This window comes from Mus caroli, unplaced genomic scaffold, assembly GCF_978045245.1.
Source record: "Mus caroli unplaced genomic scaffold, Mus_caroli_1 scaffold_11, whole genome shotgun sequence".
Classification (NCBI taxonomy): Eukaryota; Metazoa; Chordata; class Mammalia; order Rodentia; family Muridae; genus Mus; species Mus caroli.
This window is the reverse complement of record NW_028227266.1, coordinates 88,010,337-88,154,515: the sequence shown is the minus strand read 5'-3', so window position 1 is coordinate 88,154,515 and position 144,179 is coordinate 88,010,337. Positions and strand designations below refer to the sequence as shown.

At 41.4% G+C, this 144,179-nt stretch overlaps 3 protein-coding genes, 1 long non-coding RNA gene, 2 other non-coding genes and 2 pseudogenes across 13 annotated transcripts; 4 read left to right on the top strand and 4 right to left on the bottom strand.

Moving 5' to 3' along the window:
- Positions 1-29,067: 29,067 nt before the first annotated feature.
- On the bottom strand, positions 29,068-67,250 carry LOC110301624 (5-formyltetrahydrofolate cyclo-ligase). 6 transcript variants are annotated; one of them, XM_085827877.1, is made up of 5 exons: positions 66,925-67,012; positions 64,319-64,374; positions 64,015-64,085; positions 63,023-63,284; positions 29,068-31,457 (listed from the first exon to the last, which is right to left on the bottom strand). In XM_085827877.1, exons 4-5 carry the CDS (start codon positions 63,228-63,230, stop codon positions 31,225-31,227), a joined length of 441 nt encoding a protein of 146 aa, XP_085684003.1. In that variant the 5' UTR covers positions 63,231-63,284; positions 64,015-64,085; positions 64,319-64,374; positions 66,925-67,012; the 3' UTR covers positions 29,068-31,224. The 6 variants fall into 6 exon arrangements, with proteins under 6 accessions (XP_085684003.1, XP_085684002.1, XP_085684004.1 ...); XM_085827876.1 differs by lacking the exons at positions 64,015-64,085; positions 64,319-64,374; positions 66,925-67,012 and adding exons at positions 65,712-65,881; positions 67,094-67,230; XM_085827878.1 differs by lacking the exon at positions 64,319-64,374.
- Positions 67,251-93,147: 25,897 nt separating this feature from the next.
- LOC147002109 (uncharacterized) lies at positions 93,148-115,986 on the top strand. Of its 2 annotated transcripts, XM_085827864.1 has the most exons (8): positions 93,148-93,720; positions 96,147-96,217; positions 97,056-97,080; positions 99,696-99,809; positions 103,084-103,148; positions 110,777-110,903; positions 111,127-111,219; positions 113,565-115,986. In XM_085827864.1, exons 1-8 carry the CDS (start codon positions 93,696-93,698, stop codon positions 115,139-115,141), a joined length of 2,097 nt encoding a protein of 698 aa, XP_085683990.1. In that variant the 5' UTR covers positions 93,148-93,695; the 3' UTR covers positions 115,142-115,986. The 2 variants fall into 2 exon arrangements, with proteins under 2 accessions (XP_085683990.1, XP_085683991.1); XM_085827865.1 differs by lacking the exons at positions 93,148-93,720; positions 97,056-97,080 and adding an exon at positions 95,106-95,347.
- LOC147002111 (elongin-C pseudogene) lies at positions 103,527-103,859 on the top strand (annotated as a pseudogene).
- LOC147002110 (small nucleolar RNA SNORD50) lies at positions 104,611-104,682 on the bottom strand. The gene has a single exon (XR_015044582.1). It is a non-coding gene; the product is annotated as a small nucleolar RNA SNORD50 (small nucleolar RNA).
- Positions 115,987-126,736: 10,750 nt separating the features above from the next.
- LOC110288818 (tripartite motif-containing protein 43B-like) lies at positions 126,737-133,004 on the top strand. Of its 2 annotated transcripts, none has more exons than XM_085827868.1 (6): positions 126,737-127,147; positions 127,717-127,812; positions 128,449-128,679; positions 129,698-129,720; positions 130,558-130,658; positions 132,541-133,004. In XM_085827868.1, the coding sequence occupies exons 1-6, from the start codon at positions 126,737-126,739 to the stop codon at positions 133,002-133,004; spliced, it is 1,326 nt and encodes a 441-aa protein (XP_085683994.1). The 2 variants fall into 2 exon arrangements, with proteins under 2 accessions (XP_085683994.1, XP_085683993.1); XM_085827867.1 differs by having other exon boundaries at positions 128,446-128,679.
- A 7,752-nt stretch (positions 133,005-140,756) lies between these two features.
- On the top strand, positions 140,757-141,104 carry LOC110288819 (elongin-C pseudogene; annotated as a pseudogene).
- Positions 141,105-141,335: 231 nt separating this feature from the next.
- Positions 141,336-142,944, bottom strand: LOC147002107 (uncharacterized). Its single transcript, XR_015044460.1, has 4 exons — positions 142,553-142,944; positions 142,389-142,463; positions 141,979-142,036; positions 141,336-141,774 (listed from the first exon to the last, which is right to left on the bottom strand). It is a non-coding gene; the product is annotated as an uncharacterized LOC147002107 (long non-coding RNA).
- LOC147002108 (small nucleolar RNA SNORD50) lies at positions 141,858-141,929 on the bottom strand. Its single transcript, XR_015044580.1, has one exon. It is a non-coding gene; the product is annotated as a small nucleolar RNA SNORD50 (small nucleolar RNA).
- Positions 142,945-144,179: the final 1,235 nt, after the last annotated feature.

Here is a 144,179-nt window from a genome sequence, read left to right as displayed (position 1 = left end):
AGATCCAGTGCAAACCCAAACTCACTCAAACTGGCTTTCTGTTAGGGAATCTCAGCCTCTCCTACTCCCCTCCTGCTCCTTCTTTAAAAAAAAAAAACATATATATTCATATATATGTATATATGGATATATATATAATATATATATATATGAATGAGTCAATGTGACTGTACACCTGGAGAGACTATGAGTTCATCCCCACATATAAATGACACCGGGCCTCATGCACCAGGGTGCTTGCATTGTGCTCTGTGTCATCTGAGACCCTGCAGCATCCCTGAGAATGGTGTCATCTCCTCTCCCAGACACAGGACTCATACATATCCTTGGTGGACTGTGGACTAGCTGCCTGCATGGGTACACAGTGCCCATTGTTTCTAGAATTCAAAATCACTTGTCAACTCCTGAAGGACGGGGATCTTCCCCTTCCCTTGAGGTTATGCAGAAGAGAGAGAGCCTATTTATGTCCTGGAAAGGTCTTCCAAATTTTTCAATGAAAACTGACTCTAAAATAAAATCACCATTCTTCTGCTGTCTGTCTGCCCCAGCATGAAGAAAATGCACAGTCCACACTGGAAAAGGAGAAGACCCTGCACAGCCCACAGGGTGTGAAGTGACTTGTTTCCTAGTTTCTCTGCTCTCTAATAAAGCAAGCAGTGAATCTGGTCTCTGGGGATGCCTGTTCTAAACCCATTGTCTGCTGTGATGGCACTAAAGACCAAACATGGATGATTTAATTTCCTCAAATTGTTTGGGGATTCCAGCATATCATAAAATGTATATAAGAAGAATTATTCTACTCACCTTGGCCTTTTTATTTTCTTAAATTATTTCAGCTTTTTTGTCCACCATTTGATGGCGAGAATGTATCTGTGACAGGCTTGTATGTGCGTGCACTCCTCTTCCAGTGCCTTCTTTCTTGTGCTGTTATGATATGCTGTATTCTAAGTACTCAGATCCAAGGAGTGAGTGTGTGTTTAGTGTGTGTGTGTGTGTGTGTGTGTGTGTGTGTGTGTGTGTGTGTGTGTGTGAGTGCACATATGTGTGAAGCTGCTGGCATTTCTTTTGTGTACACCCCAAGATATGTTCTTAATTTTTATTAATCATTTTATTCATTTACATTCAAATGATATCCCCCTTCCCGGTTACCCCTCCACAAACCCCTCATCCCACCTCCCCTTTCCTCCTCCCCTTTGCCTCTATGAGGGTGCTCCTCCACCCACTCACCCACTCCTGCTTCACCTCTCTAGAATTCCCCTATGCTGGGACATCAAGCCCAAGCCTTACCTCCCATTGATGTCAGATAATGCCATCCTCTGCTACATATGTATCTGGAGCCATGGATTCCTCTTTAGAGGGATCTTTATGTATCTTTGGAGCCATGGTTTAGTCAATGGGAGTTCTGGGTGATCCAGTTAGTTGATATTATTCTTCCTATGGTTTTATAGTCCCCTTCAGCTCCTTCAGTCCTTCCCCTAGCTCTTTCAATGGGGTCCCTGGACTCAGTCTAATGGTTAAGTGTGAGTATTTACATCTGTATTGGTCAGGGTCTGCTTAGAACCTCTCAAGAAAGAGCCATACCAGACTCTTGCCAGCAAGCATTTACACATTTACTCAGCTATTAAAAACAATGACCCCAAATATTAAACACTGAAGTTCATCCTGCCCTTTGCTCTTCTTTCCTAAGAAGGCTTCTTGGGTCCCTCTGAACATAGTCTGGGACCTACTGAATACTAACATATGTGTCAGTGACAAATGATGACACCATTCATTCTTCTCTCCCATTTATGTCTAAAATGAGTATCCTCTCAGCCCAGACCAGGAGACACCTCCCCACCCCCATCCTATATTTCACATTGGAGGTCTCCTCTGTGGAGTCTCCTCTCTCACAATATCCCCTGGGTCTCTCACACTCTTGTCTGCTGGCCTTCTAGATACTGCTGCACAGTGGGACTTCTTCATTCTCAAACTGGACACTCTTATCCTCCTCTTCTCCTAGTTATCCCATGTTTTTCTCCAGGATGCTGTGCCCCATCAACACCACATCAGGAAATGGGAAGCTGGAACTGGAGGTGTCTTTACTAATAGCTAAGTGGGACAGGCCCTTTAGAGACAAAATCCTTTGTCCTTCTTTGGTTTTAGTCTGCTTACAGCTTCTGACTGCTCCAAGCTTTTTGAGACCTACATGACACTGAGTCCTTAAGTTTACACCAGCCAAATGAATAGCTTGTCTCCTCTCTAGCAAATTTCCTATTAAATGGAAAGTCCAGCAAGGCAGAAACCCAAGCCCCAGAGCTGAGCTCCTGAAATAGAACATAGCTTAACAGTTCAGAAAGTAAGACAGTAGAAGAATAATAGCAAAGGAAGAGAGAGCATGGCTGGATGCTCGTGTTGACTCTCCTTCCTCCTCCAATTTATCCCCAGTCAGGAAACATAAATCCACCCCAGGAGTTCCAGGTCCCATCTGGCTGGCCTGCAGTCACTCTGCTGGAACTCTAAGAGTACACCTGCTGTGTCTGAAGTAATAGACCATGTGTCCAACCCTCCTGTCTCTTCTCTCTGCCCTGTAGACTGCCTCACCACATTCCAAGCCCGTCTGCTTGTACACAGCATGCTGGTCTCCTCTGCCTAGAGGGTTCCTGGTGACAGCCAGAGTCCCACCTCTGTTTGGGCAGATCCAGGAAATGTACTGGGACAGGAACACTGTCCCAAAGGCTGGATCCTATTAAAGACTTCAAGAAGGGGAGGAGAAGAGGAGATCTCCGTGGCAAACACAAGGGTTGTAAAGGTAACCTTGGGTAAATATGCCCTGAACTATTTTCCCAGAGCAGAGGAATAGTGTTCTATTGACACATCAATAATAGAACGGAAGCAACAAGAAGCCACAGCACAGCATCACTCTCTCTATGGAGTCCAAACAAAAGGAGCTCAGCTACTCAATATAAGACAGACCAATACATGCATGTCATCAGAGAAGAATCCTTTACCATATGTCCTTTCCTGTTCTTGCTTTAACAGAACATCCTTTCATCTATATCTGATTCAGTGAAACATTTCTTTATGAGTCTGCCTTAGCAAAATGTCCTTTCACCTGTGTCCACTTCAATGAAATGTTCCTTCTCATGTTTATCCCAACAAAACACTATCTGGCACAACAAAGAATCCAGAAGTTTCCACTTGAGCTGAGCATGCCCATAAGTGTTCCTGTCTGTTCTCCCAAGCTTGAGCTAAGCATGTCAGGGAATGTATCTGCTATTTTCCCCTCTTGAAATCTACAAATTGAGCATTCTGAATAGCATACATTTTATACTGGCATGCTTAGGAATGATCCCAAGCCAAAACTACTTTCCAATAAAACTGTACAGGTTCCCTGAAGAAGACCCCCATTCTTCCTTTACTCATGGAAAACATCTCCTTTCCTGTTGCAGGGTGTCTTAGGGTTTTAATGCTGTGAACAGACACCATGAACCAAGGCAAGTCTTATAAATGACAGCATTTAATTAAGGCTGGCTTACAGGTTCAGAGGTTCAGTCCAATTATCATCAAGGCTGGAGCATAGCAGCATCCAGGCAGGCAAGGTGCAGGAGGAGCTGAGAGTTCTACATCTTCATCTGAAGGCTGCTAGTAGAATCCTAACTTCCAGGTAGCCCATGCCCACAGTGACACACCTACTCCAACCAGGTCGCACCAACTCCAACAAGGCCACACCTCCAAATAGTGCCACTCCCTGAGCCAAGCATATATAAACCATCACACAGGGCATAAACCTTCTCCATTCTTTTATTGTACTTATGACTTTGCTGTCACCAAGAGATGAAAACAGTGTCAGGTTATATCTAGAAACCAGAAAAGTGTAGCAAAGGCAAGGTAAGGTGTCTGATTCAGTATCCAGCCCAGCCTGGCTACAGAAAAGCACCCTGTTGTATGTCCTCAAATATTTACCAGGGTAAGAACCATCGATCTAAGTTAGCACAAGAAGATATAGAGAACATCACCCATTAATGGGAACTATTGTCTCCAAGTTAAAAAAAAAATACTGTGGAGGGAAGGGGCACTTATCAGACTCAGGCAGCTCACAAAACATACAAGAGTTAGAAAGCACATGGAAATTATGAATCACAAGGCCCTTGTAGGAAGAAACACTTCCTCAAAGAGAAGAGACTTCTGTCTAGGGGACTCCATGGATAGAGCTTTCATGTGCCCACACCCTGGGGTGGGCTTCCAATGGGACACTCCCTTTGAAACATTATGCTCTTATAAGTAACCCCAATAACTTCAAGAGTTTACCAAACTAAAATAGGGTAAAATCATTTTCTGGTGTGTTGTCAGTTACCCTACCAAAGTACATAGATGTTTGCTCACTTCTCCCTAGGAAAGTAACATAACACCCACATAAGGAGCAAAGGGTGTGTGTGGGAACCCACTGGGCTGATCCACTGTGACAAAGCCCTCAGTCCTGAGACCCATCTGGAAAAAGCAAGATCTATTTGGGAAATGTGAGTGTGGACTGCAGCTCAAGCCTCTGCCATCCGTGTGTTCTCTGGTAACTTGAGTTAATTCTCTGAGCTTTACATGGACAACATGGAAATTGGAAATCCTGCCTTAGAGGGTGGAAGGAAAGGTTTATTTGAAGAGTCTATGTGTGCCACGCAATAGGCAATACTCTGGGGATATAATACCAAGAAAAGCCAAGCATAGTTCCTGACTACCTGGGGTTTGTAACCTAATCGGAGAGTGACATTCAGCAACTCATTTTTATCACAATGAAAATTTCACTAGGAATGGAAAGCACTGAAACAACATGGAGAGTACTGAGGAGACTTTAGGTAGTGCAGGGAAGGAAGGTAGCTGGGGTTTGCTGGAAAAAAGAACCACGGGCAGTTCTGATGACTCAGGAGAGCATCCACCAGGAGGGAGGCATAAGGAATGGAGAAAGGGGTGTATGCTACAGTGCAGGTGGAGGGGCAGAGTGCAGAAGACAGGTGTGGGCCACAGGATGCTGCTGGACAGATAGGATGCTGTGAAGAGAATCTGAGGGCTACTATAACCATAGAGAAGGCCCGGCATCACAGGCAAATGAGCAGCAAGAAGGCCATCATCAGCATCACAGGCAAATTCCAAGAGGCCCTTGTTTCCCACTGGGAAGCCAAGGTCCTCAGACCTGCATTAAGATCACATTAAGCATTCGCAGAAGGAGGGGGCAGCCAGGGAGAGACATCCTTTACCTAGCTCCTGCCCTGCCTATTCAGCCAGGATGGGGTATTATATTCAGACCTATAAATCTCCCAGCTAGAAGAGCAGCAGAGGTGCCAAGTATCCACCCTGTGAGTTCCTTCTCTAAGCTCCCACTTCGGGAGAAACCACTGTCTAGCCTGCCCTTCTGCAGCTGCGTGGAACAGGAAGTAAAACTCAGTAGTCCTGGGGCCTTCCAGCTCTTTTAGATCCCTACATCTCCTGATTCTCCTTTATCTCTTTTAGTGTATGTAATTAAGAAGGGAGGAGACCCTGGAAACTCCTTGTCTGATCAATAATTCAACACGCTGGTCTCCTGTGACATTTTTGCCATTATTATTCTTAGGTCTAGCTTTCATGAATTCTCCAGGAAAAGTTCCCTGCTGGGACACCAAGGGAGAATGAATGTAATCTTTGAATAATTTTGTATTTTGTTTTAATTATCCTTCCTTTTCTTCTTAAAGCACTGTGTATAAATAAAGGTGACTGCACTGGTCTCATGAGCTAGAGATTTGTAAAGCTGGCTCTTCAGTTCAAGTACAAATTAGAGAAGCAAGAAACTTTGCGGGTTATTTGTTGAGCCAAAAAACACTCATTCAGCTTGATGTGGTCACGTAGTCCTATTTAGAAAGAGGTGAAAATAATTCACGTGACATTTAGAAACTCCTGACATTTCAGTTTTATAATGAGCACCACTGGGGTAACCATGGCCTTGAGAACTGCTCCCTTCTGCCTTCCCTAGTTCTCTCTCTCCCTTCCTCCTGTGTACTCTCTCCTTTCTGCCTCCTATGCATGAGTCTGCTTGATTCATGCTCTTCCCCCTCCTCACTTAACTTGTCCTATAGAAGGCACTCTAGTAGCTTAGCTAATACCAGCATCTTCTTATCTCAATAGTCTATAGTGACTATAGAATCCTGAATTCACCAAACATATCACTATGCTCTATTAGAAATGCCTCCCTGACTCTGTTCTAACTAGAGATGCACAGGTGAACCATCTGGCCAGTGAGATGTGAGCACAGACTAGATCTGCCCTGAATTATTCAGTGATGTATGGAATAAGTAGCCCAGAACAACTTGACTTTAGACAACAGCAACCTTGATCTTAGTTACTCCATCTTGAGTATAAATGCCAAGAAAAAATGACTCTATGTGTCTTGTTTATAACCATACAATGGTGGCCAACAACTGTACCTGCCAGCACACCTGGAGGTACAAATTGATAAAATGCAATTCCCTCAACTGGGCTATAAAAGGAGAGCCCCAAGACAGATATGTATCAGGCACACTGTCAATAATGGGCTGCTGCCTCTGTCTCCAGGCTCCATCTCAAGTCTTTTCCTGCCCATGACCTTTAGACTACTTTCAATGGCACCACCAATTTCTGTAAGTTCTCTGACCTCTACAGATGCAGCCTGGAATGTATATACAAAAAGAGAAAAATAAAATTAAATTAAAAAAAATAATCTGTGTTTGCCAATGGCCAGCTATCAAGAGAAATCAGATTACTTGGCAAATTGCAGCCAGCAGAACTGACACAGTTTGAAAATTTATTGGTCATTCAATAAATTCTGACATAGTACACTAACACAAATATGGCCATTTGTATTTCTGTCATTGCCCACTCATGACAGATGTCAACAGAAAACGATGGAAAACAGAACTGACTTCATTGGTCTGAGTTTGTACCTTCTACCTTATTCCTGCCTGGAAAGTTGACTCTAGAGGGACCAGAGGGCAGGCAGAAGTCTTATAGCCATGCAGATAAATCCCACATGAATAGAAGGGACAAGCAGAGAGTCAAAGGAAACCTGGAACCTAGATCCTCCCTTAGCACCTACACCAACCTAAAACAGGCTGTGATGGACCCATGTTACCTGTAACAGAACTACATTCATGAAGATACTCAGAGAGTCAAATGTGTTACTCCAATCTGCACGAGCTCCCCTGTTTCGGATTCAGAGATTTTTCTGACTCTCTTTCCTGGAAGATTGAGATGGAGCATCATAACAAGACAGTTCTCCACTGTCTGACAATAATTTAAGACAATAGGTACTTCTATAGGCTCTACCCACCTACATGCTAGAAATAAGAAACTGGGCACAATATCTAGAAGCCACAGTCCAGTTTCCAGGAGCACAGTGAAAACTTTCTGCTACTGGAAAAGCCTCATAACATACTTGTTGGACTTCAGATGCTCAAACCTCTTCATCCCCATACAATATCAGTACAGTACAGCTACCTGCACTCACATGACCTCAGATCTCTTCTGATACAAGAGGCCATGCACCCTCCTCAGCAGAGCCTCCTGCCCTACCCAGGCGTCAGCACTGTCACTCTTCCACTGGCTCTTTCACTGCAAGTGCTTGCTATATCTCCTCCTGTCCTATCTCTATTTGGTCAACTTCCACAGGTACTTCTGTACCCTCCCCTGTCCCAGTTCTCAACAACCTTCTTTCTGCACAGACCGATGACACACCATCTATGTGTTGGTGAATTAATGAACTTCCCTTCTTTCTTTCAGACTCGAGCCTCTGGTACCCAACTGTCAGGTCAGCCTGACATCCCACTTGGATGATTCCCGAAGAGTCTTCAGCTGAACATGCTGAAACTTCAATTTTTATTTTATTAAAACCAAAAAGCAGATACCATTAAAAATGGCTATTATCAGAAAACAAAAATAACAAATGTCAGCCAAACTGTAAAAGCAAAGTTAAAACATTGGTACATGCCTATTCTTGGTGGAAACTCAAAACGTTGTGGTCTCTGAGTGAAATAAAAATACAGTCGTAGCCGGGCGGTGGTGGTGCACGCCTTTTATCCCAGCACTTGGGAGGCAGAGGTAGGTGGATTTCTGAGTTCAAGGCCAACCTGGTCTACAGAGTGAGTTCCAGGACAGCCAGGGCTACACAGAGAATCCCTGTTTTGAAAAACCAAAACCAAAACAAAAAAACAAAACAAACAAACAACAACAACAGCAAATAAAACAAAAAACCAGTAGTTTCTACAGTAAAACTAAACAGAATCCTCATTGATTTGGAAATTCTTCTGTGAATATAAATTCCAAAAAGTAACACAGGTCTACTAACACAGGTCTCTGCAGCTTTGCTCTGAACAGCACTGCTCACAACAGTCTCATAATCAACAGGTGGAAACAGCAATGGCACAGCACCAGATGACTGCAAAAGCAAACTGTGCCATAGACACACACGCAATATTATTCAGCCTAGCAGTGGAAGGAGACCATCTGTAGTGATGAGGCATGGAAACCAGGGCCAACAATGAGCACACGAGGCAAGAACTTCACCCAGTATGCTATAGCCCCAAAAGAAAGGGAACTCAAACTTATGTTACAACATGGAATAAACTTGAAGCTATTGTGCTAAGTAAAATAAAGCAATCATCAAAGGACAGAAACTAGAAGATTCCATGGTATACAAAGTACCTAGAGTAGTCAAACCCATGGAGTTAGAAAGTGAAATGGTATTTGGAAAATTATGGGAAGTGGAGCAAATAGAGAGCGGTTGTTAGCCACTGGGAAAAATGCTTCTCTCTCCAGTCACTCTAGACTGTGTGCTCTGAAGCTGTTAGTTCCTAAGTGGAGAATGAGGCTTCCTATTCTCCTATGGACAAGTACAACTTGCTGTGTTGCCTAGACTATGACGAATCCTGGTTAATCAGAGGGAAAAGGATTGGCACTGCATAGCAGGCTGAAGAGGGGTATCCCTGGAATGCAAGAGATCTAATAGGGTGTATGGCTCACATCCAGTGATTGAAAATGATAAGAGCTAACTAGATGGTTCAATGGGCAAAGGTATTTGCAGCCAAACCTGAAGATGATGCAAGTTTGATCTCTAGAACTCACATGGTAGGAGGGAAAAACTCATTCCTGGAAGCTCTATTCTGACCTCTATACAGGAGCCATGGTAAGCATGTTCAGGCCCCCATATACACATAACAAGTGCATGGGATAATAAAAATGCACAAAATTAATGGATACTTACATTCAATTTTTACATGACTATGAATAGTCTAGGATCAGCAAACTCCACCCTACAGCATTTTATTGTGACATTGCAACGTCCAATTGAGTAGTTGAAACATAATCACTAAGTCTTTTAATATTTGCTTAACTTCCTAGACCCTTTACTGAGGAAGGTTTGATGACCCATGGTCTAGAGCTACCTACTACTGGGCACTTGCAGAAAGCAAAGGTGATATCAAATAATGGATTGTAACTAGCTATGATTATATGACTAGTTACATAAAGGAGAGCCATAATATTTATTTTACTTTTATATAAATATTTATATATTGGGAATGTTTATATAATAGGAATGTAGCTCAGTTGGTAGAATGTTTGCCTAAAAGGCACAAAGCCTTGGATTCAGTCCCCAGCGAAGCATAATCTGGCATTGTAGTGCATACTTGTAATTACAGCACTAATCACATGGTAATCACAGTTAATCATGTTTATGTGTATCCTAAATAATGGATGGATGGGTAGATAGATAGATAGATAGATAGATAGATAGATAATACAAATAGCCAAAAAAGAAGTGTAATCATTACTTCAAGACCCAAAGGAATCTTCTGGGGAAAAGATTTGTGTCTGGTTGTATACAGTCCATAAGACAGAGATGTGGCTTTTCATAGCTTTTATGTGTATATGGCTTAAGATAACACAAGTAGGTGCTGGCTTGACAGAAACTATCCACAGCAATTTTCTGATGTGGTTGAGCTGAGCTACATTCCCCAGAATTCCATGTTCTGTAGGTTTCTGCTCAGCTCTGGGATCTTCATGGCAGATCTGAAAAAGCAGGGTACAAGCATTGGTTGTTTTCTACTGTACTTTGTCACTGATTTGATGCATAGCCAAGCCTGAAGTGTTCCCTCTTCCCTGAGTCCTGATTCAGCTTCTCTCACTCCTAGGCTGAGTATGGACAAACAACTCCAGGATGAAAGTCCCTGGCTCCTACATAACACCTGCATAAACTGCCAGGATCTCAAGTCTAAGCTATCCTCTGCTCTCCAGCTCAATCTGCACTCCTGTCTCACATCCATCTTCCAGCCATAAGCACCTCTAGCATCCAGGAATCTAACATTTGTCAAAAAGGACCAGCTATAGATCAGTGGGATCCCTCTGTGGTTTTGCTTCTCTCTGTGAACTCTGACAATGGATATACAGAGTCTCTGAGGGTCTCATACTACAGTGGAAGGAAAGGAGACCCAAACTATTGAAATAGATGGGAAACAGTATGGTAAGAAGAAAATAAACGGTATGCTTGGGGAGTAGGTAGGAGTCACAAAGGTGTTATGGACAGCCAATATAATCTTGGCTCTACCAGGTGACCTTGGCTAGGTCACCAGTGGCACCTTACTTTCTTTCACGTGGCCCACAAGGTAAGTAAACACATGACAAAAACATGACATCTTTTCCCTTTGTTTCTTGTTTGTCTTTTTTACTTTGGCTGAAAGGACAAAGATGCCACTGCCCTTAACCTTTCCTCTCGAGTCATCTTAGTTTGCTGGCATAAATCTCACAGGACAGCTCCTTGCCCAGATGAGGACAATTATCCATGATGGTGAAGCCATACCTTGTAATTATCTAAGAACCAAGTGATACCCCCAAGTGATGACAATGCTGAGATCTTTGGATCATCTTACAGAACCAGCACAATGAGAAGGATAACCAGACCACTATTCCACCAAGGCTGCATCCTCATGCATTCTTCTGTGTCCACTGCCCTAGTTCTTCCTTTCCTAAATCTAAGCTGATGTCAGCATCCCAAACTTGATTTGTGATTACTTCAGCCCTTTATCTGTTCCTGTTCCCAGTGCAGTCACAACAAAAAAGTCTTTATGTCCCTATTATTTGACCCTTATTTGACAGATAGCTGGACCTAGCCTGTTGGGGCTGCTAGGAATGAGAGGTGTTGCCCTAAAGGCTCTGGTAACAATACTGAAGGATGTGATGTTTCTATTGGAACTTGCAGGAACACAGATAAGTGTAGCAGTTTCTCATCTCACCTGGAAGGTGTTCGGGTGCACTGGTAGGACAGGGTTAGAAAAGGTGATTCTGTCAGCTACTCAGCAAAGCAGCATCTTCAGGGGGAAATGCCTGTGATAATGTACATTCAAAGTATCCTTTCTTTCCTTCCTGCTGGAAACTTATGCTACTAGGTAAGCATGCCCAGGGGCACTTCTGTCCATCACTCTAATCTTTTACGTATGTGTTCTATGGCTTTGGATACTGTTTACATTGAAAATTATGAGTTTAAACTGAGCATGCTCAGGGATTGACTACAACACTGAGCAAGCTCAAGAATCAGCCAACCCCTATCTGAGTATTATATCCATGCTCAAAATCCTCATGCTTCACTTGTTCTAGTAGGACATAGCTCGAGAAATGTCGATTGTGCTCTTTGCTTGCTGGGGTAGCAAATCTTCTTACACCTTTTTTATGTCTTGGCAGTCTTTATTTCAGATCAGCACTCAAGACCTGAAGCCACTGCACTGGGTTACAATCCTGCAAATACTCGAAAGTAATTTCATGAAACTGTAGGCTCTTAGCCATTCACTGTAACAAACCAGCCTGGTGCTCTGCAGCCTTCATCACTATAAAGCCAGTGAAATTATGACCCCCACTTGGAATGTATCCTGTTACTTGTTCAAGACTAAAATGTAAGCACATACCATACATTATATCTATAGACCAATTGTGCTGGGGTTCCAGGGCCATTGTTACTGTTTGTGAATGATCAACTACACTTTGTAATCTCCCACTGGCTATTTCCATTGTTCTTTAATGCCCCACTGATCTTTTGGAAATGAAGGAATTTCACATAAAATGCATAGCTTGATGAACTTTAATCTTACTCATAATTAGATAATAAAATTAGTTACATGCAGTAATTAAAAGGATTGTGATAAGAGACAATCTGTCACTCATTTTGATCCTCTTCCGCAACAGAAATTCAGCTTGGAGGAGACTAGAAATCAAATAATGACCCTTTAGGACAGAACTGGCTCAATGGGCAAAGTATCTCACTTAAACCCCTGAGAACCTGAGTTCAGTCGCTGGAACCCATATGGTGGAAGAATATCAACGTGTGTGAAATGTCCCCTGATATGCATCATGGGTTCTATTACACACACATAAACACTAGGAGAAGGTTGTGGTGGTAATAATATGAATGATTAATTACTTTAAAAAAAAAGAAGATGAAGAAGAAAGCAATGACCCTCCTTTGGACAGGAAGGCTCTGTTACCTGTTATAGGGAAAAGTGCTCCCAGATATTTCCCACATCAGTCAGGACTGATACCATTTGAGAAGCTTTGACATAAGGCCTTCAGTTTTAAAGCTTAGGCTTTGAGTTTTAAGTGAACAGGGCGTAAACTGCTTGATTTTAATCCAGTGAGTTTGATTTTACAGATTGCCTCCAGCTGGTTTATCTAGCACACATTAGCCATTGCTGACTCTTTTGCATAATGTAGAACTTGCAGGGGTTTTTTTCCCCCCTGGAAATTCAGATGTGGTATGTCTAGGATAAGACAAGGAAACCCACATTTGTAAACAAGAGATGTGGGTAGTTTTGTGATGTGGCAAGGAATTGATTTTGTTCAGTCTCACTTTAGAAGAACCTGACAAGATTTAAAAATGAGGATGGAGACAGTGATAAGGCATCCAGAGCAGCTCTTTCTAGGAAGAAAAAAATGGAAGAAAATAATATTATAGAAGAACTAACTCATTATACACAGAAGTATCAGAGAACTCTCAAATGCACTGAACTCATCGGACACCGGGAGCTCTATGAGGAAAAATGCACAGAAGCGACTTTAGTGTTGACATAGCATTTATCTCAAAGTATTTGCTGAGCCTGAAGCTAAACCTACAAGCTGAGGAGCTGCACTTGTTATCATAGAGAAGCTAAAAGGAGACATGAAGTAGGGACTGGAAGCCTCTGAGGCTAGGGTGTAGGCAGAGGTGTAGATATCGCTCTGCCTGTGAGGTACCATTCATGGTTCCCCCAAAAGGAGGGGCCCTGGGATACACATAGATTTCTAGAAGAATCTCCTGAATCCTAGCAATGTTACCAATCACAAATATGGTAATTTCAACTGGCTATATATTCCCATCTTCCCATACTCTGATTTCCAAAGGCACAAGGAGATCTCAAGGGGAGAGATGGTACCACCTAGACCCTCATATTATCTTCAAAATTGCTCACACAGTATCTGCTCAGAAATAAAGTTACAAAAACCAATGAAACAAATTAAAGATAGAAAACTCTAGAATTCGAGAAGATAAACAGAGAGAGAAATCCAAAGAGGTCCTGATACTGGCCTTATAACATAAGACAACCCAAAATACATGTATTTAATATGTCCACACAAATAAATTTTAGAAAAGAAGTAAATCCAAATGAAAAATCTCAATGTGAAAATATAATAAAGCAAATAACTCATTAAACTTAATGGTAAAGTAGACACAGTTGGAGAAAGAATTAGTGAATTCAAAGAGAAGTATCATAAGATTTGTACTGAATGAATGGAAAGAAGATCATGCACAGGAAGAACTGGCATGGGCCAAGGCAATATATGAGACCCCATGTGCTGGATGAAGGCCAACACACATGTGATTGGACTTCTGCAAGAAAAGGGCACTGGAGAGGTAGTTATTTTTATGGGATGATAGAATTTCCCGAAAGTGACAAAATAGGTCACCACAGTTTCCAGAAGTGTTATAAACTGTAAACAATAAATACAAAAAAAAAATCATTTTTAACCACAGTAGTAAAGCTACTTTTAACTGTAAAAGCACTTGAGAATTTTTGCTTCTTTTTAGTTTTTAAAATTTAAAAACCAAAGCTGAAGACACACTCAAATTTTCACTCATCAACTTCTCTCCATGTCTGATTCGCTGCATGAGAATCTCCAGGAGCTGAGCTGTATAGTGAGGGCGGCTGGGATGTGCTTTCTACCAATACATTCTGGGCCACTGTGCTACTCTGCTTTCTCTTCCTAACAACACAATACCTCAATCTGAGAAAATTATAAGGAAGAGAGGTTCATTTTGACCACAGCTCTAATTCAGTATCAAGGGCTATCTCTATCTAGCCTTGTTGGCTGGTAGAGTCCCAGGTTGGCTCAGAGTATCACATAGAAAGAGACAAAGGACTCAAGTGTATGTGGGAAGAGCATATGTATGTGCTTTCTAGTCTTTCTCCCTCTTCTTATAAAGTTACCAATAGTTCTTAATCATAGATGCTCTATGGCAGGAAGCCCACAACTGAGAAGAACCAGGCAGAGAATACGTTGCCAATGCAAAGTGTCTCCCGAACAGAAAATGAGTGACCCCAAGCCCTTTGCCCCAGTTTACTATATGAGGCCTACAAGGTATTCAGCAAACTGGAAGAAACCTCAAAGACTGAGAAGAAGATAAAAGAATAGGAACATGATAAACAACAGGTCCACTGCACAAGAGCTGCCACAGGTAGTTTAGCACCTTTGTGTTGGGGAGAAGGGCTGAAGTTTAATCACATCCTCTTCTAGTTCTTTGGGGACCCTCATAGAGCAGCTACAACTATAGCCGGGAAGGATGCTTTAGTCCAGCCAGCACCCATGTAATAAACAAAAAAGATGACGGAATATGACTAGTCTACTTTGTTTCCAAAAGGAAGAAGCATCCTTTTGACAAAAGTCTGAGGACGACTGTCAAAGAGGATCAACAGTTACCTTCGACTCTGTTTCTAGAATTAGAGGAGCCCACGCATGAGGGGGACCTTCCCCAACTAGATTTATGGGGGCCTACAGGCTGTTTAGACTCTTAGATTTTCTGGCTCTGCATAACAGCAGCTAGAAAGTTTAGTCCATATCAGTCACTTATTTTGCTTGTATTTCCTCAAACCCACCTGCAGTCCACAATCCTCACTGGAATTGATAGGCAAATAGAGCAGGACCATTTCACACTTCCTCTAGCATGGGCATTAGAACGGTCCACCACTCGTAGTATTATCTGGTGTTCACATCCAACTGCTAGGAAGAGATAGCTTTTCAAAAGTCAACTCTAACACTGTTGTCCAGGCACCCATGTCAGCACTCCTTAACTTCCAAACACAAGTTCCCACACTGCCTGATCCATTCCAGTTGGCATCTGGGACAGCTCACTCACTAAACCATCACTACCTACAAGCCTCATAATTTTTTTAAATCAAAAACTCCCAATTCAAACAAAACACCCATGGAAGGAGTTACAGAGACAAAGTTTGGAGCTGAGACGAAAGGATGGATCATCTAGAGACTGCCATACCCAGAGATCCATCCCATAATCAGCCTCCAAATGCTGACAACATTGCATACACTAGCAAGATTTTGCTGAAAGGACCCTGATATAGCTGTCTCTTCTGAGACTATGCTGGGGCCTAGCAAACACAGAAGTGAATGCTCACAGTCAGCTATTGGATGGATCACAGGGCCCCCAATGGAGGAGCTAGAAAAAGTACCCAAGGAGCTGGGGGAATCGGCAACCCTATAGGTGGAACAACAATATGAACTAACCAGTTACCCCCGGAGCTTGTGTCTCTAGCTGCATATGTATCAGAAGATAGCCTAGTCGGCCATCAGTGGAAAGAGAGGCCCATTGGTTGTGCAAACTTTATATGCCTCAGTACAGGGTAACGCCAGGGCCAAGAAGTGGGAGTGGGTGGGTGGAGGAGTGGGTGGGGGAGGGTGTGGGGGACTTTTGGGATAGCATTGGAAATGTAAATGAAATAAATACCTAATAAAAAAAAAAACCTCCCAATTCTCTCCCAGGTACTCTCAATATGCCCTCAATCCTGAAGCCAAGAGGGGAAGATCCTCTCATGCATATGTTTTTGGTCACCATCTGACTCTGTCCTTAATACTCCACTGGCAATAGGCCAATAATGGCAATCAAAAGTTTTGATGGTACCTTTGTATTCTACAAAGACATAAAATTCTCATGCTTTCTAGTTCACACCCTAGACCTAAATGATGCCTTCCACTATTCCCCAGTATGTCTGATTTTCAGTTCCTATTTGTCTTTGGGTGATGAATTCCTTGAACTCAGACTGACCCATTCTAGGGTTTCCAAGATAGCTACTCATAGCTTAGCTAAGATTCTTTCTCCATTAGACAGCCTTCCCAATAACCATATGGAGACTGCTTGCTCATCTTCATCCCAGAGGAAGAAAATCTGTCATCTCAAATATGACAGATGTTGCAAAGATGACTTCCTGTGGTAACAAAGTCTCCCCTATTCATGGCACAAGTATATCCCCAAAAGGTACAATTCTAAGGCTAAGGTAGTGTAGTTCTAGGATATCAGTCTTGTTCATCCATCTCAAGAATTAGTCTTAGACATGGACACCCCTACTAACAAACAACAATTTCACTCTTTTCTAGGAATGGCAGGATACTGTCATTTCTGGATCCCCGTAGTTTGGACTCAGAGCTAAACCACTTATGGGGTTATGGATTCTTATGGAGTCCAGAAGTTGGACTTTTGATATGTAAAAAGACACAACTATTGCCCCTAACTTGATGTTATTGCACCTAAGAAAAACCTATCTATATGCTCATGAGAGAAGGGGGAATTGCTTTGGGGTTCTTGCACAAATATTGACATGGCTCATGCATCTAGGAGCTTACCTGTCAAAAACCTCTGTCTGACTCAATGTGGCTCAATTTGGTGCCAATGTATTGGAACTTGGGCTTCAGTCACTTGCTTAAGTAAGAACCTAAGCTAACCCTCACTGTATTTCCAGGTAAATTTTCCCCTTATGCCAAATGCAAGGGACTTAGATACTTATCTATCTGACTCCTTTCCTACTTTGAATAAAAAGGCCACAGAGGTCACAAAGAGCTTCTAGAAATCTGTTCATTTGATTACCCTTTCTTACTACAGTCAGATAATGGCCTGTGGAAAGTGGCTGAAGTCCTAAATGAATGTGCATTGTTGAACTGAGCACAGCTATCTTAAGGACCTCAAATGCTTCAGACCCACAGAAATAGCAAGCCTTTCCCCAAACTCCAGGAAGTTCTAGCCTCAGCTTTCTCATGAAGATGATGGCAATCTGACACTGCTTCCCCACGCAGACCCCCCCAAAAGAGATTAGCTACCCTGCCCCCTCATTCATGCTGTGTCTTAAGGTTGCATCTGACACTCTGAACTGAGACTTATCTCAGAACATTTGAGGTCCTATATAGAAAGATATTTTGGCAGACAAATCCTTTTTTCTCAGAATTATAAATTATGTGTATGCAGGTTTGTGCATGTGAGTGCAAGTGTCTGGAGGCCAGAGACATCTGATTCTCCTGTAGCTAGAATGACAGGCAGTTGTGAGCCACTCAACATGGATGCTGGGAACATAACTCATCATATGCAAGGGAGTTACATGCTGTTAAGCTCTCTCTCCAGCCCCCAGACAGATCGTTTACTAGACCCTGACGAACATTATCTTGTCCAGTACATTACACACCAACTGCTGTATCTGCACCAATGTGACACTAATTGGGGCTCCTTGGTGCTTCCAGTCTCCCCTGCTTTCTTCTCACAATGGCACCCTAGGTCTGAGGAACACTCAGTCATGCCAACAGGTGAAAAAGATAAATAACCTGAAATCTCCCCAACTACCTCTGGTGCATCCTGGGAGAGGTTTTTTAAAAGAATCTACTTTCAGGCCCAGTTTCCTTCTGTATATAACTTGTAGAAAGAGAAACGCTCTCTCCAAATATAATTAAAATAACATCCTCTTCTTCATTCCACGTCTCTCTTACACCTATACCTATTCTAAACCAGTCTCCATTGCAGGCATCAGAGATGACCAAACCAGGCTGCTTGAATCTGGAAACTACACAGGCCCATCACTCCTCAAAGGTTCACAGAGAGCTCAATTTGTCCAAAGTCCACTGAAATTCGTGGCCTCTAACGTAACTTCTGGGTTAAAGTTGTATATAGAATATTATTCAGTGGAGAGTTAGTCTGGGACCCGATGAAAAAACCTGATTACTTGAATTCAAATCCCTTCTATTTTCCTGTACTGGTTAGTGTTTTATCAAGTTGGCACAAGCTAGAGTCATTTGGGAAAAGGGAACCTCAATTGGGAAAATGATCTCCACCTCCAGATTGGCCTGTGGACAAGCCTGTGGTTCATTTTCTTAATTAGTGATTCATAAAGGAGGGCCCAGCTCCCTTTGGACAATAGTGCCGGGCTACTGGTCCTAGGTATTGGAAGAAAGCAGGCTCATCAAGTCATGAGAAGCAAGCAGGTAGGCAGAATTCTTCCTTGGCCTGTGCATCAGTTCCTGCCTCCAGGTCCTTGCCTTGAATTCCTTCCCTGACTTCTCTAGATGATGTGCTACAGCATGTAGCATAAATCAATCCTTTCCTCCCTGAGTTCGTTTTGCTCAAGGTGTTCTATCACAGCAACAGAAACCCTAAGGTAACTCCCCGTCTACAGGGTAGCTTAATGCCATTATACTTCCCTGAGTAGCTATGGACTCCAGCTTTCTGGGCACTACTGGAAACCTTCCACAGTTCAGTTTCTTAATCCTGAGAATCATATTACCCTGAGTCTATCTCTACGTTGCAGCTACCTGGACAGGAATGGGTACATTAGCATCTAACCCTTCCAAACCACATTTCATCCGAACTCTATAATCTTACCACAATTTCCTCTCTGACCCAAACTAAAAGAACTGCACTGGATCTATTGTCATGTTCTTGCCCTCACCCTCACTATAGATACAGGAAATCCATGTTTACTGCTAAAAGACTATCCCCAATAACTCTAGGAGGCCAAGAGGTTCAACAATACAGAAACAGTAAAATGTACCTAGAGCAGTTGTATTTCAACACCATTAAGCCCTACATCTGCTGACTTGCACCTAAGAAGGAACCTGTTGCTTTAACATCAACAAATCCAGATGAGAAATCAAAAACAAAGATGCCAGTGATGTGAGCCAGCAAAGAATAACAAGAAGGGTTGGTGGGACTTTAAAATCAATGTCTGGTTGTGATCATCCTGCTTGCTTCCATTTCTAGAAGTTCACACGGCCATATGACTCCTTGTATTTGGGTCCTGAAGTTCTAACCTGTCAATTTGTTTGTTCTATGGTTCAACAGTTCTACTCCAGAGAAAACTTCAACAAGGTTTTCAACAGTTGCTACATAAAGCGCCACTTCCTTTAGCCTACTACCCAATACAATGTGGGTCTTCTACCAAAACTAGTGGATAGGACAGACATTGTGTGAGACACTGTCATGTGACAGACTTTTCCTAGGAACACAGGATGTGTCTACTCTCTCAGAAAGGGAACCTGTGACACACCAAAGCAACATCTGCACTGTGCCATCCAATGTAGCTAATCCACTGAGGATTCTATCGGGGTCACTGACAGGATTCTGAAGGAGTATTTATGTACAAAGATCCAAGATAACTTAAAAGCAGCTTCATCACCCCAAAACCTACCTCAACCTAGGTGACTTCCAAAGCTGCAACTCCATAAGACTCTAAAAACTGCAAAGCTGAGAGGCTCTCTATGCAGCTTGCACTCAGCTGCAAATTGCAATTTGACTGATCAGATTCTCCAACCTTACCATTGTTTACGTCTTTATATGGCTGCGTAGGGGCCCTCAAGAGCCTTCCAGCTTCTGTGTTCAGAGACATGTGAGCTTTGGTTTACTTCTGAAGCCCATGAACCTACCTTTCCACGCTTGAGGGAACATTTCATTGGAATCAAATGTTGCAATTTGGAGGAAAATTCCATTTAACAGACACTTTGAATAACTTCATTCGATAAGAAAACTGGGCCTAAGTCTATGTAGTTTTCCCAATTTTCTACAGGTCAGCTATTATATTTTGTTCTTTATCCATTTTATTTTTCATTCTTCAACACAAATCTAAGAAGTAGATATTATGATTATTTCTCACTTTGTAGACGAAAAAAGAAAGTAAATTATTTCTACAGACAGAGAGCATAAGTAGCAGACAGGATTTGAAATTACATCTCCCAACCATAGAACAGACACAGAGCTTCTTAGTTGTACCACCCATGTCTGACCCCCTCACTAGTACCCTCACCCCATAAATGGAATGATACATTCCACAGCATCTGCCCGGAAGATGGTGTGGCTGACGGGAAGGCAGTAGGGCCTATCATTTCCTGGCTGTGCCACTTGATGCTGTGATCTTACCTACAATCTTCCATTCTGTGGCCATCTATTTTTCATTTGGAAAACAGGGACAATGATGCCCATCTTCTGAGTGGGATGAGAAATAAATGCCCTTGACAGACTCATATTATCCCATACGGTGAGCTCCTAAATATGTCTGCCATGGTGGAATGTTTGAATCCTGCTGTGCTTGTGAACACCTAAGGTCAAGGCCCTTCTACCTCAACACTATTCAGGCCTCAAGAGCAGGCTGCCAACCTTGGGAAAGATGCATCTCTATCCATGGGCAACTGGTGAATAGGACCTCAGCTCTGAGTAAACAGTAGCCAGCACCCTGATCACTGAGGAAAGCATAGCCCTGTCTCTAGGAAGAATTTGAAAGCATGCCATACTACATATGGCTCTGTCCAACAGTTCTTTTTTCTTATTTAAATTCTGTCCCTGCTTGAAGAACAAAACAATAGCTGACACAAATACAAAGATATTCCAGGTCCTAGGCTCCAATCTGCCCCCCTGCTCACAAAGAACATTCCTTTACAACATCGAAATCAAAGTTTCTCTGTCTACTCTTTCATTCCCATACCCAAACCAGAACAAGAACATCAACCCTTCTGAGCAGGAACACGTACCTGCTGCTACCTAGTCAGAGCTTCTGCTTGGCAGTGACCATGACAGTTAGCTTTCTGTTTATAATAATAAAGTAGAGAGGGATGCCAAAGGACACTTTCCCTCTTGTAGTCTCCAAAATGGGAACAATAGATAACAACGATCAACACCTTCTAAAGGAGAGAGGAAGATGGGATCAGGGAATACACCTGTGATCAACTGCACACTTGTTGAATGCTGGTGGCTTAGCCCTCCTCCATTCTAAATAGCTCTCCTGTGATAGACCAGCTCCACCAAGAAAATCCTCTGCACCTGTAAACAACTGGTTTGATTTTCATGGTTGGAAGAATTGATGAGTGGGGTGGGGGGTTGATTTTTATTTTGTTTTTGCTGTTGTTCTTTTTTTCTTTGTTCAATGACAATTTTTATTTATTTTCCATTTTTTATTGATTTATTCCCTTTACGTCCTGATGGCACATAAACAGAATCACTTCTTATCCATGTCTGACATTCTTCTATTTCTATATTAGTTTAATATCTAGAGATCAGATTTGGGGTGTTTGTAGAAAGTTCCTTTAACTTGTATAAGAATGCCCAGGAAATGGTTGTTTAAAATGGATATTTCCAGTATCTTATCCCTCCAGATTCTAACTTAATGAGCAGACTACAGAAAGTTGCTTGAAAATCATGTTCTAGCTTCGGGTTTCATCTGCACCCTGGAGTTGACCCTGTGCCACAGCTCTCCGTACCCAAATCCCACAGGGAGAGAGCTGGTCTCCTAGGAGTGCTGACACACCTGAGAGAACAGATAAGACCACCACTTCTGCTCAAATTCCTGGACCAAGAGGGACCCACCCAGAGCCATCCAGACTCAGGAACCAAGGAACAGTCGGGGACAGGATTCTTCCAATTTCCATCTGCACCCCAGAGCTGGCCCTGTGCCACAGCTCTCCATACCCAAATTCCTCCCAGGGAGAACAGATCTCCCAGAAGTGCTGACACATAGGCTTACAAGGAGGGACAAGCCACAGTCAGAGACAGCAAGACCAGCTACCAGAGATAACCAGATGGTGAGAAGCAAGTGCAAGAACATAAACAGCACAAACCAAGGCTTCCTGGCATCATCAGAAACCAATTCTCTCATCACAGCAAGCCCTGAATACTCCAACACACTGGAAAAGCAAGACTGATTTAAAATCAAATCTCATGATGATGATAGAGGACTTTAAGAAGGACATAAAGAACTCCCTTAAAGAAATACAGGAGAACACAGATAAACAGGTAAAAGCCCTTAAAGAGGAAACACAAAAAATCTCTTAAAGAATTACATGAAAACACAACCAAACAGGTGAAGAAATTGAACAAAACCATCCAGAATCTAAAAACGAAAATAGAAACAATAAAGAAATCACAAAGAGAGACGACCCTGGAGATAGAAAACCTAGGAAAGACATCAGGAATCATAGATGTAATCATCACCAACACAACAGAAGAGATAGAAGAGAGAATCTCAGGTGTAGAAGATACCATAGAAAACATTGACACAACATTTAACTGGGGGCTGACTTACAATTCAGAGGTTTACTCTGTTATCACCATGGTGGGAAGCATGGTGGCATGCAGAAGACATGAGAAGGCACTGAGAGTTTTACTTCTGGATCAGCAGACAGCAGGGAGAGTGACATGGGCCTGGCTTGAGCAGCTGACACCTCAAAGCTCAACCCCAGTGACACACTTCCTCCAACAGGCCACACCTACTCCAACAAGGCCATATCTCCTAATAGTGCCACTCCCTATAGGACTAAGGGCACCATTTTCATTCATACCACAACACACAGGTTCATTCCAAAATGTGACTCTAGGAAAGAAAAGAGGTTCCCAAAGGTTTGAAGAAGAATGGAGTTAATTGTTCTTTCCAGGAATGAAATTTATTCTCAAAACTGAATGCAAACTCTGATCCTCACAGTGGGACCTGGAAGACCTGAGGTACATAGGAACCTAAGAACACATCAGTGATCAACTGCACACCTGGTGAATGCTGGTGGCTGACGGCTTAGCCCTCCTCCATCCTATAGGCCAACTCCACAAAAAAAATCCTCTCTACCTATAAACAACAACTGGCTTTGGTTTTCATGCCTGGAAGAATTTCTTTGTGGGGGTGGGGGTGGGGTGGGGGAAGAGTTGGTTTGATTTTTATTTTGTTTTCCTTGTTCAATGTCAATTTTATTTACTTGTTTATTTAACTATTTATTTATTCAATTTGCATCCTCATAGCAGATAACCAGAATCACTTCCTATCCATGTCTGACTTTCACCTAGCTCTATATTAGTTTGATTTCTAGAGATGAGATTTTGATGATGGATGTTTGTAGAACATTTCACTAACTTTAACTTGTATAAAAATGCCCACGGGATAGTTGTTAAAAATGGATATTTCCAGTATCTTATCCATACAGATTCTGACTCAATGTGTAGTCTATAGAAAGCTACTTGAAAATCATGTTCTAGAAAACATGCTGCCGAGCAGAACTTTCTTTTGTGATGAAATGTCCTATCCTTGGGGTATCCTAGAGTGGGCCATAATCACAGCTATTATGTGGCTAACAGAACTAAGGAAGATGGTCTCAAATAGAAAATTTCTGAAATTTAAGTTTACTTAAATTTAAACTACCATTTGGGATTGGATCTAGCTACTCAGGTGCAAACCAACTGTGCAGCAGCATTTGGGATCTTGTACAAGATGCAGACTTTCAGGTCACACCTGAGACAATTCACATTTTATCCTGATTCCCATATGAACCTCATACCAATAAAGTCACTATTCACTTTCTGGAATATTGCGGTGCCTCTTTGAACTTCTCTGTTTTGTTCTATTCCTATTCTATTATAGAAAATTGAGCTCTTAGAGTTCTTGCCAAGCATACTAAATATGAATGTAACTGGTCTTACTGGTCTGGAGTGGATGGTGTGATAATTGCAACATTGGTTGGAAAACACCCTTTGGACATTATTTTGTAATCAACAGAACTGCAGTAAAGGCTCTTAAGCAGGCAGGGGATGTTTTATGGATGTAGTTCTCACAAGCACCGAAGAGAGCTTGAGGAGATAAGTAATAAGAAATAATAAAAAACACTGATAAGTAATCTCTACAGTCAACTGGCTCTAATTAGTATATAGATTCCAATGTATACACATAAATATGTATTGGAAGCGAGGTTCATCTCATCTCATGCCAGATTTGAAGGACAGCAAATATTTAGGCAATACAGCAGTGCATTTATTCTGCAGTGAGCTTCCATGGGCACATCAACCCAGATCTTCAGAACAATTCAGTAGTCTTAATCTCTAGGCTTGAGGGGGAAAGAACACATCCTTGAATTGTAATTCTAAAGAGGATTTTTCTGTGATCAACCAAGTACTCACCATTTACAGTATGGTACTTGCATTTCCACTCCCGACTGAAAGCTCTGAAAGTGTGCTTTTAAGTATATCACATTTATTTAAAAAGCATATCGCCGGCACGTGAGCATATTTTGTCCAATTGCATTGGGGTAGTCTGTTGTCACAACAGACCAGAATGTTAAAACAGGAAGTACTTGTGACTGATGATAGGAAAAAAGTGGGGAATTTCAAAGAAATTCCAGTTTCTATTACTCTACTCCTGAGAGTCCTTTGATGGAGTTCACAATTTAATTCAATTAAGTTTTCCCAGAAGGTAAATTAAGACCGACATCAGCCACTCACCCTGCGTTTTTGAAGGTTCCCTGTCTGGTGTTATTTATGATTTTTGCCTTCAAGGATACAGACATGGGAGGATTGTTTAGCCACTTTCAGCCCATTGAGACATAATGGTTTCTACATAGATTTCCAAGAACAAGAACTTACCCACAGTACTGTGTAGTCTCTACTAGATCAACCTTCCTAAAATAGACAAATGCCTTTAAAAGATTCCGACGAGACAACAGCAGACCAAACATCAGTCATCAATCACAAAGTCACAGAGAGCAGCAATTGCTGATGCCTCTGTTTCTGGAGCAAGCTGTTCACAAGCTCCACAAGAAATAAACTTACATTTTGCCAAGACGTCAGCTCAAAAATCTGAAAGGATCACAAAGATTTTTCCCAAGTGAGGGTGTGTGCCTCTCTGGTTCACAAAGGCTTTCACATCTCACACCCACAGTGATGACTGTGACATCTACATCACTGGAGAAGCTACAAGGGAAACAATGAAAGTGAACTCACCTATTCAGTAGTATACAGCATCCTGAGATGCCAACTTTAAAGGCTTTGAAACATTGTTCACTAAATACAGTGGCAACTACTTATACATTTTAAAAGTGTTCTCACTTAGAAGAAAAAGACAAAAAATAGCATGCTGTTTAAAAACTATAGATTCTTCATACCAAAGAAATGTGAATGAAATAGAGACAAGACAATGGGGGAGAGACAGATGCATTCTTTGGTCAGTGAGCATCGCAGGAGGACACACAGAAAACACCGTTGACAGGCTGAAAACCTCAATGAAAGTATAAAGTGTCTAGGGTGGAAGGTTGAATGAAGGACAAACACTTCCTCTGGTGGGGTGGCTAGCAGGAAGATGTTATGGCTGAGGTAAGGCAGAACTTGGGAGGTAACTCAGTCTGTAAAGTGTGTGCTGCACAAGAGCAGCCTTCTTGCAATGGAGGATCTGGGAAGGTAGAGACAGGCAGATGCCTGGTGCTTGAGGTTAACCAGCCTAGTCTTCTGTGAACTCCTGGCCAGTGAGAGACCCTGTCTGAATACAAAACATGGATGGTTCCTGAGGAACAACAAACATTTGAAGTTGACCTCTGATGTCTACATACATGTATACACACATGCAAGTGTACCCATATGATTAAAACACACACAGAGAGAGAGAGAGAGAGAGAGAGAGAGAGAGAGAGAGAGAATCGATAGTTCTCAAAATACCTTAAAAGTTTCCAATTCCTGCTGGAGTAGCTTCTTTGATGTGACTCAGAGAGTGGCATTCATTCAATGAAGGACTAACATTTACAGGGGAGAAATGCCCAAGTGAGGCAGGCTTCACTGATGTGCATTTTATAAAGTCACATTTTAAAACAAGTAAAATGTTCACAACTCTTTGTGATATGTTGAAAACTTTCTGACTTTTATAGGCTATAGTGGTAATTGGTCAATTGCTACCTAGGCAAATGTTTTCAATATACAAAGAGATGCAATTTGAATCTTTCAGGTAAATGGCCATGTGCCATCAAAGACAGACATGAAGCCTACTTTCCAAAGAGGTGTTCTGACTGAAGGTGTGGTTCCTAGATAGAATCCTGGCCTGGCATGCATGAGGCCTTGAGCTTGATCCATGACAGGTAGAAGAAGGAAAGGAGAGGAGGGAAGGGAGAAGAGGAGTGAGGTAAAGAAGTAAGGAAGAGAAAGGAAGAGAAGGAGGGAAGAAGGAAGGGAGGAGCAACATGATGTACTGAAAATGCCTTTTTGCCATGACTTTATATTGTGTAATTAAATTCTAAAACCCATGTGATGCGCATACACTTTCATATTTACACAAGTAAAATGGGAAGCATGTTTTTTTCTAACTTAGTTTAAAACTTTTTAAAATTTTTCAATAATCTGTGATCTTAGTTGTTAACAATGTGTATGGTTCACATTTAATTCCAACAGGTTGAAGCACGTGGATCTGTGAAAGTTCAAGGCCAGCCTGGTCTACACAGTGAGTTCTAGGCCAGCCTGGGCTCCATAGTGAGACCCTGACAAAAAGGAGAAGGAAGAGGCAGAGAAGATGGAGAAGGAAGAGGAGGAGGAGACAGAGGAGGAAGAGGAGGAGAAGTAGTCATAGGTGTCAACATGGGCAAGCTTGGATCCAAAAGTACATTTGATTTTGAATCAACTTTCAGTCCTTGTACATTCAAAACACTTTAACCTTGTTTGTGTGTGTGTGTGTGTGTGTGTGTGTGTGTGTGTGTGTTGTGATCCCTAAACTCAGTTACACAACTCCTATAGTTTAAAAAGCTTGTTGTGGTGAACATCTGCATAGATAGGAAGACTATAAGCAATGAGTGACCATCTGGTCTGTTATGGAGAGTTTCTACATAGTAGAATGTAGTGTCTTAAAAATTCAAAGCCAGGGAGATGGTTCTGTCTGTTAGGAGCCTGTCCTACTCTTCCAGAGGAGCCAAGTTCAATGAGGCTCACAACTTCAAAACCACATATAAAGCCAACTCGTCTTAAAAATTCAAAGCCAGGGAGATGGTTCTGTCTGTTAGGAGCCTGTCCTACTCTTCCAGAGGAGCCAAGTTCAATGAGGCTCACAACTATAAAACCACATATAAAGCCAACTCGAGGGGATGATGCCCTCTTTTGGGGTCTAGTTCTACAGGCATATGTGCTCATGCATGCATGCACACATCACACACACATATATGGTAAACAACACAGGCATGCACATAAACACACATATGGTAAACACACACACATATGTATGGTACACACACACCCCAGACTTCATCAGAGAAGTTGATGCAGTAGATGATGATTAATACAGTCAGTCACAACTACTCAAAGTAGGGAGAATGAATGCCAATGGGTTGCTCAGCAAATTTCTATATCTCACCTCCTCCCAAGGCCCAGACACCACTGCAAAAGAGAAGAAAGATTTAGGAGCCAGAAGCCAGAGGGGCCCAGAGCAAACAGTGCCTTCTGGATGACAGGACAGCTGCACTCATGTACTCAAAGCAGCTGTGGGCAACTTCACCAGATGAAGCCAGTCAGCATTCTAGCATGGAGAAGTGACTGGTGAGCCTCTACCCATCCTTGCGGAGCTATGGGCAGTTGGGGGCTCATGTGGGAAGGAGAGTCAGTTTTCTTTCTGACATAGTAATTTAACTTCAACATGCCTCCTTTCCCCTCTGTTCCCTCCCAATGGACACGGGGCAGCATTGAAGCAGGTCCATTCCCTCATCAGGAATTGATTTTCTGTTGGGGTCTGTCTGTACTGGGTCTTGAAATGATTGTGAACTTCTCAGAGAATGTACTTTCAAGAGCTATAGGCTGGAGGAAGACTTAAACATATACTTATTATTAAATACAATGTAAGCAACTGGAACTCAGAAGTCTCTACAAGAAACACATACATGCCCTCATCCCCCACTCTACCCCCATATACATACAAATTTTTAAAATCTGGGGCCAGGAACTGTTTCTGCATGAAGCTACCCATGTCTCAGTATATTTAGCCAGTTCTTTAGGCAGGGGAACACTGAGATTAAATGTGAGTTATTCTTAACCACTGACTACAACTTCATATGGTTCTAGTTCAATTAAGCACAGTTCTATAAAATATGTATCATGCACCTCTTTGTGGTTCTCATGGTTTCCAGCACTGGTTCCTCTCTGGTTAGTGGGTTCGGCTAGTATTTAATTACTAGTTCTCCTCTATATAGGTGGCTCCTTCTGAGACTCTCTTCATTCTGAAAGTGTAAACTTGTTACTTTTGCATTGCTGTGACAGAATATCTGCCAAAAACAAAAGAAGAGAGGAATGTCTTGGTTGGGCTCACAGTTTCAGAGGGTTCCAGCTCATGAAGGCAAGGAAGACATGCTATAGAGGTGTCACTCACAGCAGGAGGGGGCTTCATCACAGCAGATTAGGAAGCAGAAAGTCAGAAAGGAACCAGGGCAGATCTACCTCCAATGGCCTACTTCTGCCAGCTAGGCTCTGCCGCCATAGGCAAACAATGCCATCCCTGGGGGAAACTATTCAGAACAGGAACCTGTGGGAGCACTGCAGATTCAAATCCTAATCCATGATGTCCTACCCTGTGCTGCTCACTCCCCGGGTCATAGATGTCCTAACCTACACACCTAATCTACCTACAGTGTCATTGTACCCTGTATCACCCGGGAGGGAGTGTCGACCTCCCAGTACCTTCGCAGGAATTCCTCGGTGCAAGCTTGGTCACACAGAAATGGCTGTCTTTTTAGGGGTGTGTGTCAGGTGATATGCTCATTATTACCAAAATATTTGTTAAGAAACAACTTAAGGAAGTATTTATTTTGGCAATATACAATCCATCAGAGCATCCAGAGGCACCCACCGTCGGGAAGCAGAGAGCAATGATCATTAGTACACAACTCATTTTTCCCTTCTCATTTGGTCCAGGATCCCACCCCATGAGACAGAGTTACCACATACTGGGTACGTCTTCACTGTTTGATTAAACCTTTCAGGAAGCACCCTCATAAACACACCCAGGGACATGTTTCTGTGGAAGTTCTGAATCCTGTCAGGTTTACAAGATTAACCACTACAGGGAGAGATCACATGGGTTTTGATTGTTCTGAATCTTGAGTGCCCAGCAATTTCTGGCAAGTCATTTGTCTATTCTAACTACACCTGGCTCTTACATGCTCTCTTTCAATACAAGAATAACATAGGTTGAGAAAGCAAAGCTTTCTCGACCGTCAAGAGCCCTGTAATGTTAGGATTTAACTATTTCACGCCAACAGTCATGCCAGTTATAGTAACATTTACCTCATCCCTGCTGCTGAAGTAACACTGAATAAGATTAACCAGTGTACTAATGGCATCATAGGTTGTAGCAATTCCATTTCTTTTTCATTTCTCTTTGCATATTCTAAATTGTACAGATCAACTCTTAGCCTTAATTGACATTTTAAAAATATATATATTTTTACCTTTGTGCACAAAATATCACTGTATATTATTATGTAAAAAAGTACATCTGTGTTTAAAGTGAAATAATTGTACATATATTCTCTTTACACTTTAAAAAATGTTATCAAACACTCTCTATCAGTCATCTACCGAAGACAAGAAGCTCTTTCGAACTTATAGCCTTGTGAAGGGACAAACATGGACATTAGTAACTGCTCCATAGGACAATGTGATAAATAGGCAATGGCCACAGAAAGAGAAGAAAGAGGATCTAGAGTTGGCAGGAGGGGAGACAAGGAAGACCTCCTGGAGAAAAAAAGCTAGGGCAGAGCCCTGAAGATACCCAGCAGTTCCCAGGACAAAAGAAGCCAGCAGTGAGATGCAGGAAAACAGGCTTGCACTGGGCAGAAGGCCTGCGGTGCTTGCAGCACATACAGAAAGACATATAGGGGAGAGGGAAGAGATGATAGAGGAAGGGGGGGCTTACAAGGGATTTCTCCCACATTGGAAGGCATCTACTTGTTAAAATGTCTCCGAAAGACTTCTATGCGGATTGTCCACACTAGATTTATGCCTTATCAGATCATCCCTGAAATAAATTGGAGGCAAAAGATGCTAAGCACAAAGCCTGCCTACTTGAGCTGAGAAATGCTGAGAGTTGAAGAAATTAGGAGCAGGAAGACAGGAAGGAGAGAGCAGATGTAGACTGCATCCCAGAGGCAATTCCAGCAGGAGCTAGTGACCGGCTACAGGTTGAAGCAAGGAAGCAGTCATGTCAAGGAAGACCCCTGAGTGTCCTGTGATAACCAAATCTTTCCCCTCAACAAAAGTACCTCTCCCTGGCTGTGAGGCCATCTGGCAATGTCCGGTCCATGGCAGCTTCCATTTCCAAATGGAGCCCACGAATTCACAGAAAAACTTCCTTATATAAGTCCTCAGGGCCAGAGACCAATCAACTGGATCAAACTATGTAAACCACAAAAGATTCCCATCCATTCACCACATGAAGCTACAAAATGTCACGCACAAAACTTCAAGGTGAGTAAATGAAGCCATGATTAGGTGGCATAATAATATTCTTGGGGAATATTTTATCCATACCAAGTACTGCCAAACCAATTACTAACAGCTGAGTCTCCATATGCCAGAGCAATCAGGCCTATGACTGCATATTAAGAAACAGTGTCTCCATTCACACCCAAATTCTGTTTCTCTAATACTCATAAATATTTCATTTAAACTAGAAGACAGAAAGGTCAACTTACCATCTTGACACCAGAAAGCTAAGCTGAAAACCGTGCGGTTTCCACCTCCATTTGCATTAATATTCTAATAATTTCTATTGATTTCTAAAGAGGATTTTATATTATTTTATTTTTACACTTAAAATCACAATCCATATTCACTTTAATGTGCCGTTTTGATTCATTTTGACAAGAGAAAAATAGACATCTGTTCTTTACACCGGTACAGAGCAGTGAGTGTAGCCATCGTGGTGTAACTTAGGATGCTGGGGAATCTTCATAAAGGACTTCATCTACCTCCATGTCATGCTCATCCACTGGGATCTGGGGACAGATCTGCTCTTTAAAAGCCAAGGCCATGGTATAGGGCTTCACTTCCTGATGCTGTACACAGCGCTTCAGGTAGGTGTCATAGTACCCCTTACCCCGCCCCAGCCGGTTGCCATCTTTGTCAAACCCGAGGCCAGGAAGGAAGATGAGGTCAAGTCCACCTGTGGAAAAGAGAAATATACTTGGAGTATCAATGGTTACTTCATGACTGCTTCAGGATAGCATGTTATTTCTATTAACATCAATCATTTTCCCATTTTTTAAAAGAGTATATAATCCTTGTGAAATCATGAAAAAAAAACATGTTAGACAAAGGAAATAATTCTTCAGCAACGTTGTTAGTCCTGCATCCATCCTTCTGCAGTCCTTTGGTGTGCCTCTATAGAAATGGCAGGTTCCTAGCCTTGTCCACATCAGTGAGAGGACTCTCTGTGGGCAGCCTTCAGACCTTCCTTTAACTCTAGCATGCAGCTGATTCTCCACACCTGTCTGGTTTGGGAGCCAGTACCCTGGGATCATGACAGATGGAGGGATGTGAGAAGGCCAGGAAAGACAGAAATGATGGAGCTATTCCACAGCTGTTAAGAGTACCATGCAGTCCACAAGGCTCACTCCTCTTACATTCTCTCCCACTAACAGGCAAGGGTAGGCTCAGACTTAAAGCTTAGGTGTGGGGTGAGCACACTGACAACACTGCTAGCATGGCAGACCATGGCTGGAAGCCAAGGACTCTCAGCTCAGGATGCTAGAAGTAGGATGTTCTGATAGAATAGTGCTGGCATCAAGCAGCTGATGACTTCCTATGAGGTGAACCCCATTTCCTGTTCCTGCCATGTACATGTCCACCTTGCCTGCTGACATCCTACACTGAAGAGCTCAGGTGCAGTCAGACCCAACCCGCTAAGCCTGCCTGTCTATTCCAAGGCCTGCTTGCTTAAAAAAAAATTAAGAAGGTGATGTCATTGATCTATCCTTTCTATCCCTGTCCCATTAATTTATCTCTATAGGAATGGACAGTATCCTGTGCATTTGGACCTTGCTGCCAAGAAGGGTCTTCTTTACCTATCCAGAGCAGCTAACTTAAAGTTCCTGTCTTCTAAACTGTAACACACATATGTACTATGATTTCTGCCTCTCCACATGTGAATAGGTGTTTTGTAAAATCTTCAGAGAGGACACAGAGTCCTTGCCTTCAGGAGATGACAGCTCATTTAAAATAACATGTAACATGTGGCTAAGACGACATCTCTATCAATTGTCCCAAAGCTACAGAAGCAAAGGCTCTAGAGACTCCAGTAGAGAATAAGTAAATTTATCTGGGTGAGAAGTCCTGGTCATGGGGTATTTTGACTTGATATGGGCTTTTTAAGAATGTGTCAAGAGTCAAGTTACATCCTGGAAGCCAAAAGAAGGGTAGCAGGATAGTGCGCAGGGAAGGGGCAAGCAGCAGTCTCATATGGGGCAGAAAGACCGGGGCAAGGAATAAGAAATGATAGGTGTGCATTTTTCTCCAGCAGTGGAAGAACAAATGCCAGGACAATGGTACATGGAGTTCTCAAAAAATTAAAAGTAGAACTACCATAAGATCTAGAAATCTTACTCCTACGTGTTTATCCAAAAGCACTGAAATCAGGATCTCAGCAGATCTTTACACTTCCATCTTCATGTTTTAGTGTACCCAATAGCCCAAAGGTAGAACAGCCGAAATGTCCACCAGAGTAACAACTGATCAAAACAAACAAATAACCAAAACCATGGCACATGCATGTGGTAATTTATTAATCTGCCACAAAATTGAAGACAATTTTGTAATAGTGGACATGGATGAACCAAGAAGACACTGTGCTAGATAGAAAAAAAATCATATAAACACACACTGTATAAATTCACTTATATTAGGTATCTAGAAGAGTAAAACTTTTATAAACAGGAAGTAGAATGCCATTTGTCAGGGACCAGGCGAAGATACTATTTGATAAGCAAAGCGTCTCATCCAAGCAAGATGGACAAGTTCCAGGGGTCTGTTAGGACACTGTGTTTATGGCCAAAATAAGTATACTCTAGACCTAAAATTGTAAGAGGTAACATCTCATATGGGTTACTAGTTAACATAATAAAAAAACAAACTTTACAAGCAAAGCAACAAAAAGGTACGGCAACAGAACAGCCGGGATATTCACCAGCGCCAACTCATATAGAAAAAAGGCAGAATTCTGGAACCATCACATTCCTGCTGGTGGAAGAAGAGACCAGAGGAGAGAAACAGTCAAGGAAAGCCATTCTCAGCCCTCACGCTGGGATCAAGTTTGCTGCTGCTCCTACTCCTTCCTGGGCTTGGTCTGCTTCTCCCTAGAGTCTGTCTTGTAGAGCTGAGTGTATATGTCTCTGTTGACTGGGCTGGACAGCAATTTTCCTTGCAGGCCATAATTTTTTCCAAGCCATCCTTCATGCTTGGATTTTAATAGACTGCTACAGCACAAAGACCCTGAAAGATGAGTACATTATCTTCAGACAGATCAATCCTGGCATGGCTCTAAGGTATATCTATTTGGATTAAAGAAGTGACATTATGAGTAAGTCTATCCTCGCATGGCCACTAGTTAAACGTGAAACTCTATAGCTATTAAGCAGAGGTGAGAATGGCCTTTGGGCCACTGGGTAACTCAGGGACCTGAAACTGCCCTGCAGAGGTCCTGGTATTCTACCTGGAACTCTAGCCTTTGAGTCCCTGCCCATAGAACTGCTTCCACTCAAATCCCTTCTACTATTGGTGCACTTGACTGTGGCCCCAGTTCCAGTACTTAGGACTTAGAAAGTCCTTTCTAGTATGCTCCCACTTCTGCTGTTTAGATCTTAGTGCTTTTCTGAATGTAAACTGCATTCCTTACTGGCTTCACTCATCTGCTGTTGCCCCTGAAGTTTTTTCTGTGGCTTGACACCATCTTTTCTTCCTTTCTCTTCTGCTGCCTGACACATGAGTGAGCAAACACACACACACACACACACACACACACACACACACACACACACCACATGCAAAACCTTACCTACCCTACCTACTTATCTATCTGGGACTCTTGACATTTCTGTAACAGTACTTCTCAGTGTCAAATTTCCCCAGTGAAGAAATCAGTGGGACAAGTAAATCAGGTATGGGCTCAACAAGCTTCCCATGCCACATATACTAGAGCATGACCCTAGACACACCCTAATGAACCACAAAAGCAAAATTCAGTAGGAAAAACAGAAAAGCCTTCCTTCTTCACCCATATTCTTCCTACATGATTTACAATCAGCAAAGGCTCATTAACAGAAGACATTAGCATAGTGCCCACCATAATCCTGATTTCAGTTAACCCTTCCACTCTTGTCTCCCAAGCCTGGCTGGAATGAAATGTAACCAAGAGAGCTAACGAGCTCCACTCATCAGAATGGCAACAAGACCTTCAGGCAGAGGTCTCTGCAGGTTAGCCAGTTCTTCTGCACAGCCACACTTTATTGTTTATTTGTTCTTGCTGGGGAAGGTGTAGTTCCACAGTTCTCTTGCATTCGAAACTGCAAAGCTACCCTTTGGAAAACTGCACCACCCTTATACCCTACATTTGTTCACAGTCTTTCTTCTTCCCATTATTTGGTATTGCTCTGAAAGAGCAGTCTCCTCTGAAGGCAGCTGGTAAGGGGCAAGGACCATGCTATTTCCTAGCTGTGGGATCAAGGGTGAGTAGCCTTCCAGTCTGTGCTTTCGACATTACCACCTGCAAATCTGCTTGTTCGCCTGCTGTCACAAACATTACATCAGATCATGCTTATGAGCTCTACTGCTAAGTGCAGTCCAAGATAATCGCATTTATTATGAGACGTTCTCCTTTGAAGTAAGAAATATGAGGCACTATTTCTTGAACTGGTGGAGAAAGGAATGAAGTTCCTCTAGAACTCTCAGTGAAATTGAGCAGAGCTTCTTTCTTTAGTCTTCCCTTAGAACTGACTGATGCATGTATTCCTCCTGCCTCAGGCTTCAGCCAAGAGAGAGCAAGAAAACTAGGAAAGCGTAGGTGAAGAGCCAGAGTTAGGTGCTCTGAATTTTTTTTTCCTATAAAGAACCAAGGGGTAAATAATTTAGGCTATGAGACACTGTGAACCATAGGTCAGTTTTGTACTGTGAAAGCAGACATAAGCAATAATATATATATGAACAACTAGCTATGCTTATTTACTAAAATAGGTAGAGGACCAGACTTGACCCAGAAGCTACAGTTGCCATCCTGTCATGTGATATAGAAGGAGTTTCTGAAATAAGAACAGAGGTCAAAGGTGGACAGGGTAAGAACAACATCCCTTAGAAATGGCAAGATGATAACTGTTACAGTAAGGGACACACAGCGGATGGGAGCAAGCAGAGCTATAGGGACACACAGGGGATGGGAGCAAGCAGAACTGTGAACTTTTCATCAGCAACAGGAAGCCTAGGAAATAAGCTTTTAGAGAAGATAAAAGGGGACTTTATGCATGCTTCTATTCACCCTAGTTCTGAGGATCTAGCTCACCCTTGGGAACATCATTTTCAATATGATAACAGCAATCTCTCTGACAACACCCTGAACACAGTCTCCAGGGACAGAGGTCTCCAGGATAGAGCCTGTTCAGCCACTGGACTGTCTCTGCCCTGACCCTGAGAATAAGTGATGGAGCCCAAGAAATACACACAGCCCCTGCTCTGGGTTCAACAGGCACCATTCTTAGCATTCTTCTCCTCCCTTTAATTCTCTTTATCTTGCACGTCTTGATCACATCTTCTATACACTCTCCTTTAGGAGATTCGAAAATATGACTTAGTGCAGTCACCCCTCTGCACTAGGGCCAGGATTCTCATCTTGTGGTTCTGCTTGTACCATTCCTCCAGAAAGTTCAGCTGATTATCCCACTTCCTAAAATGCAGGCTTCTTCCTGGCTCTCCCTTGTTCAAAAGCATTTAACAGGCCTGGGAATACAGCTCAGGTACAGAATGTTTACCGACTGTGAAAAGTCCTATTTTTAATCTTCATCACTGCCTGAAAACACACATGGTAAACCATATATGTAATCCTGGCATGTAATTTTAGCAGGAGAATCAGGAATGCAAAGTCATCATTGGCTATATAGAGTTCAAGGCCATCCAGGGTTACACGAGAGCCTTTCTCGAAAAACACCAACAATTGCTAAAGAAAGGAAGGAAGGAAGGAAGGAAGGAAGGAAGGAAGCAAGCAAGCAAACAAACAAAAGAAAAGAAAAAAATCCAAAAGTGCATTTAGTAAGTATATCACCTTTAATGATAACATCCAAGATGTCTTTACTTGTCTATGCAAAACCTACCCTAGTCTTCAGGTCATTACCCTCCACATCATTTCATTTCCCTTGTATTCCTGTGACATCAGTTATATCAATGAATCCATGTCTCACAAGACCACTTGTGACTGTCTGCCTGGGTATCTGTGTTACAATCCCAAGGCCACCTCATCTGATATAGCAATGAGCCTTACTTAAGCTGCCATGCAGTTCTTTTGTCAAATCACTATGCAGTAAGCAGCTCTTGCCTTTGAGTCCAATAAGCAGTGGGAATCCTTCCTTCCTTTCTTTTAGGATTCCTTATAGCTCAGCTCTCTCTAAAATGGAAGGATGAGAGTGAAGGACCTAATGACAACCTGTGGCTCCTGACCATATCCATGTAGTCATCTGCTTTGATCACTACAGGAGTCACCTGACTCTGAACTTCAGAGCAGGGTCAAGAAGAGCAGAGTTCAGGAGCCAACATTGGAGTAGTGTCCACCAATGCCCAGCACTCTCCTCTCCCCTAGGAATAAAAGGGGTAAGGAAAATTGCTACATCTATAGGCAGCAGGAGGAAGGTGCAGACGGCTCTTCACACAGGAAAAGCAATTCAGAGAGCTCAAAGGATTCTTTAGAGTCACTCAGTTCAAAGAGGGAGGTCAAGATTCAAGATCTAAGGGGTCTCCACTGCTAATGGGTTCAAGTGTGTCTGTGCAAAGGGATGGGAGAAGAAGCCACAGGACAACTATGTTAGAGCCATGATGAATGTGAAAACACAGCTCTCCCCTCAAAGGGAATAAGGGATAAATTACTCCAAAGCCAAGTATCAGTGATCCTGAGCCAGGAAAAACTGGGGAATTAGGAATAGGCTTCAGGTGGTATCTGGTGGCACTCGTAGCCTTTGGGTTGGTGCAAGCTAGTAGTTTGTTAATACATTGTTACAAAAGGATTTCACTGGGCAATTATAATTTAGTTATAAATCTGCAGCATACCAACTCCCCGCAATCACATAAACTCTAAGCTTTGTAGAATTCCTGATACAGGTGAGGCTCTTTGAAGAAGAACTTCACTCAGTCCCCACATTTTACTGAGAGATGGGCTGTGCAGGCTTCTAGATAGGCTACCAGGTTGAAATCTTAGCACTATAACATATCACCTATGAAACGTCAATCAAAACCACCTTCACCTAAAAACAAACACATTATGATGGAAAGTGTCCCTAACGTAGTAACATGAAATGTCACCTTAACGGCTGTATGCCTACTCTTGAACTCATACAAGTGACTGCAGAGACTCAGACATGTCCATCAACCATGCTTTCAGGACACAAAGAATTGGAAATCCCAAACAAGACACAGTGCCAGTACCTCATGACAGCTCTTGTGATGAACTCGGAAATCAATACTTTGAACTCATACTGGCTGTGCTAGAGCAGACTGACATAGGATGCTTGCTCCTCAAAGGGAAAACAATGAAACACACATGAGATAATAAACAAAACCAATTAAGGGTTGCAATAAGACACAGTCCACTTCTGATTTCAGGTATAAATGGTTTTGAAAAAAATTTTTCTGGTCTAGCAAGATGGTTTAGGTGCTTGCCATCAAGCCACATGGTAGAAAGGGAGAACTGACTCTCCCCAAAATTGTCCTCTGACTCCATACAACACAAACACACACAAATGTAATAAAAATTAAGAAAAAGGGAAACCCATAAACCCAGGAAGAACTAATCAACTAATTCACCTAATGAAAGCAGGTAATTAAAAATATTTACATCTCAAAGGTATTTTCACTCTGTCTCAACATGTACCAGCCTTTGGGAATCTTAGTGTAGAATCATATACATCTGAAGACAGGATGGCCCCTGACTGCTCACTTTGACATTGTTAACTTAATATTCTTGCTTTGACACAGGCACCAAAGCTTGTATCAAAATAAAGAATCAACATTCATCACCAGGGCACTAGGCCAACCATACAACACCAGGTAAAATGTACTCCTGGGTATAAGGGGACATTCTGCTAATGTCATGTGGATCACAGCACGAGACAGTCTATCTATGCCTTCCATGAAAGCCTAAGTACATTATGAATGCAAGGCTTTATTTAATCCCATGACCATTGTGCTTAAACGAAGGAAGTAGTTACAGTCATGGACTAGGATCCAGAGGGTACCCACTGAGATTTTCAGGGTTTTGTATCCCTGAAGAAATAATTAGATCAGGGCCATATATGTATAGTGGTAGAAATGGAGACCATGACTTAAGGCCAGCGAGCACCTGTCTTCACCCACTTTTGTGCATTTGTCTGTTACGTGTCCCTTACAGGGGAAGAATTTCTGTGTTTCTGCCAAATCACTTCTCTCATGTAAACCCTGATGTCTCTCTGTGCCCTAACCTTCTTCTACAGTCAATGGAGACAAGGATTTAGATTCTTCTGGGCAGAGCTGAAACACAGAAGAAACTTGACGTGCATATGGTATAAGTGCTGAGTGTTTCTGCACAACAGCTTCTACCCTAGCATAGCAGCCTAAAAATTTCCAAGGCCAAAAGTCAAACTAAGATGGCCTGTGAAAACAGTCACCCTTCTCTCTGTAATGCCTGTGCCTTCCTGTGAGTCTGCCCCAGGAAGGATACATAGAAAAGTAACAGCCTCTGAGATGAAGAACTGGGGAAAAGAAGGGCCTGCGTGAAAAGGGGACCATACACCTGCACATCACTCCTTGTGAATTTTTATCACATGGTACACAGAGCCATAAATGTGAAATTCTCTTAAATATCAACCTTCTGTGTGAAGGCAAGAGCCTACAAGACTCGCAACCAGTCAAGTGCCCTGGCCTCCACACAGATCACTGGGTGTAGACCCCACATCAACCAAGAGTTGTTAGAAACTTCTAAGTAACTGAAGCGCTCCCTGAAACCCAGCCTCTTCTTAAGATGGGACAAATAACAGCTTTACAGAGTGACTAAGTAAATACATAAAGAAAGAATGTCAAAACTTAATAAAGTGTTCAATAAATGAAGGCTTCTCTTATACCTACGGATATGAAAAAAAATGCCTATTCTTTGTTGGCTCTTGAAATTTTTTTCTTAAAAGAATTATTTAGACTTTTGCACAAACCCAGCCAAGAGCAAACCTAGCTCTCTACCACCACCTGCTGTCCCCTAGAAATGTAGACAGGAGCCATCTACAAGAGATGCTCCAGCCAGGAGCAGAGCATGAGCCATGCAGGCTCTCTGAAATGGTGGCTCTAGAAAGATGTGATGGGAAAGCATTGTGGCTACAAAGCACCTTTCCTTATACAGAGGATCCTCTGAGAAGTGTCTATAAGAAAATCAGGACCAATGGCACTGATACTTGATGCTCACTGTTAAGTTATACTGCCCACTTCATAGACACATCCTTACATCACCTGCAACAAACCCACAAGACATTTTATCATCTGCTTTCTCCAAATGGGAAATTCAAGATTCAAAGACAGAATGTAAATTGACAAAGACATATAGCCAGTGATGTGGAGACTCCAGGGCTGGGAAGGATGAGAGCCTCTTGCTGGAGAATAAGGCAGACAAAGAATATATACTAAATCTTGCCATGGAAGCAAGCTCAGTCACATGGAATGCAGCATCTATACTAGTCAGGCTTGGGCCACAGTGTGCGCAGATGGCACACAAACTGAGAAAAGAAACTCAATAAAGGGGCCAGTAAAAGGACTGGCAACTTGTAAGTAGTAACTGGTAGGGAACACTGGCCATCTTAGGGTGTGGGAGTAGGGAGAGTATGTCTATGGTGCCAGGAGGATGGCAGCTGGAAGGGCTGCTGGGCAGGAGTGGGGGCACTGCACTAAAGTACAAAGGTTAACCCTCCAGCTCACCCTTTAGTCTATAATGTGTCACCCTTTATAAGCTTGTAGCAATTGTTAAGTGAAAAAGACTGAGTTCAGTAGTCGCTAACAAACACATCCAGCAATGTTTGAACATGGTGAGTATTAGTAGTTAGTTCTGGGCGTGGAGATGGGTTGTTTTTAGTTTTTTACTTTATGTCTCATCTTTATGATCAAAAAATACTGAGTTTTTATTAGTTTTATCTGGACAAAAATGACTGTCCCAATGGTGTGATGGAATAGAGATGACTTTGGTCCATAGCCATGTTAGCAAAATAAGAACAAAAATATAATAAAAGCAAGTTTACAGTAATGGTAACAGAGCTATTCTCCCCCTTTCCTCATAGAAGGAGTAGAAGGAAGACTACAGGATCCTCATCTGGGATTCCGGCCATTACTCCTTCCCACAAATCGGTTGTGAGTGCTATTAGGAGATGCTGCAGTATATAACAAGAGAGGAGGTTAACTGAAAGTGGAACTCTGTGACAGAGTCTGCACACCATCATCTGTGATGGGGTAGGACTGCGCAGTGATGCAGCTGTTGCGTTTGGGGGCTACCCACTCTTCTGAAAGTAACCCCTTACCCACGTTCCTATAAACAAACTCATGGGTTTACCATGATGGTCGAGGGTGGATTTGTTGTTAGGGCTACATCTGGGTTAAGTTATTGCTGTTTCACACCTTCCCAAGGAAAGTTAACACAAAACAGAGCACAGCTATTTCCTTTTAGTAAATGTCTGTGTGTATGTATGTATGTATGTATGTATAGTGTGCATACATGTATTATATGTGTGTGTATGAATGCTCTAAAATTCTAGTCTTCAGGAGACAAACTTCAACGCATGTTATTTTCTTAAGCACTTAAAAATGTAATTATATCCTGGCTAACACGTTATCTGAAAATATGATATAGATATTAAGATAAAAAGTAACAATAATCCAACATTATTTTATTAGACAGTATGACCATCTCTGCTATGCCTATGAATAGCAATCGTAACTATGTATGAAAGATACAAAGCTGGTTGCCAAGAGACAAAGTGGGAAGAGGTGAACCAATTCTGTGTGAGTGTGGGGCAAAAACAGTGTACAGCTATTTTCTTTTAGTAAATGCATATATGTATGTATGTATGTATGTACATATGTGCATGCATTTTGTGAGCCTACTGGTATGCCCAAGAAGGACATCTAATGTTCTCTCACTCTCTGCTTGATTCTTCTGAGGTAGAGTCAAGCACGAGGGATCCTCTGGTCTCCACATTCCCACAGCACTCCAATGGCATGCCTGGCTTTTTGCTTGGGTGCTGGGAGGTTACTTGGGACCTGAGGCTTGGGAAGCAAGCACTCTCTCCCACTGAGCCATCTCCACAGCCATCTCCTCAGATTCTTCAACTACACCTGTATGCAACCCACAGCCTCCCCACCAAATACGGCTATAAAGATTCACTGGAACCCAGCCACACTTTACTTTGGCCACTAAAATGGAACAGCCAGTCCCTGAACATGCATATCAGCCACTAAGGCCCAGATCCTTACTCCCTGCTCTTTCACAGTGAAGAGTGCCAGCCCTTGCCTGGGGCATCTCCCTTAGGGCTTAAGGACAGAGAAAAATCAATCCTTCAGTTCATCCTATCTTAGAAGATTTAAAAAGAATATTAAGGAAGGGGAGATCAAATTATTTTCACTACAAAAAAAAAAGTTCAGAGATGGTATTATCTTAGTCCAAATGGCATTCCTTTGTGTTATTTTTGGCACTGAGTTTGGGGGAGACGCACAACAATTCATAGTCAAATGAATGATATTCATGTATTTTATTGTCTAAACAGGAAAATATAAGTGGGAAGAGGTGAAAGATTTTCCTATGCTTTTTCTCTAACTTGAGTCTCCTCTGGTTATGTAACGTTCAAAAAAAAAAAAAAAGGATAAAAAGAAGAAAGGGAGTTAGGGAAGCAGAAACTGGCCTGAGTAGGGCCACAGGCCTCATCCGGCCGGATCAGCACCGGGGTAGCTAGAGCGCAGGGTCGGATGACACCCGCCAGCTACCCACGACCCCCGCCACAGGATTTTGAGACTGCTGGTGAGTGGAACACAGCTTCTGCTCCAGTCCAATCACGCGGGACCTGAGACTGCTTTGGTTGGGGAGGCAGAAATCCGGTCTACAGAGGGCCACAAGCCTCTTCCGTTCAGAAAAGCACAGGGGTAGCTAGGGCGCAGGATCGGCTGACACTCGCCAGCTACCCACAACACCCGCCACAGGATCTTAAGACTTCTGGAGAGTGGAACACAGCTTCTGCTCCAATCCAATTGCTCGCGGGACCAGAGACTGCATTAGTCAGGGAAGCAGAAAACCGGCCTGAGTAGGACGACAGGCCTCTTCCGGCTGGACCAGCACCGGGGTACCTCAAGCTACCCACGACCCCCGCCACAAGATTTTGAGACTGCTGGTGAGTGGAACACAGCTTCTGCTCCAATCTTTAAACAGTGACAACAACAACAACTAACCCCAGAGATTACCAGATGGCGAAAGGTAAACGTAATAATCTTACTAACAGAAACCAAGACCACTCACCATCATCAGAACCCAGCACTCCCACTTCGCCCAGTCCAGGGCACCCCAACACAATGGAAAAGCTAGACACGGATCTAAAAGCATATCTCCTGATGATGGTAGAGGACTTCAAGAAGGACTTTAATAACACACTTAAAGAAATACAAAGGAACACTGGTAAACAGGTAGAAGACAGTAAAGAGGAAGCACAAAAATCCCTTAAAGAATTGCAGGAGAACACTGCTAAAGAGTTACAAATCCTTAAAGAAAAACAGGATAACCTAATCAAACAGGTAGAAGTCCTTAATGAAAAACAGGAAAACACATCCAAACAGATGATGGAAATGAACAAAACCATACTAGACCTAAAAAGGGAAGTAGACACAATAAAGAAAACACAAAATGAGGCAACACTGGAGATAGAAACCCTAGGAAAGAAATCTGGAACCATAGATACGAGCATCAGCAACAGAATACAAGAGATGGAAGAGAGAATCTCAGGTGCAGAAGATTCCATAGAGAACATCAGCACAACAATCAAAGAAAATGTAAAATGCAAAAAGATCCTAACTCAAAACATCCAAGAAATACAGGACACAATGAGAAGACCAAACCTACGGATAATAGGAGTGGATGAGAATGAAGATTTTCAACTCAAAGGACCAGCAAACATCTTCAACAAAATTATAGAAGAAAACTTCCCAAATCTAAAGAAAGAGATGCCCATGAACATACAAGAAGCCTACAGAACTCCAAATAGACTGGACCAGAAAAGAAATACCTCCCAACACATAATAATCAGAACAACAAATGCTCTAAATAAAGATAGAATACTAAAAGCAGTCAGAGAAAAAGGCCAAGTAACATATAAAGGCAAGCCTATCAGAATTACACCAGATTTTTCACCAGAGACTATGAAAGCCAGAAGATCCTGGACAGATGTTATACAGACACTAAAAGAACACAAATTCCAGCCCAGGCTACTATACCCAGCCAAACTCTCAATTAATATAGATGGAGAAACCAAAGTATTACACGACAAAACCAAATTCACACATTATCTCTCCACGAATCCAGCCCTTCAAAGGATAATAACAGAAAAAAAACAATACAAGGACAGGAACCACGCCCTAGAAACAACAAGAAGATAATCCCTCAACAAACCTAAAAGAAGACAGCCACAAGAACAGAATGCCAACTTTAACAACAAAAATAACAGGAAACAACAATTACTTTTCCTTAATATCTTTTAATATCAATGGACTCAACTCCCCGATAAAAAGACATAGACTAACAAACTGGCTACACAAACAAGACCCAGCATTTTGCTGCTTACAGGAAACTCATCTCAGAGAAAAAGATAGACACTACCTCAGAATGAAAGGCTGGAAAACAATTTTCCAAGCAAATGGTATGAAGAAACAAGCTGGAGTAGCCATTCTAATATCTGATAAGATTGACTTCCAACCCAAAGTCATTAAAAAAGACAGGGAGAGCTCTTCCGGTCAGAAAAGCACCGGGGTAGCAAGGGCGCAGGGTTGGCTGACACTCGCCAGCTACCCACAACACCCGCCACAGTATCTTAAGACTTCTGGTGAGTGGAACACAGCTTCTGCTCCAATCCAATTGCGCGCGGGACCTGAGACTGCATTAGTTAGGGAAGCAGAAACCGGCCTGAGTAGGGCCACAGGCCTCATCCGGCTGGATCAGCACCGGGGTAGCTAGAGCTCAGGGTCGGCTGACTCCCGCCAGCTACCCACGGCCCCCGCCACAGGATTTTGAGACTGCTGGTGAGTGGAACACAGCTTCTGCTCCAGTCCAATCACGCGGGACCTGAGTCTGCTTTGGTTGGGGAGGGAGAAATTCGGCCTACATAGGGCCACAAACCTCTTCCGGTCAGAAAAGCACCGGGGTAGCGAAGGCGCAGGGTCGGCTGACACTCGCCAGCTACCCACAACACCCGCCACAGGAACTTAAGACTTCTGGTGAGTGGAACACAGCTTCTGCTCCAATCCAATTGCGCGGGACCTGAGACTGCTCTGGTTGGGGAGAGAGAAATTCGGCCTACATAGGGCCACAAACCTCTTCCGGTCAGAAAAGCACCTGGGTAGCAAGGGCGCAGGGTCGGCTGACACTCGCCAGCTACCCACAACACCCTCCACAGGATCTTAAGACTTCTGGTGAGTGGAACACAGCTTCTGCTCCAATCCAATTGCGCGCGAGACCTGAGACTGCATTAGTTAGGGAAGCAGAAAACCGGCCTGAGTAGGACCACAGGCCTCTTCCAGCTGGACCAGCACCGGGGTACCTCCAGCTACCCACGACCCCCGCCACAGGATTTTGAGACTGCTGGTGAGTGGAACACAGCCTCTGCTCCAATCTTTAAACAGTGACAACAACAACAACTAACCCCAGAGATTACCAGATGGCGAAAGGTAAACGTAATAATCTTACTAACAGAAACCAAGACCACTCACCATCATCAGAACCCAGCACTCCCACTTCGCCCAGACCAGGGCACCCCAACACAGCGGAAAAGCTAGACACGGATCTAAAAGCATACCTCATGATGATGGTAGAGGACTTCAAGAAGGACTTTAATAACACACTTAAAGAAATACAAAGGAACACTGCTAAACAGGTAGAAGACAGTAAAGAGGAAGCACAAAAATCCCTTAAAGAATTGCAGGAGAACACTGCTAAAGAGTTACAAATCCTTAAAGAAAAACAGGATAACCTAATCAAACAGGTAGAAGTCCTTAATGAAAAACAGGAAAACACATCCAAACAGATGATGGAAATGATCAAAACCATACTAGACCTAAAAAGGGAAGTAGACACAATAAAGAAAACACAAAATGAGGCAACACTGGAGATAGAAACCCTAGGAAAGAAATCTGGAACCATAGATACGAGCATCAGCAACAGAATACAAGAGATGGAAGAGAGAATCTCAGGTGCAGAAGATTCCATAGAGAACATCGGCACAACAATCAAGGAAAATGTAAAATGCAAAAAGATCCTAACTCAAAACATCCAAGAAATACAGGACACAATGAGAAGACCAAACCTACGGATAATAGGAGTGGATGAGAATGAAGATTTTCAACTCAAAGGACCAGCCAATATCTTCAACAAAATTATAGAAGAAAACTTCCCAAATCTAAAGAAAGAGATGCCCATGAACATACAAGAAGCCTACAGAACTCCAAATAGACTGGACCAGAAAAGAAATTCCTTCCGACACATAATAATCAGACCAACAAATGCTCTAAATAAAGACAGAATACTAAAAGCAGTAAGAGAAAAAGGTCAAGTAACATATAAAGGCAAGCCTATCAGAATTACACCAGATTTTTCACCAGAGACTATGAAAGCCAGAAGATCCTGGACAGATGTTATACAGACACTAAAAGAACACAAATTCTAGCCCAGGCTACTATACCCAGCCAAACTCTCAATTACCATAGATGGAGAAACCAAAGTATTCCACGACAAAACCAAATTCACACATTATCTCTCCATGAATCCAGTCCTTCAAAGGATAATAACAGAAAAAAACCAATACAAGGACAGGAACCACGCCCTAGAAACAACAAGAAGGTAATCCCTCAACAAACCTAAAAGAAGACAGCCACAAGAACAGAATGCCAACTTTAACAACAAAAATAACAGGAAACAACAATTACTTTTCCTTAATATCTCTTAATATCAATGGACACAACTCCCTGATAAAAAGACATAGACTAACAAACTGGCTACACAAACAAGACCCAACATTTTGCTGCTTACAGGAAACTCATCTCAGAGAAAAAGATAGACACTACCTCAGAATGAAAGGCTGGAAAACAATTTTCCAAGCAAATGGTAGGAAGAAACAAGCTAAAGTAGCCATTCTAATATCTGATAAAATTGACTTCCAACCCAAAGTCATTAAAAAAGACAGGGAGGGACACTTCATACTCATCAAAGGTAAAATCCTCCAAGAGGAACTATCAATCCTGAATATCTATGCTCCAAATACAAAGGCAGCCACATTCATTAAAGAAACTTTAGTAAATCTCAAAGCACACATTGCACCTCATACAATAATAGTGGGAGACTTCAACACACCACTTTCACCAATGGACAGATCATGGAAACAGAAACTAAACAGGGACACAGAGAAACTAAGAGAAATTATGAATCAAATGGATCTGGCAAATATCTACAGAACATTCTATCCTAAAACAAAAGGATATACCTTCTTCTCAGCACCTCATGGTACCTTCTCCAAAATTGACCACATAATTGGTCACAAAACAGACCTCAACAGATACAAAAATATTGAAATTGTCCAATGCATCCTATCAGATCACCATGGACTAAGGCTGATCTTCAATAACAAAATAAATAATAGAAAGCCAACCTTCACGTGGAAACTGAACAACACTCTTCTCAATGATACCTTGGTCAAGGAAGGAATAAAGAAAGAAATTAAGGACTTTTTAGAGTTCAATGAAAATGAAGCCACAACATACCCAAACTTATGGGACGCAATGAAAGCATTTCTAAGAGGAAAACTCATAGCTCTGAGTGCCTCCAAAAGGAAACTAGAGAGAGCACACATTAGCAGCTTGACAACACACCTAAAAGCACTAGAACAAAAGGAAGCAAATTCACCCAAGAGGAGTAGACTGCAGGAAATAATCAAACTCAGGGGCGAAATCAACCAAGTGGAAACAAGAAAAACTATTCAAAGAATCAACCAATCAAGGAGCTGGTTCTTTGAGAAAATCAACAAGATAGATAAACCCTTAGCCAGACTCACTAGAGGGCACAGGTACAGCATCCTAATTAACAAAATCAGAAATGAAAAAGGAGACATAACAACAGATCCTGAAGACATCCAAAACACCATCAGATCCTTCTACCAAAGGCTATACTCAACAAAACTGGAGAACCTGGATGAAATGGAGAAGTTCCTAGACAGATACCAGGTACCAAAGTTGAATCAAGATCAGGTTAATGATCTAAACAGCCCTATATCCCCCAAAGAAATAGAAGCAGTCATTAATAGTCTCCCAACTAAAAAAAGCCCAGGACCAGATGGGTTTAGTGCAGAGTTCTATCAGACCTTCAAAGAAGATCTAATCCCAGTTCTTCACAAACTATTCCACAAAATAGAAACAGAAGGTACTCTACCCAACTCATTCTATGAAGCCACAATTACTCTGATACCTAAACCACAAAAAGACCCAACAAAGATAGAAAACTTCAGACCAATATCCCTTATGAATATTGATGCAAAAATCCTCAATAAAGTTCTTGCTAACCGAATCCAAGAACACATCAAAACAATCATCCATCCTGACCAAGTAGGTTTCATCCCAGGGATGCAGGGATGGTTCAATATACGGAAATCCATCAACGTAATCCAGTATATAAACAAACTCAAAGACAAAAACCACATGGTCATCTCGTTAGATGCGGAAAAAGCATTTGACAAGATCCAACACCCATTCATGATAAAAGTCTTGGAAAGATCAGGAATTCAAGGCCCATACCTAAACATGATAAAAGCAATCTACAGCAAACTAGTAGCCAACATCAAAGTAAATGGTGAGAAGCTTGAAGCAATCCCTCTAAAATCAGGGACTAGACAAGGCTGTCCACTTTCTCCATACCTATTCAACATTGTGCTTGAAGTCCTAGCCAGAGCAATTCGACAACAAAAGGAGATCAAAGGGATACAAATTGGAAAAGATGAAGTCAAAATATCACTCTTTGCAGATGATATGATAGTATATATAAGTGACCCTAAAAATTCCACCAGAGAACTCCTAAGCCTGATAAACAGCTTCGGTGAAGTAGCTGGATATAAAATTGACTCAAACAAATCAATGGCCTTTCTCTACACAAAGAATAAACTGGCTGAGAAAGAAATTAGGGAAACAACACCCTTCTCAATAGTCACAAATAATATTAAATATCTTGGCGTGACTCTAACTAAGGAAGTGAAAGATCTGTATAATAAAAACTTCAAGTCTCTGAAGAAAGAAATTATAGAAGATCTCAGAAGATGGAAAGATCTCCCATGCTCATGGATTGGCAGGATCAACATTGTAAAAATGGCTATCTTGCCAAAAGCAATCTACAGATTCAATGCAATCCCCATCAAAATTCCAAATCAAGTCTTCAATGAATTAGAAAGTGCAATCTGCAAATTCATCTGGAATAACAAAAAACCTAGGATAGCAAAAACTCTTCTCAAGGATAAAAGAACCTCTGGTGGACTCACCATGCCGAACCTAAAGCTTTACTACAGAGCAATTGTGATAAAAACTGCATGGTACTGGTATAGTGACAGACAAATAGACCAATGGAATAGAATTGAAGACCCAGAAATGAACCCACACACCTACGGTCACTTGATCTTCGACAAGGGAGCTAAAAACATCCAGTGGAAGAAAGACAGCATTTTCAACAAATGGTGCTGGCACAACTGGTTGTTAACATGTAGAAGAATGCGAATCGATCCATTCCTATCTCCTTGTACTAAGGTCAAGTCTAAGTGGATCAAGGAACTTCACATAAAACCAGAGACACTGAAACTTATAGAGGAGAAAGTGGGGAAAAGCCTTGAAGATATGGGCACAGGGGAAAAATTCCTGAATAGAACATTAATGGCTTGTGCTGTAAGATCGAGAATTGACAAGTGGGACCTCATGAAACTACAAAGCTTCTGCAAGGCTAAAGACACCATCAATAAGACAAAAAAACCACCAACAGATTGGGAAAGGATCTTCACCTATCCTAAATCAGATAAGGGTCTAATATCCAATATATATAAAGAACTCAAGAAGGTGGACTCCAGAAAGTCAAATAACCCCATTAAAAAATGGGGCTCAGAACTGAACAAAGAATTCTCACCTGAGGAATACCGAATGGCAAAGAAGCACCTGAAAAAATGTTCAACATCCTTAATCATCAGGGAAATGCAAATCAAAACAACCCTGAGATTCCATCTCACACCAGTCAGAATGGCTAAGATCAAAAATTCAGGTGACAGCAGATGCTGGCGAGGATGTGGAGAAAGAGGAACACTCCTCCATTGTTGGTGGGATTGCAAGCTTGTACAACCACTCTGGAAATCAGTCTGGCGGTTCCTCAGAAAATTGGACATAGTACTACCGGAGGATCCAGCAATACCTCTCCTGGGCATATATCCAGAAGATGTCCCAACCGGTAAAAAGGACACATGCTCCACTATGTTCATAGCAGCCCTATTTATAATAGCCAGAAGCTGGAAAGAACCCAGATGTCCCTCAACAGAGGAATGGATACAGAAATTATGGTACATTTACACAATGGAGTACTACTCAGCTATTAAAAAGAATGAATTTATGAAATTCCTAGCCAAATGGATGGACCTGGAGGGCATCATCTTGAGTGAAGTAACACAATCACAAAAGAACTCACACAATATGTATTCACTGATAAGTGGATATTAGCCCAAAACTTAGGATACCCAAGATATAAGATACAATTTGCTAAACGCATGAAACTCAAGAAGAATGAAGACCAAAGTGTGGACACTGTGCACCTTCTTAGAATTGGGAACAAAACACCCAGGGAAGGAGTTACAGAGACAAAGTTCGTAGCTGTGATGAAAGGATGGACCATTTAGAGACTGCCGTATCCAGGGATCCATCCCATAATCAGCTTCTAAACGCTGACACCATTGCATACACTAGCAAGATTTTGCTGAAAGGACCCAAATATAGCTGTCTCTTGTGAGACGATGCCGGGGCCTAGCAAACACAGGAGTGGATGTTCACAGTCAGCTATTAGATGTATCACAGGGCTCCCAATGGAGAAGCTAGAGAAAGTACCCAAGGAGCTAAAGGGATCTGCAACCCTATTGTTGGAACAACATGATGTACTAACCAGAACCCCAGAGCTCTTGTCTCTAGCTGCATATGTATCGAAAGATGGCCTAGTCGGCCATCAATGGAAAGAGAGGCCCATTGGACTTGCAAACTTTATATGCCCCAATATAGGGGAATGCCAGGGCCAAAAGAATGGGAATGGGTGGGTAGGGAAGTGGGGGGAGCTATGGGGGACTTTTGGGATAGTATTGGAAATGTAATTGAGGAAAATATGTAATAAAAATATAAAAAAAAAAAAAACAAAAAGAAAATAATCTATGGTTGGTGTCAGCACAACATGAGGAACTGTATCAGAGGGACTCAGCATAGGATTGCTGAGAAGCTCTGCTGTAGAGTAATGAAGAGCATCTCTTGTAGGTGCAGGGTAAGTAAGGGTGGCTTTGCAGCTCTCTCTATCTATCTACGTTGTACACAAGGAGCTCACAAAGTCCTTATCCTAATCAGTTACAGTGCTGCCCAGTTCCCCAGCCTCAGAGTTAAGCAAGAAACTGCTAGCTGGCTTCCACCACTTCTTTTACCCAGATGTTTGACACTTGAAAGCTGAGCAGTCTCTCTAGGTAAGCCAATGCAACTAAACTCACAGTCTGTTTCTCCTGCTTGCCCTTCTCTTGCATGTATAAGAGGCCTCAGAGCTTACTGACTCGAGCTGTGTGCCATCAAAACTCCAACTGCTGTAAATCTAAGAAAAAGGAAGTCAGTGCTTTGACACAGTATCACCTCGGACTCTATCATCCTTTCCCATGATTCATGTGTGATATTTTCAATCCAGCTGGCCTTGCCATCTGTTTCAATATGCCTTTTTCTGGTGGGTAAAAAACCTTCATCTGGAAATCCTTAATGCACCATAAAAACAGCTGAAAAGAAGGGAAGGAGAAAAAAAAATTCACAAAGCTTTTTTATTTATCAGAAGTTCAATACAATCAAGTCAATAACTAGCCATTATTAATAATTCTATGAATATGCTAGCCCCATCCAAGGAACTATAAGAACATGGGACAGGTTTGTGCCAACAAAGTACTAACAACTTGCTTAGCTAACACCACACCCAAGAAGTTGAGTGTAAGGAACACCTAAACCATAATAGATGGAGTAGTACAAGTGCCAAGGCAATAACAGAAAGGAGATCATGGTACCCCACTGGCAAGGGCTTAAGTCCAGGAAAATGACATTAAGGAAGTGGGTGCTGGAATAACAGAACTTCCAGGGATCTCGAAGAGGGGCTGCAATGGCCTGTGCATCAAAATAAAATAAACAAAAGCACAGATTTGGGGAGATTGCCATATGTTTGGGGACAGTGATAACTGCCTCTCAAAAAGAAGAAAGAACTAAATAGTTTGTATGATTTTGCTCCAATGCACTGGATGAGGCTATGTGCAGGCAGAATGTGGGAATCATTCTAGTGTGACACAAGTACTGGCACTGGTGTCACATGAGCTCTATGGTCAAAGCAAGCACAAAATGGTTTTCAAAGGTCACTTTCACATGTAGCAACTCCTTCTCCAGCTAGCTGCTTTCAGATACTGCCAGCATCTTATTCATCATGATGAACTGCTGTCTGCACACCCAAACAAATGGAACAGCATCTGCCTCTTTTTCCTCCGTTAAGTGGGGCATCTACTCTGGATTATCCTTTTTTGTTCTCCATGATTTGGGTACCTATTTTTAATCAGTTCTGAAAATGGAGAGTCTTATTAACAAAAACACTTGGCTTAGCTTCACCGTTCACTGTGTGACGTTGATGAATCGTTTTCCACAGAGGCCCATTCCCTTACCTCCAGGTAAAAACCTGACTTGGGTGGTCTCCAGTTGACCCCACTTCAGTGATTAAATGACTACGGGACACACACATGTGGAGACTGTGGACAAAGGCACTGCTTTAGTCTGTACATCTGTGAAACACTGACATCTGCTGGGCTTGGAGAAAGGTATGCAATTCATCCAACACAGCCTCGAGAAATCCAGTTTGCACACCTCCTTTTGAAAACTGTTAATCAAGGATAAACATTTTTAATAAAACCAGAGCGTCAAGGTTTGTTTTCATGAAATTTAAGAAATAATGTGCAATTGTAATAATTCTGAAATTCTTTCAGAGATTCCTGATTCTATTTAAAAACTTGAGACTATGCTGGTATGTTTCTCTATACAATAGGGGAAATACACTTTATAATATAATGGAGTAATCAGCTATGGTGGCATGTGTTTAATCACAGCTCTGGGGAGCCTAGGGTAAAAAGAATGGTGACTTCCAAACTAACCAGAGCTATCTAGGAAAAAACAAACAAACAAACAAACAAACAAACCTAATATTCTCTCTGTCTCTCTCTCTGTTTCTCTCTCTCTCCCTGAATATATGTGTGTGTTTGAGTGTGTGTGTGTATATACACTACTTAAGAAGTATATACACACTATAAGAAGGAAAAGCCCACCTATAGTAATAACAAGTATAAGCTGGCTAAAATCACTCTACAATACACTAAAGGAAGTGTGCACAGTAAGGTGAGAGGCACATGGACACATGGAAGATACTATGCTAAGAATTCTATGATTCTTTGGACCTGTTTTTATCTTACTATCCAGTAATCCTATTCGATATACCATTTTTACAATAAAAATTAAAAAAAGTTTCTGACAGAAGAACAAATATACCAAAACATTCTTACTAACTCTTTAAAACTCTTTAAAAATTGAAAATGTAAAAATTTATTTCATTATTTTTAGTTATGTGTAGGCATGTGCACATGAGCACAGATGCCCAGGTAGGCCAGAAGAGGGGGTCAGATCCTCTGGAGCCAGAGCTGTCGATGCAGACAGGTACTGGAAACTGAGCTCAGAGCTTCTACAATAATATTACCTTCTCTTAACTGCCAAGCCAGTTCTCCAGACCCAGAAAAATGTAGAATTCAAATCCACCAGAATGTTCACACAGCTATGCTGAGACATTTAGGGACAACTCTCCATTGGGATGCCCATGGCTACACTTGGGTATACACTGTCTTTGTCCTAAGCAGATCTGTCTCTGTCTCTCTCTCCCCTTCTCCCGCTCCACCCCACTCTGTCAATACTAGTGTTTAAGTGTATATTAAATTTTTTCTTAATAAATTCCAACTGTTTCGAATTGTTCATCCTACCCCTATTTTCATTGATGAAGTCAAGCATCCTGACTTCAGTGGAGGGGAGATCCCTGAGAAGGAAGCCACAGACGGAGCCAGAACAGAGCTTTGTCTTCTTCCTCCTGTGGCTGCTGCCCGATGAGGTGATGTCATTTACAAGCCCAGGAAGGAAATTCATCTGAATATACAGCAACAGAGCTTGCTTTGTCCCTTAGACAACAAGCAAACAAACAAACAAAACAAAAAACAAAAAACCCACAGAGTATTTTGCAAGTCTACAGAACTCTAACAGGAATTGACCCACCCTACACTGGCCCAGCACCACCCTAGAATCTGCATAGTTATAAATAAGCAAAGGAAAATTCCAGATTTCCCTTATATATAGGTTTTGTTACCATTAAAGCCAATGAGAGGTAAGAATTTCCAGAAATTTCTTGCAGTAGGGGCAGCAAACATTCAACCACGGCCATCAGCTCCATTTCCCTTCTTGCTTACCTCAGATGTGATGGCAGGATCTGCAGAAGCCATTTCACAAGTAGAAAAGAAATACCAAGAAAATGGTAGCCCACACTCTCATGCATAAAAATAGGTAATAAATAAGCCCCCTCCTCCTTCAAACTGGATTTCACAGGATTTCTGTTCCTGTTAGAATGAAATGTCATTACCAACAAAACTGTAATAATCAAATATATTAACCGACAAAGAAAGCTTTAATAAATTCCAAAAGTTCTAAAGTATTTGTGTTCAACCTTCTTAATGTTGTGACCCTTTAATACATTTGCTCACATTGTGATGACCCATAGTCATAAAATTATTTTTGTTGCAACTTCAAAACTGTAATTTTGCTACTGTTATGAATTATAATGTAAATATCTGTGTTTTCCAGTGGTCTTAGGTGGCCCCTGTGAAAGAGTCATTTAATCCCCAAAGAAGTAGCGACCCACAGATTGGGAACTGCTTTCCAAGGACAACAGATAAGAAAATGGTTAGGATGTTTAATAACTTTAAATATTGCTTGGACCAAAGAAGCATTTAATACCATTAAGATAAAACAGGTAACAATGAGTCCAAAACATTTTATATTAAAATATTAACTATTTTTATATTTGTACTAATATACAGGAAGGAATGAAAATAAAGGAATAAGGAATCAGAAAGATGTTACAGTCTAATAGCAAGCTAACCAAGGGCAACAATATTCACTGCTTGCATGATTAAAACAGAGTAGGAAGGGCATGGTGGAGCACGCCTTTAATCCCAGCACTCGGGAGGCAGAGGCAGGCTGATTTCTGAGTTCCAGGCCAGCCTGGTCTACAAAGTGAGTTCCAGGACAGCCAGGGCTATACAGAGAAACCCTGTCTTGAAAAACCAAGAAAAAAAAAACAGAGTAGGAAAAGGGTAGACAATAAGGAGATGAAGGAAAAAGTTGGGGGAGACACGGGGAAGGCAGATAGTAGGAGAGAGGAATGGAAAGGGAAACGAAGGTCTCTGGGGAGGGGAAGAAGCACTGGAATTCCCTCTGTGCCCTTCTACATCTCTGTCCACAGGAGAAGTTTTTCGTAGCTCCCTGGCCCTAGCTCTGAGTGTTCAGAGCCTAAATATTTCATCCAGCAAGTCCTTGAGCAGCCCTTTCCTCCTCAACCAATCACCCTTGTCAACAACGATACTCCCCATCCCACCTACTCACTGGACCCCTGGCCCTCTGCATCCTTAGCCTGTCAGCACACTGACCACTGCAGGAAGTTTAGAAAATAAATCTACTGAACGAAGCACAGATGTTTCAAAGCTCTTTAGAGTTAGCATCACTGGACTAGGTTACTACTATAATATGTTAGGAATAAAACCTAACTGTGAATCTACCAGAAGAGATCATTCAATAAATATCATATATAGTTAGGACTTTATTACAAAAACTAATAGCCTTTTTTAAAAAAAGTATTGAGCTGGGATCCAGTTAGACAAGGGTTTGCCTAGCATGCCTTGACCTGAGTTCGATCCCCAGTATAGCATAAACAAGGAATAGTTGTAGATACCTAAAATCAAAGTACTTCGTAGGATCAGAAATAATCAGGAGCTCACAAGGTCAAGGCCATCTTTAGCTACTTGGTAATTCCAGGCCAGCATGGAGTATAAGAGACTCCATCTTAAAAACAAAACAACCCACTAAAGTAAATAAAATGAAAAAAAAGAAACTGAAAAGTATCTAAAACTTAGAAAAATATAAACATGAAATCCTTCTAGATATGTCCACCTTAGCCTTTCTTTTTCTTCATCTATGTATTCAAAAAAAGAATTTGTGTGTGTGTGTGTTTTGTTTCAGAGGAGACATACAGTCTCACTATGTAACTCAGGCTGGCCACAAACTCACAAGGATCCTCCTGCCGTAGTTTCCAGAATGCTAGAAAAGCAGGCAGTTGCAGGCATGTCCCATCAACCCAGCTTCCTTTCCTCTCTTAACTCTTTCCTAAAACATATAAATATTTAAAGCAATAATCATACTGTACTGTTGGATGCATAGTATAGAGAGACATAATTTATATGATACAAAAGGGAAAGGGACTCATACAGAAGCAAACTCGCTGTATTTTATTGGAATTTAGCAAACACAGATCTGCAGGGTCAGGTCTCACCCCTGCACAGATACAAAACCACTTCTATTTAAATATTTTTTGGTTTTCTTTGAAATTAGTATCCTTATGGTCCATGAATTGCTTTTATTTTCAACCATGTATTTCACGTGTGACTATGTTGATATATATAAAAAGTCATGTGAGTTTCTGTTTGTGTGATTGTTTTGCTAGGTAGGTCTCCATCAAAATTAGCAAATGTACCTGTTAGTGTTATTGCTTTATAAGGTCACCAGATAATGAATGCCCTTTTGAGAAAGACATCTAAGCTAATAGCTTTACAGTGTTTTAGAACTTACTGAAAGAAAAATATCAGATCCATTTCATGATCAGCACACCTAAATAAACATTTCTTCCCAATTTCTTTCTGGTTTGGTTTTTAGTGCTTCTTAAGGAAATTAAAGCCCACTGATGCCAGGTATAGAACTGTACATCCTGGTACCCAACCCTCCAAAGGCTGAGGATAAAGCATCATAAATGTAAGGACACTCTGGGCAACCTAGGAAGACTCTGTCTCAAAACTAACAAGTGTGGTGACTGACGAGGAAGCTGTTGGTATAATGCTTACCAAGCACGCACAGTGCCCCGGTTTGATCTCCAGCACTAAATACATGGGGATAGTGGCATGCATTGTGGCCTCAGCATCGGAAAGGTGCAAGCAAGTTAAGAAGTTCAAAGTCATCACACTCAGTGATGTAGCAAGTAAGGCCAGCCCGGGCTTCATGAAATTCTGTCTCAAAATCAAATAGAGCCATTAATGAGTCATGGATTGAAGTTACAAAACTCTGCCCTATATAATACGATAAATGGCAAATGGTCCTGGCTAGCTGAGCCACTCTACTCTGAGAATTCTAAATTTCACAAAGTGAACTTCACTGCTTAGCCCGACATAATGAGACAGGTAATCACAAGATATATTTCACTTTCCACTGCATCTCATAGCTTGTTGCCCACTTCATTCAGTAATACCACAGTGGTCTATTGGCTGTGCTCTGTTCTTGGTTCGTATACGTTCTGTGAAATTGTAGCTTTCAGGCTGTGCCTTATCTACCTCATACATACCTTTTACTCCTTTTTGAGTATGGTAAGCCCCAGTTCCACCTCCAGCACTGCATAAACTGGGTAAGGTGGCAGATACCACCATGTGTCTGGAGAGTAGCCACCAAAGTCATCCTCGGCTACACAGTGAGCTCTAGGCCAGCCTGGGCTATGAGACCTCAAGACCAAGGGGCTGGGGATGGCACTAGAGTAGAAAACTAGAGAACAGGATGGCCTCCCAATCTCGTTAACTGCCTGTGTGTCTTCTAAAAAGTCACTTGACCTTTCTGGGCTACAGCTAACTCATCGGAATAAGGGAGAGACTGTATAAGGACAGTAAGAATTAGTTCTGCTTTCTGCAATGCCTATATGGAAGGAAATTTTCTCTATGATCCAAAGAAGGAAGCCACTCCAACAGCCATCACAATAGATAAATGTGCAAAAGCACATATGAAAATGACAACAGCTTTGATTTACTTTAAGCTAAAACAAGCCATTTCAAAACTTCAGTAAAATCAACAATGTTTCTGTTGTGTGAAGGAGATGTGGTTAAAGGTTTGCTAAAACACTTCCTGTAAGGGCAGTGCTGCTACAAATCACACTGAAAACACCAAATCATGACTGAAATTTAGCAACTCTCTTCTTTGCTTAGTATAAACTAAACCAAAACCAAGTGTTCTCTCCTGAGCATGTGACAGTCATCTGTGTGGCAGTGTCCCTGAGTCACTGCTTAGTATAAACTAAACCAAAACCAAGTGTTCTCTCCTGCACATGTGACAGTCATCGGTGTGGCAGTGTCCCTGAGTCACTGCTTAGTATAAACTAAACCAAAACCAAGAGTTCTCCTGAGTATACGGCAGTCATCTGTGTGGTGGTGTCCCTGAGTTTCTGCAAGTAGCTGAGACAGTATGGCCTGGCCCCCAGGACTATAGACATCCCTGGCTTCCAGTCTAATAATTAACACATTTGTTCAGCCTACAAGAGAGGAGATATAGCAGAAGTATTAACTTCATCTGACCTGAGGCATAACAACGATCTCAATGTACCCGAGGGCACAGAAAGAACCATGGTGCAGTAGGTCAAGATCTGCCATCTGGCAGGAGTGACATAGTCTAAAGCGTGACAGTTGTGATCATCCAGTGGCTATTAGGATACAGAAGCACTTACTGACAGGGAATTAGAATTTCCTAGTAATATCATGCTACAAGGAGGGAAAGGTTAAAGCCTGGTGCCAGTCAGTGAGGAACCTCTTTTCTGCTTTTCACATGAAGGAACTGGGGATGGGGGGACGGGGCAAGCCTGGCTTGTTGTGCTTCTAGAAACCAAGCTTTTGATCCTAAATACTCCATTAACAAAATTGCAATTTCTGCTTCTTACCAACCTTTAACACAATACCCATCCCAAATACACAAGGCCTCCAAGCCAATCCTCAACCTCCAGTGCAAGTGTGGCAACATCAGCAGCCAGGCAGCATCCCATGATTCTCTTAACTCAATGACTTTCCCAAAACCAGCCCTAAGAGACGGAAAATTCCAGGAAGGCCCTGACCAAAGCCAGAGATAATGTTGACATTTTACATATGATATAAATAAATAAAAATCACAGCATCTATTAAATAATTCCCATGTATTGTTTGTAAGTTTTTAATTCAGGTTTTCTTCATGTATAAAGGACTGATCATCTATTCATCTATCTTAGTATTGTCTGAACTTATAATAAATTCAGATTTACTTTGAGAACATTCCAGTATGAATCAACATGTTGACAAAGTTATTAGGGTCAGAGCATAGACCCTGGCAAGCAAAACAAGCCAGGCTCAGCCACTGCCCTCAAAAGGTCAATTACACAGACAACAGTACAAAACAGAGAGAGGAGATCAATCCAATGTGGCCACATTGGAAGGAGGAATCAATAAAGAGGTGCAATGAACGCCGCCCCAGCCAACCCTCTGCTGGTCTGGCCACGATGTTTACTCTTTGAGGATGCCTCTATTTACTCATTTGGTTGGTTATTCTGTAAGTTACTGGGCAAGGAATCACATGTTACCAAACATGTAGGAAATCACAAGTCAAGTTGCTGGAGTCCGTTTTCTCCTACCCGAGATATCTGGACTTCACAAGAACTCAGGAACAAAGGTCATGGTTAGAAAGGAGGAAAACTATAGAGATCAGTACTGAATCCCTCACCGACAATAGCAATGAAATGCTATCCTCCAGCCAGGCACTCTGGGAGACGGAGAGGAACCACACTGGGGAGAAGCAGAAAGCAAGGGGAAACAGTGGCTCATTCAGTGGCCTGGACTTTAGAGTTAGTCAAAGTCCCAGCTTTTGTCCACAACAGATCAGCAGGAAGTACTGTTGGCCAGAGACAGAGATCATTACAGTATCCAGGAAAAAAACTAACAGATGGGTGAGCTGTATAAAAAGGCTCTCCAATATGAAGCCAATATGATCAGGAAACAAGTTTGAAAGTCATTCTAGGGGAATAGTCAGTGTGACCAGTCAACTGGGGATAAAAGGTCACTGGGATCAGAAGCAGGTGATAAAAATTGTACAAGGCTGGATTGGGGAAATATCTGAATGGCTATGAAGGCTTGCTGCTTAAGCATGAGGTTCAATCCAGGTGCAGTTGTGTCTGTAACCCAGCATTATAATGTGGAAGAAAGAGAAGGATACATTGGGGCTTTGTCACTGCCAGCCTAGCTCCGAACTCACTGAGAGACCCTTGTTCAAAGCCATAAGGTAGAGGGTGATAGAGCAGGGCACCCAAAACCCTCCTTTGGCTTCTACATGCATCTGTGCACACACATACATAGAGCACACACATGCACTGCACATAAATATATACCAAAGAAATATCCAGTAATACCTGATAATTGGATGGTTAAAAAAGAGACAAGGATAATTTTATGGGTACATGCTAGCTACAAACAGAAATATATAAAAAGAATAAATTTATGAATGTGAAATCAAGGAATGGTTGAACACCTTGATGTTTAACACAAAGCTTAAAGGGACAGCTCATAGGAGAGGGCCTGTGTCGTGCTAGCAGAAGCCCACCTCTATGAGAACCACAGCTAGTTAACTCTACCCCTGTGGGAAGCAGGTCTCCATCACTTCTCACAGACACTCAGTGACTTCCCCGTCCCTGTGAGGGCTGAATGACCCTTTTACATGGGTTCCCTTCAGATATCCTGCATATAACATATCATGCTACAATTCATGACAGTAGCCAAATTACAGTTATGAAGTAGTAGAAACAAAATAATTTTATGGCTCACCACAACATGAGGGACTGTATTAGAGGGTCACACAGCATTAGGAAGATTGAGAACCATTGAACTAAGTGCTTAATAAATATTTACCAGCCAGATGGCTATGTAGGTCTATAAGCCTTGGAGGCTGAGACATATGGATTGTGAGATCAAGACCAGCCTGGGCTTTGTACTGAGATCCCATCTCAACCAACCAACAAACAAACAAACAAACCACTTTCAAATTTGTGACACAATTAAATTTTCTTTGGCCTGTTATCATGCATATCATGACGCTGTGGTATTTTTTTATTTGCAAGTTCTCTATAATAAAGTTTTCATTAAATATATATATAAAGACTTTGTGAGAGATGTTGATAAACCCATGTACTCTCCTCTATAATTCTACAGGAAACACACAGTCTTAGTAAAGCAACAGTGGTTGAGGAGGGCTGAAGAGGTGGCTACAGGTCCTTTTCCCCAGTCACAGAAAACAGTGAGGAATGGTTGTATACAACCCAGGCTCGAGCCAATAAACTAATTTCGTGTCTATCCCTAGTGATTAACTCAGGGATGACCACTTCAGGCAATAAGAGTTAGGACCAGAATTTTATTGGGACTATTAGTAAACCAGACTTGCTCCTCTGCTGGGAATTCTAGCTCAAAGGGTTATATAAGTCCAAGCTGCCATGAGCCACAGTGAACACAAAACCAACATAGACACAAAAAGAGTCTCAACAAAGACAGATTGACATCTAAGGACACTAATCAAGAGACACTGAAGCTGCCTTGCCTGTGTAGTCTTCAGTTTCTGGACCAATATTATCCCCTTGTGCTTATGCCAAGTTGATAGTGGTTGAACCAGATTACACACTCTCAATGGAAAAACTCCTGGCTAGTCAAATTCTCTAAGCAGCCCTCACTGTAAGGATAAATTCAGTAAAGAGACAGCCCCTATATTTTTCACTTACCAACTGGTTTAGTATCCTGTAAACCTAAGACAAGAATACCTTACAGGAAATTTTTGCTTAAGAACCTGTAACTGCAACTCTGGCTACAAGTTCACCCTTTTCTAAGCTGAGATAACAAAGGCAAACCAGGAAGATGAGTAGACAGCAAAGGTGAGATGATGAGATGATCTGCAGAGATGCAGAGACGCAGAGATGATCTGTGCTCCCACTGGCTCACCTCCAACACTGTGAGGCTTGATTTAGGCTTTAGCATTGAACTTGCCACTTTCTAAACTGCTGATGCAAGGAAAACTGCACACTGAGTGTGATGTGAAGAGATAACAGAAAGCTTACCTGCTCAGCAGACTTTTCTGCAAACAACAGTGCAGGGTGAGGGCTTGAGGGGGCGGGGGGGGGGGGGGGGGAGGGGGGTTCGGTGCCTCATACCACAGCTGAAAGACTCTAAAGCCTCATACTCTACTCCACAGCAACTTGGGTTATATCACAGGAGCAAAAGCCACAACTGCTGCCACAAACATGATATGGATGGAAAGAAGAGGATGATGATGAAGAAACCCATGTTGGGGGTGCACATTTGCAAGACCAACTCCTGATCTGATTGAATGTCTTTTTTAATTTGACGCTTATATTTAATGTAGAGTACAAGTTGAGATACATTTATTAACATAAAATTTCTGTCTTCCCAACTTCAGGGTGAGTCCTTCCAGGCACTGGGCCTTAGCTTCCTAGGCATACAATAGATCTGACCAAGAAATAGATAAAGATATCTGGTAGAAGCCAGAGAGGTGGTGTATGCCCATGAGCGAAGCACTAGGGAGGTAGGACTTTGAGAGTTTGAAGCCAGCCTCACCTACATAGTGACACCCTGTCTCACAAAATACACAAAAGGGGTGAGGGAGAAAAGATTTTTATGAGAAGAAAAACAAATCCAGTGAAACCATCAAAACATACAAAGATATCAGTTCTCCCAAGCTAGCAAAGTATGACCATGCTAGCTTCTGAGATCAGAGGAAAGAGGATGCACCAAGGTAAGTGTTTGGATGTGAGAAAAGATGCCATACCAGTGGATAAGGCCTCCTCCCGAACATCTCCCTCACCAGGCTGATGAATATTCCAAGATGTCTTGGGAAGTAAAGCGATTTCTTCAGGTGACGTTAATCTCACCATGTCCATGTGATTGCTCTGGAATTGGTACCGAGGGATGAAGCAGATTTTGCCTTGTTTGAAAATGTCCTTGATGATTTCTTCCGTCTCAACTTCATCTTGCATGCTCAGAAAGATGGAAATTCTTTTGGAATTTTGATACTGACTGTGGGCAATCACCTAAGTGGGAAATGATGGCAATTTTAATTCTTCATAAACTAGTAACTTCTCTTACCAATTCCTCCCTTTTGTCTCGGCCTTCTTCAAGGATTGGCACGGTGAGCTGACACTGCATCCTGATACCTGGCTTTTATTTCAAGACTCAAGAATTGCATACTTGACTCCTTCCTCTCTCCACTATGCCTATGCTTGACCCTATAGAAATTCCTTAAGAAGTCATGGAATGAAAAGCTGTCTATCTTCAGATCCCAGATAAGAACCCAGTTTCCGGTTCCTGACAGTACACCTCAGGGACTTACTCAAGGATTTGGGGGGTATTTTTTTCTATGAAGTTGGGATCTCACAAAATTTCCAGTCCTTGGATCATTGGACATTTCTCCCACTGATTTTCCTCATTTAAGTCCCACTGAGACCTAACCTTACTGGGCTCTGCAGAACCTTTGCTACATCTGTTAGGGATGCACATCAACACTTCAGTCTATATGGTGAGTCCCGGGTCAGTCAGTGCCTATGTATCCTAAAGGACGGTTCTGAATCCGTCCACAAGCTCCCACAGAGAACACGCTGGTAACGGTTTCTTAGCTCAACCAGTGCCATTCCATTCAATTAGGTGCTCACAGAGTTCATTAAAATAGGGGCAAAGGGCTCCTGGTGCAAGAATCTACATTTAGTGGAATCGCTCATCTGACAGTGGGAGCTAAGCTGTGCTCATGAAGTCCTAAGCACTTACCCAGACTCAGAAGTAGGCCCCTTACTCCCTTTCTGTGTCCACTCCTTTTCTGTTCCCCCCTGTCCTTCATGCTAAGGAAAGAAGGATAAAGCAAGGGCAGCTTACAAATATGGCTGACAAAGAGATTTAGGGAAAGAAAGCAAAGTTACATCTAAAGCAAGGGGAGAGGGAAGTTAAGCAAAGCATAGCAAAGCGAGGCCAGGGAAGGAAGTCCACCCTGCGAAGCTGTCAGAAGCTGTTGGCAGAAATGAAGCAAATGGAAACCCGGATTTGGAGCAGGCCTGAGGCTTTTGACACCGCTTACCATATAAGAAAGTACTTTTCTTAGTCTCTTTACAGCAGAGTGTAGAAAACCAAGAGCTAAATAAGCAATAAGACACACAGGTAAAATCAGTGTGAGACTATGCACATGCATTTGCCTTTCCTCCTCAGCCCATTTACATGCTATCTGTTAGGAAGGGAGGATGAAGATAATAATTCCTATAAGACAGAGGGAAGATGAGCCAGTATTTATAGACACAGCCACACTAAAACATGGACACAGGAGGTGGGCAGACTCCATTCTTCCCTTAGAATTCCAAACAGTATCTGCAAAAACAGAGGAAAGCTTGTAGCTAACACACTTTCATTCATAAATGCATATTTATTAATACCAAGGCCCAGGGGTTTCATCCACTATCATGTACAAGGTCCTCAGTTGAGGCTCACTACTCCCAAAAGACAGAAATATGCATGGCCGATCAATGATTTTCATCTATTTTGTAAAACCACACAAAATACAAAATAGAAGAAGTTTTTTAAACATAAAAAAATAGAATGGAAAAATGATTTAGTGACAAACAGGTAATTCAAAAGATGGGGATGATTTTTAAATTCTAATTAGTCTTCACAGACAAACTGAAAACAATAACTGAATCTATAAAACATTAATAGACTGCTAGGGAAAGGAATCAGTAAGAGACCTAAGGAGTACTCATTAGACATTAAAACTGTGATTGGCCAAATGAAAACAATCTAGGAGGCCCTGTGAGGGAGAAAGATTAAGAAAAAAATAAGAAAAGTAGTTAAGAGACACAAAAGATTAATCTAGAGTTTTTATTATCTAATTAAAAAGAATTTCTGAAAGATACAAAGGAAGACCAGTAATCAAGATGTAACAGTTTCAATGACAATGAACATGATAGGTTCACACATTTGTTTCTTCAAAGGGAAAGATACATTACCTGTTTTACATCCAGAAGGCTGGGAATAAATTTAGTTAATAGCCTGGTGACCTCTGAACTGTCTGGATGGCCAAGCCACACATGCATGGCTCCTCCAGATTTATGTTTGTCTCAGTTATCCTCCCTAGACCTCTATCTTGAGCATTGTTTCTCAGTCAGTAGAGCCCATCTTTATGGGAGATGTCATGTGTACTTACAAATGAGAGCAGAGGTGGTTAATAACCTGGTGACCTTAGCACTATCTATATGACAGAGACTACACCGAGACCTTAACTTGTCACATGGAGTCAAGCTATAGAATTCATCTCTACGGGAGAAGACACATGTCCCTTGTATGGCTTAAGCCTATTATTTAGAAACTCTTATGAATTTGAATTAAGTTAATTATAATGAGATTTTCTCCCAAAATGTGCTATGTTTAAATATGCCTAAAATAAGTGTAAGACTCTAGAAGTTTGAACCAACACCAGCTACCAAGTCATGTTGAGCCAGACTTCCTTTGCCCACAGCCTATGGCAGACCCAGGACTCTCACACCTCCATCTTGTGGGTAAGATGTAAGTGCTCAGCACCATTCTGGCCCACATGCCTGCCTGCTTCTCTGCTTCCCACCAAGATGATCACAGAGCAAGCAGCCTTCTGAACCTGTAAGCAAGCCCAAATGAAATGCTTCCTTTTATAACTTGCTATTGTTATGGTGTCTCTTCACAGCAATAGAACAATAACTAAACCACAAGATATAATGCATAAATGAAAACATTGGTCTCTAGATTGGAACCCATAGGTATTGAGCAGAATAACAATAAAATAATTAAACTTTGACTAATATGGACCAAATTGGAGTTGAAGAGATTTTAATATACATTATATTTAAAAGTTGTGACTAGAGAGATGGCTCAGCAGTTTAAGATCACCTGCTGCTCTTGCAGACAACCTGGGTTCAATTTCCAGCACCCACATGGGGACTTACAACCTTCCTGAACTCTGTCTAGTTCCAAAGGATCTGGCACCCACTTCTAACCTAAGACACCAGGCACACACACACAATGGGCTTACATACGTGCAAGCAAAACACGAATACATTTCATCTACAAATAGTGCCAATCGTATAGGTATTTTCTTTAAAATAATTCCGTTGAGGATATACTCTTAAGGAAGCTGAGGAAAACTAAGTAAGAAAAGAGACAAAACCAGAAAATAAGTACCAGAAACAACCCCAACTCAGAAGCAGCAACCCAAGGTGTGATGCTGTGCAGTGAACGCAGAAGTCACAGCATCAACAGTTATCTCCCCGTAGATAAAACTCCAGTCGAGTTTTGCCAAAATAAAGGTACAGGCGATTTAAAACTCCTAGAAAAACAGACCCAAATTCCATGTATGTTCTAAGTATGGACAAATAAAATACAGCGCATTTTTTAACAGTTGTATCACTGAGCCATATCCCCAGCCCTACAATGGTTCCATTTGTCTCCTTCCTCTGCTAGATCCTCTGATCCCTTAGGGACGACAATCATGTTTGTCATCTCTATTACCCAACACATTAAAAAAAAAAAAAATGGTTTACTAGGTGTTCAACACATGCGAATGGATTTCAATTAAACCGGAGAGTGATCCCACAGTCTCTACAGCTCCTAATGGCTGCAATGCCTTTCCTAGCAATAACAAAATAGCTCTGTGCATGACCAAACCTGCCCGGAAGCTCAGCTCGGCTCCCTCAGAAGCTCCAGGACCAGCCAGAGCCGCCCTTGCCGGCGGAGCGCGCGCCCCGACAACGCGCACGCGCCCCGGGGAGGTGCGCCTGCGCAGACTCGCGAGCCCACCCTTCCCGGAGTTTAACTCCGGGCAGTCTTCTCGCACCTTCTGCGTGAGGAGGTGAGACTGCCTCAGCCGTTCCTCCGCGCTCAAGGCCCTCAAGCGCTGCTTCAGCTCGGCCCGCAGGCCCCTCTTGGCACTGTTTACCGCGACCGCCGCCATTCCTGGCAAGCACCGCCCCGGCCACGCCCATCACCCTCGGAGCTTATGGGGCGGGACTCCAAATCCCCTGCCTCAGTTAACCTGCAGAGGTGCACAGGCCACTTAGGCATCTGAGCAGACTACCATACTGTGGCGTCCTTGACCCTTCGTGCTTGGTAGCTGGGGATTGTGCACGCAGCCCAGTATGCTTGCCCTCTCTCACAGACCACAGAAGGTCCCCATGCTTCTGCAGAGGGTCTAACAAAGGCTGTCAACTATAGTCCAGGACTCCATATTCATCTAATTGTGGAGTACAGGGCTTGAGAAGCTTCAGAAGGGCAAAGCAAGCCAGACATGCGAATACATCATACCGGAAGACTCTTGGTTCCTCCTGGTCAATGGATCAAACATTCTCCTTTACCACCAAGTGCCTTCCTCTCCTTTTCAGTCAGTTGGCTCCTTACTGATAGATTTTGGGGCCGCTTTTATAACATATGGCCCCAAAAGATGGATGTTCCCTCTCTGGAGAGCTCAGGACTCAGTCAGCCTGGTCGTTGTTATAGAACTATTTAACCGCTGTTGGAATCTGCTGTTTAGAGACAGATAATGCCTTTCTCTAACAGGATGTTTGACTGAGCATGGAGCAGAGAATAAAGTAAGTAGATTTGAGAAGCACTGACTCAGATTTATAACACCACCCCATGTCACCGTGCAATACCCGAGGACTGATTTTTGAGAGTTAATTTTTCAGAGCTGCGGAGAGTTTAGTTGGTAAAAAGACCAAGTACACCAGCACGAGAGAGCTGAGTTCGGTTCTCTGGCACCCGTGTTAAGGGATATGTAGTTCAGTTCCATAAGATCTAAGTGCCTGGAGACAAAGCAAGGTGGGAGAGAGAGAACATAGATGAATAGAATCTTATCATGAACAGTAAACAAACACTGGATTCACTTACATCTGGGATTGTGTCCTTATGCTTACAGACCATGTCAGTGTGCCAATGTAATATCCACTCACCAATAGTTGAACATGAGTGTGGTGTATGAATCAGTTTCGACTGAAAACATGTGAGACATGGAGAATCCTGAGCCATCCTCAGACCTAGGGAGTCCAAATGGTTATCTTAACATCGTCTTCAGGTGATCCCTACCCATAATAATGTTTGAGAATCACCACCATAAATCAATGTATTCATCAACTATCAATTAGCAGGAATAAATAGAACTTAGCATGGATATAGTCCTGGGCTTTATCACCAGCACTACCAAAAAAAAATAATAATAATAATTGTACATGTTAAATTGTTGTTAAATTCTGAAGGCAGGGCTTTTCTGGATATTCATGACAATTATATGTGGCTCCCTACATAGACACATCCCTTCAACAATAAATAGGTAGTCTAGCAGCATAACCCAGGGGTAAAGTATGTGCAAGGCTCTTGGTTTGATCACCAGGGCTGCAAAAATGATAGCTTTGATAAAAATGTATGTTATATACGTACATTTTCTTCGAGGATATATTTGTACCTATATCTGCATGCAATCTTAGCATGTAAAGCTCTCTAGGATCATAAATCTGCACGTTCTATCACAATAATGATATATTTTGTAAAATGCAGTGTAGTGCCCATGCTGAGACACCCCCTCCAGATACCACACATGAGACGGATCTAATATAAAATGAAGCTTTTGGGAATGGAAAGAAGGGTTGAGAAGTGAAGAGAGAACTAGAGAACAAGAGCGAGAGTGAGAGAGTGAGAGAGCAAGCAAGAGAGGGAGGGGGAGGGAGATGGAGAGGGAAAGAGAAGAGAAGAAGCTGGTCATGAATGCATGGAGGGGGGGGGGGGCAGAGGCAAGGTCCTCAGAGAGAAAGCAGAAAGGATCAGAGGGAGCCCCTAGAGGCCAAACAGCCCTTTTATAGCAAGCCAGGCTCCTGACTTGAGACCCTGACTCAAAACAAAAGCAAAGAAACCTTGCATAAAATATCTTGACCTTGGTGGCACACACCTCTCCTCTCAGCACTCAGAAGGCTGAGGCAGGAAGACTGTGCTGATAGGATCCTGCTGAGCTACACCGTGAGAAGTGTGTCTTGAAACACACAGTTTCAAGGTTTGAAGGTGAAATTCCCCCAACCACAGTCTCATGTCTGAACACTTGGTCCCCTATCTGGTGGCACTGTTTCAGGGGGGTTGTGGAACATTTCTAACAAGTGACTGACTCACTGTGGGCATCAGAGCTCTAAAGTGATTATTGGGTCTGACTTACCTCTGTAAGATTCTAATTAACTTCCTACCTGGTCTTCTTGCTTATTCCTTCCCACTTCTCCAATTTAAAGGTGGCAATAAAATAGAAGACCATGCTGTTTATGATATGGTGGCATTGCTATGCACAAAGCCTGGAGGCTCAACCTCCAGCACCACACAAACTGAATGTGGCAATAACATGTCTGTAATCCTAGCCCTCACGATGTGGAGACAGAAAGATCAGAACTTAAATAAGTTCATTACTGACTTGCACAGTGTCTTCATCTCTTCAGTGAGGAATCACCTCCAAGGTACTGTTCATAATTGAGATTCCTTGTAAAGATATACCTTGCCTTGGAAAGAGGGGATCTTTCTTCACAGGAGCTACCAATAGCCTCAAGGGAAACATAATTAAAGTGATCTAGTCCAAAATAGAGGATTTCTATATATTGCCATCAAATTTGATCTAAAAATTGGAGCAGGATCTGAACAAACGATAGTTTTCTCTGTGTGTCTTTTTCTGTCTCTGTCTCTCTGTCTCTCTGTCTCTCTGTCTGTCTGTCTGTCTCTCTCTCTCTCTTGAACACACACACATAACACACACACACACACACACAAATCCAGTTTAATAATGACTTGATATTCCTTCATTTAGCTGCTTTTGTTCAAACCTCTCCAGTTTCTTGCTATAGGAGTAGAAAGAACAGTGATCCCTTCTTAACTATTAGAAAGTCAGACTGATGACATATAACCTGATTGTTGACTATAACTTGACTTGGGTAAAATGAATTCCACTTTTTGTGTCTTGCCATGGGAGAAAATGTGGGTTGGAGAGAGAAAGAAGGCGTGAGAAGGTCAGAGAGGACTATGACTTGAGGCCTTCCTTTTAGCCCCAACATTGCTTATCTGACTGTCCTATCCATGAACCCCAAATTAAAGGCCAAAGAGTAAAGATTCAGGAGAGGGCATCATTAATAAATTGTAAAAATCCAGGAAAAGGTAGGAAGAAGATTTTAGCCTCTGTAAGGTTTAGCTTAGTAACTCAACCTTTTAGATCATGAGCACACCCTTATGGAAAAGTCTCTACCTCATGCTAGAGGTACAAAAAGGACCCTTCCAGGTCATCATCTATCCTTACTTCAATACCTGTCCCTTGTATTGAATGACAGACTCACAACTGAAATCATGAAACATGTACAAAAACAAATGTTATTAATTTATTCATTAAAGTTGAAACAAAATATCGGCAACTCTGGAAAGACAAGTTTCATGTCTGTAAATGGAAATGCCAAGTGCTGATAACCATTCTCTTGGGAGCCAAGGTTCTCTCTGGTCAGTAGTGTTACTTGAGGAGAAAGAGCATTTCCCAGATCTCTCCTGTCATCTGCAGAAAAGTCAGCCAGCCAGATTTGGGTTCAAACTTCTTTATGAAGCCATCTTCCTATGAGAACAAATTGAACATTTAAAAATTGGTGGGATAATCTCTCTGCTTTCACTACCTGTAATCGTTACATTGTCAACATGTTCTCTACTCCAAGGCTACACTCCTTGAGAAACCTTTAGAAACACTGCCCAAGAGAAATATAGTTTCACCTACATATGCTAACTTTACTTCTTTTGTTTTGTAGCCACATATTGATAAATGTCTTAGTCAATCTTCTTTTGCTGTAAAGAGACATCATGACTAAGGCAGCTCTTATGAAAGGAAGCAATTAATTGGGGGCTTGCTTTTGGTCTCAGAGGTTAGTCCATCATCATCATGTCATGAAGAACAGTGGCACACAGGCTGCTAAGACCTATATCCTGATCTGATCCATAGGCAGAGACAGACAGACAGACAGACAGACAGACAGACAGACAGACACAGATTTTGGAATTGGCCTGGGATTTTGGGAAACCTCAAAGCCCAACCCTTACTGACACACTTCCTCCAACAAGGCCACAATCTTAATCCTTCTAATCCTTTTGAATGCTGCCACTTTCTGATATCTAAGCATTCAAATATGAGCCTATGGGGACCATTCTGATTCAAACCAACAGAAGAGAAAAAGAAAAGAAGTAATAATTTGAAAACAATATGAAACTGAATGTATATTAAGTATTTGAATATTCTTTCAATGTGTAGACAGTATGAAATCATGTTTGAGATGTTATATTCTGTTTTGCCTATCAGTTATTCAAAATCCAAAGAGTAATATTTCCTCTTCACTCAAAGTAGCTTTGTTTTTGGTGCTCATTGGCTATAAGTTCTAGGGAATGGAATTTTCTCTTTTTCTTCTCTTTATATTTCAATTGCTTAGGACTGAAAAATATATTTATATTCATATTTATATCTATAAGCTGTATTCCCCTGAGAATTATACTGATTCATAGTAAATCCAAACTAAACCAATGTACTTGAGCCTTAAAAAATGTTGATTATTTCCACTATAATTACTTTTGAGACTTGCCTTTTTCTTTTAACTAGGAAAAACCAAGCTGGTAGAAATAATTCAAGCCTTTGAACACACACACATACACACATACACACATACACACATACACACACACACACACAAACACACACACACACAAACACACAATATACATACCGATAAATTGTAGCACACTGTAAAAACATTTTTAGAACTTAAAAACTATAATTCTATGTTAGGTGGAAATTACTTCCACCTTATACTAATTCCTATTTTATCTAATGAGTACACTGAGGCTCAGGGGACAAAGTTACCTAAGTTAACAGAACTCATTGTGTGGTAGCATACTGTGGTTTGGGTACTTGTGAGACAGACAGGGGGCTTTCTGTAAGCAAGTCTTGACCACACAGTGAGTTCTGAGCCAGCCTGGGATACAAAGCTAACAGTGCCACAAATTAAAAAAGATAACATAATTCTTTGCCTGGATGGAGTCTGGGATGCAAATATTATACTCCTTATCACTCCCTATATTCCCAAACAAACACAAGAAAGACTACAAACACTTATTTAGTTTTGTTGTTTTCAGACAGGATCTTATGTAGCCCAGGCCAGCCTAGAAGTCACCAAGTAGCAAGAAGTGACCTTCGACGTTTGAATCTTCTGTCTCTACCTCCTAGCCCTGGGATTACAGCCAGTGCTGGATTCAGGCAGTGATAGACCCTAAGACCTTGTACACAGTAAGCAAGTATTCTACCAACTGAGGTATATCCCCAGACTGTTCTTGCACATTCTCTGCATCACCACCCTGATATTTTTAGGTTTATCTAGCAAAAAATTGTTCTGCATCTTGTAAGCTCCCAGATTAAAAGGTCCCCAAATATCTATAACGTAATGGGAGTAATACAGAAACAGTGAATCAGATGCAGCTCCTTGAAAGTCAGAGGACTCTGGAAATCTCTGAAGATCTTGAAATTAATAGTTGTGGAATCATCATTGAACCAGGGGAATCATTACCAGTCAGGGGAATTTCCCATGTGAATAATTGACCAAGAAAGTATCTGCTTGCTGAGCTCAGGGTCAGCTGTGGCACACATGATGCCGTGTCCCAACAGAAAGAAGACATTGCTCATTCTCCCGTTTCCTCTTCTCCTAACCTTACAGTCTCACGTATTTCCCACAGTCACTGGTATTTAGACATTTCTTTTTCGCTTTCCTGGAATATTAATATTCTTATAGCCAATAGGTTAAGTGGTAGCCTCTAAAATGACCTATTAACAGGACAGCTAATTATTGGGCAGTTAACATGCTAACTTGTTAAGTATGTTCAACTTCTAAGGTAAAGGAAAAGAAAAATCTAAATGAAGATAAAAATAGTTGAAATATATGCATATATATACATTGGTAGATAGATAGATAGATAGATAGATAGATAGATAGATAGATAGATAGACAGATAGACAGACAGACAAATAGATGACAGATAATAAAAAGAACTGCAAGCCAGGAAAAAATGATTTATCGGGAAACAGTTTATTCATTCAAATGTAAGAAAAAGTAATCAGGCCTTAATAGTTGAAAGAGAATTTCACTAAAGCTTAAATCATTAAGTATATGGGGAAACATTTTAAATTAAAAGCAAGTAAGGAATTTTGTATTTTAATGCATTGAGGTAAAAATATTTTTCAGTTAGGTTCTTCTAAAACTATTTTCTTTAGCAATGCTATTATATAAAAATAAGTATACAGATAAGGATTTATTGTTACCATAGTAACGTAGTAATAAGCAAGAAATGCCCAGGTCTGATAATTTCTTGGAATAGTGATAATTTGTTAAATTGGGCTCCTCTGGTTTTGAGAAAACATAAAGCATAAAATAATACACAAACCTGCTGTGGCTTAACTACCTTCCAAAGCTCATGTTGAGTCTTAATTGCTATTTTGATGATATTGAGTTGGAATCTTTAAGAGATACTTTGGTCGTGGGAGTACCCCCTCCATAGCCAAATCAAGACTATTAACTGAAGAATGATTTTATTAGGAAAGGTGTGGTCAGCCCTCTATCTTCCCTCCCCCATCCCTTCCTTTTCTTCCTACCTCATTTCCTGGGTACTTCTCCCATATTTCAGCAAGAAGGCTCTTAACAGATGCAGCCCATCAATGCTGGTGCCCTTGGATGCCAGCACTCTCAGACTCTCTAAACAACTTCTTTTTTTTTTTTTTCTTGTAATTTACTGTGTGAGATATTATAGCCTTACAAAGCAGACTAGCACATAGTACACCAATAATCCAAAAAATTTAAAACCTCTGGATTTTTTTGAAAGATATAAGCAGATATACCATCACATCTCTAGAGATAATTCATTCAAGAGCTGTTTTTGGTGATCTGGGGCTAGAGGTCAATGGTGGAGCATGTGCTTAGCAGCCACAGGTCCTGACTATGGATACCGTTAGAAATACCTTTACTGAGATGGATGGTTAATCAGTCATCTGTACACCTCTGTATATTCTCTCTGCCCGTTCACTTTGTCACTAACTAACAACACTATTATTTAAAGCAAGAAGAAAGAAAATGGGAGGGGAGGGAGGGAAGGAAAAGGGAATAGGACCTCTTAGCTTAACTCTTACAACTCTTAATATTCTGCTTACTTGCAAGGGACCAATTTGCTGTCTCCTACTTCTAAAAGGGATGTCTGTTTGTACCCAGGGTAGTTTTAAAAATTATATTTAAACTTCTTGGGACTTCCCATGTGGTCCCCATACTTACACAGTTCTATTTACATAGTCACAAACTACTTTGATGAGAAAGTATTCTAGTTCTTTTAGTACAGGTATTATTGTCTTCATTTTATTGAGTTTATACTATATTATTACATCATGCTATATTATGTTATACAGATTACATACAAAGTCTTAATCTTGGAGTACTTCCTAGATAATTTTCCTTAGGATATGCCTCTAATAAGTAGGAAAATTCAGAGTTCAAGTCTCAGATTTCTATGTCAGTTCTTGAGAGCAATTGCTATGTGCCAGGTACTTTCTGTACAATGGGGCCTATGCTGAGCAGGAAGGATTCAGTGTTGTGTATAAAAGTATAGCCCCTCACCTCTGTGGAGCTAATGACCAAGAACCCTTCTTTAATCCATACAAGACACAGAAAAAGTGTTTCAGTAAAGAGTATGGAAATAGGAAAGTCACTTGAATCAAACTAAAGCATGGTTTCCAAAGGGTGAGACACTGAGTTTCATCTTTGGTGCATTCTTAGTTTTTCTGATAGGTCTTGCCCACACTTGGTCTTGAAATTACCCTGTGCTCAAGCAGTGTAGTCTTTGCCTTTGAGCAGCTGAGACTACAGACACCCAGCTACTAAAATGTATTCCAGTAGCTTTAGGAACTCTCTTTTCTGCTCAAATGCTGATGATAGGGGGAAAATCATATTAATCTTCTATCATACATTATGAGTTCAACCATACACTTCAAACTGGTAGAGGAGACTGGAGAAAATAATAGTAAATGTAGAAGATTAAGAAAAATGGAGATGACAGGTTGAAACTAAAGGGACTATGTAAGACAAGGAAAGAACAGAGGAAGGAGGAGAGGGAAGAAAGAGAAGGAATAGAAAAATGGAGAGGGATGGAAGGAGTGAGATTATCCATCCCATTACAGATAATTAATTTCTTGTTTATCCCTTAGTGCAGCTGAGGTCCATGCTGACTAATTCCTAACTCAAGTGGACCATACAACTTTTGGAGTCTAAATGTATAGATTTTCTAAATGGGAGTTAGGCAGCATTAGCATTAGTGTTAGTATTAATGTTAGCATTTATTAGTAATAACAATAGTATTAAAGTTGTACTGAGTGCTCATTTGTAGGAATTGCTCTGGATCCTTTGTGCGTGAGTAACATATGTGATCCTTGTGCCAACCCTAGTAGAGAGGCTGCAATATGGCCTATTTTACTGAGGAGGAAGCAAAGTATAGAGAAGTTACCTAAGTTGTTTCAGTCACAAGGATAAAAGCACTGAACCCTGAAATGAAGCCAGCCCTGTTTTAATTGGTGTTAGTGCTCTTCCTATCTGTGCTGTGCTCCTGTACCACATCTGGCTCTGAAATTCTCATAGTGTTTCCTTGCATGGTTCAAGTGTAATGGAACCATAGGTTTCATGGTTTTTGATCAGTTTGGTAGTTTCCCTTTCAGAAAAGGAAAAGGAAAAAAATGTAAACTATCCATTTCGCCTTCCTACTGGACCACCTGACCATTGACATAGACATGTGGCTGTATGTGTTCTACAAAATGAACCATTCAAAGTAAACTAAATCCTCAGAGCAGATTTGTCAGTGGCACTGTGAAAAAAAAAGAAAAGGTACCATTTTGCTATGCCTGTGTCTAGGGGCTCACTAGATACCTCTGTTTGCCATTAGCAGAATAAGTGATTTCTGTTAGCTGGAATACAGTATTGAGATTGCTTTAAAATGATCTCAAACACCTCTTCTATCATGTTGACAACATAATCTCCCAGCTGTAAAAGGAAAGATCTGAGAGCCTGCATAGGAGCTTTGTAAAAGGTGTGTGTGTGTGTGTGTGTGTGTGTGTGTGTGTGTGGGAGAGAGAGAGAGAGAGAGAGAGAGAGAGAGAGAGAGAGAGAGAGAGAGAGAGAGAGAGAGAGAGGAGGGTTTTTTCATACTAGTAAGATTGACTTTCCCTACTATATATATGCTAATATCTCTGTGACTCCCAGATAATGAATGCATTTCTAGAGATTCTAAGAGACCTCTCCAAACCATTCATTGATTGGAATTTTAAGAATCCACATTATGTTAGTAAGGAGTTAGATTTTTGAGTAACAGATACTCTGTCTTGCACATGCTGTGCTAGACAATGGGAAGGAACATAGTGTAAACCTATAGAGCTTGTGAGGCTCTTTGCTCTAGGATCATTTGTGGCTGCTGGGCTAGAAGACATTTGTCTTCACTTAAGTTGTACACAGTGCAGCAGAAAGTTTTCTGATATGTTTTAGCTAGACCCAAATCAGGCCAAGTTAGAAAAAAGAGTAGTTGGGAAGGAGGACTGACTTACAGTAAGACTGCACTAAGCAAGCACACTTCTAACAAAACAGAAATGGAACAGCCACTGTTCAATAAAGTTGATTGCACCAAACTTCTAAATACTTGTAATTAATGAAAACATAAACAATTTTTAGAAGATAAGAAACAAACTAAAAATACTCTGCCACATATAAGAATTCTCAGAGTTCTTATAAGTTAATACATCCATTGAAAACTGGGCAAAACAGGCAATTCTAAGAATTAGTCAGTAAACATGAATATATGCTCAACATGAAGAGAAGCTGTACTAGTAACCAAGGGGAAAAGAATTAACACAAAATAACTAGGTGTATGTATTTAATGTAACAAAGTGCAGAAAGTTAATAGATTACTAGGACCTCATACTAGAATACTTGGACCAAGGGAATACGGGATACTCTCAACATGCTTCTGGCAGGTTTATAAAATGGTAGAACCACTATGGAAGGGAAAACTCCAGTGATTTCAAAGTGGATATACACCATGAACAAGTAACTCTACAAGCAAATATCCACCCTAGAAAACATACCTACATGCAGGAAAAGGTCTGGAAATAACTCAAATAAATATACGCCAGCTGGAAGAGACCAGGTCTTCAACAACATGTACATACAACAAAACATACTAAGAACTCTTTTAAGTTTTATTTATTTATTCACTCTGGCAGTAGTACACTTGAGAAGTATATAGACCAGGTTGAGAGGAGAAAAAGTTAGCTCTTTTCATCAATTTAGAATTTCTGATAGAAAACGATCCGGCTTTAAACCCAACTCAGTACATAGTTCATTTTAAGTATTCGTTTAATTTTTTCTTTGTATTTACCTGAGAGTATATATATGTATCACGTGCCTGAATACCTACAGAACCTAGAAGAGGGTGTCAGATCCCTTAGAACATGAGTAACAGGCAGCCTGGTGCAGGTGCTAGGACGAAACCTGGGATCCCCTGAAACAGCAGCAAGTGTTCTTAATTCCTGAGTCACTCACCTCTCTAGTCCTTAAAACATTTTCTTATATCACATACATTATCCATTATCTGGGTTAGAAATCATGGGAGAAATTAAGAGTACTGACATAAGAGTCATAGTGCCTTGTCTCCGTTGTAGACAAATCCTTCTTCCTGTTTATTGTGGCTTTGACTTGAACTTGAAAACGAAGCCATCTAGACTGACTTTAGAAGCTTGGGGTGAAGATAAAGGAGATGACCTTTATCTAAAATATATATATAAAGGAGATGACCTGCTCCTATTACTGTGTCTGGTGAGATGTAGGTGCTTCATGATGCTCCTCTTCATTCTGTCATGAATGAGGATTTGGCTTCTCAGTTACCCCCTGACCCAGTGAGTACAGAACTTCCAGAGTCCATAATTTGAAGTTAAGAGAAAATATATCATTTTGTTGAGCTTTGATAAGCAACTCTGAGAGCTTAGTGGAGATGGTGAAATCAGTGGTTAAGGCAACTTTGAAACTTTGAATTGCATCTTAAGTCCCCTCACCTAAGTACGTAGCAGTGAAGGCAGCTGCTGAATGCATGGAGATGAGGAGCTATGTTTGCCTGAAGAGTCAGTGGTGGAGAAATAGAAACAATTCACAACCTTAGAAATATCAACTGTCATCCTGAGTGAGGTAACTCAATCACAAAGGAACTCACACAATATGTACTCACTGATAAATGGATATTAGCCCAGAAACGTAGGATACCCAAGATATAAGATACAGTTTGCTAAATTCATAAATCTCAAGAATGAAGACCAAAGGGTGGACACTTTGCCCCTTCTTAGAATTGGGAACAAAACACCCACGGAAGTTACAGAGACAAAGTTTGGAGCTGTGACGAAAGGATGGACCATCTAGTGATTGCCATATCCAGGGATCCATCCCATAATCAGCTTCCAAACGCTGACACCATTGCATACACTAGCAAGATTTTGCTGAAAGGACCCAGATATAGCTGTCTCTTGTGAGACTATGCCGGGGCCTAGCAAACACAGAAGTGGATGCTCACAGTCAGCTATTAGATGGATCACAGGGCCCCCAATGGAGGAGCTAGAGAAAGTACCCAAGAAGCTAAAGGGATCTGCAACCCTATAGGTAGAACAACATTATGAACTAACCAGTACCCCAGAGCTCTTGTCTCTAGCTGCATATGTATCAAAAGATGGCCTAGTCGGCCATCACTGGAAAGAGAGGCCCATTGGACTTGCAAACTTTATATGCCCCAGTACGGGGGAATGCCAGGGCCAAAATTTGGGTGTGTAGGGGAGTGGGGGGGGGGGGTATGGGGGACTTTTGGGATAGCAATGGAAATGTAAATGAGGAAAATACCTAATAAAAAATATTAAAAAAAAAAGAAATATCAACTGTTTCCTTCTCCCTTTCCCTCCTTCATACATGCAACGACTTCGATTCTTTGCATCAGCATCTTAAGAGCAACGGCAAACACAGAAGAGAAATTCATTTACAACTTGTATTTATGAACCATTACTATAAAGTTGAGAAGGGAGGGAGAGAGGCTGCTCAGAGTGCTAGGAAATAGAGACTTGTGGTAGATGTGGAAACACACAACAGTCATTGATTCAAAGCTAGCTGACCTGTCTTAAACCTACCACCAACTGCATTAGAGGCCACAGGCCCCACTGCCTGTTTCCATTCAGTGATAGCAAGGCAGGACTATGAAGCCACACTCCCATACAAGCCAATGTCCTCAGAAGGAAACCAGTTATACAACTTTATGCAACATGTAGATTATATTAACCTGCTTTTTGAGTGCTCTCCAACCCCACATCCCCCCACTTCTCTTCCTCACTAGGGTCTGTCCTGAGTTACTCTCTTGCAGCTTGCCACTTTTTTTCTGGCTCCCTCCCTTCTGCCCTCCCCTCGGCTCTTCTTCTCATATCTACTTAACACAGAATTTTTTTTTTTGGAGTATCCATACAGAACAGACTGCTCATGGTTCTAGACCACCGCAGTTCTCTAATATTTTACCGTGCAAAAGTCCTCTATGACTATTTCTGTTAGTTCAAAGATCACAAGGCCAGAACTCCTTTCTGGCCTCTAATGGTATTTGAGCATCCTATGATAGGAGGATGGTTTTCCCCATCTCACAGTCCTATGATACTCAGAGTTACTGACAAAGTAATCAAAGAATGTGGCTTAAGAATTTCAATAGTCTTCTGTGGTCAGGGGTACCTTTTCCGTATCTTCTTCGCGCTCCACCTATTGCCTTAAGTCTCGACCCAGGAAAGGCAAATAGCTGGTCTTTGTTGAATAGTTGAAGTACACTAAAGTGAAAACTAGGTCCAACTATATCTTGATTTTATATTTCTGAAATATTTGTCCAAGAAGGAGCTACCTTTAATTAAAAAAAAATACCTTGGCCTTACTTAATTTATTTTGGAGAGTTTACAAATAATTGTATTTTAAAGATAGATGAAAGAGAAAAAGAAAAATACCACATACATAGTACCATTAAAAAATTATATATCAATATATCGCAGAAGGTCTGGGGCAGAATAGTACCCAGAGGGCAATGTGGATAAGAAGCAAGAAGCTGATAAGATAGTGTGTCTGAAGACATGGAAAATATCCCCCACTATGACTGCAGGCAGTGGCCATGAATCTTCATTTCTGGATAAGTTGATATGTAGAATTTTGTGTAAAATAGAATCTATATCAATACACTCTGAGCAAGTCCACCATAATATGTGGGAACTGAAAATCATGTTTATATATCACTTTATAATTTCACACTAAAGAACAATGTACCAGAACTATGTTGTATACTAGATAGATAGATAGATAGATAGATAGACCACCAACACCAATATCAACAACAACAACAAAAAACTTACAAAATTTTTTTCAGTCCAGAAAAAAACTATAGTTATTATACATACTACACTATAGTCCAAGGATTTGCTGAATGAAATAATTCAAAGAGGTCTCTCTAGAAGGTTCAAATATAGAGATACTTCCTGAATGACAAACTATGATGGTCCTAGACTGAGGCCTTGCAACTGCTTTGAAGCTTTGAGTTGTGTCCATTGTAAATTAAGTGGGGCAGGCTGATTGGAGAGAGAGATGATGGGAGAAGAATTGCCAATGTTTCTATATTTTAAAAGTCGTTTGGCCTAGGGTCTGGGATTTATCATAGCATGCTTACCTGGGGTCAATCTCATTAACACAAACACAGAATGAAAATGACTGTGGCCTGTCCAAGCCTTTCTTTGTGGTTATTTTATCCAGAGATTTCTAGTGAAGAAGCGTGATAGACTAGCCAAGACTGAAGGAGCTGCTTGTGACTGCCATGAGAACAAGAATAATTTGTGTTGTCATAATAATGAAGTAATTTTTTTGCTGTCAACGTTTTTATTAGTGTGTAAATTCTTGTGTATTTTCATTGCACTTGCAAAAGTGCTCCTATGTTCAGTTATCTATCCTTATAATAAGCCACCCTCTCAATACTCAAGGTTTAAAATGGTAATTGTGTGTGTGTGTGTGTGTGTGTTCTTGACATTTGAAAGGATTCAATAGTTCTAACTGTTGTTTGTTCCTTAATGTCTAGGATTTGACTGAAATGACTCAAAACAGTTTGACCTCTTTTGTGTTCTGAACAAGAAGAAGCAATAGATGTAGAAAACAAGAGAACAGAAAGAACTCCAAGACTGAAAGAACTCCATCCCGTATCCAGAGTGATGCAAGCTGCAGCACAACATAAGTAACTTTCAAGAGAAACTACTGAGATCAACTTCTCTTTTCCCCAAAGGAGGAACCTGAAATTTTGCTGGGCTTTCTGCTGCTTCCTCAGAGGTGGCATAGCATGGGGGGGGGGTACGAGGGGGCTCTCACCCTGCTTGGCTCATTCACTCTTCTGATTTTAGCATAACTATTTCCCTATTCTGAAGCCCTAAACAATGCAAATTATCTGTTGAGAAGAATAATTTTTACTTATATAAAAAGAGGACGTGACCATTCCAAAATGTAGTTGAGAAGTTTTCAATTGTAGATTCAAGGGAAGAGTACAACCAGAGGTACCTGGAAGAGTCCAAAGCAGGAAGAAGAAAGTAATTGACTAAACAGGATCAGTAGACAGAACTGGACCATAGTGGGAGGGGAATTGAGAAAAAAGAGAGCAAAGACAAGAGAGGACCATGGGAGGGGACCAAGAACCAAGAGAGCAAAAAGAGAGTGTGTGGATGAAATGACAGAGCTATATAGCAGTGAGAAGCTGGGGAGAGGGAAGCCCATGAGCTGGAGAGGTTTAGGGTAAGGGGTGGGAAGCTTAGGGTAATGAGCTGAGAATCATGGGGTGAGCCATGAACTCTGTAACAAATACTTGCAATGCTGAGAGAGGCTGGAGGCCAGAATGGTCTTTGGTATGCTAATGGTTAGCCATTTGTCCTCAGTTTCCTTTGGACCTGACATATTAACATAGATGGAGCACAAAAGAGTGAGATGAATAAGCAATAAGGGCATCTATGTGTCCTCTGTGACTTCTTTCAGTCTTGTGGGGTCAGGTCTTCATGGTCAGAAAAATTCACTGGAGACAAACCAATGCTCCCAGTATCCTGTTTGTTTGTTTGTTTGTTTGTTTGTTTGTTTGTTTGTTTTCTTTTTGCTTAAAAAGACAAACAAAATGTAGACGCTCACTATGACAAGTTTCCTAGTAGGAGCTACATTTCTCAAGAAGGAGACTAAGCTCCAAGTTATCCTATGACGCAAATACAAGCAGTTCCCCTAATTTCTTTCCTATATTCAGGAGAAGGCTCCAGAGGATTCCAGAGAGACCCAACTAGGTGTGAAGTCAGTGCATGGATGGATGGATGGATGGATGGATGGATGGATGGATGGATGGATGAATAGATGTCCAACAGGCAGAGAAGTGCCAAACAACCTGATTAGTGGGTGGTCTAAGGATAGAGAGGCACTAGGAGATGAAAGGAGAAAGGATGGGGGGGAATGAACCAAGAACAGAAAGCCAGGGGAGATAATATCATTAAGGATAGCCCACGAATGCTACAGTGTCAGGACCCATTCAGGAAGAAGTTAAAAACCAGCAGGTGATCTTCCTGAGATGGGTCCACCTTGGATTATAATTCAGGATAGATTTGCTCTGGTAGGCAAAGCCCAGGAGAAATCCATTTTAGGAAAGATTCTTGCTATTGATATGGTTTTCCTGTTATTATTAAATATATATAACAATCACTAGGTATTAACCCACAATTTTGAGCAGATCTCTGCAGAAAAACAAAGATGTACTGTCTTCTAGTGATGCTATATAGACAAATAGATGATTTCATAATCCTTAGTGGTGATCCTATAAGAATTCCTAAAATTATATTAGTAATTGTTAAGCTCTTTTATAGTGGGACTACTATTAGGTTCTCTCTGATAATCAAACTGCATTGAGAACTCTGCCAGTCTTTAGTGTCACTAATTGCTTCTGAGATAGCAAGCAGGTATCTACTACTCAGAGCATGTTCCAAAAGGTTGTAAAACCATTAACCAAAAGTTATAAAAAGGGAACTAATGATTTACTATAGATGCTAGGGCAGAAGATAAAGTATTGACTGAATTTATCTACACAAAACTTTAATAATACCTTGGTCACAAAGGTTGTGGTTTTTAGCTCTCCATGAACCTGCGAAGCTGGTGACAAGTGATGTATGATGTAGCCAGATAATATTTCCTAATGGTTATGCATGTAAACATTTTGTGTTGTAAACTTCGTGCCCAATTTATGATTGGAATTTATGTGTAAACTTGTGATGAAATGTTTACCTTGTGATCATATATTCTGAAAGTTGTGTAAGCACTGAGGACAAAGAGAGGGGAGTATTCTCTTTATCCCCCCTTTCTTACCATTCCCCTTGTCCCAATTTTCTTAGCATTATTCTTATCCCCTTTTCTTAACACTCCTTATCCTGTTTTTCTTAGATTCCCTTATCCCCCTTTCCTTAGAGATCCTTATTGCCCTTATCTTAGAGGTCTTTCTTTTTTTTTTATTGGGTATTTTCTTCATTTACGTTTCAAATGCTATCCCAAAAGTTCCCTAAGCCCCGCCCCCTCCCACCCCACCCCCCTGCTCCCCTACCTAATCACTCCCACTTCTTGGCCCTGGCTTCCCCCTGTACTGGGGAATATAAAGTTTGTTAGACCAAGGGTCCTCTCTTCCCAGTGATGGCCAATTAGGCCATCTTCTGCTACATATGCAACTAGAGACACGAATTCTGGGGGTATTGATTGCTTCATATTGTTGTTCCACCTATAGTGTTACAGACACCTTCAGCTCTTGGGTACTTTCTCTAGTTCCTACATTGGGGGCCCTGTGTTCCATTCTATAGATGACTGTGAGCATCCTTTTCTGTATTTGCCAGGCACTGACAAAGCCTCACATGAGACAGCTATATCAAGGTCCTTTCAGCAAAATCTTGCTGGCATATGCAATAGTATCTGCCTTTGGTGGCTGATTATGGTATGGATCCCAGGTCTCTGGACAGTCCATCCTTTCGTCTTAGCTCTAAACTTTGTTTCTGCAACTCCTTCCATGGATATTTTATTGCCTATTCTAGGGAGGAATGAAGTATCGACAAGTTGATTTGCCTTCCTTGATTTTCTTGTGTTTTGGAAGTTGTATCTTGGGTATTCTAGGTTTCTGGGCTAATAGCCACTTATCAGTGAGTGCATATTAAGTGACTTCTTTTGTGATTGGGTTACCTCACTCAGGATGATATCCTCCAGATACATCCATTTGCCCAAGAATTTCATAATTTCATTTATTTAATAGCTGAGAAGTACTCTATTGTGGAAATGTACCACATTTTCTGTATCCATTCCTCTGTTGAGGGGCATCTGGGTTCTTTCCAGCTCTGGCTATTATAAATATGGCTGCTATGAACATAGTGGAGCATGTGTCCTTATTACCAGTTGGAACAACCTTCTGGGTATATGCCCATGAGGGGTATTGCTGGATCTACAGGTAGTACTATGTCCAGTTTTCTGAGGAACCACCAGACTGATTTCCAGAGTAGTTGTACAAGCTTGCAATCCCACCAGCAATGGAGGAGTGTTCCTCTTTCTCCAGATTCTAGCCAGCATCTGCTGTCACCTGAATTTTTGATCCTAGCCATTCTGACTGGTGTGAGGTGGAATCTCAAGGTTGTTTTGATTTGCATTTCCCTGATGATTAAGGATGTTGAACATTTTTTTTCAAGTGCTTCTCAGCCCTTCAGTATTCCTAGGTTGAGAATTCTTTGTTTAGCCTTAGAGAGCTTTCATAGGAAACTATTTAGAATTCAGAAATAAAAGCTAAAATCCCTTTTCCAAAAATCCTTTTTCTTCCTGAGACTTCAACTAGCAGACTGGAAGTTAGAGCTGAGCAGTTCCTACAGAGATAGAACAAAGGAGACTTTACTTAATCCCCTGCCTTTAGGCTTAGGTGTTAATCACCTAAGCCAGCAGTTCTGAACCCTCAGAAAGAGCAAGAAAGTTTTTAGGGCCTTATAGAAACTATCAAAAGCATTTAGTTTAGTTAGAGAGCTAGACTGTCTGGAGACCATCAGTCTTTAAAGCCACACCTTAGTCCAACTCTGAGTCTCATTTAACTTGCTCCAGGCCAAGAGGCTCCCAGTACTACAGTATTTGAGTTCAACATATGATGATATTTTATTTAATTCTTTATTGAGTCCTCCTATACACTTGTGCATGTACATATGGTGAGAAAGGTTTTTCTTTTTTTGTCCATATATCTTGTTTTTCTAATTATTTAATTTTCCATACAATATAGTTCATAATATTCTTTTCTTTTTCCCACCTACGCCCAGATCCTCCCCACCCAGCTTCATGTTCTGTTTCTCTCAAAATGATAACAAAACCAAACAAGCAAAATATAATAAGCCAAAAACAAAACAAACAAAACAAAACAAAACCAAGAAAACTTACAGTCCCCCTCTCCTACTCTGTGTAGGGTCTTTGATTTGAACCTGTACAGGTCCCGTGCATGCTGTTGCAGTCTCTGTGAGTTCATATGTATCAGTCTTTCATATCCACTTTTTACTCACAGTCAACTATCTTCCCGGGGTTTCCTAATGTCAGTGAAGAGGAGTCCAAAATTAGAAAAAGCTTCTTGTGTTACAACCCATGCCTCCCCTTGTCTACCTAGATTCGTCCCACCACCATCCCATGGAGCATCTGCTATACCCTTGGCACTGTTATTCTGTTCTAGAAATTTATTCTTCCTATTTTCCCTGGCTGATAGGGAAATGACCCTCCTTCTTCATTTGTGTGTCTCCAGATCTTTGTTCATGTTTAATTTCCAGTCAGATAGAACCTTCTCCATCACTCCAGTCAGTAAACTTCTTTGGGTGTGCGAGACAGGAATAGGTATGCAGATAGCAAGTGTCATGCCAAAGCTTATGCTGTCGTTACTGTGCATTGTGAGCTGAGCTGCAAGCTCATAGCTCTCTAAGTGAGAGTAACACGATCTCACCTCTTATTTCTCTGGAAGGCATGGCATAGCGACTGGAACACATAAAGCACATGATAAACATTCGCTGAATTCTGTAGTTTTGTTAAGTATTTCATATATGTCCAGATACATAATCAGGTTGATATTGTATCCAAAACTGTATTAGCTTTTCTCTTGAGTTTAGCTCAACAAAAACAAAAGGAAAATGTTATTTTCCTTCAAATGTCATCTCAGGGAAGGTACATGAGGAAGGCCTGTTTAAGCAAGATCTTTAAATCATTGTGGGAGAGAACCTTGGGATTTCCACTGCCTAGAATGGAATGGCAAAAGCCATATTTAAACCAAGCAGAAGTAATTATGTTAGCAAGTGGAACTGGGTCTCTAAAATGAAATTTTCTACAAATACCAAGGCCTAACCATGCACTAAGGAGCAAAGAATAGAGAATTGACATCTATGCACCAAGCCAATAGCTCAACAAGCTCTACTGAACACTTGCCACAGCCAGGTCCTAAATAATGGAGTCTTGGGTCATTAACACATCTCTCAGAGTGTAAACCAACAAAAGAAAAATGGTCTTTTCTGAGAAGACTGACACAAAAGTTGGCTTTTACAGATAAACAAAATGTGGCCAATGAGAAAGTGCACCCTTGTGAGGTGTACCAGTGTGCCTCAAGTATGTTTTGTGATGAGCTAAACTGTGGACTGTAGTGTATGGATGTGTTAGGAGAGGGGAATCCAAATCATGGTAGCCTTGAGTACCAGGCTCTGAGTACGAACTAGATTGTGAGCTGAAAATAAGAGGGACATTTGAAAGGTCTAAAATAGGACTGCAACATGGTTAAATCTGTATTTCAGGACTGCTATTTGCACAACACTATTTCTAGTAGGTTGGATCCTAGGAAAACTGGTATTATGAGGAATAGACTTATATAAACCCTACATATGAAAAGAAAAGTATGGCATCTGACTTTCTAAGTTCAAGTTATTCCACTACACATAATGATTTCAGTTGCATCTATTTCCCTAACAAATGTCATAATTCCACTTTTTATTTACAGGTTCATAACATTCTGGCTATGTATGACGTTTCCTTGATCCATTTTATTGTTGATGGAGATGTAGGCTAGGTCTATTTTAGTCAAGTATAAGTATTGTAACAATAAACAGGACATGTAGGTATTTCTGTGCTATGTTGACTTAACTTACTTCAAATATAAATGTAAGAGTTACATAGGAGGTTGATATGGTCTTGCTAATTAATTTCTGAGGAGCCTCCATACTTATTTCCATAGTGGCTGCACAGGTTTCCTTTCCTGCCAGCGATGAATAAGGGTTCCCCACATCCTCTCCTGTATTTGTTCTCCTTTGTTTTCTTGATCATAGCCATTCTGACAAGAATGAAATTGAATTCCAAAACTGTTTTTGTGTCTCCCTGATGATACTGAACACTTTCCCAAGTACTCATTATCCTTTGGTATTTCTTCACTGGGAATGGCCCATTCAGCTTGCTGTCCCATTTACTTATTTGAGTGAGCTGTTTTTTATGTGTTTCATTTTTTTCAGGTTCTTATATATCCTAGATATTAATGACCTGTCTTATATGAGAGTTTTCCCAGTCAGTAGATGTCTCTTCATTCAATCTTCCTTCCTTTGCTGTGCTGAAGATATTTCATTTCATGTAATCTCTCATTTGTCAATTTTTGAACTATTTCTTGTTATGTTAGAGGCCATTTCTGAAAATGTTGCCTGTGCCTGTATCTTCAAGTGTTTTACTTAGATTTTCTTCTAACAATTGCAAAGTTTCTTGTCAAAGAATGTCTTTAGTTCATTTTGAATTGATTCTTGTGGAGGGTGAGGAATAGAAATCTAGTTGTGGTCTTTTATAAGTAAATTGTTTCCCCAGAACTATTTGTAAATGAGACTATTTTGTCTCCAATTTATATTTTGGACAGCGTTTTCCAAAACAAGATGACTGTAACTAAATGGCTTTATTTCTGACTCATCTATTCTAGCCTAACTACTTTGTTAGTACCATGCTGTTTTTTGTTTTTTCTTATTCAATAACTATGTAATGCAATTCGAGGTGGAATATGTGTCATATCCCACACTGTTGTCTCTACTAAGGACTGCATAAGTTATTAAGAGCATTGTGCTTCCATATGAGGCTTAAGATTTCCTTTTCTTACCATAAAAAAAATTCCTTTCCTTATACCCATGGGAAGAGATACAGAGACAAAGTGTGAGCAGACACTAAAGGAAAGGCCATCCAGAGACTGCCCCACATGGGGATTCATCTCACATACAGTCACCAATCCCAGACAATATTGTGGATGCCAATAAGTGCTTGCTGACAGGAGCTGTGTCCTGAGAGGCTCTGCCAGTACCTGACAAATACAGAGGTAGATGCTCTCAGCCAACCATTGGACTGAGCACAGGGTCCCCAGTGGAGGAGCTAGAGAAAGGACCCAAGTAGCTGAAGGGGTTTGCAGCCCCATAGGAGGAACAACAATGTGAACCAACCAGTACCCCCCACCCTGAGGTCCTAGGGACTAAACCACCAACCAAAGAGTACACATGGAAGGACCCATGGCTCCAGCTACATATGTAGCAGAGGATGGCCTAGTCGATCAAAAATGGGAGGAGAGGCCCTTGGTCCTGTGAGGGCTCTATGCCCCAGTAGGGGACTGCCAGGGCCAGGAGGCAGGAGTGGGTGGGTTGGTGAATAGGACCAGGAAAGGGGATAACATTTGAAATGTAAACAAAGAAATTATCTAATAAATACAAAAACAAAATTTAAAAAACCTCTATTCAGGTCATACAGCAATGTAGATTTCCTTTTCTTGTTCTGTGAGGAATGTCATTGCCATTTTGATGAGGATTTCTTTAAATATGAAGATTGCTTTCAGTGACATAGCAATATACACAATATTCTGCCTATTAACAAATAAGAGGTAGTTCTGTCTTCTCGTGTCTTCCTCAATTTCTTTTTTAGTTTCTTACATTTTCACTGTAGAGATCTTTTACCTCCATGGGTAAGCTCATTCACAACAAATTTTTAAACAATTTTTTTATTAGATACTTTCTTCATTTACATTTCAAATGCTATCCCAAAAGTCCCCTATACACTCCCCCTGCCCTGCTCCCCGCTCCTGTTGCCAACTTCAGCTCCTTGGGTACTTTCTCTAGCTCCTCCATTGGGGGCCCTGTGTTCCATCCAGTAGATGACTGTGAGCATCCACTTCTGTATTTGCCAGGCACTGGCATAGCCTCACAAGAGACAGCTATAACAGGGTCCTGTCAGCAAATTCTTGCTTGTATATGCAATAGTGTTAGTGTCTGCTAACATTATGGTATGGATCTCCGGGTGGGGCAGTCTCTAGATTGTCCTTCCTTCTGTCTCAGCTCCAAACTTTATTCATGATAATTTAAAAACTCTATAATGAATGGGATTTCCCCCAACTTTGTTTCCAGTGAGTTTGCTATTGATCAATAGGAAGATGATTTATTTTGTCTGGTGATTTTTATATCCTGCTACTCTGTTGAGAGTGTTTGTACTTAGCTGGTGGAATCCTTGAATCTAGTAATCTGCCTTTTTTTCCTTCCTATTTGTATCCCCTTTAATTCTCAGAGTCTTTCCAGTAAATTCTTTTGTCACTGCTGAGAAACCAGATCAAATCAAATATAACAGATTCAAATTCAGTGCTATTGGAGGAATAAGCTTTGTCTCCACTGAGAAAAGTCTTGAAAGAGGGAACAACAGTGAAGAAACCACTGCTCCCTGTTGAGATGAGACGTGCAACGTGCTGGCTAAGTTGACAGTGTTTTCTCCATCCAGTTCCCCCGCTCTCCTCTGTTGGTGGATAAACCAAACTGCACCTTGAATTGCAATTCTGTATGGCCTGGGTATTACTTCCCTTAGAATTCCTTCTTATTCCTATGTTCACAACATAAGACAACAAATCCTTTCTTTTTTAGCCTCACTGCTGAGACATCTTCATTAGCAAGATAGTTTAGAATTCGTCTCATGTTTAAAAAAGAAATAATCCCCTCTTGATTTGTACCCTCCTGTACCTTCACCACATTCTAATACTTGTCCCAAGAATTTACTATATTATTAAATCTTTATGCTCCCATTCCCTTTAAATTCTCCTTTAAATTCAGTCTGGAGGTTTCATATCCACCTATTACTAAAATTCTGCTCAGGAAGATGTGGCTGGTCAAGAGAGAAGTGAGAGGCAAAAAGGAAAGTTGATAACTTCTATCTGTGGAGATGAAACACTCATCCAAAGCTTGGGCTTGGAAAAATGAGATGGAGAGTGAAGTCTCAGAAAATAGCATTCCCCTCTGGCTAGAATAAGGGCCTTAGCCATTTCTTTATCCCTGCCATGATATTCCAGAGAAAATTCCAATTTATAGGGAACCATTATTTTAATGATCTGATCGCCAAAGGGAAGAAAATAAGTTGTTTTATTTATAATACTTTTACTCTTGTCAGTACAGTTATACATAAAACCTTTGGGAGGCATTTATCTATCTAGTCAAGGGTAACGTCCAAAGGAAATCCCCTTCCTTTGTCATCTCAGGCACCAACCCTAGTTGTAGGTAGATTTAATAGCCATATGTCTCTACCATTAGAAAATCTTGGGGGAGCCGGGCGTGGTGGCGCACGCCTTTAGTCCCAGCACTCGGGAGGCAGAGGCAGGCGGATTTCTGAGTTCGAGGCCAGCCTGGTCTACAAAGTGAGTGCCAGGACAGCCAGAGCTATACAGAGAAACCCTGTCTCGAAAAAACCAAAAAAAAAAAAAAAAAAAGAAAGAAAGAAAGAAAAAGAAAAAAAGAAAATCTTGGGGGGTTTCCAGAACCCTTTCTTCCCACCTCTCATTTCTCATGCCACTTTAGGTATCACATATTTTTAAGGAGCAGGGGTTGGACATAAAGCAGAAGTCCTAAACACTTAGCCAAGCCTCCCACTGAGGGGAAATTTCTATCCTTAGAACTGAGTTTCACTTGCAGATCTTAGTTTAGATGTGAAGAATTAATGATGAATGGTAAATTCTATCATTTCATTGTGAGTATTCTATTCTGCCACCCCTAGAAACCGTCAGAGACCATCCCGTGAGAAAGTGAGCCCTTCACAATCTCCCTAACAGGCCAAATGGCCTTGTACTAAGAGCTGGTTATCACCCCTTTCCTCCCTATTCACTTCTTGGCACCTAAGGCTGTAAAAGCTGAACTATAGTCCCCTCTTCCCTATCTCTTCCTGAGTTCCCAATGACATCCAAGGACATGAGTTAAGCCTGAGCCCAGCCTGACACCCAAGGCTGTCAAGGAGGATTGATGTTCCAGAGATAAGATGCAAAGTGCCTGCGGCCTGGCGCCTGACTTCGGCCCCCATGTCAGCAGTTGCCCATTTCTTTGTTCTTTGTATAATTCTACCTCGACCCCTCCCATATTCCCCGTGATGTATGCTTTAAAAAGAAGGCACCTTAGCATAATAAACGAGACCTTGATAGGTACCCTTCCTGGTCTCCTATTTCTCTTTCTTTTCCTCCCATCTCCTTCCAGGTTTGTGGTCCCCCTCGCACCCACGAATAACTGAATCCCGCGGGACAGGATAGGAAACTATAGAGGAAGCAGGAAGTGTAAGGGCTCAAGGCAATGAATGTTCCAAGTGCGTAGAGCATCTACTTCTCTAACCATCATGGCATGTATGAAATATTATGAAGATATGCTTGTGTTACTCCCTTTAGCACTGGACAGCTTAGACAGAGGATGCCAAGAATCTCATGCTGGGAGAAGGAACAAGCTAGGACCATTGGTCAAACCAGAAGAAGGACTAATTTTCTGGCAAGAAACGTACCATATCACTTTTCAGGAGAGGTTGAAGCTCAGAAGGAGGAAATGACTTGACCAGCACTGCCCAGCTCTAGATACTTCCTGACTTTGTTAAAAACTAAACCTCATAGGATTCTGAGGATGGTCTTGGTGGAGGAGTCAATAGACCTTTGTTCCTCTTCCCAATGTACCACCACATCCAACATCAACAGGCTTTCATAGGGTGCCATCTTGTGGTGCTCAGTGGGAATGCAGAAGAGAAGCCAGGGCAACCTTCATGTAAAGCAGTCAAGCAGGGTTGAAGCTGAAAAAAAAAATTAAAAAGAATTTATTAATCTTTCAATTCTGCTTTTCAGTATTAATTGTGTGTTGACTATGCATTGTAGTGATCAATGCTAGTCCCCAATATCTGGCTGCCCGCAATGAGGAGGTCCTTGGTGATGAGGAAATCATCACATATACCAAGTGATGCTATGTAAACTTGCTCCTTTATTTAAAGCTATTGGTTAAATAAACAGGTTGGCAGCTTGTAGCTGGGCAGAAGAGAGGTAGGCAAGGCTTCAGGTGAGGGGCTCGGGGTCTGAGGCAGAGAATACCAGGAGAGAAAAGAGAAAAGGAAGGAAGAAGATGCAAGGGGTAGGTGGAAAGTGAGAACACGGCAATGAGGGCCAGACATTTGGAAAGGAGTGGGCCATGAGAAACATGGCAAGTTGTCCCTGAGGGTCATTGACTGGAAAGTAGACTGACTAGCATAAAGGGTGGATATCTGCCCAGCACTAGTGCTTTTAAGGCTTATTATAAATTTAAAAGTTTTGTGTCTTTATTTGGGAGGTAAATAATCAAAAGTGGGGTAGAAACCTCCAATTAATTTTTCTACATTAATTATGTCTTTAATTGAACTATTAGACAAACATGACTGGGTAGGGGCTGTCTTAGTTACTTTTCTATTTTTTGTGATAAAACACCATGATCAACTCAACTTGTTAAAGAAAATATTTAACTTAGAGGATAAAGTTTCAGGGAGTTAGAATCCATGGCCATCATAGCAGGGAGCAAGGCAGCAGACAGGCAAAAATGGCACTGGAGCAGTAGCTGACAGCTCACATTTTGATGTGTGAGAGAGTGATTGAAAAAGACCTCTGTGAAATAGGCATTTAAACAGGGTTCTTTAGAACCATGTAAGCAGATGAGAGAAAAATAACTTTGTAGTTGATCGTTCTTAGATCAAGAACATTGGCATTTATAATGACCCACACTGTAGTCCTGAACTTGTATGAGCAGACTTGCCTAAGTAGCAGATGTTGGCTGTCATGGTATGATTATGAGTTCACTATGCAAGCTCTGTGACTTATGGTTGACCCGTACCTAGTTATGTTCAGGCTTGAGTGCTGAGTGCCAGTATACTTTGAGACTTTGTTCAAAGTACACGTCTATAACTACAGAGGGATAATAGTATTGGAATTTGAGTATAATGGTGAACTGTTGTGACACCAGAGGTATGATATTACTAGCCAATTAGTGCTTTTGCTTCAACTAGACTGGTTAATATTTCTCAAAATATTTTGTGTAAATACTTACAACTGCTGTATTATTGGAATTATGTTTGTTTGTTTGTTTGTTTGTTTGTTTATTTTTGAGACATGGTTTCTCTGTGTAGCCTTGGCGATCCTAGAACTCACTTTATAGACCAGGCTGGCATCGAACTCAGAAATATGCCAACCTCTGCCTCCCGAGTGCTAGGATTAAGGGCATGTGCCACCACACCTGGCTTTAGAATTATGTTTTGTTATATATTATATTTTAGTCTACAAAGTATTTTGACTTTAGAATTTAATGTGTTTGTATATACATATATGTCTGTATATGTTTGTATTTCCTCCATCAAGATTGTGCTTCATAGACATTCCTGTATATAAATACTGTAACACTATATCATAAACATACCGAGAAATAACTACGGTTCTCTGTATTGAAATTATTACCCTCAGAAAATTGGATTGGCTTCACAGTGGTGGGGATAAATTATGATATAAATCTCCCACTATAATGTGTGCCTATTTTCATTTTTAACAAACATTCCCTGTCATTTTCTTACTAGCTATACTTTATTCACTAAAATGTAGGTATGTCTTTTCCATATATGTGAAGGTTTAGAGTGTGTACCTACTCCATATTGAAAATTTAAATACATAATTTATCCTGAATTGTAGATATCCCAAATAAGTAACATTATGACCCACAACTCTTTGGAGTTAGGTATCACCCAATAAGTTGATTATTTTGTTCTGAATGACTGATCCCTATTTCAACAAATGAAGTAGAGAATCAGATGAATTAGACTGGTGAAGTAACTAGAGAGTCAGAACTATTGACAGTAATCCGTGAGCATAGTGTTCCTATATGGTGAACAAAAAGAATAGTATGCAGAGGTAATCGTTCTTCTGTGCGTGTAGAAACATGGTGCTGAAAAGCTGTATTAACTCTTACTGCTGTTTTCACGTGTGATGTGGTTTATTTATCCTGACACTCCATCAGAGGGCTATAGCTTACTTGATGAATTGGGCAAAACCTAAATATAAAGAGGTTCATATTTGTGAAAAGCTAATTAACCAAGATGGTAGGTTTCCAGTGTACAGTCAGGGTATCTCAACTCTGCAAAAGTCCTAGGCATTATCTACTTTATGACATCAAATCCATGGTCACTTTATCACAGGACAGATGCTGCTACATCACTGTCACATTTCAACCTAGTCATTGCAAGGAAGTACCAGCACTTCTCCTCAGCTCACAGATGCTTAGGACTGGGATCCTTATCCTCACACCTGGCCTAAAGCCAACTACAAATAGGGAGATCTTTAATTGATATCTGGTGGAAATGCAAATGTTGCCCTCAAAAGTGCAGAGACCTTGTGAGCCACACACCCTGGGAGAGGGACGCATAAGTACTCAGAATATCTACCCGGTTTTTAGAGGCCCCTTTACCCTTGGAGCATCTCTCACATGGAGCTGAGTTAAAGGACTTGAATGGCCAGCACGATCCAGACGCTCCTCTTCCTTATCACTGTTCTTTTTCATCTGGATGCTACAAAGCACAGGAGCACAAAAGGAGAAACAAGGCACAGGGTACTTATTATTGTTTTCCAGGAGTCAGTAAATCAGTGAATGTCAAAGGATGAATGGATCAATATAGTTACATCATGTCCCTTATACTAAGTTCACTTCCCCAGTAAAATGTATGTGTTAAAAAGCTCAAATTCTGTGTTCTTCCTGATGAATGCAGAATCAGAATGTGTCAACTGATGGAGGTTGAAATATGCTTGTGAGATGTGATGAAGAGATTCTTCAGCCGGGCGTGGTGGCACACACCTTTAATCCCAGCACTCGGGAGGCAGAGGCAGGCGGATTTCTGAGTTCGAGGCCAGCCTAAAGAGATTTTTCAGTTCCTTGGGGCTTCAAAATGCTTAAAGGAAATGATGATCATATGTGGTTTTATCGTGACATTTATTTTAATGAGAAGAGTGAGATGTCTTGATAGTATACGTGCTTGTCATTGCATCTGATATTCTGATTCTAACCCCAGAACCCCAAATAATGGAAGGCAGAAACTAGATACCAACAGTTACCCTCAGATGTACTCCCTCCCAAACTGAATACATGCACTAGGTAGTTACATATTAAAACATAGACTCTTATGTTGCTTTATGATCAAGTCCTCTAGAAAGCAAAAGAAAAAAAAAGAAAAAAAAAAGCTTTTTAGTTTTCTAATCTTTGCCTATACTCACCATCAGGAAAGACAGCCCAGTAGTAAGTAGCCTAACTAAATCTAATCACATGTACTGACCCAGTACACTTTTATCGATGTCAAAATTGCTTGTGTAAATGAATGGTGCCATGAGCTGACAGTTACTTTCTGTCCCTCTAGTTTTACCTCAACAATCTACTGTTACACCCTTCTCAACTGATGACCGTCCGTGTACCAAATCCTCATTGACCGTAAGAAACCCTCTTCCTTTATATAAGAGAAAATTACTTTAATGATTCCCTCATGTTTTTATGAGTATAGCACACTTGAAAAAGTAGAGTTGATTAAGTGTTTCATGTATGAAATATTTTATTTAGGAAGAGAAGGAAACGTAATTATATCAGGTTGGTGATTTAACAGAACTGTATCAGGTAGTGACTTTGAGTCAGGGCAGACTGTCTTCTGGACAATAATATTCTGCCTTCGATACCAGTATGTAAATTTCACACAGAAGGTGGTAGGCATATCATTCATGTAGACTTGAATGTTTATATAAGCATTTACTCCGTTTATGGCTTCTAGAGCCTGTGGTTTAGGTTGAATCTGATTATCTTCCCCAAAGATGGGTGTAGGGGAAGCATCATATGTCCTAGCATGGCATGTTCACTTGCCAAGAAGTTAAGACATAGGATGCATGCAAATTATTGGATTTCTTCACAAAAGGGGTTAGTATCACTAAATAGGTTTTAGGTTCACCATATTGTAATGTAACTCAGCTAACCTTCAGTAGAAGCCAACACATAAGGTTCCTGATGTGGCATTTAGTCAGTAAACATGGGAAACACTCTAGTTTTTGTCACAAAGTAGGCATCTTGAGGTATTCTGTGTCAGTATCACATAGTATACTAATACGGAACATTTCCCCTGAGTCTCTGATAGTCAGTAAGAGTCAGTAGATTAGTAAGAGATTAGATCAGCTCGCCAAACGTGGTACAATTATGTCCTGTCAAGAGGTGAACCAGAGCATGGTACACACAGGATTCAGCATCATCTAAGTCTCTTAAGCGTTTTCTTTCCTGTATGTTACAGGTGGGCTCCAGAAAACGCCGGAACAGTATGTATCCTGCAGTCAGTGAAGACATGTGTTAGATATGAATTGTGTTAATACTGGATGTCTTTTGTCTGGTTGCACCACAGTGAGCAAATTGGCATGTGTTGATTGAAAAAATCAGATGTTTGTTCTAAAAAAAAAAAAAAAAAGTGGTGCCTGCAGTGAGAAATTGTAGCCCTGTGTGTACAGCTGCTGCTTCCAGCTGTGACCTCTTTAGTTTGGTGTTTTGTGCACGAGGCTGCATCTAAACCTATCTTATCTACACAGATATCCAAGTTACTCAACTCAATTTCCAGGGAAAATGTTTTGAAAAAAATCAGAATAGACAATTTACTTATGTGTTTAAAGTTTGCCACAGTCACATGTGGTGGGTTGATTTGTATTTTTCTAGACAGATGAATAAACCAAGATTCAGAATAAATGATGGAGATCTTTAGATATGCAGTGCAGCATTAGATTTAACACAACAGAGGGCATTAAAAATAAAAACAGGGAAGAACTTCCAGTTTTCCAACATCTGCCTGTAATAACTCAATACTACAGGAATCCCAAAGACTGCTGTGACTATCGCAGTGCTCAGAATACCTGGGCAGTGTAATTCACCTGCCTACAGACTTTATCAAGGATGAAAGAAAAGCCCATGGTTTTGTGCAGATTATGGCTCTGTGCTACATTGAAATTGGCTACATGTATGTGAACTGAGTTCATGCTAGACTTGGTTGGTTCCTTCTAGTAAAACCTGGTGAAAAGCTTTAACGGGTTGACAATATTTAGCATGAACACAGAGAAGAAGGCAACTAAGGCAAAGTATTCACTAAGGACTCTGGTCACCACCTAGATACTGCTCTGTGTTATCTAATTTTTTAAAAAGAATATAGGATATTTTGTTTTGGATTTGTTTGTTTGTTTGTTTTTCTTTTTGAGACAGGGTTAATGTGTATCCATGACTCTCCTGAAACTGATTATCCATCTGTCTGTCTATTTGTCTATCTATCTATCTATCGATCTATCTATCTATAAATCTATCTTCATGGCCTGGAACTCACATAGTTCCATCTGCCTCTGAGTACAGTGTACTGTTATAAAAGGAGTCGACTACCACATCCATGGAATACACATACAAAAGTGAGGTACATTATATGCTCCAAGAGACTTTCCTCTCAGTAGTGGTCAGCCTCCATAATTTAAGTGTGAATACTGATCTATTCAGCAGCAAACTACATGACTCAATATCATTATTTCAAGTGTTTTCTGCATAATTCATCTATAGTGTTAGCACTCTTCTACACTGTGGCTTGATTAATGGAAACTAGTGTGAGAATATGAACTAGCCCAGTTGTATCAGTGTCAGTACATGATTAGGATGTCCAGGACCCAAAGTCTGTATCCTAGTTCTATATAAAATGTTCTCAGGATAGCATCATCCTATTAATACTTATCTTAGAGAAGTGAAGGAATGAGAGACACAAGCTTGAGTTCATTCTTTTCTGTAGAGTGAATTACATGCTAGACTAGAATAGACACCTTTCCCGAAAAAAAAATTTAAAAATAGAGAAGGTCAGACTGGTAAGGGAGACATGACCAGGTATGGTGCACTCTCACTGCCTGGGAGGCAGTACAAATATCTAAGCAGAAACTAAGAAAGGCCATACAGATGGGCAGTGAGGATGTGACCTACAAAGTGATGTGAACACACACTGCCTATTATATTACCAATGTACCAGGCTGCTGTTATTGTCAGTTCATGATGAGGACATGTCCAAGCTTGGCTAGTTGAAGGGAAGTTTCTGTTCAGTCCATCGTGTGACAACTTGGTCTTGGATAACTTTGAAACTGAGCATTTTTTTAGAAAATACCTTAATGTGGTCCTCTGCTCAAGAAATCACTCACTGAAAGGTTGAAGTTCTTAGAGGAAGACCACATATTTCTTCTACAATAGGGACCGCTTATAGCTTCTTAGGTAAATAGGGAAAATAAATACATTCTCTGTTGCCCATGTGTAACCAACTGAAACCTCATGCTTCCTGGATGCATTCATATGTTGGTAAGTGTTCTGACATTTAATAGACACAACAAAGCAATTCTATGTGCTTTCCTTGAGGGCTAGCTGTGTGTGTGTGTGTGTGTGTGTGTGTGTGTGTGTGTGTGTGTAATTGTATATCCATATACAATTTTGTTTTGAACTAAGATTCATAGGGTATCAAGTATATAGCACTGTAGTGAACATCCATCACTCAGAACTGAGAGTCGATAAATTTCAGTTTTTATGTTGCTCTAAGAGTGATATGGATTCTGTTTACAAGGTACAGTACCAACATAACAGAGACCTGGTTCTCTTCTCTGTACACTGTCACACCTACATGAAGTTATGACTTACCTACACCTTCAGTGTAATGCATGCTGGTGTGCAAGACTGAGTGATCTTTCAAAAGCACCACTGTAACTCCGATGATGGTGCCTGAGGAATGGTCATGAGATGGAACATGCAAACATAGACACATTACTGGTTTTCTCTGGTTTTTTTATTTGGTTTTTGCTTGTTTGTTGTTTTTTGTTTGTTTGTTTGTTTGCATTTTCAATGAAGCTGACACAACTTATCTCTGTTAATGTATTCCAAGTATTTACAATCATAAGAAATATCCGTCACCGGAATGCTGCTGTTACTGTGGATATGGAAGAACATCAAGCCCCAACTTGCTCATCCACACAAACACCACAAAACGAAACAAAAGGTACTGGGGAAATAGAATAACTTTATTAAATTATATCCAGTTGTTGTAGATGATAAGGTATGATACAAGGAAAAAAATGTGACCAGCATAGAAACATTTTCTTCTGTAGATGACGTTAATTTGCATACTTCATTAGGTTAAATTCAACCACAGAATTTGAAAACAGATTTAAATTTTGCCACTTGTTCTCATTGAGTAATGAGTGAGGGAAAAATGAGCTCAGTCCTGTCTGTGTCACTGTCACTTCACCTGCTGCAGACAGGAACATTTGAGCCATCCTCTCTATTACCTGTTCACAGACAACTGTAATGTGGATGGATTGAATGTCAACTGTCTCAAGAGTGACCCTGTGATTATCAAAAGTGTTGAGAATGAAGACAGACTTGAAATTAGATCACAGAATTTCTGGTCTGACCCCTTGGCAGTGGGTCCCTGGAGTGGTGTGTTACACCCTGTGCTTGGGAGGCTTAAAGAAATGGGAACGAACAATAGAAACAAGGGAATGGCAGGAGGGGTAGGAGGTTTCTGTGGGTTTCTTTTTCTTTCAACAGCATCAAGGTGATCCCTGTCAGGTTGTATATTATTTGCTTCTGGCTCTGTCATTTGAAGGCAGTCTTTCTTACTTAGCACTTTTCAGTATGTCAGTTTATGCCAAATGGCTGAGCCTGCCACTGTGGTTGACAGATCTCCATGGAAGCTGTGCCAAAGGCACTTTCCCAGTTTGTAGTGAAAAGGAATGTCTGTTTCAGCACTGCAGTTTGAGTATGGAGTGCATACTTGCTGAGAACCATAGATGTAGGGGTTTCAGGCAGAGATTCAGTGCAACAGGAGGAAAGAAACAGAGTGCTCATGTCCAGCTTACCTTCTTGGACAGTCAAGGATGTCAGCATAAAGAATGGTGGCATTAACAGTGGCACCGTTTGCTACCTCAGTTTATCACCACAAGATAAACATGCTCCACAGACATAACCAGGATTTCTTGATCTTATCCAATTGAGATAAGATTTCGAAAAGATCCAACTGAGATAAAATGTCACCACATACAAATTGTTATGGTCCCTTTGGGTTTTTATCTTAGGGTAAACCAGTATTGATGGTAAGATACAATCCTCTCCTGAGCACTCAAATGACCTATAAAGGCCTTCGCTGTGATCGCAATGATGTAGGATGTAGATCCTGTTCCTGTGGTATCTTGGGAAAAAAAAAATTGTAGTAGTAATGCATTCTTGGTCCCCTTGTGACCATTTAGTCCCACTTTAAAGGACAACCACAGATTAGACTGACAAATAGCTAACAGGGTTCTCTACCATGACCTCCCTGCAACACTAGCAATGCCCTGACAAAGACCTAATGTATGTCTTTAGCTTGTACCAGCCTATGCTCCTTAATTTGACTAGCATTCTAAGTGATTGAGTCAAGGGAGGTGAGAGGCCGACATTCATCTCAGACCTTTTGACTTAATGCCTGAGGAAATGTATTCAACTGGCCTGTTCTTGGGGCTTTTAGAGGCATCCTTGTTTTAGCCTCCAAGATGCAGAGACTGGGTTTATGTGTTCTCCTAACATACTGCCAATGTTCCTCAGGATAAAAAATGCCAAGTCTTGGAGATCAGATCTTCAGGAAGCCGTCTTGCCATAGGATATTTTTTTCCTCTGTGCTGTCACTACTCCAGTCTCTCATTGTTGAAGTGGTCTGACTGCCCCATCTTTTCTGGGAACATGAGATTATAATCTAAGGAATCTCTGTCCTCTTAGTAGCTTCACTATAACTTTTCGTAGGTTCACAGCCTAGGCTCCTCAGAAGTATGTTTGCTTTTCTCAGATTCTCCCATTCCACAGTTGGTTTCGGCCTTTTTAAATAAGATGTATCTTTATAGTGTCTATCTGCTTCTGAACCCTGAGTCAGAGATACAGGATTCAGCTTCCAGTCCCACCTTTGCAGTCTTCCCTCTTATTACCTCTTACACCATCCTTCTCCAGCCACTTCTCATTTTTCTTGGTTGTCATGTTGTCTCTGGACTATATGTCTGCCAACCATGGAAGCATCTGTACTCCCTTTCAACTGTTGCATTATTGTTGATGCTGCAAACTTGTTCACCCAGTGTGACCTAACTCCCAGCCATGTCTCCAGCCTCGGCCTGGGGTATATCTTAAGTCTTTCTGTATTCACTAAATGTTTCTTCTTCACAAAGCTCATGAGACTGACAAGATCACTGGAAGAGAACAGAAAAGAAACTTTCTCAAGAAAAGCATGCCAGAATATGCAGTATCATTAGGCCATCTGGGTTAGACCTTTACTCTATGAACAGAGGTGGGCAGCAGAGGCTGAAGAGGGAATAGTGATTATCCTGTGCCCAAAAGTCATCTCAGGAACTGTTATCTGTTTTATGGAACCAGTGAGATAGTTCAAAAGTAAGGCACTTGCTGTAAAGACTGAAGACAGGAATTTGAACCTAGAACCTATATGGTTTACTGAAACAACTGGGCACAAAAGGTTTACCTCTGCTGGATGGACAGTCAGTTACTGAGCCTCCCAAATAGAAGAAATATTTAAAAAAAGTTTTTGAAAGTTTTATTTCATTGTTACATTATGTAACAGATTCTTTCAAATTGCTTTAGATTATCATTTCCTAGAGAGCAAATTCTTTTCCTCATTTTACTATAGGGTCTGCTTAGATCCATCACAACTCAAAAACCAGGTCAATGCTGATGAAAAATACTTTTTGTACTCAAGCTCCTATTCATTGATCAGGGACACAGAACAGACTTGGGAGTGGAACTGTGTCCCTGAAGCCAGAATATCAGAGTATTTAAGCTTGCAAATGAAGAGCATCTGTGCCAAGTTTTTGTTACATTTTCTACCAATAAGGATTTAGGAATAAAGGTTTTCCTTATGAGGTTGACCTATGTAAAGTGATACAGAATAGAGGTTTTACAGTCTAACCAATCAAATCCACTTGTTATTCTGTAGTTAGAAACAGCCATTATGTGTTAGAGAACAAAGGATGAATAATGGGAGTTGTGCTTAAGAAAAATCATGTTCTGAAAAAAATGACAGTACTTGGGACAAGTTTCTTTTGCTTGTTCCCAACAAGTTCCCTCCAAATCCTTTCTTTGCCTCCATTTCCCTTCCCAGAAGACAGTTCAGCTTTATCCCAACTACCTCGTTTCCTACATTTAGTTACATATACTAAGTCCATGCACTTTTACCCACATCAAGTAAATAATAAGCAGTGCCCTGAGCTGACTGTTACTCTGTGTTCCCCTACTGTTAGCTAAATTTGGTGACGGTACAACTTCAGAAGAGGACAAGGAAAAGTCACCACTGAGGAGGGTTAAGGTAAGACGGGTTTTCCTTCCTCTAAGGTAGAAAGGTTATCTCATTGGTTCCCTTATGTTTCAGTGGGTATCACATTTGAGTCATGACACTAGTCAGAAGCATCATAGGTATTAGAGCATTTACTTAGGAAGAGGATGGAATGGAGGAACTGTACCAACTTGGTCTTAGTTCAGTACATCGCAACGTTATATCCTGAATTATAAGGCTAATCACTTTCAAGTGGGAACATGTAAAAGGACACTCTGGTTAATCAATCTGCTGACACAAAAAACCTGAAAAGCACTTCCTCGGAGGCAAGTTATAAGCAGGCCGAGTCTAGGCCTGGACAGGAAACTACTAAAGTTACTCTGGGATCAAACAGGATCTTATAAGAACATAATGGATGGACTGGAGAAAACCTACAGCGGCTGTGAAGGCCCTGATGCATTGTCTTCTAATGGTCATGAATTTATTGTAAAAAGAGAACATGCATTAACATCAGGAACAATACAGACCATGTGGAGCCATCCAGGTTAGTTTGCTGAGAATGGAACCAATGAGGTCAATATTAGAGCGATCCCCTCACATGTGCTATTGAAAGTGTGCATGAATTTGACCTATAAGGTCCCCTATACTAACAGCTCCATTGAAATTCCTGAATTCCCAATTGCATCCCAAATTGCACTGGAACTGCTGATGGCCCCGAACTTCCTAGATTGTCAAATAAAATAAATTATAATAAACTTATTTTTTTTCAGCATTAAAAAAAAAAAAAAAAACTGGCCCGGAGTGGTGGCGCACGCCTTTAATCCCAGCACTCGGGAGGCAGAGGCAGGCAGATTTCTGAGTTCGAGGCCAGCCTGGTCTACAAAGTGAGTTCCAGGACAGCCAGGGCTACACAGAGAAACCCTGTCTCCAAAAACCAAAAAAAAAAAAAAAAAAAAAAACTGAAGAAATATTTGCAACTGAATGTTTATTGCAGCACTCCCAAGCAACCACTGTCAGATGAATAAGGAAATGGCTCAGAACCAATGTTACAATCACAAAAATAGTGAACTGCTGCTTTATAGTCAGGATTGCATTCACTCTACTCAGTCTGTACACCTGTGTCTGTCATCAGCTCACCCATGACTGTCACAGCAGAGAACACGGTCAAATGGATTGTCAAAGCAATCCATTTACATACAGCCCACAAAAAAACATACAGGAATCAACTCTGCAGGCCATACCAGATGCTGTCCCAATCACTACATAGGGACAGCTAGAGATGTGTAGATAGACCCCATGTCAAACATCCCAGTACTAAGACTGCATTTTCTTCTTGTCTCTGCCTTTTCTGGATAGTTACCATATCTAGTGTTCATTCGCAAGAAGTCTTGTGTCACCGCCCCTAAAATATAAAGACAAAAAAAAAAAAAAACCCCACAGGCATCACATTACTGTTAACATTAAAGAAGAACACAATAGTCCTCTGTAATGGTCCATCTCACAAGCCAGATCCATAATTATAGTTTTTCAACAGGAATTCAGGTTCGGGAAAGGATCATCATAGACTAGACCAATGACAGTAAGCTCAGCAGAAAACAAAACAGAGCACCACTCACATGCACTCCTGCTGCAGGATCTTCACAGGCAGGCTGGCAACTCACTGGTCAGGTTTCACTACAGAAAGAGGTACCATGACATGTTATGAGTAAGAACTGCATAACAAACAAGACTTAAACTTCACTTAAACACAATGGTCTTCTCTCAGAAGCTGAATCTACCCTTATATATCTAACTTTTTTAAAGATTTATTTATTGATTTTATGTATATGAGTCTACCATTGCTCTCTCCAGACACTCCAGAAGAGAGCATCAGATCCCATACAGATGGTTATGAGCTACCATGTGGTTGCTGGGAATTGAACTTAGGACCTCTGGAAGAGCAGTTGGTGCTCTTAACCACTGAGCCATCTCTCCAGCCCTCTTACTTCTTTTATTTTTTTTTATTTTTTTTATTTAAGATTTATTTATTTATTATATGTAAGTACACTGTAGCTGCTGTCTTCAGACACTCCAGAAGAGGGCATCAGATCTCATTACAGATGGTTGTGAGCCACCATGTGAAAGAAAGATGAAATTTCAAGACCTGTAAGTCATATAAAGTACTCAGAAATTGCTGGCTGTTTGTGAGCCTAGAGGCTGCCTGGGGCTGAGAACAAAGAAAAACAAACCTGAGCATTCCTGGGAACAGCTTGACCATAAAGATAAAGATAAAGAGGAATATGAGGACATAACATCTGCACTGAGTCAACAACTCACAGAACCCTGACACCCTGACCTGCACATATTCTTTTGCTGATGTTTGAATAAGCCAATAGTGTGTCACTATGCTTAATTCCCCACCTCTAAGCCCTTTACCCCATAAAAACCCCTAGCTTTCGAGCCTCTGGGGTCGAATCCACTGTCTCCTGCATGAGATAAGTTTTGACCTGGAGCTCTGTCATTAAACTACCTCGTGTGTTTACAGCAAGAAGAATTCTCGTGTTTCTTTGGGTGCACTCTCTCTCCGGAGACTAGAGTGATGGGTCCCCGAAAGGGGGTCTTACACATGTCCTTGCTGGGATTTGAACTCAGGACCTTTGGAAGAGCAGTCAGTGCTCTTAACCACTGAGCCATCTCTCCAGCCCCATGTAGATCAACACTTTTGTTTGTTTGTTTTTTGGGACAGGGTTTCTCTGTATAGCCCTGGCTGTCCTGGAACTCCCTTTGTAGACCAGGCTGGCCTCGAACTCAGAAATCAGCCTGCTTCTGCCTCCGGAGTGCTGGGATTAAAGGCGTGGAGTACCACGCCCGGCTCTTACTTCTTATAATAATTCTAAATTCCCCCTTTTCTTTTCAACCTCCTTTCCCTTACCTGAGAGAGAGAGAGAGAGAGGAAAAAGAAATCCCTGAATCTAACCTTACTATTTTGTCTCCTCCCTGTCCAAGAACATAATTATTTGTAACCATCCCCCTTTAAAAGACAACAAACATCTGACATCTATTGATCTATTGAATAGCAAAAATTCCTTTACCCTACTTCTTGGGAATGGGTGATAAAGTTCGCTTATAATTGTTCCCAGTTGATTTTAGATGTAGAATCTGTTTTGGGAGGCCCAAGACAATTAAAAAAAAATGTTTAGTATTAAGAAAGCTAGTGCTGGGTGTGGTGGCACACTCCTTTAATCCCAGCACTCAGGAGGCAGAGGCAGGCCGATTTCTAAATTTGAGGGCAGCCTGGTCTACAGAGTGAGTTCCAGGACAGCCAGGGTTATACAGAGAAACCCTGTCTCGAAAAACCAAAAAATAAAAAAATAAAAAAAAATAATAATAATAATAAAAGAAAGAAAAAAAAGAAAGCAAGCTAGCTGTAACATTTGTTGTCCAGTCTCTCTATGCTGAGAAAGTGCAGGCTTAAATGAAGTTCCAATTCGAACAGTCTGAAAGACTGGACCAAGTGAGATAGCTTGATAGAAGTTGTTCCAGAAGCAAGTCTTTAGAGGAAACCAGTTTTGATGTAGTTGAGGTAGGCTCAGGCAGGGAGGTGGAATAGTAAGTCTCAGCATCTCAGCAACCTTGAGGGTGAATCCTGTCAGGACTGTATTATTGGTTGTTTTTTCCTATGAACCTAAAGCTTTTAGAGGTAATATATATTTCTATATTAATACAATGTATGGAATGTGCAATGTGCACAGATCAGTTAAAGATGATTTTCTTTTTTTTGGGGGGGGGTGGGGGTGGATGGGTGGGTGGTTTCAAGACAGGGTTTCTCTGTGTATCCCTGGATGTCTTGGAATTCACTTTGTAGACTAGGCTGGCCTTGAATTAAGAAATCTGCCTGCCAACGGGCGTGGTGGCCCACGCCTTTAATCCCAGCACTTGGGAGGCAAAGGCAGGCGGATCTCTGAGTTCGAGGCCGGCCTGGTCTAGAGTGAGTTCCAGGACAGCTGGGCTACACAGAGAAACCCTGTCTCGAAAAAAAAAAAAAAAAAAAAAAAGGAGTGCTCGTGCCTAGGGCCAGGCTCTTAGCTGCTATCCCGCCTCTGCAGCCACATCATCACTTTAAAAAAAAGAAATCTGCCTGCCTCTGCCTCATGAGCGCTGGGATTAAAGGTGTGCGCTACCAGGCCAGGCTAAAGATGATTTCCTGTTCCTTGTTTGAGCAGGTAAAAGACAACTGTCTTTGTTTATGAGCTAGTTTGATCATATAACCAAACTGCAATATAAATCTTCATTCATGCCATATGAAAGGATGGAATGATAAATCTTGAATACTCTGTAGCCAATAAGATCCATTGACTATGTCTATCTGACGTTCTCGTTAGAGACATTTTTATGTCTCTGCCAGTTTGAGGACTGACCCATGTAGAGGGATCAGGAAATCATGTTAGCAATTCTGTTTGATCTTCTTGATTTCTTTTTTCCTATCTGTAGTCAAGATCATCATGGGGTCTTCCTCTATCAAATCTGATTTTTTTATCAGTTTGGGTGGAATCCATAATTTTTCTTCTCCTGTATGAATGTATGCACAGCTCCTTGCTCTCCATTTTGAGGTTAATATATCATTGAAATAAACAGGCTGATATCATTCAGTATTTTCCTATAATCCAGTGTCTTCAGTGGCCATTGTTTTTTGTTTATTAGCATTTAAGAAATTTCAAGTTAATAAAGCATTTTGCAATCTATCTTTGGGATTTTTTGATACTCCTCTCTGTTTCTTAAGCATTTCTTTTAAAGTACAATTGGACCTTTCAAAGACTATTTGTTCTGTAGGATTGTTGTTATACCTCTAATATGCTTTACATATTAATATATAAATTTTAAAGAACTTTATTAGTGACATATGTTGGAGCATTGCCAGTTTTAATTTGTATAGGTATACCCATAATTGCCATAACTTCTAATAAATGCATAATGACAGAATCAGTTCCACTTGTTGAATAAACAGTGACCAAGCCAGCTCAGTCAACAGGTTCTCCAGCACGGGAGTGAGGATTAAAAAGAAAAAAGACGCTGGGCATGGTGGCGGATGCCTTTAATCCCAGCACTGGGGAGGCAGAGGCAGGCAGATTTCTGAGTTCAAGGCCAGCCTGGTCTACAGAGTGAGTTCCAGGACAGCCAGGACTACAGAGAAACCCTGACTCGAAAAACAAACAAACAAAAAAAGACAGTTAGACAACATTGTAGCGTGATCCCAGTCAATTCTGAGACTGAAGGCAAATTTTTATTTTCCAATCCACTTTTATTTTTGGTGGGGGGGTTTGGAGACAGGGTTTCTCTGTGTAGCCCTGGCTGTCCTGGAATTCACTCTGTAGACCAGGCTGGCCTCAAACTCAGAAATCCGCCTGCCTCTGTCTCCAAAGTGCTGGGATTAAAGGTGTGGGAGACCACGCCCGGCCCAATCCACTTTTTATACCATTTTAATTACATGCAAGTATTTTGGGCAAGCAGTACAATAAGGAACTAACAAAGCAGCAAGTCCCGAAATTACTCCAGTTTTAAAAAGGGCTTGTCATAATGACCAAAATACTTGAGCCCACTTCCTCGTCCAAGTCCAGAATCTTGCCTGAAGCCTAGTTCTTCTGTTCCACCCTAAGACTAAAATTCTTGCCTTACCCTACTTCTCTATTATAGCCTAAAGTTAGATTCTTGCCAAAACTTACTTTCTTATTATGCCCTAATGTCAGATTCCTGCCTGAGCTTACTCCTTGTCATGGCCAATGTCAAATTCCTGCCAAGCTGTACCCCAGAAGGCTCTCCATAAAACAGAGAAGTTAACTTGGAATCATCCTGAATAAGTTCAGCAGTTTCTATATGCAAAAAAAACCTCTTTGGCATATTTAGAGTTAGTTACTATATTAAGAGATTTTTGAAAATGTAATTATACCATAAGTATTTCATATAATCCTGATTTTATCCTGATTCATAAGGACTTTTAACCACCTTACTTATATCTTCTGACTTATATCTTGCCTTTCCTGATTTATTTGCATCAGTGTAAGATGTAGGCATGACAGAAATTAGAATTCTTTTTATTATACAAGGGAAAACTCCAATTAGTTCTTTTTATAAATTGAAGCCACTTGCTTTTTGGATATTTGTTATTAATTTCTTTCAAAAATTACTGTAAGCTCTTTGCCAGTATTCATCTTGTGTCATAGTGAGGCAGACTCAGCCTTAGTAAAGGTACCAGTCTCAGTACCACAGCATAGTACCACAGTCTCAGTACCACAGCATAGTACCATCCCAGCTAGTTGACAACGTCACATTTTTCCCATTAGAATCAATTCAGAAACCTTTTCTATGTAGGTTTTTAACTTTTTACTCTGTTTGTGTACTAAAAATATCCATTCTAAGATTAAAATCTTCCATCTGCTTAAGAATTTCTGTAGGAGAATGAGTAGAAGGAAGGATAACTAAGATGCAGGCGACCTTTGCATATGATCTAGATCCTGTAGTTTCTTCTCTGTCAGAGGTGACTCTTTTTCAGCCTCTGCTGATAATTTTCTTGGGCTACTTAAGTCTTTATCACTTTGTAAGACATGAAATAAAATACTTTATGAGTTTCCAAATACAGACAGACTTTTTCAATTTAACTCTTAATTAATATTTTTCATAATAGTTTCATAATTGTTCCTGCTGTATGTTGTTTATTATTATAACAAAAGAGCCTTTTATTAGACAAAGGGGAAAATGTAGGCATAATGTTTCTGTACACTGTGTAAAGTTTACCCTGTGTTATTCAAGTGCAGATCTCTCTGCCCTCATAACTTGTTTCAATCATGACACAGCATAGAATTGCTTAGACCAAGAATCTCCAGTGTCAAGTTTATGTAAACAGTTATTACCATTTATTCTCTGCCTGAAAATAAATGATGACCACCCAGTGGCTGCACAGAATAGAGAATAGTGCGGCATCAGCTATTGAGGTTCAGATTTAAAGAAATATGACTTCTGTGTGATTATTGAGAAATAGTATAAGGTAAAGAAATATAGCCACTGGATTAATTCACAGCTGGTATATATATACATATATAATTCATTTATACAAGAGAGTGGGAATTCTTATTGCACAACCCATACAACATGACAGTAGTCAGACTGCCTCCAACTCTTAGGAGGCAGAGAGAATCATGGGTATGTTCATGTTCACTTGCAGCCCTATCTGAGTAAGGCCTGGTTACCCCAGTGGTCTCAGTTTTCTTACACCAGCAGTGAAGGTTTTAATTGTAATATTATCAGGTAGTACATTAATCAATCAATAACATCAGGATGGGTTTTAAAAAATTTTTTTTCTGGGCTGGAGAGATGGCTCAGCGGTTAAGAGCACTGACTGCTCTTCTGAAGGTCCAGAGTTCAAATCCCAGCAACCACATGGTGGCTCACAACTACCCATAATGAGATCTGAACCCCTCTTCTGGTGTGTCTGAAGACAGCTACAGTGTACTTACATATAATAAATAAATAAATCTTAAAAAAAATTTTTCTACTATATAAGCAAGGTATATTATAATGTAAAATACACATGAGAGCCTTTCACAAAAAAATAAAAAAAAGAAGCTGGTCTTCAGGTTCCCTTTTACAAGCCTAGAGTAAATTGATTGAGGAGAAATGTGCTATTACAGGAGTTGGTGTCTTTTGAGGATGTCACTGTGAAGTTCACCTGGGAGGAGTGGCAGAATCTCAACGACGCTCAGAAGATGCTGTACAGGAGTGTGATGCTGGAGACATATAATAGCCTGCTGTCACTGGGTAAGTATCAGGAGCAAGCACCAACCCTGCAGGAAATATATGGGCACTTGTAAGGTTGAGAGCTAAGGTTCTAGGCCACGAATTGTATGACTGTTCACTGCTCTCTAGGGAAAGGTGCACATTTGCACTTTAGTTACATAGATCCTAAAACCTGGTTTTATCTTTCTCCAAAGAACATTATAAGCAAAAATTTTCCAAGTCCTATACCATTTTCTGTTAACAGGGCAATGCATCCCTAAACCTGAGCTGATCTTTAAATTGGAACAGGGAGAGGAGCCATGGACAGCAGAAGAACCTGCAAACAAGACTCTGCCAGGTTGGTTGTCGGTACTTGTGGATGGGGAGACTGTGTGCAGCAAAGGTTGGCCATATCATCAGTTTATCCCCAAGTTCCATATCTGAGGGCTCAAACAGGTTTGTTATGTAGTCTGCAAGGAGAATTCTCTTACATGTGTTCCTGCATTGCAGTTTGATGAAATAGTTCTTTTTTTGTTTTTTTTGTTTTTTGAGACAGAGTTTCTCTGTGTAGCCCTGGCTGTCCTGGAACTCACTTTGTATACCAGGCTGGCCTTGAACTCAGAAATCTGCCTGCCTCTGCCTCCCGAGTGCTGGGATTAAAGGAGTGTGCCACCACGCCCGGCAATTTGATGAAATATTTCTTAGACCCTCCCCCAAACCCCCAATTAGCTTACTTCTGTAATTTGATGTTTTTTTCCTGATACTTCTTTTTTTCATAGCTTCAATTGCTTCTTGCACTCTAAGCTGATGGGGATTTTTTTTTCAGACATATTTCATGTGCTTGTTTTTGTTTTAGCACATTCTAATGAGGCAGCTTTCAAGTGCTGGTTCTTGTATATTTTATATAAATAAAAATGTAAAAGTAATGTCCTTACATCATAGAATTAATTTTAATAAAAGACAAATAAGTTTATTTATACTGAGGAGTCACAAACAAGTATATGTAATGTTGAACCAGAGTATAATGAATAATAGAGTGTGTTTAAAGTTAAAGAGTATTTCACTTATGAAGTTAATGAGAGAATACAAAAACAGATTTAGAAGTTAGGCTATGATCGAAGAAATCATGAGGACCCATGGGCAGGGGTGTTTCCACTTGAGAAAGAATCAAGAGCTTTTCTTCCCAAGGAGAAGTGAGACAAGTTTTCAAGTTGAAGAATTCAGCTTCTCCTTTTTGGGATGAGGGCTGTAATTTAAAGGTAGCACTTGTTTAACTTTTCTTCTCTCATTCTAAAGCAACAAAGATAGGAACTGTAGAAGCCACTTTTTATGAAATTAAGAGAAGTCAAGTCTGTGAAACATGACAGCATCCTTGAGAATTGATGAATTACTAGATGGTGGTGTGTGCATCACGGCTCTGGAGGCAAATGTTAGGCTCATGGTTATCACAAGTAGCCACATGTTTTAGAGATGATGTACAGCATACATGTTTTTCTGGAGCAGTAAACAGGAGTTTCCTTGTACTTATTTTGGTGCAGAAAAAAACAGGACATGTTGTTCAGTTGAGGCCTCGATTACTGCAATGTTTCCGGTGGAAGTAGAAAGGAAGAAATTAGGCAGAGGCAGGCAGATTTCTGAGTTCGAGGCCAGCCTGGTCTACAAAGTGAGTTCCAGGACAGCCAGGGCTGCACAGAGAAACCCTGTTTCAAAATAAACAAAAAACAAAAAACAAAACAAAACAAAAAAAAAAAGGAAGGAAGAAATTTCAAATTTGAAATTCTCACAGTCTGTTGTCATTTTTAATAACTCTAATCAAACAGCAAACATGATGCAAACTCACAGCATAATGGAGGCTTCTGGCTAGGAAGCAGCCTATCAGAGTTTGCTCACAATCTGCAAAGAGAATGTCCTAGAAATTAGTGCCTCTTTTAGACCAGAATAAAGAGAATGGCAGAAAGAAAAGGTCATCACTGTCATGTATTAAAGTATACATGTGACTAGAACCTTGTTAAAAAAAAGTAACCATTGTCTGAGTGGAAAACTATACCTAGCCATTGGTGGATATTTTAACAAAATATTGCTTCATTTGTGAAGCAATACTTTACTAATACTTTAATACTAGGAAACTTATCAGTGTATTTCAGTATAGTAAATTAAGGAGCAAACTAAAGTTTATAAGCTAATACTTACATGAATTTAGTAACAGTATGTGCTAGTAGACTAGAAATTGGTTTGTTTATTTATTTATTTATTTATTTATTTATTTATTTATTTATTTATTAATTATATGTAAGTACACTGTTGCTGTCTTCAGACACACCAGAAGAGGATGTCAGATCTTGTTACGGATGGTTGTGAGCCACCAAGTGGTTGCTCGGATTTGAACTACGGACCTTTGGAAGAGCAGTCGGGTGCTCTTACCTGCTGAGCCATCTCACCAGCCCTAGAAATTGTTTTTTACATAAACATGAGAATCCCATTAAACACTCTTAAAAATAATTCATAGAGCCGAGCGTGTTGACTCATGCCTTTAATCCCAGCACTTGGGAGGCAGAGGTAGGTGGATTTCTGAGTTCCAGGCTAGCCTGATCTACAAAGTGAGTTTCAGGACAGGGCTATACAGAGAAACCCTGTCTTGAAAAAACAAAACAAAACAAAATTCATAGAAACTACTTTTGTTTGTTTGTTTGCTTGTCTTTTTAGTATTCTGCGGTGTGGATGGCATAATTGAGACCAACCAGAAGAGTCGAGAGAGACATTTGTGGCAAGTTACTGCCAGCAGCCACAATAGAGTAACTGAGGAAGCACATGGATTAGAAGACACTTTTTATTTATACTCCATGAATATTTCAAGTTTTGTTGTAAATAATAGAAACTGTTCAGGAGTGAAGCCTGAGGAGTTGAATGGATACCTGAATAGATGTCTCCCTTCGGAGCCTCATGGATTGTGTATTGTAGAGCAATATAATGACTGTTGTGTAGCAGGGAAATCTGTCAGATGTCCTGAGCAGTTGGGTCAGCATTCTAAGATTGAAACTGGACAGCAGGATTTCGAATATATCAGAGAAAGGAAAGATACAAAGGAGGGAAAACTATTGAAAAAAATTACTCCATCTAAAAGACTTCAAGTGGGACCGACTTCTTGTAAGCATAGTGAGTGTGAGCCGCTTTCTGTTGGGTCAGATGTCATGGCTAATGTCGGGAAGGCAACTTTTAGTAAGAAGGGTAAGCTCACTAAACCCCAAGCAACATACTCAGGGAGAAAATCCTGTAAATGCCTTGAAAGTAAGAAACCCTTTCCCAGTGAATTAGACATTCTAGAACATCAGAGGACACATAACCAGAAAAAAGACCACGTATGTACCCAGTGTGAGAAACCCTTTAGCACTAAATCTTCCCTTACTATTCATCAGAGAATACACACAGGAGAAAAGCCCTATGGATGTAGTGAATGCAATAAAACCTTCAGACAAAGGTCAGCTCTCATTGTACATGAGAGGACTCACACTGGAGAGAAACCCTTTGAATGTTATGAGTGTGGTAAAGCCTTCCAACATAAGTGGTATCTCAAAACGCACCAGAGAACTCATACTGGGGAGAAACCATATGAGTGTATAGAATGTGGAAAAGCCTTTCTAAAGAAGTCATACCTCAAAATGCATCAGGGAACTCACAAGAGTGATAGACCATATGAATGTGAGAAATGTGGAAAAACCTTCCATAACAGGTCATACTTCAACATGCATCACAGAACTCACACAGGTGAGAAGCCCTATGCATGCAGTGAGTGTGGAAAAGCCTTTTACCAAAAGTCAGACCTCAGGAGGCATCAGAGGATACATAACAGTGAGAAATTACATGAATGTAAAGAATGTGGAAAAGCCTTTCAAAATAAGTCATACCTCAAAACTCACCAGAAAGTTCACACAGGTGAGAAACCGTATGAGTGTAAAGAGTGTAGGAAAGCCTTTCAAAACAAGTCATATCTCAACAAGCATCAGATAATTCACACAGGTGAAAAGCCCTACGAGTGCAACAAATGTGGGAAAACGTTTCAGTGGAAGTTAGTCCTCAGCAAGCATCATAGAATCCACACAGGTGAAAAGCCCTATGAATGCATTCAGTGTGGAAAAATGTTTGGCTACAAATCATCCCTCATTGTACATGAGTTGATTCATTCTGGGGAGAAACCTTATGAATGTAATGTATGTAGAAAAACCTTTTCACAGAAGTCAAACCTAAGCCGGCATCAAAGAACTCACCGACATGGGGAGCTATGAGAGGAACGGGTATGGATGCCCAGCAGCCAATTCACTGACTTGGGGAAGACAAGGTGAAGTCAAGGACAGGGCAGACACTGCTGCATACCAGGCTGGAAGGGTGCAAACAGTCCGGGAGGGGAAGGAGCTTGGTCTGGTTTGGAGCGAGTGACAGCGGGGCAGGAGGAGAGAGAGGTCTTCAGGAGTTTTAGTGTCATGGCTTCTTTAGGGGAAGGCTTTCTCTGAGGCAGTCTTTAATGAAGAAGCTCTCTGAGATGATCTTAGCTTGTTTGTATTACTTTATTGGGGGTGGATAGGCTTTATTCTGGGTGAACAAGGGATTATGTAATTTTGGGGAAGGGTGTGAGAAACTCCAGGAAGGGAAAGTCATTGGCTGAAGGCTAAGGTTATTGAGATGTCTCATTAGCATGGAGAGGTGTTCCAGATGCTGTGCTATGTGACTGACTGCCTATGGCCACATTAGTTACAGTTCATGATTACAAGCTCCAGGGTGGGGCATGGAGGCAGGGAGGGGGCAGCCCTACTCCTGCTGTCTCAGACCTCCCAGGTTCCCAGAGTTTGAGCATACTTCCACCTCACCAGTCTCATGCCCATCTGGTGGCATGGTCCACCTGCCCTACATCCAGATAGACCTTTAAGCCTTAGAGTGCATCAAGAATAACAAGCAAGAATCCACTCCAGGGGAGGGGCTGGAGAGATGGCTCAGCAGTTAAGAGCACTGTCTGCTCTTGCGGAGGTCCTGAGCTCAATTCCCAGAAACAAAGGAGGGTGTCTGATGCCCTCTTTTGGTGTGTCTGAAGACAGCTACGGTGTACTCATATCAATAAAGTTTTTTTTTTTTTAAAAGAATCCACTTCAGTTTGAGTAGTGTTCTTTGTATAAAACAAATGTCAATTTACAAGAGAGAATCTACACAGGGTTAAGAAAGTTTAAGAATGTGTTGAGTGACTGTGAAGGAAGTTTCCCTAGTACTGGCACTTGAGAACTTATAAAATCACTCGCATAGGAATACACTTTTATAAATGTAATAGCTGAGGAAAAATGTCCTCCTAGAGGTCAAAACTTGGAGTGCAGCTAAGTACTTACATAGGAGGAAACATGAATGTAAAGAATATAAAAGTTTGCCGGGCAGTGGTGGCACACGCCTTTAATCCCAGCACTTGGGAGGCAGAGGCAGGCGGATTTCTGAGTTCGAGGCCAGCCTAGTATACAAAGTGAGTTCCAGGACAGCCAGGGCTATACAGAGAAACCTGTTTCAAACAAACACACAAACAAAACAAAACAAAACTGTTTGGAAGTCACTCCTTGTTAAATATGAGATCATCCTGTGAAGAAAGTCTCTGTGAATGGAGTCACTGGGGAAATGCTCTGGGAGAAGTTTCACCTCAGAGACTAAAAGAAGTCTTAGTGTTGGTGAACATCGTTCAGAACCTTTCACCCCAGAATTTATCCTGTTTACAAGTAATGCGGCATACGGGAGGGAGCAGAGACTGAGGGAATGGCCAACTAGTAACCAGCCTAACTTGAGACCCATCCCATGGGCCAGCACCAATCCCTAACACTATTAATGATACTCTTAGGCTTGCAGACAGGAGTAAGTTATCCTCTGAGAGGCTCCACCCAGCAGCTGACTCAGATACAGACACCCACAGCCAAACAGTGGATGGAGCTTGGGGACTCTTATGGAAGAATAGGAGGAAGGATTATGGGGGCCGAAGGGGATAGGAATTCCACAGGAAGACCAACAGAGTTAACTAATCTGGGCCCTTGGGGTCCTCAGAGTCTGAACCATCAACCAAAGAACATACACAGGCTGGACCTAGGCCTCCCTGCTTATATGTAGCAGATGAGCATCTTGGTCTTCATGTGGGTCCCGAACACCTGGAGCACGGGCAATCCCAAAAGCTGTAGCCTGTTCAGGATATGTTGTTCTAGTTGAGATGCCTTGTCTGACCTCGGTGGGAGAGGAAATGCCCAGCTGTGCAGAGGCTTGAAGTGCCAGGGTTTGGGGATGTATACCCAGGGGGCCACCCACCCTCTCAGAGGAGAAGGGGATGAGGTGATGGGAGAAGGATTGTGGGAGAAAGTGACTGGGAGGGGGTGGTGAGTGGGATGTAAAGTGAATAAGTTAAAAAATTAAAAACAAACAAAAGAAACCAATCATTGGCATATATCACAAAATGCACACAAAGAAATAATACTGGGTAGCAGAGTAATTATGTGGCCCCCAGAGACTATTTTCTTATCTCTGGAAATAGGTGACAACTTTCAGCCTCCACTTGTGGCTATTACAATTTAAATGAGCTCTGCTGGGAGACTCTGAACTCAATTGATGAGTAGTACTAGACTTGCCAGTCTGAGAGATGATAGCAGATAGTGGTCTTCAGGTTCTTTGTCAGGTCGGAGTGAATGCTCATGACCCGAAGGGCATCTTTGTAGAAGTGGGTAGGAGAAAGTTACTGCAGGTTAAGAATTGTTTGATGAAAATAGATCTCTAACCTTTATCTCTGTGCCATGTATCTGGTGCATTAGTGAGAAATAAATGTATAATGTTTAGTCTTCCCAACTGTGATCTGTTCTCATTATATTACCAAGAACTCATTATTGGTAATTCATTTTATGAATACAGAGAATCTTTCAGAGAGATGTGAGTAGCCCTTTATCAGCACATTCATACAGAAGAGAAGCCTCCCTTGAGTCCCAGGTTAATTGTAGAAAAATAAAATGTGGAAAAAAACCACAGTGAATCATTTTGGGGAATGCTTTTTATTATGTGAGTGTATCTCATTGAAAAAAGTAGATGTCAAATGTTTTTATAGTATTTCCAGGTTTTTTTTTTTTTTTTTTTTTTTTTTTTTTTTTGGTGTTTTGAGACAGGGTTTCTCTGTATAGCCCTGGCTGTCCTGGAACTCACTTTGTAGACCAGGCTGGCCTCAACTCAGAAATCCGCCTGCCTCTGCCTCCTGAGTGCTGGGATTAAAGGCGTGTGCCACCATGCCAGGCATGTATCCAGTTTTATAAAAAATTATAATACATAGAGACATACCAACTCATGCATTATACATATGGATAGAGGTACTGTTAAATTTAACTTTAACAACAAATATTTGAATATTTACCAGACATAAAACACATGGAGTAGCTGGGCAGTGGTGGCACATGCTTTAATCCCAGCACTTGGGAGGCAGAGGGAGGCAGATTTCTGAATTCCAGGCCAGCCTGGTTTACAGAGTGAGTTCCAGGACAGCCAGGGCTACACAGAGAAATCCTGTCTCAAAAAAACAAAAAACAAAAAAAAACCCCAAAACAACAAGCAAAAAAACCAAACAAATAAACAAAAAACCCCATGGAGCTGGGCAGTGGTGGCACACGCCTTTAATCCCAGCACTCCAGAGGCAGAGGCAGGCGGATTTCTGAGTTCGAGGCCAGCCTGGTCTACAGAGTGAGTTCCAGGACAGCCAGGGCTATACAGAGAAACCCTGTCTTGAAAAACCAAAAAAAAAAAAAAAAAAAACCCATGGAGGGATAATAGTCTGTGAGGATATGTGATGACATTTTTTTTTTAGGTTGAAAATCCAAGATCAGGTAGTTTCATCATTTTAGCTTCTTCTGTGGGCCTACTTGACTGTTTTAAACACATTAGAGGGTCAGAAGGGGATCAAGCTAAGTACAGAAAGACAAAAACATGCTTTGCGCTGCATTAAAAATAATACAAGAAGCCGGTCATGGTGGCGCATGCCTTTAATCCCAGCACTCCAGAGGCAGAGGCAGGCAGATTTCTAAGTTCGAGGCCAGCCTGGTCTACAGAGTGAGTTCCAGGACAGCCAGGGCTATACAGAGAAACCCTATCTCGACAAAACCAAATAATAATAATAATACAAGGGCTGGAGAGGTGGCTCAGTGGTTAAGAGCACTGACTGCTCTTCCAGAGGTCCTAAATTCAAATCCTCGCAGCCACATGGTGGCTCACAACCATCTGTAATGAGATCTGACACCCTCTTCTGGTGTGTCTTAAGACAGCTACAGTGTACTTACATATAGTAAATACATAAGATAAAATTTAAAAAAAATTACAAGAAGCCAGGCGTGGTGGCGCACACCTTTAATCCCAGCACTCTGGATGCAGAGGCAGGCAGATTTCTGAGTTCGAGGCCAGCCTAGTCTACAAAGTGAGTTCCAGGGCTACACAGAGAAACCCTGTCTCAAAAAACAAAAAAGAAAGAAAAAAGAAAGAAAGAAGGAAGGAAAGAAAGAAAGAAACAAGGGAAGAAAGAAGAAAAAGAAAAAAATACAAAATTTTGGGAGTAACCACATGAGCAGTACTCTCTTTTGTGGTATTTTCTAATGATCTGGTTAAGATCTTGGTTTCCTTATCATGGTATGGTAGGGATTCACTCACCTTTCAACTTTTACAACACAATTAGCCAAGTTTTACTTAGCATATGAATAAACTGGGCATTGATGGTAACACCTTTAATCCCAGCTCTTGGAGGCAGAGGCAGGCAAATTTCTGAATTCAAGGCCAGCCTGTTCTACAGAATGAGTTCCAGGACAGCCAGGGCTACACAGAGAAACCCTGTCTTAAAAAAAAAAAAAAAAAAAAGAACCTTTTGAAAGGAATTTTCACATTAAACACACAATAAACTCCATAGACTCAATGAAACAAAACTAGGAGGGAGGGAGGCCCAAGCAAGGATGTTTGAATCTCACTTAGAAGAGGGGATAAAGGGCTGGTGAGATGGCTCAGTGGGTAAGAGCACCCGACTGCTCTTCTGAAGGTCCAGAGTTCAAATCCCAGCAACCACATGGTGGCTCACAACCATCCATAACAAGATCTGACTCCCTCTTCTGGAGTGTCTGAAGACAGCTACAGTGTACTTACACATAATAAATAAATGTTTAAATAAATAAATTTTTAAAAAGAAGAAGAAGGGGGGATAAAATAGTCATAGGAGGCAGATGGAGGGGGGAACTGGGTGGGAGAGTGGAAGGGCAGGGAAATGGGGGATTTCAGATCAGGTATGGGGAGAAACAAGAGAGAGAGCAAAGAGAATAGAAATCTGCAGCTAGTTGGGATGGGGGTAGGAGGCATATCTAGGACATGCCAGGGACCCCCGGGATGGGGGAGGCTCCCAGGAGTCAATGTGGGTAACCTCAGCTGAGATATATAACACTGGGGATATATAGGAGAGGGCCTGAAGAGGCCACCTCCTATTGCTAAATAGGACCTCCAGTGGAGTGATAAGGACACCAACCCACCCACGTACTTTTGTCTTGTCTTAAAAAAAAAAAAAAATGGAGGGACAAAGAGAGAGCAGAAATTGAGGAAATGGTCTACCAGTAACCAGCCCAACTTGAGACCCAGCCAACATTCAAACCCCAATCCCTGACACTACCAATTACACTCTGCTATGCTTGTAGAGAGGAGCCTAGCATAACTGTCCTCTGAGAGGCTCCACCAGGCAGCCGACTGAAACAGATACAGAGACACAGAGCCAAACATTGGACAGAATCATCTCACCTGGACCTTTGAGGGGCTCTCAGAAACTGAGCCAGGAGCAAAGGGCCCACATGGTCTAGACAGAAGCCCCCAGCACATATGTAGCAGATATGCAGTTAAATCTCTGTGTGGGGCCTCCAACAATGGAAGCAGAGGCTATCCCTAAAGCTGTAGCTTGTCTGTGGAATCCATTTCCCCAGCTGGGCTGCTTTGCCTGGCCTCCGAGGGAGAGGGTATGCCTAACCATGCAGAAATCTGTTGGGCCATGTTGCGGAATACCCAGGAGGGCTCCACTCTCTCAGAGAAGAAGGGGAGGATCAGGACTGGGGGCAGTGATAGGGATGAAAATGAACAAATAAATCAATGGAAAAAATACTTGCAGGCAAATGCAATGAACTAGAAAGTTAAATTGAATGAGGTAACCCAGACACAGAAAGGCACATATAGCATTTTTTTTCCCACTTGGATGTGGATTTTAACTGTTAACTAATAAGTGGTTATCAGCCACTTATAAACGTTAGCTATAATCTGTATGACCTCAGCAGTTCCATAGAGAGTAAGGGGACAGATACTTAGATGCTTCAAGGAAAGGGAACTTGTAATAGGTAGTTATAGATGAATGCCTGATGACAGGGCTTGAATGAGAAGATCAAGTAGGGAAGGGACAGGTGGACAGGGAGAACAGTAAAAATATGGAGAGAGATGGCTAAAATTAAGGGCTATTTGAGTCATAGCAGGGGAACCTCATATAGTAAAAGGTTCCATGTATATATATGAAGGTGATCTAAATGAATGGGCTCCTAAATAGTGGGGGAGACAGCTTCAACTGGACATCTCTTGCCACCAGCCGAAGCTTCCAGCACTGAGAACAGCTGACTTCTAACTGAGTTGTTGGCCAAAGAGGTTCTATGGGAACCCCTAAACAACTCAGGATATTGTCAAAACTGTACATTTCCTTCTCTCTCCAGCTCTTATCATAACTAAATCCACTGCCCAGGGGCCAATATCTGATTCTCTAGAATATAAAGACAAAGCCGGGCGTGGTGGTGCACGCCTTTAATCCCTGCACTCGGGAGGCAGAGGCAGGCGGATTTCTGAGTTCGAGGCCAGCCTGGTCTACAGAGTGAGTTCCAGGACAGCCAGGGCTATACAGAGAAACCCTGTCTCGAAAAACCAAAAAAAAAAAAAAAAAAAAAAAGAATATAAAGACAAAGGAGGCCGGGCGTGGTGGCGCACGCCTTTAATCCCAGCACTCGGGAGGCAGAGGCAGGCGGATTTCTGAGTGCGAGGCCAGCCTGGTCTACAAAGTGAGTGCCAGGACAGCCAGGGCTACACAGAGAAACCCTGTCTCGAAAAACCAAAAAAAAAAAAAAAAAAAAAAAAAAAAAGAAAGACAAAGGAGTACTATAAGGTCAGTGAGCTCAGAAGGCTGGATTATTGGTACTCACTCAGTTGTGGATGTCATCTGTGGACCCACCACACCCAGGGAAAGAAAGCAACTCATCTACAACAATAAAGACTTGGTCACAAAAATCCATCTAGCCAGGCGTGGGGGTGCACGCCTTTAATCCACCCCCCTTTTTTAGAGATTGTGTTTCTCTGTGTAGCCCTGGCTGATCTTCAATTCACTTTGTAGAGTAGGCTGTACTAGAACTGAGAGCTCCCCCTGCCTCTGCCTCCCAAGTTCTCTAAAACTGCTTTACTTTCATTACATGGTTGTCAGTCTGTGCATTTAAGACCTCAGGAGGGGTGTTTTACTTAAGATTTTGGTAATAAAAACAAATATTGTCTGATCATTGTGGTCCATACCTTAATCCCAGGACTTTGGAGGCAGAGGCAAGTGGATTTAAGCCCAGTTTAAAATCTGATTCCAGGACAGCAGGAGCTACATAAAAGAGAGCCTGTCTCCAAAAACAAACAAACAAACAGTCTCCAACAAAAAAACAAAACAAAACAAAACACAACAACCAACCAACCAACCATCATATGAAACCATTTAAAGATAAATAAACCCAAAAATTTACACCCACTTTTTATAAAAGTAGTATAATTCTTCCTAGGTTTTGTGTTTCATACTCAAATAATATTGCCATCCAGTGGCATTTAATGTGAAAATTTCTTTCAAGGGCCCGTGTGCTAAGTAAAACTTGGCCCAGTGTGTGTTAGTGTTCATTTAAACACATCCCCCTTCTCCCCGAACACAAACAAATATATGTTCTCTGCACCTCATGGAATTTTCTCTAAAACTGACCACATTCTTGGACATAAAGTCAGTCTCAACAGATAGAAGAAAATTGAAATAACTCAGTGTATCCTGTGAGGCCACCACAGAATAAAGCTTGATACCAACAACAAAGAAACAACAGAAAGCTCACAAAACACATGGAAACTGTACAATTTACTACTGCATGAAGACCAAAGTAAAGAAATTAAAGACCGCCGGGCGTGGTGGCACATGCCTTTAATCCCAGCACTCGGGAGGCAGAGGCAGGCGGATTTCTGAGATCGAGGCCAGCCTGGTCTAAAAAGTGAGTTCCAGGACAGCCAGGGCTATACAGAGAAACCCTGTCTCGAAAAAACAAACAAACAAACAAAAAAAAACAACTCACACCTTTAATCCCATCCCTTGAGAGGAAGGTGGGTCTCTGAGTTCAAGGTCAACCTGGTTTGCAGATCCAATTCCAGGACCACCAAGGCTACACAGAGAAACCCTGTTCTGGAAAACAGAAGCAGACCTAGAGAAATCTTGTATTAGCAACTTAACAGCACACCTAAAAGCTCTAGGACAACCACAGGAAGAAGGAGTACACGGCAAGAAATAAACTGAGGACTGAAATCAATAAAATAGAAACAAAGGGAACCCTTCATCAGTTCTTTGAGAAAATCAGCGGGATTGCAAACCCTTATTCAAATTAACTGACAGACCCCGAGAGAACAGCCAGATTAACAAAATCAAAATGAAAGAGGGTGGTGAGGTGGGGAAGTCTCTAAGAAGTGCCAGAGATCTGGGATGGGGAAGGCTCCCAGGAGCCAATGCAGGATCAAGCCCCATTTCACTTCCTGGTGCCCCTTTAATAGTTGAATAACACATTTTATATTTTTTCTTTTCTAAATTTGCTATGCTTGTTTTAAGCGCTCATTGTGAGTCTTAACCAGAGAGCAAAGTCTATGCTGGGTACTTTTGAGACTCACTTTTCAATACAATTAATCCGAGTCTTATTCAACTGAACCTTAAGCAGACTCTTAAGACTAGGGCAAAAGGCAGCCACATTCCTTCACCAAATATCACCAGAGCAGCCTCTAGTCCACATACTGACATCCTTCTCCCACAGTTCAAATCACCCTCAGCATCAATGTCTTCCATCTTCCTACTAGAATGGTTCACTAAGCCTAACTTAAGCACTTCACTACTTTCTACATCCAAAGCCAGCAAATCAACATTCCCAACCCAAAACATGATAAAGCCTATCCAGTAACACCCCAGTTCCCAGTACCAATTTCTGCATTAGTTAGGGTTCTCCAGAGTCAGAGAAGTCATGGGATGTCTCTATATGAAGGGGTTTTGTTGTCTGCAGTGCATCTAACCCAGAAATGGGCAACTGTGAATGGGAAACCCCACTTCACGAGAAAAATTTATTTTCAATGATTTAAAAAAAGAAGTGCCTAGGAAATCAACAAGATATTCCTTTGAGTATGTCTACGAGGGCCTTTCAGAGAACAAGAGTGAAGTGCCATGCTGTGAGCATCCATCCAATAGATTGGGCACATAGCGATAAAAGAAAGGCAGTGAGTGAGTGCAGGTATTCTGCCTCTCTGCTTTATGGCTGCTGAGGTGAAGACCTTAGCTCTGACACTAGACAGAGACTTAGCTTGTATCAGGGATAAGCTTTCTAACTGATCGCCCAGTACAAAGTGGTCAGCCCTGATGATGGCTATTCTTGTTTGTAATTTGTCTACATCTGGAATTAAGTATAACTCAAGAGGCTGGAAATTTTGTTGTGAGGATTTTTTCCCCCTCTTGACTGAATCTTTTGAGGTGGAGAAAACTACCCAGACCCCGACATTTTGAGCATCGAGAATCTACCTAAAATCCTAGCCAAAGCTCTGGTGGCAGCCTCTATAAAGGACCTGTAAGAAGGGAAGGGAGAGGAAAACAATGGAATTTTACTTTAACTAAAAATATTTTAAAAGCAAATCATCCAGGTGCAAAGCAAGCAAAAACCTGATTGAGATGCGGAAGGTTCCTTGTAATTTCACATCCACAACACACGACTCTCTGTCTGGTTAACGTGAACTAGACTGGTGGGGAGCTAGGCATCTTTGAACACTAATGTCACTGTACACAGCCAAAAGTAAATAGAGGGAGATTTGTGCATTTTTTTTTTCCTTTTAGAACAGAAAGTCGAGTCAGTAAGCAGGGTAGATTTGGAAGAAGTAGAAGTTGAGATCAATATGAGCAAAAAAAGTTGTAAAAGAACTAAAAAGATATTTATGTTGATATTTGCTGGAATCAGAGTTAAGGGCGCCATCATCTGTTAAGCTATTAAAACCAAAGGATAAGCATATTGCTCAATATGTAGTTATAGTTATTGTTGTAAAATTACTAATTTTTTTTCTTTAGAAAAGCTCTCATGCCGGGCGTGGTGGCACACGCCTTTAATCCCAGCACTCGGGAGGCAGAAGCAGGCAGATTTCTCAGTTTGAGGCCAGCCTGGTCTACAAAGTGAGTTCCAGGACAGCCTATACAGAGAAACCCTGTCTCGAAAAAACCAAAAAAAAAAAAAAAAGGAAAGAAAAGAAAAGCTCTCATGGCATATTCTAGGCAGGCCTTGAACTAAAAAAAAATCCTCCTACTTCAGCGTTCTAATTCCTAGGATTCTGGGTAAAGGTGTGTTACCACACCTAGCTAAACAGTGATTTGGGACATCCCTTGGGGGAGATTTGCTTGTGGAGATTGGCCAAGGTGTTAGTTCAATCTTTCATCCATTTAGAATAATCCCACTTAAGGGAGCTCATCTATTGGTAAAAGCAACCACTGGAGGAAGTGGGAGTGGTCTTTAGAGACTCTAAGTACAGCCCTGGGGCGCACCAGGTTCATTCTTCTCCAGACCAGAGGTAGAGTGTTTCTAACCTTTTGCTCCAGACACTGCTAGATCTATCACCTCACTCTCTGAGGAGCTGAGCTAGTATCGCATTGCTACCAAGCATTGCTAAGCAGGGACCGGGATAATTGCTTGGGTAAGTGCACAATTTACAAGAGAAAATTTCTTTTTTGTTCCTATTTTTAACTAAATACAAACAGGGGTTTGCTTAAAAGTTGTATTTTGCTATTTAGCAAAACCTGATTCAGTTTGCATTTGCATTTTTTCTTGGGATATAATGTGGGTTAAGGTTATAGATAATTTTAAATTTATCATGCACATTTTAGTTGATCTGATGTATTATAATGAGAGGTAGTTTCAAGATCTCCTCCTTCTCTTCCTTCTTCACTTTTCAAGACAGGGTTCCTCTGTGTAGCCCTGGCTGTCCTGGAACTTTCTTTGTATATCAGGCTGGCCTTGAACTCAGAAATCGTCTGCCTCTGCCTCCCAAGTGCTGGGATTAAAGGCGTCGCCACCACTGCCTGACTCAAGATACTTTTTTCTATTTATTCTGTGCTCTGTCTAAATTCTAAAATATTTCAAGAACATTCTGTGCTTAACAAATGCTCTGAGTGGTTTTAACAAATAACAGAATTTAAAGCTTGAAGTAGGGTGCATTTTCTTGGATAGGAAGGTGCTGTTTCACTAACGTGCCTGCAGTGAAAGGCCAGACTGTGGAGGAGAAGGGCTTGGATCACTCCTCGATGAATGTCTCTTGCCTTAAAGAATGTACCAGTTTGGGCTGAAGTCTCCAGGAGGAATGTAGATGGTAGGATCTAGAACGGTGTCACATCAGGCAATATGCCTGTCAGGGAAAGTTCTTGGTCATAAAAAAAAAAAAAAAAAAAAAAAACCTGTATTGCCATAATCACAAGTTGAATCAAACTTTGTCTAGTCTCTTGTTCTCTCTGGCCCAATAATAATCACACTGCTTTTTTTTTCCCCCTCAGAAAAATGGAATCAGACAATTTACAAGACCCTCAGGAGGAAACACTCACCTGCTCCCTCTGCCAGGGTATCTTTATGGATCCAGTTTATTTAAGTTGTGGCCATAAGTTCTGCGAGGGTTGTCTCTTCCTTTTTCGAGAAGACCTCAAATTTCCTGCCTGCCCCACGTGTAGTCAACCATGCCACCAGGAATATATAAATGACATTTCTATGAAGAAGCAGATGTCCATTGGCAGAAAGAAAAGAAGGCTCATGGAATATTTGAATTCTGAGGAGCACAAGTGTGTGACCCACAAGGCCAGAAAGATGATCTTCTGTGATAAGAGCAAGGTCCTCCTCTGTCACCTGTGTTCTGACTCCCAGGAGCACAGTGGTCACACGCACTGTTCCATTGATGTAGCTGTTCAGGAGAAAATGGTAAGTGATGTTTCTGGAAAACAAAAGGATGAGAGCTTGAGAGAGGGAGGCTTAGCAGACCACAGGAAGATGCTTGTCCTGATTCGGATGAAGTCATTGTGCTCCAAATCTCTTTTTAAAGAGCGAATGAAGAATGACTAGAAAATGTAAATAATCCTTGAGTGATGCATATAAGTGTAAATATCATTTCTAGTTTCATGAGTCATTATGTTCATGTCACTGAAAAGTCATAAATTTACATCTTTAAAGTGCTGGTGACATGAGACTAAATTACCAATAGTGCATTGGAATTAGCTGGTGAGAAAGAAGCGTCTGGGAATCCCAATCAGATGAGCATTATCCAGCCAGTCGTCAACTACGCTCCATCACTTCACTTGAGCCCAGGGTGGTTGTATTCTGTAATTCTATGGTCTGAAAATCTAAAGTTCCATAGTTACTAAAACAAAAAAAACCACTGTGATCCTTCTACCCTCTCTAAAGTAATTGTGTTCAGTGCTAGGGTCTGATCATCAGGTGACTCATTATTTATTTAAGGGTGATTTATTTATTTATTTATCTATCTATTACAGGAGAAACTTCTAAAGCACATGGTCTCATTATGGAGGAGGATCAAAACCCAGCAGAATTATCTACAAATAGAGAGGAGAATGACCTTGTTGTGGTTGGTGGGTATGAGACTTCAGCCCAAACTGGTACATTCTTTAAGGCCAGAGACATTCATCGAGGAGTGATCCAAGCCCTTCTCCTCCACAGTCTGGCCTTTCACTGCAGGCACGTTAGTGAAACAGCACCTTCCTATCCAAGAAAATGCACCCTACTTCAAGCTGATATTTCTTTTTTGTTTTCTTGGTTTTTGGTTTTTTTTGGTTTTTTTTTTGAGACAGGTTTTGTCTGTATAGCCCTGGCTGTCCTGGAGCTCACTTTGTAGACCAGGCTGGCCTCAAACTCAGAAATCTGCCTGCCGCTGCCTCCCGAGTGCTGGGACTAAAGGCGTGGGCCACCACGCCCGGAGCAGAGTTGCATTTTTGAGTAAACTTATTATCAAAACCTTTTTCCCCCCAGATATCTCAGTCTCATTTAATAGATAAAAGTGGTAAGGGAAAAGGATGGGTTTACTTGCTTCAGCTATTAATAAAGAAGAAATGTATGAAATCAGAGAATTGACATTTTCTGGAAAGTCCAGACAGTAAATCAGTGTGTGCAGTACTCTGATGGGCTCCTGTAGGTGAATTAAACATAGGATTCCGTGGAGAGGATCAAATCTTCAAGTGTGATCGATGATGCCCCTTTTCCTGCAGAAGTCCATGAAGCTACGGGAGGAAGTGATCAGGAGAGTGTATGGAAAACAATGTCCACCCCTCAATGAAGAAAGGGATCAAACTATAGAGTGCATGAGACATCAAAGCAACACTGTTTTAGAGGAGCTCAGGAAAAGTGAAGCTAAGATAGTCCACGAGAAAAATCAACTAACAGAGGTGTATCGGGAGCTGATGACAATGTCCCAGAAGCCATACGAGGAGCTGCTGGTGCAGGTGAGCGTGGAGGAGTGCTTGAAAGAGCTTCATTATCTGAGGACCACACCTGTGGCTGTTACATCTGAGAGTCCTTTCTATAGCTCCTGTACTTATCAGGGGATTTCCTTTTTAGGAAAAATCTGGCCGGGCGGTGGTGGAGCATGCCTTTAATCCCAGCACTCGGGAGGCAGAGGCAGGCGGATTTCTGAGTTCCAGGACATCCAGGGCTACACAGAGAAACCCTGTCTCGAAAAGAAAAACCTGGAGAGATAATTTCTGATAACCTAAAAAGCAAGCTTGTTGACATTGTTAGTTGATTTCCTCATTGAGTATCTCCCCATTTTTGGTGTGTTTGTAGCTTGCTTCTTTGAAACCCCAAATTAAGTGATTCTTGTTACCGGATACTCCATTTTACCTCTACTTGGATGCTAAGCACAGCTTTAAAGTAGTCTATCGTCCGTTTGTTCTGTTTGAAAGCTATGTTTTTGAGAGTTCTTTGGGCAGTGGGGGATTTGATACATGTTCTTTGTGGTGCACAATGGCCTCGGACTCACAGGACTCCTGAGACCTAAACCCCAAAGTTTAGAGTTGCAGATAGGAGGCACCATGTAGGGGTAAGGCCTCAGTTTTCAAGTACCCCTAATGAAAGTATTCCTTTGCTTTGTGTACAAGATCAAAGAAAGTCCTCTGCAGAGAGTGAGGTGTTCCAAAGCAGTGTATAACTCCCACCCATTTGCTTCCCAAGTATTCTCACAACCTGATTTCATTAACAATTCCATTGTGCTAATCCACTTCATTGGCATTACTCTGGGACGTGAAAATACACTTGCAGGTGAATTGGTATAGTGCTGACTGACATATAAGATTTTATGGGTTGGTGGCATGGCTCAATGGTTAAGAGCACTGATACCCCTTTCTGGTGTGTTTGAAGAGAGCAATAGTGTACTCATATCTGTAAAATGAATAAATCTCATATATATGAAACCACATTGTGTTCTGTTTCTTTAGGTAACTAAGCTTCTTGTTTTGTTTGCAGGACTTGGATGACTTGTTCAGAAGGTGAGTTTTAGTCCTCAGTGTATGCCATACACTGAGGATACCCTGACCTATGGAAAAAGCAGAACAAGACCTTTAGCAAAGTACAGATACACTTTGTTTTGTTTGTTTGTTCGAGACAGGGTTTCTCTGTATAGCCCTGGCTGTCCTGGAACTCACTTTGTAGACCAGGCTGGCCTCGAACTCAGAAATCCACCTGCCTCTGCCTTCCAAGTGCTGGGATTAAAGGCGTGCGCAACCATGCCCCGAGAGATACACTTTGTATAGCAAATCCTTAATTGTTTATGGATGCTGTGTTTGGGAAGGTTTTCATGGGTATGATGGCTGTTCACCTTTATACCAGTTTCTTTTCTTTCTCCCTATGAATGAAGGAGTGTATGTAATGGGCTTGAGCTAAAATTTGTTTTCCAATCCCAATCATTGAGGCCCACGGGCTGTATTTTCCTGGTAGTAGAAGAAAGGGGCTGGAAGCATGGGAAGAAAGGAATTGGTAGCAGGAGGGCTTCAGAAACAGCATCCAAGAGGAAACTACCCTGTCTCCTGATCATGGGGTTTCTTTAATATCAGAAAATGTTTTGTGTGAAAAATGTTCAGATAAGTATTTACTTTTATAAAAATTCGATTTGCTATGAATACCTATGTGAGTGCACATGTGTGCAGGGCAGAGGACCACTATCAGGAGTCAGTCTTCTCCTTACACCATGGGTTCCTGGGATTGAACTTCAGTTGTCAGGTTGTATGGCAAGGGTTTTAACCCCTGAGTCTTACTTAGCTCTGAGTGAAGATTTCTCCTCATCACTGGGATGATAATCTTAGCATATCAATGTCTTCTCCTTGCAGGAGTAAACTAGCGGCAAAGCTGAACAAGCCACAGGGTATGATACCAAGACTCAGTGCCTATTCCATTCCTGGGCTGACTGCAAGGCTCAACTCTTTCCGAGGTGAGTGTCAGGACTGATGTAATGACTAGAGGTGCCTTTCAACAGTGAGAAACTTTGCACAGTGAATATATTTTTTAAAGGTTTATTTATTGTTATATGTAAGTACACTGTAGCTGTCCTCAGACACCCCAGAAGGGGCATCAATGTCATTAAGGATGGTTGTGAGCCACCATGTGGTTTCTGGGATTTGAACTCAGGACCTTCGGAAGAGCAGTCGGTGCACTTAACCGCTGAGCCATTTCTCCAGCTCCCCACAGTGAATATTTTAATTTATAGAAAGATATGTCTAGTTAAGCCACATTGTAATCATTTAGGCACATGGTCATTATACAAACAAAGATACCAATTTAATGATGTACATAATTCAGGATGAAAAACAAAGTATCATTTGTTCATTGAGACACACAGAATGATTAATTCCGGACAGTTTAATACAAATTAAGTATAACTAGCAATTAAAATATTTGTATGTTTTCTTTTTTTTTAAGATTTATTATTTTTATATATGTGAGTACATTGTCCCTGTCTTCAGACGCACCAGAAGAGGGCATCAGATCTCATTACAGATGGCTGTGAGCCACCATGTGGTTGCTGGGAATTGAACTCGACCTCTGTGAGAGCAGTCAGTGCTCTTAACCTCTGAGCCATCTCCAGCCCTGTATGTTTTCTATTATTAGACCAGGCTGGCCTTGAACTCAAATCCTCTGCCTCCCGAGTGCTGGGATTAAAGGCGTACACCACCATGCCCGGCTATGATTTATCTTTGTACCCCTGGCTGTTTTGGAACTAGCTCTGTAAACCAGGCTGGGCTCAGACTCACAGATCCACCGGCCTCTGGCTCCCGAATGCTTTAATTAAAGACACATGAAACCATGCTCAGCTACCAGTTGAGTTTTAAAGTATATTATACTCCATAGATTAAAATTCACGGGCTGGAGAGATGGCTCAGTGGCTAAGAGCACTGACTGCTCTACCAGGGATCCTGAGTTGACTTCCCAGCAACCACATGGTGGCTCACAACCATCTGTAATGGGGGTCTGATGCCCTCTTCTGGTGGGTCTGAAGACAGTGACAATGTACTCACATACATGAAGTGAATAAATAAATCTTTAAAACATTATTAAATTCACAAGAGCTAGTGGCAGCCACTTGTAACCCCAGCATTAAAAACGTGGAATCGGGAGGATTGCCCAAGAGCTTGAGGCCAGACAGATTGACATAGTGAGCTCCATGCCTGTCAAGGATATATAGCAAGAAATCCTATCTCAAAGATACAGAAATGATCATTAAAACAAAAAAACCCAAATAGACAAATTCATATATCACAGGCAATAAAAATAAAATGAGTCGATAAGACACCGCTCAGTCAGAATCACACTGGGAGATCTAAATATGGATTGCCATCACAGGGAAAGATCAGAGGAACCAGGGTTTAGTAAAAGGCAGATAATTGCTCTTAGGGGACAACTTCTAGTGCATGCTTAGATTTGTACAAATCTGCTTAGTGGAATGAAAATCAAATCACTAAAATGCAAGCAATCATGACTTAGGAATAACTTTTCATGGAGACTCAGGGGTACAGCCTTCACAGCGGTCCTCATTGTGTTGCACACCTTCTGTTGGTCAGTGGTAATTAAGAGCTCCTGACAGAACTGTGCTGTGGCTTCCTCCTGCAGCTTCTACAGATTTTCAAAAAAGTTTTCCTCATGTGCTCACACTGTTTCTTGGGAACTTCTTGACTTTGATTTCTTTATCTGGGCTATATCTACCCATCCAGTCTTAGCCTTTCGATTTTTAAAACCCAGGAAATCTCTAGGGACCTCTCTCACCTGACAACCATAAACAGTTGGTTTAACTAAAATGTTGGCTTTTCTTCCCACAGTGAAGATTTCCTTTAAACATTTAATCAAGTTCGACTACACCTCAGGCATCAGACTTCTCCATGAAAGCACATATCTGGATTCAGATGAAACCCATCGTGTTTCCTGGGGGAAAAAGAGCTTCTCCAGAGGAAAATACTATTGGGAGGTGGATTTGAAGGACTATAAGCAGTGGAGTGTAGGAGTCTGTAAGGATCCCTGGTTAAGGGGGAGAGGCGATAAGAGGGAACCCACAGATCTATTTCTTCTTGAGTGTTTGAGAAAGGAAGGTCATTACATTCTCATCACCCGAGTAGGAAATGAACGTTATATAGAGAAGCCAGTTGGCCAAGTTGGCGTGTTCCTTGATTGTGAGGGTGGATATGTAAGTTTCGTGGATGTAGCCAAGAGTTCCCTCATACTCACCTACTCTCCTGGATCTTTCCATTGCGCTGTCAGGCCTTACTTCTCTGCTGTCTACACATAATCATAGGAAGCTGGAATCCAGTATGCTAGTGCTTTTCCAGTATTTCTATGATAATGTGTCCCCTCTTTATTGTGATGGTTTGTATATGCTTGGCCAGGGGAGTGGCACTATTAGAATGTGTGGCCCGGTTGGAGTTGGTGAGTCACTGTGGGTGTGAGCTTTAAGACTCTCATCTTAGCTGTGTGGAAGCCAGCCTTCAGCTGAAGATGTAGAACTCTCATCTGGGTCTCCTACCATGCCTACCTAGATATTGCCATGATCCCACTTTGATAATGGATTGAACCTCTAAACCTGAAGGCCAGCTCTAATTAAATGTTGTCCTTTATAAGACTTGCCTTGGTCATGGTGTCTGTCGATAGCATTAAAACCCTAACTAAGACATGTTAAAATGACATTAAGGGCTGGAGAGATGGCTCAGAGGTTAAGAGCACTGACTCCTGGTTAAGGGACTGTTCTTCTGAAGGTCCTGAGTTCAAATCCCCACAACCACATGGTGGCTCACACCCATCTGTAATGCGTATGATGCCCTCTTCTGGGGTGTCTGAAGACAGCTACAGTGTACTTACATAATAAATTTAAAAAATATAAAATGATATTAACTGTAAAAGATGGGTGACTGCTTCTTATCTGTGCTCTACCTGTTCCTAGAACATTTACTTTCAAAGTAGTTATTGCTTTTTGTTTTTGCATATTTGTGAGAATTACTAATTAGAATCTTGGATCTAGTGTAGACCTAGAACTCAGGATGCAGAGTTCCCAGAGTTCCAGCACCATTAAAATATGTATCTGTGTGATTCTAACTTAATGACGTCAGGCAGAGGCACAGATCTACTGTAGGCAGATTTGTTGATCAATAAAAGCTTGAATCCCTATTTGATCTAAACAATTATTTACCAACTGGGATAGAACAACAACAACAACAACAAACAGGCTCTCATCGTTCAGAGAGGGACTTTTTTTTTTTTTTCTGGAAAAAAGGAAAGTGAGTTTCCCCCTCTTTCACGTCCTTTATTTTAATCCTGTTTTATGTTGGGGACACACTTGAAAAAACTTTAATTGTCTCCAACATAAAACAGCTTTAAATATTGAATATTCTTCCAGTCTCGGAGAGCACACAAATGTCTTCTGACATTCAACAGCTTCTCTCTTCTGGAAACCTCTCCTTGGTCATTTGCAAGAGGGTCGTGTGCACCTGAGAACACTGAGAGAAGTAGATTGTAATGCTCATCCAAGGCCATTTTCTTTCATGATTCTAGACTTTCAGAAATGAAGTCTCAAATTTTTTTGGTTAGCCAGTCTGGTTCTCTCTGCTTTCTCATGTTGCTCCTAAAGGCATAAAGTTATACTTAATATCCCAACATAAGATTTGACTCCATTGACCATTTGACTTCTGTGACACCTAGGCTCTGACCAGAATATTACACCAAGGACTGTGCAGAGACCTGAGATCTTAGGTTGGCCCTTTAGGAAGCATATTGCAAATATTTTAGAAAAGACTAGACTAAGAACACAGACATAAGAAATGCCATGCGACTACTACTTAGCCAGCACCAGGCATGCAGTTCAATAAGATCTCAAAACATAGAAGCACCTCAAAGGGGATGAGGTGTTTTGTTTGTTCTCATTTTTATTAGAAAAAGAGAAAGCAAATGTTGGGGTTGCATTTATATCATGTACAGGATTCTGGAGAATTTCTAAATCCCCCAATTTCCTGAAAGTTTACATTCCAGTCATAAAACCTCACTTGATGCATCTACAATATAACAACAGCTCATATGTAACCCTCAGGAAACCTTGTGGAAGAGGATACATCCTAAGAGCCAGAGCACCAGAACATCTGCTTCTAGGCACACAAGGAAGAGGGAGTTGAAGGAGGTCCCATGGGCGCATATACAATATATGAAATTGCCTTAAGTTAATGAGAGCTAAAAAGCAAATCAGTTTAGCAGTCAGGGCAGCTCTGTGACTTATGTCCAGTCCCAAGCTCCCCAAATGTACTTTTGTGGGCAAATGGCCTTCACCTTGGCCACATTTAGAGCATATAGAGTATAAATCCTTTCCTATTTAACTATTGTGGTTCTTTTGAACTCATATCTAATAAGGTAAAACACAAAGCTCATGTATATACATTTTAAAATTCTTATAATACTGTCAGGTTATAACTTCTTCCCTCATTTCTCCTAGTCCAAGCTTGGGTAAGGCAACCCAGTAGGAGGAAATGGGTCTCAAGAGCAGACAAGAGTCATATCTACTTCACTGTTACCAGTCCTACAAAAATTCCAAGCTAAAAACCATAACATGCTGGGCAGTGGTGGTATACGCCTTTAATCCCAGCATTTGGGAGGCAAAAGGCAGGCGGATTTCTGAGTCTATACAGTGAGTTCCAGGAAAGCCAGGGATATACAGAGAAACCCTGTCTCAAAAAATCAACCAAAAACCATAACGTGCAGAGGACTTAAGCACACACCAATGTTCCAGGGTTGCTGCTCCAGTCTCTGTGAATCCCCAGGACCCCTATTTAGTTGCTTCTGTTGGCTGTATTATCCTAGTGTCTTTGACCCCCCTGACTCTTATTCTTCCTTCCCCTTCTTCCATGGGGTTCCTAGAGCTCTGAGGGGAGGGACCTAATGGAGTACTCCAATTTGGGCTCTCTCTACATCTCATGCATGGCTGTCAGTCTTTATATTGGTTCTAATCAGCTTCTAGGGAAAGTGTCTCTGATGACTATTGAACTAGGCCTCAATCTTTGAGTATAGCAGAATACCACTAGGAATCATTTCATTGACTTATTTTTCCTACCCTAGGTCCTTGGCTATCCAGACTCCAGTTCTTGATCCCGGCAGTGTTGGGCATGGGTTTCCTCTCTTGTGGGCTTCGAATTAGACCACTCATTAGTTGGCCACTCCCACAAGTTCTCCTCCATTGCCCCAGCACATCTTTCTGGCAGGATAGGTTGTAGGTCTAAGGGCCGTAGCTGGGTTCATGTTGCAACCCTACCACTGTAAGTTGCCTGGTTATAGAATATGGCTGGTTCAGGCTCTGTATCCTCCATTACTGGGAGTGGTCTCTGGGGTCACCTTTGCAGATTCCAGGGATTTTTCCTTTTTACTAGATTTTTTTTTTTTTGGGGGGGGGGTTTCGAGACACGCTCTGTGTAGCCCTGGCTGTCCTGGAACTCATTCCCGAGTGCTGGGATTAAAGGCGTGGGCCACCACGCCCGGCCATTACTAGATTTCTACATCAGCTCCAGAAGTTATCCAATTCCAGTCATCTCTCCCATACTCTCTCCCTCCAGTCCTCCCTGAGAACTTGATCCCCCCTTGTTTCTTAGCTTCATGTCTGTGGATTGTAGAATAATTATCCTGTACTTTGTGGCTAATAGTCACTTAAAAGTGAGAATACCATGTTTGTCTTTCTGGGTCTGGGTTACCTCACTCAGGATGATCGTTTCTAGATTCATCTATTTGCCCACACATTTAATGATGTCATTGTTTTTAATATTTGAGTAATATTCCATTATGTAAAGGTACCTCATTTTCTTTATCCATTCTTTGGCTGTTTCCAGTTTCTGGCTATGATGAATAAACCTACTAAAAACTTTGTTGAGCAAGTGTCCTTGTGGTATTTTTTGGGTCTATAGCTGGATCTTGAGATAGGTCTATTCCCAGTTTTCTGAGAAACTACCCAATTGATTTCCAATGAGGTTGTATAAGTTTGCACTCCCATCAGTGGAGGAGTGTTCCCCTTGCTCTACATTTTTGCCAGGATGAACTTGAGATTTTTTTTCTCAGCCATTTTGATGAGTGTTAGATGAAATCTGAGTTATTTTAATTTGTCCTTACATGATAACTAAGGATGCTGAACATTTCTTTAGTGCTTCTCAGCCATTTAAGATTCATTTGTCAAGAATTCTGTTTGGGTCTGTACCCCATTTTTATTAATTTTATTAAATTAATTAATTTATTTTTGTTTGTTTTTTTCAAGACAGGGTTTCTCTGTGTAGCCCTGGCTGTCCTGGCACTCACTTTGTAGACCAGGCTGGCCTGGAACTCAGAAATCCTCCTGCCTCTGCCTCCCAAGTGCTGGGATCAAAGGCATGTAACACCACTGCCCAGCAGAGGCATTTTCTCAATCAGGAATCCTTCTTCCAAGCTGGGTGTGGAGGCACTCACTCACCTTTAATCCCAGTATTCTGGAGTCAGAGGCAAGAGGCAATCTGTGATTCAAGGCCAGCCTGTTATACAAACTAAGTTCCAGGACAGTTAGAGCTACATAGTGAGACCGAGACTCAAAAAAACCTAAATAAATAAATAAACAAATAAATGATTGCTCTATTTGCATGCACACCTGCATGCCAGAAGAGGGCATCAGATCCCATTACAGATGGTTGTGAGCCTCAATGTGGTTGCTGGGAATTGAATTCAGGACCTCTGGAAGAACAACTAGTGCTATTCCATCTTTGGGACACTGGTGTGTGTGTGTGTGTGTGTGTGTGTGTGTATGTGTGTGTGTGTGTGTGTGAAGCTTTAGCCTTGCAGATGAGGGGTGGTGCTGGGGGAAGGGGCTGTGTGTGGGGGGGGGGTGGTGGAGGGGGTGCTGGGACTAAAGGTGTACACTGTCAACACCCAGGTTCTTTGAACTGCAGAGCCATCTCTCCAGCTCCTGACCCCCACCCCCAGCTTGGTTTTTAAGATTTATTGAGCTCTCAGGTAAGCTCCTTACCAAGCTAGAATACCTGGATGATAACTAGGATTAGCCCTCTATTAACAAAAAGAATTATTTAGACAGAATCTGTAAATTTCAGGAGGCTTAGTCAAAAATGTCATCCAGTGTGTATACAAAGGTTTCAGTTAGTGCATTTAATGGAAATGAATTTTAATTCCCACTAAAATGATGCCCTGTTTGGACTTGTTTCTTGCTCAGGTACAAATCGCCCAGTCATGATGGGGATGGCTCCTTGGTTAAATGTGCTTACTGCTTTCAGGGCCCAGGTTCAGCACCCAGCTCCCTCACAGCAGCTGAACTTTAGCGGCACATCCTACGCCCCCTTCTGGCCTAAAAGGGCAACCGCATTCACACACATACCACCCCTAATTCCCACCCTATAAAAACATTCCTCCTTCAATGCACAATGAACACACCAACTTCTCATCATATTTTCTTACTGAAAACACATTGCAATTTCAATCTGTCTCCTCAAAAACTATAATGTACTTAGCATTCAGCCTTATCTTGTATTCCACGTTTTTCTATCCGACTACTACCAAGATCCCAATCTATCACAAATACATCTGAAACCATACTATGCTTTATTCATGCAGTCCCTTAGGCCTAACTGTGTGTTCCCTGAAGTTCAATTGGTTTGGACTCAATCTGTTTAATCCTGTAACAGGAAGGATTCTCTTGCCAGCATGCTGACACCTGCCTGTAATCTACAGTTGGGAGGTGGGATTGCCATAAATTCCTAAGGCCAGTTTGATCTGAGTGAGCTCCAGGTCTACACAATGAGGCCCTCTTCCAAAGTAATCAAGCAATAAAGAAAAATTTCACTTGTGTTTTCTATTTATGTTAGGTTGCTTTTGGTTTTCTTCAGCATCCTGTACCTGTATTTATGAAGAGAATAGAGACATGGCTTATCCCTGGGTTCCTTGGGAGACTAGTACTTGTTAATATATAAAATACATAATAACTTGGACTATATCAAGTAAATATATTGAAAGACCCATTAGAAAGCAAGGAAATAAGCAGAAAAGACTGCAGAACGAGGTCAAACCATTTCACAACACTGCCTTGCCTTTAACTTTGTCAGCCTGGGTAAAAGGCGAGCAAGCCTTACATTTCTTCTTAGACAATCTCTGCAATGTGTCTCTGTGTAGCCCTGTCCTAAAACTTGCTCTGGAGATTGGCCTTGGAAATCAGAGATCTAACGGCCTCTGCTGAGGCTAAACGTGTAGATGTGGGCCATACCAGTTTTGTTTCAAAGTAATTTAGAGCATCTGACCCTGTTTTGGGTCTGTGAGATTTATCAATGAACCTTTGACTGGGCTCAAGTGATCTTCCTGCCTTAGACTCCTGAGTTGTTTCCCTATTTTCCATGGAAATTCAGTTACTCTTGAATAGCCAGCAGTAAGCAGGAAACTAAAGAGAAATTCCTATTTCTTCAATAAAAAGGAGACAACAAATAACATGTGGTACAGCAAAAGCAGAGCTAGAGTTTGCAGAAATCAACATGCATAGAAACACAAAGCCAAAAAAAAAAAAAAAAGGCAGAGTATCAAATGAAAACTTTTGTTTTTGTTTTTTGAGACAAGTTTTCTCTGTATAGCCCTGGCTGTCCTGGAACTCACTTTGTAGACCAGGCTGGCCTCGAACTCAGAAATCCGCCTGCCTCTGCCTCCCCAGTGCTGGGATTAAAGGCGTGAGCCACCATGCCCGGCTATGAAAACTTTTTTTTTTTTTTAAGATTTATGTATTAGTATAAGTTCACTGTAGCTGTCTTCAAACGCACCAGAAGAGGGTACCAGATTTCATTATGGGTGGTTGTGAGTCACCATGTGGTTGCTGGGATTTGAACTCAGTACCTTTGGAAGAGCAGTCGGTGCCCTTACCCACTGAACCATCTCACCAGCCTGAAAACTTTTTTAACATCCTAAAGAAATAGGAATAAGTAAATAACACATGGAACCAAGGCACCATGACTGTCAGTGTAAACATAAGCTAGAGACTACCAACTAGACATGTTTCAACTGCACCCAAACATGGTACAGAGAACCCATAAAGAACTACATAGTTACAGCCAACTCATTTTTCAAAGGTGGCAAGGTTTCCTGTGAAGAAATTAAGTCCATCTCATCAATGATACCAGGAAAACTTAATTACAGGGGGAAACAAAAATCCAAGTAGATTCTTCCCACTAATTATGAAAACTTTAGACCTTGAATTAGTGATAAACTAGGCAGACGGCTGAGCTGTGGTGACACATGCTTTTAATCCCAGCATTTGGGAGGTGGGGGAATCTCTGAGTTCAAGGGCAGCCTGATCTACAGAGTTCTTGGACAAAAACAAAACAGAACTAAGAAAAAAGAAAAAGGCTAAGTGTTAAAACACTTTCAGTACAAAGTTTGGACAAGGGCACTCTGGACTAGTGTAAGGATTTCAAATCACAAAAAAAAAAAACAAGAAAAATTTATTCCCAACCAGGAACACTGGCACTACTTTGTAAAGGCTGGTAACAAACTGAAGACAGGCAATTTAGTAGCAGAGTATTCTAAGGTTAGGCATGGCAGCCTTTTCCTTAATCTATAAACTGAGGCCAGTCATCTCTATAGTTGAGTACCAGGTCAATTTTGAGACACTGTCTCAAAAAACAGAAGGAAGTTCAACCCTTGCCTCAAAGGAAAATGGAAGTATGCACCAGTAAGAACTTAGAAGTGGAAGCTGGCACTGACAGCCCACTTAGTTTTAGCACTTGGGAGGGCTGGGCATTGTGTGACAATTTCACAGGGAAACCTGATCGTGTGCACAATCGTCCTAAGAAGGAGATTGGCATTAGTGCACGTAGCTCACAAACTTTGAAAACTCAATCACCACGGAAGTGGGACATGTGACAGGACACTCTGGTTAATCAATCTGCTGACACAAAAAACCTGAAAAGCACTTCCTCGGAGGCAAGTTACAAGCAGGCCGAGTCTAGGCCTGCACAGAAAACTACTAAATTTCCTCTGGGATCAAACAGGATTTTACAAGAACATAATGGATGGAGTGGAGAAAACCTACAGCGGCTGTGAAGGCCCTGATGCTATGTATGTGAAATCACTGTCTTCTAATGGTCATGAATTTATTGTAAAAGGAGAACATGCATCAACATCAGGAACAATACAGGCCATGTGGAGCGGTCCAGGTTAGTTTGCTGAGAATGGAACCAACGAGGTCAATTTTAGAGCGATTCCCTCACACATGCTATTGAAAGTGTGCATGAGTTTGACCTATAAGGTCCCCTATACTAACAGCTCCATTGAAATTCCAGAATTCCCAATTGCATCCGAAATTGCACTGGAACTGCTGATGGCCCCAAACTTCCTAGATGGTCAAATAAAATAAATTATAATAAACTTATTTTTTTTTTTCAGCATTAAAAAAAAAAACCTGGGGCATGGTGGTGCATGCCTTTAATCCCAGCACTCCGGAGGCAGGGGCAGGTGGATTTCTGAGTTCAAGGCCAACCTGGTCTACAAAGTGAGTTCCAGGACAGCCAGAGCTATACAGAGAAACCCTGTCTCGAAAAAAAAAAAAAAACAAACAAACAAAAAACCTGAAGAAATATTTGCTACTGAATGTTTATTGCAGCACTCCCAAGCAACCACTGTCAGATGAATAAGGAAATGGCTCAGAACCAATTTTACAATCACAAAAATGGTGAACTGCTGCTTTATAGTCAGGATTGCATTCACTCTACTCAGTCTGTACAGCTATGTCTGTCATCAGCTCACCCATGACCTTCACAGAAGAGAACACGGTCAAATGGATTGTCAAAGCAACCCATTTACATACAGCCCACAAAAAAACATACAGGAATCAACTCTGCAGGCCATACCAGATGCTGTCCCCAATCACTACATAGGGACAGCTAGAGACATGTAGATAGACCCCATCTCAAACATCCCAGTACTAATTAATTAATTAATTAATTAATTTAATTTTCTTGTCTCTGCCTTTTCTGGGTGGTTACCATATCTAGTGTTCATTCGCAAGAAGTCTTGTGTAACCGCCCCTAAAATATAAAGACAAAAAAACCACAGGCATCACATTACTGCCAACATTAAAGAAGAACACAATAGTCCTTTGTAATGGTCCATCTCACAAGCCAGATCCGTAATTATAGTTTTTCAACAGGAATTCAGGTTCGGGAAAGGATCATCATAGACTAGACCAACGACAGTAAGCTCAGCAGAAAACAAAACAGAGCACCACTCACATGCACTCCTGCTGCAGGATCTTCACAGGCAGGCTGGCATCTCACTGGTCAGCATTCACTGCAGAAAGAGGTACCATGACATGCTATGAGTAAGAACTGCATAACAAACAAGACTTAAACTTCACTTAAACACAATGGTCTTCTCTCAGAAGCTGTATCCCTGTTCAGGTCATCATCTTCGGGATGTAGTCCATCACTGTTCAGACCCGGTATGTCTCACAACTGTTTGTATAATCAATTTGTACACCCTGCATTCACTACAGCCACTCCAACTTAGAAAGGCCAGAGTAGGAGAAGCTGCTGTGTTTGGCCAGGACTATTTAACAATACATTTCCGGGAAGCGGATTCTCTTTTCACCAACAGTAAAAATGTATGCTGGCAAAAATGTAAATCTAGATTTCATACATACCTTTTAAAAGAGTCAGGCTTTAATCAAGTTATTTTCTGTTACGAATTCACTCGGATGCTTTGGGCTCCCCTTCATCTAATGAAAAGAAACACATTTTAAGCATCACACACCACTTCCTGTTGCTCCAATACTTCAATTAGAAAACTAAGCTGTATCTCCCTTACCTTTTTTTATCTTTTTGCAACTGCTTTGAGGATGTTAAGAATGATGAGGCCATGGTCCCTGTGAAAGGATTCATGTGCATATAATCGGATGTCACCTAGGTGTCACCTGAACCTTCCAAACAGCACAAAAAGCCTTGCATATTTTTCTGCAAACCCTGCTGTGTAAGAAGCAACCCAAACTGGGCCTGAGGAACCAGAATGCATGTGGCCTTCAGTCAGGCCGCCCAGTCCCAATCTCCCCAGGACCTAAGCTCCAAACCCGAAATCTCTTTAGCTGCTGCGCACTTCTCCCAGGTAGTTTACAGCGGTACCCTAAGCTCAAGTCCCGAGGGCTGCTCCGCAGAACCGGAGCATCTGTATTTACTCTGGAACCCCACATTTTGGTTGGTCACCGGGTGGCCTAAAAGAGTAACCTACAACTTTCCGCGCAGGTCCCTTTATAGTTTCAGTGGAGCAAGAGCAAGGCTGCCCCTCCCTCTGGCACCGATTGGACTCGAGAGCACGTGGGGGCGTGGCCGTTCCTGAAACAAGGCGTGGAAACACTGTGGGTCTTTTCCTCCAGGCTGTTCTGGCATGGTGCGCGCCGCCCGCCCACCCGCCCGCCGCGTGTGTCTCCGTTGCTGCGCGCGCTCCCGCTGGCTCTCCGCCACCGGTCTCTTCCCAGTCTGGCAGGCGGCTTAGCTCGACGTGGAGTGGGAGTGGCGCCAAAATTCAAACGAACTGCGGCAGTTGCAGGCCGGGCACTGCCTGCTTCGAGAAGGTTGGCAGCCAGGAATGGCCTTGACTTCACCCCAACTCTAACCCCGGTGGCAGCCGCGCCGGGGGAGGGACCTTGGAGGACAGAACTATGCAGGTGAAATGGAAAAGCCACGCATTTATCCTTCATGCACTCTGGGGATGCTGCTGGTCTGCAGAGGACCACACTGTCCGGTGCTAGCTATCCAATGCCTGCTTGGGCGCCCAGCCAGGTCCAACTTCCACCCCAGCCCCACCCCTCTCACTACCAGACTTTAGGGACAATTATACTGTCAATATCCTCAGAAGTTAAACATTCTGTTTCACAGAGGAGGCAGCAGGTCAAAAGCCACCAATTGTCCTTTATTTATTTTATAGCAAGATTGACTTATTTTATGCTGGGATTTGAACTCAGGACCTTCCGAAGAGCAGTCAGTGCTCTTACCCGCTGAGTCATCTCACCAGCCCCACACCAAAGTCTTTGACCTTCCCGAAGCAATCAGTAAGGAATTTCCATCCACTCCGACCAGGCAGAATTTAAGAATTAGTGCAAACGGGGCTAGTGAGATGACTCACTGGATAAAGGTGCTTGCCATGAAAATGAGGTGAAATCAGTTCAATCCCTGAAACACAGGTAGAGATGGAAGGGAGAATAAACTCCACAGAGCTATCCTCTGATCACCATATTTCCACAGTGGCATGGGGGTCAACACACACATCATGCACACATGCAGTAGTAATGATAATAAGTGAATAAAAGCCATTTGGGTAAGAACATCACATAAGGTTTGCCATAGAAAGAAGGTAGGGAATAGAATCACATATGGTAAAAGCTTGTCACAGCATCTGGTTAAGGACTGTGCCTCTGGGCTACATTTCAAGCCTGTGATCT

Excerpts from the sequence above, each read along its gene's own strand:
- LOC110301624 (XM_029481630.2), bottom strand. The coding sequence starts at position 67,210 with ATGGCGGCGGTCGCGGTAAACAGTGCCAAGAGGGGCCTGCGGGCCGAG. Across the intron at positions 63,285-67,093 it reads CTCACCTCCTCACGCAGAAG|GTGATTGCCCACAGTCAGTA; the intron begins GTGCGAGAAGAC and ends TTTCCCACTTAG. Across the intron at positions 31,458-63,022 it reads GGAGGAGGCCTTATCCACTG|GTGGACTTGACCTCATCTTC; the intron begins GTATGGCATCTT and ends TCTTTTCCACAG.
- LOC110288818 (XM_085827867.1), top strand. The coding sequence starts at position 126,737 with ATGGAATCAGACAATTTACAAGACCCTCAGGAGGAAACACTCACCTGC. Across the intron at positions 129,721-130,557 it reads TTGGATGACTTGTTCAGAAG|GAGTAAACTAGCGGCAAAGC; the intron begins GTGAGTTTTAGT and ends TTCTCCTTGCAG. Across the intron at positions 130,659-132,540 it reads AAGGCTCAACTCTTTCCGAG|TGAAGATTTCCTTTAAACAT; the intron begins GTGAGTGTCAGG and ends TTCTTCCCACAG.
- LOC147002109 (XM_085827864.1), top strand. The coding sequence starts at position 93,696 with ATGGTGAACTGTTGTGACACCAGAG. Across the intron at positions 96,218-97,055 it reads GTACCAAATCCTCATTGACC|GTGGGCTCCAGAAAACGCCG; the intron begins GTAAGAAACCCT and ends TGTATGTTACAG. Across the intron at positions 103,149-110,776 it reads CACCACTGAGGAGGGTTAAG|GAGTTGGTGTCTTTTGAGGA; the intron begins GTAAGACGGGTT and ends GTGCTATTACAG.